Here is a 144,179-nt window from a genome sequence, read left to right as displayed (position 1 = left end):
TTCTGTGCATGTCAATCAGTGCCTGGGTCATTGGAAGTGGTGGCGTTGCAGTGGGGGTTCTCCTCTACTTGCCTGTTAGCTGCCATTTTAAGAAGGATACATTGAACTTGAAACATTTCTCCAGAGACCACTGTTCGATTACTGCAAACCTGACTACTGCAAATGGCGCTGGGGTGTGTAAGGAATCTTAAGAAACAAGAAGCAGTGCTGAGAGAGGGATCAGTCAGGGAAACCCAAAGCCTCCCAACCAAGTTACACTATCAGCAAGGAAGACTGTCCAACTCCCACGAGTGTTGTGATGTCCATAGGCCTTAGATGAGAGCATGTCATGTGATGAGCGATTTTTACAATTGTCTTCTATGAATAGCTTAATAAAACGGTATCCAGTAATGTAATCGCGGGAAATAACATCAAGGGTAACTCGATATTTTTTTGTTTAAAGGCAGTATCCAACACTTTTCCCAAATAATCAAGGAGTGGAGTTTGTTTATAGAATTGCACCAGTCCTAAAATATGTTGGGGAGGGTATCAAGTACCTTTAAAAATAATATTGATTCAAGCTCGATGTTTTAACCAGAGTTTAGCACCTAGAAGTAGCTCTGAATTCTATTTGATGGGTTGCAAATGCTATATCATGGTTACAATAACAGATCCAAAGGAAACATAGTGTATTTTATAACGATAGACGTTTTTAATTTAATAATACATCTATACGGAGCACGCAGAGAGGACGGTTTTGAATGTGTGCTTGGTTTAAAAGATAATTTTGGTAAGTCATGCCGAGGGAAGGTCTGTGTTTATTTGAAAAAGGAAAACTAGTAGATGGAGCCAAAGATGGCGTCTTTGCCAGATAGCAGAAGGTCAATTTGTCCTATACAAAAGCAGGACTGTAGTATTAGCGCGCATGCATCAAGTTTATACTAGGTAGGAGAGCAGTGGCGTAACACAAACATTGGGGGCCCCCCTTGCGAGCCATGCTGATGGCCCCCCAACAAGCCATACTCTGGGCCAGCCTAGATTACCAAGCTTGCGCAATACGCAGGAACAGGTTGCTGCAGGGGTATGCCGCATACTGCACTAGGAGAACAATATAAATATGTGTTTTAATGCATTATACAGTACACTTCCTGAGAAAAATTGGCTAAAAGGCCACAGCGTTTGCCTTGTTTTGTAGGGTAACCCCGATCCAAAAATTCAATACATGCAAGTCACCAACAGTGCACAGGAACATTAATGCTTCAATGTAGTGCTTTGCTATTAAAAATGCCATGCCACAAAACATGTCTAACTGGCTGCACAATGTAGACCAGTCTAGACATGTAATAACATATTACAGTAAAGCATGCCAGGCCACATATAGACATACCTAGACAGGTTGCACCACAATGCCAGTCGAAGCAATAACACTTACGATGGTTATTCTATCACAGAGACCCAGAAAAATATACAATGCTGCAGTTAGAAATGGCTAGACTGGCAGCACCCAAATGCCAGTCTAGTCAGGTAATTACACTTAGCAGCAATGCTTTACCAGAGATGCCCAGTTAAAGAAGAGTGAAGCCAAACTAAGAAATGACTAGACTGGCTGCACCAAAATGCCTCTCTAGCCCCTACTACCACATGTCAAGCCTGCTTAGCCTGGACATGGATGACTATTACGATTTATCACACAATACCTGTCCCACCGCACCCCGCTACACATCCCCTCTCCCTCCCACTCCCTGTCCCAACCCTCAAAATCAGCTTCTCGCCCCAGAATTACCTCCACATCTTGTGTCCTTGTCCCAGTTCTTACATATGAGGGTTCTTGCCTCATAGGTAAGTAAAGGGATGAGGTAGAGGGGGTTTAGGAAAAATGAGGATTACAGGTAACTAAGCCAGACATTAACTCCAGGCCCCTTTGCCTCATCCAAATACTTGTGTATGAGGCAAAGTGCCTCATACACAAGTACTGGGACGAGGAAGAATAGGGCTATGAGTAATGAAGATTACCAATAAGTAACCAAGGGATAAAACACAAGTAGTGTTGCAACATCATTGAGCCCTTCTGCCACAGCCCCCCTGAAGTTTAGGGCTATGTTGACTTGACCTGACTGACCTATAGAGCTGTTGCCGGACAGAACAGGACACAGATGTTAAACGGCACCTGGGTTTCGCTGTTAACAAAGGCCCGGCATTTACTAGTGTAAAGCATTTCACTGGTAGTACCTACATTTAAATGCATAATTCTTTAGCGCAATTGAAATCTTGATGTGAGTTTAGTAATTCCATGACCGGGAAGTGATTGGAAGAGTAGAGAGGGGACAGGCGACCGCTTAGTCTCTCAGCAATCCATAAGTGGGTGCTTTCAGACTTAAAGGAGAGAGTTAACTGCTTGTAGCATAGATGCTGTTCTAGAATAGTCTCATTAGAATGCATAAAGAAGTTAGATGCCCCCACAAAAAGGTTTGCCCCTCTTCCACTGCCTGTGAAGTCATCACCTCTCCCAACATTTGAAGAGTTAGCAACACTCGCTCCCACTGAAATGTAGGTTTTGTTGCGTCCCTGAACACAAGCCCACACACCATTCACCATACTCAAACACGCACACCCAGGCACCAATACATTTAAGCATGCACCCTTTCACCATACAGGCACACCCAGGAAGCCACCCATACATTTAAGTGTGCACTCTTTCATCAAACAGGCACAACCAGGCAGCCACCCATACAATTAAGTGTGCACCCTTTCACCATACACTCACACAGGCAGTCACCTATGCATTTAAGTGTGCACCCTTTCACCATACACTCACACACACACACATCATGGGATTGAGGGGTGCCCTACTAAATAAAAAATAAATGGTTTCTTTTTGAAGTCACTCCGACTTGAACTGAGCCATAATGGAAATCATTTCTTTATGAAGGCAGAGTGACTTGAAAAAGAAACAATTTCATTTTTAAGTCATTGAGCTCCCTCAACCCTATGACATGGAGTCCTCCAGCCCAGAGGCTTCCATGTCATGGCATGGGGAGAGCCTTCGGACTTCAAAAAGAAATAGTTTATTTTTGTAGTCACTCTGCCTTCAAAAAGAAATGTTTTCTGTTATGCTGTAACAGAAATAATGTCTTTATAAATGTAGAGTGCCTACAAAAAAAAAAGAAAATCTTTTTACAGCCCAAGGGTGCCCCCCCGCCCAGGAAATGTGGGGCCCCCAGAACCACGGGGGCTCTGGTGGCTCCCGTTACACCAGTGTAGGAGAGAGTCTTTCTGGGAAACATGGAAGTTACCACACATGCAATGTGCATGAATACAGTGGTGACAAAATTGGTCGCAGTGAGTGGAATTCGCATTTATGTTAATTTTATCTTAAGATCTAAACGCCCTCCCGGACAGGACAACTGTTTAGTAATTATGGGCACATCCACACATAAGGGATGAAGTCCCAAGCAGTAAACCAGCAGGGCAAGAATGTTTCCCATAGAAAATCAACTAAGCAATAAGCCCCGAGCCGCAACCACATTACTGAGTCAGGTAAATCCCCGGGCCCATATTTACAGGTCTGAGCGAAGCGAGGGCCATAACGGAGGCCCCAGGTATTTACCGGACTCGGTTATGCCCACGCGGTGAGGGTCTTATTGCTATTAGTACCCCGGCCCGCAAGACTGAGGTACATATAGCATTGTTTTGCTGTTCCAAATCGCTGCAGCGTTTTGGAACATTAAGAAAAATGCCCGCCCGGGAAGGGATAACAGACTCCGTTTTCCCTTTCCATGGAGGCCATTTAAAGTGTATTGAAAAAGGTAACCAAATAAAATGGCCCCATGGAAAGGGAGTAGGGACTACAAGTAGAACTACTTGTAGTCCCTACTCCCTTTCCATGGCAGCAATTGAAAAAAGTAGAAAAAAGTAAACGACAAAATGGCCACCATGGAAATGAAGAAGGGACAACGTGTAGTCCCTTCTTCCTTTCCATGATGGCCTGTCACTGATCTGGAGTGGATGTGCTGGGGACAGAAGTGTTCTCAGCGCCTCCGCTCCTGAAAAGGACCAAAAAGAAGGTAAGTGGGGTTGGGACGGCAGGGAAGGGATTGCAGCGGGGTGGAGGTAGGAGGAAGGAGGAGGAGGGAAAACACGTACCTCTCTCCCCGGCAGGGGAGGATGGCAGCCTCCAGCCGTGTGGTGGCTCGGACTGGGGATTACCTCGTTTCGAGCCTCCTCATTGGCTGAGGGGCTTCCACTAACCCCCCACTCCCTCTGCCGGGGACAAAGGAAAAGAACGTTGGGAGAGGGATTCCCGGTCAAATAAAGCCCCGGCGAGGGCCAATTAGATTTCATGTTACAATCTGATTGCACTTCGCCTGGTACTAAAGTGCTTTAATGAACCAAAAATATACGAGATATGGTGTTAAACGTGTTACCCATAAAAGCTGATAAAAACAGAGAGGGGGAGCGTTTCTATTCTCCACTCCATTATTAGAGGCTTGGTGACTGGCACACTTAGAAAGGATTGGGCTGAAGAAGCTCATCTGGTATATGTATATTGCAAGAAAAACAGAGAAGAGAAGTGTGTGAGCATATTGAGACATTGATTGTGTAGTAATTGAGAGACATGAAAAATATGACAATGCCCGATCCTCCATGTATGCTCCGTGAGCAACCTCTAGCCACATTTTCTCTGTGGGTGCCATGATCACGACTATGCGCAATCCTCCATGTATGCTCCGTGAGCAACCTCACAGAGCATTCAAGGAGGATCGTGCAAAGTCAGGATCACAGCACCCACAGAGAAAATGCAGCTAGATGGCAGACTAAGAGCCATTTGAGAGACTGGAAACTGCACCACAGTACACTATGACTCGGGGACCACTGCATATCAACTCAGGGTCACTTTTGCAGTCTCCAAAAACAGTAAGACAATGGCTATGTGGTAAGGAACTGTGCACTTAAGCGCTCAAACTGAAGATAAGTGAGTGCATCACCTTTTTAAATGAAGTCCATCCTGAAGAAAGTGGGTTTGGTAGCTTGAACCTCTGAAACCAGTAGACAAATCAGACTATAGTGAGGGTATCAGGATACATAACCATAGGTAAAGTTTAAAATCGGATCACTGTGGACGTGTTAATAACGATGCCGGTGGTTCAGTGTCCCCATTCACATTACTATGGGACTCCACAGGAATTGGGAGTAACCGTTCTGCCGCAACTTCTGATATGCCGGTGTCACCAGGTTGCTTCCGGGATGTCAGGGGGTGGAAACAGTGTTACGGGGTCGGCGACAACCCCCTGGTTGCACCAATGGGTTACCGCTGACCTAGTAATGAGGCCCCTGTGTCTTCACATCCTTTTAAAACAAAATCGATTGTGTTTTGGAATAAGAGACCACAGAGGCTACTGGCTAATCATATAGGTGTTGCTGAAGGTAGTCGTGTGGGTCCTCGACAGACCCTTTTATGTGTAATCGATGTAATCAGGTTGGAGGAATGTGAGAATGAAGTAATTCACACATGATGAAACAGTGATCCACTGGCAAAATAAGACTCAGGAGAGAAAACATCTGCGTCCCTCTTATTCTATCCGCAGCATAGGGAGAGTTTACTGACAGGCAGGGATAGTTAGACAGTATTCCTGTCTTGTCCTGTCATTCCTCTGCTTCTCTCAGGAAAGAAGCATCACCAGTGGCATCTGAATCACTTTTGCTCCATTTCTGGTTGACTGCTGAGTGGGTTGCACTGGATAGTTATCATTTGTGTTGGCCCCTTTTTTCTGTTAAAATACTTATGCCTGGGCTTACCCTGCCTACAGCTAACATAGCCCCCCACCCACATTGTTTTTGTACTGACAGAACCCCAGTTCCTGGAAAAGCGGTTTTAATGTATCCACTCTTAACCCAGAAAAAGCAGAAAAACAGTAAAAAATTGACCAAAATCTCCCTCCGGTCATTGCACAAAAGACACGACTGAACAGCATTGTCATTATTCCAAACTGCCACCAACGCTCTTAAAGGGAGGCAGCTAAAGTGCGCCCTTGTTACCGGGATACAGAGTGAGGAATTCTCAGCCCTTAACAGGTACCTTTGGAGACCGGGGTCCACAATGATCACATGCCTCCTGTTTGAGGGCTTCATAGTTTCCAGAGAATTCCGTTGCTCCGCAGTATGCAAGCAAAGCCTCGTGTGCACACCCCTTAGGACAGTGGCAGGTAAAATGTCAAATGAGTTGAAAAATTCAGCCGCATTTATGTCCACCAGCTTCACCTTTACATACCTCAGCTGGGAAATTCTCTGGTTAGAGTCTTTAGGGATCAAGTATCTAATTAATGAATGGGTCATTTCGGCTTTGACATTACCCCAAAGACTAAACCAGTAGCATTCGGGATGTACAGCCCAACTCCAAATGAAATGGACCCTAAAAATTTGAGGCAGAGCAAGGAAGACCCAGCACTCTCTTGAAGAAATCATTCTCCACCACCTGGATTGGCTTGACCTCACTATAGCCCCAGAGGCCCATACCATACATAATGACCAGAGCCGCTTTTCAATTCAGTGTTTTTAAAACCAGGTTAACCGGATTGGCTTGGAACATACCCATGTCTCTAGCAACCCCGCCAATAGTCTGCTTCAATCTCACAATTTGTTTGGCTACATGGAGATTGGTGGTGAAATTCAATGAGAGCCTTACTCAGAGGTAGTCAAACTTATTGACTCTGGGAAATTAAGCGCTGTTACTGAACATAGCTGGGAATTTTACTGGGTGCTTCCCCCTGCAACAGACCATAACAGCAGATTTTTAGCATAGACCTTTAAATCCAGCGATTCCATCAATAAAGTGCAATACTGGATAAGTCTATGTATCGCTCGAGGGGTACGCTCCAGTAAAACAGTGTCACCCACGTACACCAAGAGCAGCAGAGCCCTATTACCCAGCCTGTGAACATCTGGAGTAGAATTTAGCAGATGGTCATATAAGCAATTAATATATAAACAGAATAGCAGGGGCGCCAGGACCACAGCCTTGGCGCACACTCAGCTCCACTTGGAAGAGAGCAGTGCATTGCCCATTTCCCCCACTCCTAACACAAGCCTGGGTAGAGTAGTGCAATATAGTCAAGAGATCGATTAAGGCCAGTGGTCAGTTCATGGATCCGAGCACACACCATAACTTATTATGATTAACTTTATGAAACGCTGTGCTCACATCCATGAAGGCAAAGAAACTTGGCTCTTCTTTCACAAACAGAGAATGTACCACAACAAGGTATACGTTCAGAGACTGTTCAGAAGCAGCTGGACAGGAGAGAGGATATTTTTGTCAACCACCAAGGCTTCCAATTTAGCTAAAATAGCACACCAAAAGATTTTAAAAAGAGAATCCAAAAGGGATATGGGCCTGTAAAAGTCTGCTACAGCTCTCAACCCTTTCTTATAGATTGTTGGATGATAGCACAAGACCAAGATGCCGAAATTGTGCCCCTTGTGCTAACTGCATTAATCCTCCGAGCCACAATTGGGGCCCAAAAATCAGACTCGAGCAAAAAAAGATCAACTGCTAAATTACAATTGAAGAGTGCTTTTTTACGTGTTAAATAAAACATGTGTTTTTTTTTATCATGGAGCAATAAGGAAGTGAAAGAGAAAGTTTGTTCAACAGTTCTGATTTAGTCAGACCCTCCAGGATTTTGCAGTATGAAATGGAAACTTTTGCGGCATGAAATGGAAAATTTTGCGGCACACAAACCTTGATTTATGGCAGCATTTTTGCAGCACAATTTTTATTGACTGGAGGGTGCAAGATTGGTACACTGCAGGAAAGAGGCTGTGTGCAAGGCTACAAGAGAACCAGGGTGTCAATATATGTATCTTTTGTATCAAATAGGAAGAGTCCTAGATGTCTCTGGCTTGGCAGAACAGTGTTTGATTTGGCTACTTTTTTGGTTTCATGTGCATGCCTATTTATTATTAGGTTATTAATCATTATCAGTTGTAATGCTGAAAATATTCCCCTTCTATGTTCCCCAATCCCGCAAACACCCACATACCTCTCACCCAACAGACCTCACACGTTCCACCAATTCCCAATCACAACTTGTATTTTTGAACCTCGGGCTCAGTCATACACATACTCACATGCTCTGTCACGCTGTCAAGTCACAATTTGTGCTCTCTAGTCCCTGACAAACTCCAAATCATAGTCCCAAACTCACACGGTATGTTCCCCAATTCCTCCCACAGTATACAGTCCTTCATTCTTGCATGATACTTCTGAATCTTTCATCATTTCTACCATTCTATCACACTCCTCCCTCATCATTTCTCCCAATCTGCAGTTTACTGCCCCTTTCTGGCCAACCCCTGTCTGCTTTAGGCCCACTACTACCCCTGAGCACGCGTTTCATCCACTTTCTGTACCTCCACTCTCTCTCTGATTTCTGGCCCACTGCCCCATCGCTTCTGCTCTGCTCTCTTACCCACCGCTTCCCCCTCTGACCCAATGCTCTCCCTCTGATCTCCTTTTGCTTTCTTGCCTACCACGCCACAGCTCACCCATCACTCACCCTCTCACTCCTTTCTCTCACATTTTGTGACCATGTTTCGATTGTTTAAGAAAACTGTAGATGTTGGCCTAAAAAAATGGGGCATCTAAAAATAGAGCAGAGGATGTGCTGTTTTTAGATAACCCATTTTTGGAAATGAGCAGGCCACCTTATTCTCAAAGGTGACCTGCGCATTTCTACACCGAAGAGCTGTAGCGCAAATGATGCGCTGGCCAGCTGCCTTTAATACTTTTGTGTTGGAAGCGCTCTCCCGACAATGGTCTACAGGTTCCCTGTGCATTTCACATGACTGGCCCTTAAGGGTCCTGCCACTGTAAAATGCAACCCAAAAAACACCTTTCTATCCCATTAGGGGAACAGAAATGCAAATGCGACAACAACTATCCCACTTAAAATTATTATTATTTTTTAAAGTATTGCATGAGTCGGTAGGGTCATTAAAGACCCTGTAAAGCAGTGGCACCCCTTGTGCACATATTTAAAGTGGGCGCATAGGGAGGCCTACCATTTCTGCACATTTAAAAGTACATCTTGCTTGTCAATTTGGGATGCGCTTTTAAATGTACAGAAACGCCCCCTGATTTGCGCAAAGGGGTGAAAAAGGACATCTCAATGTGCGCATATAAGAAGCGTCCATTCAGATGTCCTGTGTGGATCGGACTGCTCTTTTTGCTCAAGTGATGAGATGTGCTTGCGCATCTCAGGTCTTGAGTCCAAAAAAAAGACTTAAGAAGGTGGCCCCTTGAGTATTTTTTGTTGTTGTTGCAAAAAGCCTTTTTTGTGGGTGTTTTTGCAAAAATTGCTGTTTTTACGCTTTTAGCAGAAACTGCTGTTTTTCACAGCATTTTGCGGGAACGCAAAATCACTATAAGCTGGAGGTTCTGTTTAGTAGTCATTAGGGCGATGGTTTTTAATAAGATGTTTTAAATCATAAACCCAAGCATGGGTTCTAGGCCTTTCATTTACCATGTGTCAATTCAATGTGTCAATTATGGCATTACTTTGTAGGCAATAGGCCAGATCAGGGGTAAAAGGGACTGATAACTCTTTTTATTGCAACTCTGGTCCCTTTTAAATAAATAAATAAGGGATATTATTATGGCATGGTATATGATTGATGCATGGCTTTGAGTTTATATTCATGGTCATTGACGTCCTTAACATTTGACATGAAGCCGTGTTTGATATGGTTCTCGCTTCACAGTGGTTTGAGTGTATACATCTTGAAATCATACTCAAGAACGCACTCCTAGCACCTGTGAAATACACTATCTCAATTTAACACATCCCAGTCCCTGATCATTAAGGGCAGGATAAGGGAATTGGAGTCAGTAGCTCCAGAATACAACCTAAGAGGAATGACCGATGCCATGAAAAGATCATTCTCCAGGACCACTATACAGTCTTGTATCTGATTGGGGAAGATGGTTGGAAAAAGGGAGACATGGATGACAGGGAGAGTCTAGCAAATAGGCATGAGCGACTTCGCTGGTATACACAGCTGGTTGCTAGAGCTGAATATATTTAGGCAGATCCTCTAGTTTATGAGTGCAGTTCTAGGACTTAGAGAATGGCTCCGCTGGTTGGCAGTTTGCCAAGTAGATTGAGACAGAACCACCAGTGAATTCAATGTTGGTGTTGAACAGACTGATTAAGTCAAAAATATAATACTATGCAAAGTCGTTTGTTTTTGTGACTCATCTCTTTGCTTGAGCCAAATAATAGAAGCAGAACCACCACTGAATCCAAAGTTGGCATTAACCGGACTAAAAAAGACACGCATGTAACAGTATGTAGATGGTGCTGTGAGGATTCACTCTTTTTTAAAGGCAGATCTGTTGAGACAAGACCTCCAGCTTGTGAGTGCAGTACTTGAAGTCAGAGAGTGGTAATGCTGGCTATTAGAGCTGCATACATTGATGTAGAACCTCAAGGTGGAGAGTGTGGTACGGGAACGTGGAGAGCCGCTCTGCTCATTCATTGAGCCTGATACATGGAGAATGCAGGAACAACCAAGCCACTACCTTCAAACCAAAATAAGCACCAGATCTCCCCAGGCCCCTTCATCTGGGTGCTAGTTTTCACATAAATCTTAATTGTCTGAAGAATACCTTATGTGGTATTCCAAGAGATTCATCTAGTGTTACCTCCTGCCTAACGTGAGTGTCATTGAGATGTCTCCTGTGGTCTGGGACAACAGCACTAGCATCACTATATATCGGTTCACACTGCATGCTAGCCAGGGCCAGATCAGGGTTTCCACAGCTCATTAAACAGGCTCAGATGACCATTTATTATTATTATTATTATTATTATTATTATTATTATTATTAGTATTATTAGTATTGTTATATGTTTACAGCACACACATTGCTCTGGAGCAACAAAGCGCTACACAGTTCATAGAACAAAGCATTAATATCAAAGGTTCAACAAATCATCAAGTAAACCTGAGCAGTAATGATCATAGTACAAAATAAGAGACAGTTATTCAGGTCTTTCTTGAACTGCCTGGCACTTGCAGCAGTCCAGATGGAGTTCCGAAGACCATAGCCTGGCATGAGAAGGACCATTTCCTAGATTTTTCCTTGCATGCCACTCTAGTGAAGGTCCTAGTGCGTGATTGCTGCGCGTTGCCCAGTGTTTTTACTTTGGCCATCAGGTAGGCTGGAATAAAGGCAATGGTTCCCTTTTAGGTGAGGTGTGCCATTTTAAAGTAGATCCTACCCGGGAAATGTAGCAATTGTAATTTGCGCAACTTCGGGGTGATGTGGTCAAGTTGCCTAATGTTGGTGATGAAGTGTACCATAGCAAGATGAGCAGTCGGGAGACCTGCAAGGAGGTTGTTACCCCCCTTTGTTATGAAAGATTATTAGGGCCTGCACCACCGTTCACATGTCCTGGGAATCTTGCGGAGTAGTGACCTCTGATACCAAACCAATGTCTTGCTGGAAGTACAGATTGTTATCCACAATGAAGGGATTTTGTTGAGTGGCTGTGGTGAATGTTGAACCCGTCCAAGTGCATTGCGTCTAGCGAACTTAGAGAGAATTCCTGCTTGGTGGGTTGGCCCACGTGTACAATTCAGTCTTAGTGTGGGTGAGCACTTGTCATCCATGGTTGACAAAGGTGAGTGAAATTTTGTAGGCCTTTGGGCACAATTGTGTATCATTTGTGCACTAGTGTATCTCGATGTTTGGTCTAGGAGTGAGCCCAATAGTTCCATACAGAGATTAAAGAGGAGCAGGGGCTGAATTGAACCCAGAGGGACTCCACAGATCACAGGTCGGAGTTCAGACCTACAGGAGGCCATCGTGATAGTCTGGTGTCTGCCAGATATGTAGGATGTGAACTATTTCCGGACACTACTGGTGAAGCCCGTTCTGTCTGCTAGGAGAATGAGTAGTGCATGATGATTGACTTTGTTGAACGTAACAGAGATTTCCATGTGGGCTAACAGACAGAACCCCCCCTTTATAGATATTCTAAAAGGTGTCTTCGACCACCTGAATGGTGGGTGTTTCTTTGCTGCAGTGGTGTCCATTGATATGGTCGAGGGGAAAAATCCTGCAGATGAAAAGACCTTTTTTTGCTCTTTTGAATGCAATTATATCTGGGGGGTGGGATTAGCCTAATCATTTAATGTAAGGGTTGCATGGGAGTCTGTGGGGGGTTTCCTGCCAGATTGAATTGCGTTGCAAAGTACAAAATAACCTGTTTTTTCAGCTGCAGGATTTTTCTCACGACCATTTCACATAGAACTGCTGCAGTTGGGGCAGAACCCAGATTGGTTATACCAGAGCAGAAAAGTTGCTAGAGTTTTGTAAATAGTTGGTTAGCAACAACCTCTTCAATGACTGGGCCGACAAACAGGAGGCTGGTGATTGGCCAGTAGTTTGCTAGGTCTTCTGGTTCAAGGGTATTTTCTTTCAGGATTGGGTGTAAAAGCCCTATTTTTAGGACACATAGAAATGTTCCTTTGATGAGGGAGGCATTCACTATCCTGAGAAGAGCAGTAAGGGCAGGAACGCTATATCTTTTACGGTTGGTGGCCAGGAGGATGTCGATGTAAGAGGTCAGTCTTAAGAATGCAAGAGTGCATGAGAGGTTTGAAGACAGTGGAGGGTTGAAAAGCACCCGGGGGCTATCAAGGTCAGAGGATTTATGGCCTTTAATCGGGACCCATCTGGTATTGCTCCTGTTAGAGGCTGCCATAATGGTGGTGGTGCAATAATTAGTATTGACTTTGGATGTTAGAATGTGCCTTATGGAAGGACCTTTGCAAGTTGATTGCAAGGTCTCCAGGCATAGACGGTCCTCCAGTTTGTGGGCCTTGCAGCAGCATTTCAACATGTATTGCCAGATAGTTATTGGGTGAGCTAGAGGGAAGAGGGTTTGGTTCTGGAACTGCCCCTTTCTCTGGAGCGAAGTTTGGTAAATATTTATAAACAGTGAAGTGATGTTCGCAGGGGTGGGGAAGTTGGAGAAACCGCTATTCAGTGCCTCCACCGGAAAGTTTCTGAAGCATTTATCCTGACCCTTGTGGGCTGTCAGGGTTCGTGAAAAGGAAAATGGGATGGCTGCATGGTCTGTCCAGTCAACCGGAATTGGGTCTATGCAGCTTAGAAGGGGGGCAAAGAGGATAAAATGAGGTCTAAGATATTACCCCTAATGTGTGTGGGGCCTAATTTGTATTGGATTATGTCCAGTGATTTTACCAGAGTCTACTGTTTTTGGTTGCTGGGGTCCTGCAGAGGTTGAGTTGAGTCTCCAAAGAAGCTGTTGGTAATGTCTGACACTGAAGCTGTAGAAAGTAAGTCAGTAATCCCATCTAGGAAGCCACCACATCGGTGAGGTGGAAAGAGCCCTTGTGTGAGAGAGGGAATTGGCCAGTGAGAACTTCCATTGAATCTAATGGTTATTATTAATTGTGTAGTATACCAGGCCAGTCAATTTTGTGAATGACTGCCACTCTTCATCCTGTTTTCCCTGACCGGTCAACAAGCTGGATGCTGTATTGGGTGGGACGAGGACATCAATGACGTGCAAGGAGGTTGGTGTGAGCTATGTTTTCGTATTGAAGATAGAATTGACTTAATTGGCAGTGATGAAGTTCGAAATGTCTTCTGCAATTAGGATGGCTGAGTAGGTGGTAATCAGCGCTAAAGAGCATGTACGGCATGAAGGGGAAGCACAAGCAGTGAATACGGGGATTTGGAGAATGTTGCCCAGGTAAAAGGTGTGGCTTGGATGAGTGCTTTTGCCCAGGTGGTGCTTGGAGTGTGTGTGGGGATGAGCTGGGTTTGTGAGGTACACATCGTTATGTTTCACTAGTAACGAGGTGCAGAAGGCCTGGCCCTTGGCGCGTTGAAGTCGGTACAGGCACAAATGGGCAGTGTCATGGTCATCCTACATTCTTTCCTGAGGAAGCCAAATGACAAGGAAACACATGGAAGAATCTTTAAATGAAGCTTGCGGTGGGCATGGTCCACAGTGGAATACAGGCAGAAGGTGGGAAGAGCAACGTCACACTGATGCTCTGATTCACAAGGAATTGTGTCTCGGGAGGATAGCTGAGGGGCGACACGCTCGCCTTGGAAGCAAGGTGACACGGAGCAACACTGGTTCAATCCCGGGTTCCGCTCTTAGAAACCTCTGGGTATTAAGCGCGTTATAAATAACCAATCACATCATGTCATAGCATGCTTGTCGAGCAAGAATTGCAGCGGATCACCATCACTACCCAGTTACATGCGTCAAGAACATAGGCATCAACCATCTTGTGCGCAGTGAGTAGGTGGAATTCCCTGGTGCATAAATCAAGCCAGACTGAGGGTGCAACCTCATATATTTTCCCATAGTGCAAACATATGTCACAGTCCCTCCTGAACTTGTCAGATGTTGAGGAGACCGAGTGTGCATTTTCCAGCAACGTGCTTTGCAGCAGAGGAGTCCCACGCTGGGTTATTGTTCTTTGCCCTTTGGCACTCTCTTCTTGTTCCATCAAGGCTTTTAAGTGTATCTTGAGTCCATCCTTGCACATGGATAGAATATCCTCTTGCAAAGGAGAACCCCCTGAATTCTCCTCACCATCACGCACATGCCCCTGAATTCTCCTCACCATCACGCACATGCTTTTTAAAGGTTTCCACCTTGACTTTAAACAATGGGTCAAGGACGATGCCAGGGGGTACTCGATATTCCTCTTTATTCCAACAATGCATATATCCTGTTGGAAGGTCAAGAGCAGTTCCATTATTAACTGCCCTTTTTCTGTGTCGCTAGACATGTCATGTTCATTTATTATGTTGGATAGTTCCAACTCCGACAGGTTCACTAGTGGCAGCAAAACGCTGAGTGATGTAGTGTACAGGCTAAGCACTCTTGGTTTGCCTCTTCCAAAGCTTGAAGTTGAGAACACACATTACCCAACATTTGCCAGGGTGCAGGTGTTATGTGGGCATCCTCCCGCTGCTGGTTCTGGCTGCTGCAATAGTCTCACATTGCAGGGCACTCTTCTTGCAGACTCTACACCCTAAAGAGGGTTGGATTACACTGAGTTGCCATTGCGTTTCGAACCTGGTTGAAAGGGAAGAGGTGGCATGACTGCAGGTTTCTACAGATGTTCTGGGCCACACTTACCTTCTCATCAGGTCACAGTTATTGGCTTATGAAATGGTTCCAACATGATGGAGGGCATGTGCAAAGCAAGGCACATGCATGGTGTGACCTTTCCTCAGGGCAGCTATACCATTAAACCCGTTGTCAGCTGCAACAAAGCTTACTTATAAATCATGGCGAGGGAGCCAACATGCCATGATCCCCTTTTCGTTCTCCCAGACCAGTGTGACTTCTGTCACACACTGTCTCATGCAAGGTGATGGTTGAGGCATTGAGGTTCGTGTGAAGCAGTGATGACCCAACATTTCTCTGCAAGAATTAACAAGTCCAAAGAGCATAGGAAACCACATTGATGAACAAAAGAATATGAGCCTCATTACAGCTTTGGCGGTAGCCATGCCGCTATTGGCGGCATGGCTGCCTCCAAAACCGGGTCCGGGTTCCCTGAATGGGGAATTACCAGGCCATTCCGAGTTTGGAGGGCCCGGTAATTCCTCCCTCAGGGAACCCGGGCCCGGACCTTCCCCATTCCCATTCCAGCCCCCATAGGGCTCAACGGTAATGGGTGCAGGGAGCTAACAATGGACTGATTACAACCGGTCCCGTTGTTAGCTCCCTGGTCCCCTCGCAGGGTTTTACCAGGCGTCCTTACCGGGTCCCGCTAGGGGACCTCGTAATCAGAAGGAATGGGAATAACGGGTCCGCATCCATTAGCGGACCCCGTAAATCCTTTCCGCCTGACTCGTAATAAGGCCCCTTGTGTGGTAAATCTATTGCCAACATTAAACCCAGGTTTTCATAGAAGAGTCACAGATGTGTGTGTCTTTTTTAACCTTCTGCAACATTCTCAAATAACTCAACAATGTTGGGCTGTTGCTTTAAGAGGATTGATAAATTATCTGCGGATTGATAAATTATCTGCGTGTCTTGGGATATGCCGGCAAAGATGGTGCTCCAACGGGCCCCGCTCACATCTGTGCATCAGCAAGATTCTCTGGGGTAATATTTCTGTAAGGTGGTGCAAATGCGTCTCTTTTCTGCAGTCGAGGGTCGGAGGCTGACCTGTCACATGTTCCTATTGCCTAGCATGTGCACGATGCCCTCTCATGAAGGTCCTTATCGAATAGTTTGTGGCTTCCCTAGCCAGACATTTCATTTTGCATAGATGGAAGGTGGCAAGATGTGCTGGTTGCTTTGACAATATGAATGAAGTGATTTCTTTTGTTGTGGGCTGAGATGGGCCTAAGCATCTCCTCCTTATTAGTCCTGCAGTGCGTACTTTGCAGTGGATGCTCTCTGGATGCTTTTGACTGAGGTGCCCATGGTGTTGGTGTGACTGAGGTGCCCATGGTGTTGGTGTGACTGAGGTGCCCATGGTGTTGGTGTGACTGAGGTGCCCATGGTGTTGCTGTGACTGAGGTGCCCATAGTGTTGGTGTGACTGAGGTGCCCATGGTGTTGGTGTGACTGTCTGAAGAGCTGTATCACCACTAGCATGTCTTTTTCAGACTGTTTTTGGAAAAGACTATACACTGGCGCATGGGACGTGTCTGAAGCTTGCTTAAAATGCACAGTAATTTTACTTGACCAACACCTGGGATTCTTTATGGCTGCACCCTCTTCTTCTGTCTTATTGCTCACTCTCTATCCATGGTACCATCAATGAAGAGGTGGCTGAGACTCAATCTTCAATCAGGGAACAGAGTATCAACATTGTCTTCTGTTTTCACGCAAATCAGAGGAGGGGAAGTTTCAAATATCACTTTTTGTTCATCACCTGTGGATACTTCTCTGTGTTGCTGATGTGATGATATCCCTTCTTCCTCTTGAGCCTTCCTTGAGTGGTGGGGCTTCAACTTCCTCTTTCTCCTCCTCCTCCTAGCTGTGATGTGAGTGTGACAGCGGCGCATGCACAATTACATTTCTTACCTCTGCCCAAGATTAACTTAAGGCGTATGCCTCGATTCTTTGCAGAGGGAGATTTCTGCAGCGACTGATTAATCACTCTGGACAGCACATAGACCTCCATAGTATTTGGGCTCTCCAATGAATACAGCCACTGCTGCAACATGTGAAAACCACCCAACAGAAACAGTCCTCCCCTGCCTCCACTCCAACTCCTACTACATGTCGGGTACTGTAACAGATGCAGACATGTTATTTTTAGTAACCTCTGACCCACAATAAGCTGACTGCTAAACACTGCCTTGATGTTCATCTATGAATTCAAAAAGCATGTGTACCTAACCCATTTCTTACGTTTTCCTGCAACCGCAATGTGTATGTGTGCCTACTTCTGCTTTGGCATTCTCCCCTCCTGCAAAATACATATGGACGTAACACTGCTTTGTATTTCTCTTCCAAAAACAAATAGCATTTTTGCCTAACAGTGGCTTGGTCTTCTCTGCCTGCAAAAAGCATGCGTGCCTAACCCTGGTTTTGCCAATCTCCTCTGAACTTCCAAAATCTGTGGCTAACACTGCTTTTGACTTTTCCTCCACCTACAAGATACATTTGTGAGTAATGCTGCTTTTGCCTTTTTCCATCTTAAAAATGAACATATGCTAAACACTTAATTGGCTTTCTCCTTTGCCTGCAAAATGCATGTGTGCCTAACGCTGTGTTGGCATTCTACCCCACCACCAAAATTGCACCCTATGCTTAACAATGTTTAAGCTTTATCCTTCACGTGCAAAGCTCATGTGTGGTTCCTCCTTTGGCCTTCTCCTCCTACAAAATACACATGTTCCTAAAACTTTCGTGACATTCTCTCCCTCCTACAAAAAAAAAGTATTTGGGCTTAATTCTGCCTTGGACTTCTCTCCCACCTACAAAATGTACATGTGGTTCTCTTTGCTTCGGCCTTCTCCTCTGCCTACAAAGTGCACCTGTGCCTAACACTGTCTTTACCATTCATCTGTCCCTGATACTGCCTCAGAGTACTCCCCCCACCTACAAAAGTCACTTGGGTGTACCACTGCCCTCGTCTCCTCTGGCTTCTACAATATGCATGCATTCCTAACATTGCTTTAGTGTTATGGCAGATTATTCACACAAACAAAATTTGCTTCACATATCTCAAAATTGGCTCCTTCGATTTTCCACATTTTTAGCAGGCACCAACATTTCATCTGGAATTGGTGCACTGAAGAACCATTTTCAGAATTTACTTGGCCAATTTTGAGATATGAACATATGAAATGTATCTAAATATGCCACCTGCGCAGAATAAATGCATCTTTTTCATACGAACATACAAACTATACACAAAGCATGTGAGTTTTACAATATGTACATTACACAATTAACATCTCCTTAAAACTCACATTAAAGGCAAGTCTCAGCTGCCTTTAATGTGAGTTTTAAGGTGATGGAATAAATGTACACTTTCAATAAGAAATGTTTGCAGCGCGTACGAGTTGACTTAGATGTCAGTTTTAAGATGATGGAATAAATGTACACTTTTCATACAAACTGTAAACAGAGCGTGCACCTATAACACATGCTCCTACAACACATGCTCCTACCACACATGCATCTATCACACACACCCTTATGACACACATTTACCGCACACTCTTAGAAACACACTCAAATGACACACACTCCTGTAACACGTTCTCCTAAGACACATGCTCTTACGAAATGTGCCGCTATAACAAGCGCTCAGACATCACACACTCCTATCATACATGTTCCTATGACACACAAACCTACTACACATGTCCCTTCTGCACATAACATGTGGATGTACGACACATGCTCTTACGACACATACTCCCACTGCACACACTTTTATGACATACACTCATATGATGCAAACTCTTACGATGCACACTTACCACACACTCTTATGACACCCATTCCAACAGAATGCGTTCTTACAGCACATGTTCCTATTACAAGTGTAGCTACTACATGTGTTCCTACTACACATGCTCCTATGACAAGCACTCTTACAACACATACTCCTACTACATGTGCACCTACTATGCATAACATATGGATTTACGACACGTGCTCTCACATGCACCTAGGGCACATGCATGTATGACACATTCTCCTATGGAACATGCTTCTACATCACACGCTCCTACCACACATACTCTTACGACACACACTGTAATGACACGCATTCCTATGACATGTGCTCCTAGGACACACGCTGCTACAACAAGCATTCCTACAACCCACACTCCTATGAGATATGTTCCTGTAACATGGTCACCTGCTACATATCGCCCTACTAAAAATAGCATGTGGATATATGAGACCTGCTCTCACACGTACCTAGGACACATGCACCCAGGACACATGCACCTAGGACACATGCACCCTCAGCACAGGCACTTACGATACATGCTGTCACGACACATGCTCCTACCACACATGCTCCTACCAAACAAACACTCTTATGACAAATACTGTAATAACACACTCCTACAACACATGATCTTACAACACATGCTCCTACAGCACCCTACTACAAAACACGCTCCTACAACACATGCTCCTATGAAGCATGTGTCTACAACACCCATGACACATAATCTTAAGACACACACAGTCTTACAACACAGAAATTTACAAAACATGCGTGTTGGAAGGCGTAGGCAGAGGTATCAAGCTGAAACTACAGGTACTCGCATGCAAAACCAGGAAAGCTCAACACATCACACATCACACAGACCACTTCACAGCTATGCAGATTTTTCCTATATTTACACTGGATTGCCGAATGTTAGATGGCTGAGAGGGGGCAGTTCAGTTCTGTAACTGGGATTTCTGCTGAGATAATGACACACTCGCTCAGTAGGACTTCAAACACTAGCATGATTGATGGGAAGCTTAGAAAATAACCATGTGTTCAATTCTGGAGTGGTTCAGATAGTTTACTAGATTCTGCCACTCACTCACCACCCTCTTGCAGTTACGTCACTCAGTAATCAAAGGTGCCCTCCATGCACCTAATATGATATTCCTTCCCGACGAGATCCACAAGGCAATGAATGGACACAACAGCTGCTCTAAGCAACAGCTTCTCCACAACTGCAACCTTCTTCCCACTGCAGATGAGGTTTTTTGGTGAGGTGAACCTTCTCAACAGAATACACCTAGTAGAATCATTCCCAAATAGTTATCTTAAACCAGGATAGAGGGGAAAACTGAAACCTTAATTATTCCCTCCTCTATTTCCTAGAAATTACAAGACAGCTGGACTAGTTGGAAGTCCACCCAAGAACTTCCCTAGTTGTTAAGAAATTGTCGTATTCTCAACAACTGTAAGAAGCAATTGTTCAGGAGTATCTCTGCCTCAAATTATATTCCTAGGCCAGTCAACCAGTTTCAGCGGCATCAAGCTAATAGACTGCCGTCTTCAGGACATTACACTTCCCAAGGTCTGTGAGCAGAACAAATTTTCGTTAATAGTGGTTGGATGCTTGAATAACATTTCTTTTTTTTGGACCGCGGAGAGAGGAGCGTCATTCATCTATAGGGGCAACTGGACTAGTTGGAAGTCCACTTTGCAGGAAATAGAGGAGGGAATAATAAGGGTTTCAGTTTACCGCTCTAGCCTGGTTTTGTATAGGGTCCGCTCTCACCTATCCACTTTCTTCGATAGGCACCCCATCACCGCTCTCTAAGGATAGGATGAAGGAAAGTGGAGTTTTGTTTCTATAGGGATGAGATAGTGACTTTGGAGCACTTCATAGGATTATTTATTTTTTGTCTTACAAATTCTGATGTGTTTGTGGGAGAATCATAGTACACAAATGGCCTCATGGTAGTGTGTAGTTATTCCTTCTCAACAGAAGCCAGCACTTAATGCATGGATGAAAAGTGTGTACAGCTCCTCCTCTCCAGTGAGCCGATTTTTACTATTAGCATCCCAAGAGGTCAGTACCCTTTTCTTATTGCTGTGCAGCGGGTGCTGTACATCTAGCCTGCCCCCCTACAACATGCACTGCTCACCAGGGCCTGAGGGGTTCTCTGCACCATCCCTGTGCATGGCTTATTCAGCAGAGCAAATGGTGCCATACTCTACAATGACAGTTCATTGCAATCGGGGTAGTTGGGTTCTGAGACAATTGAAGGTACACATCATCTTTGTAACAGGGCAAAGCCACAACTATGCCATTATTTACATTCTGTCACACCTTTTCAAAATGAACTTCTAAGCGGAAGCAGATCAAGAACCTTTAGACGTTACAAATTCAGTGTCCAATGTAGGTACAGGATGAAAGGCAATCGGAGAGGTCAGGCCAGGCATTCCCGCCCCAAGAGGCCCCCTTGTGCAGATACTGTCTGCAGGTAAACATGTGAGCAGTCCCTGGTATGGAGGCTGGCTGCCCCTGCACAAAGCAGTGCTGTTTACCCGCACAGTGCCACAGGCAGCAGCCTGAATAGGAAATAGAGCAACGCACTCCAGAGAGCCGGAACAGCACCCTGAGTTAAATGGATTGTAAATTGCACTGCGGCCGAGGAACGGTGGGATGGCCAGAGGGCCCGCACTGGCTGCAGTTAAACACAGGCCATGGCAACTGCGTCATTATTCAGCCAGGAGCAAAGCAAAGTGAAGCACCAATGCTCGGCTTCATCAGAGTCCAGTTAACATCCTTGATGGGTCTACTGTATAGCTCTTCGCTGCTCATTGAGTAGGGTGTATGGAAAGCTGGAAGATAGTATTGCAACCCTTCCATAGGACACATCATGATATTAGTGTAGTGTACATGGCAGGCTGCAATATCCGTATACAAGCCGGTAAATAATCGTCTTATTGCTAGCTAGTTGTGACATCAATGCTGACCTGTAATAGAAGAATGGCATTGCTACTGCACCACTTCAGGTATTGCACAACAGTTGTGACATCACAATGCCTATTGCTTGAGGCAGCAAAGAGCCTACAGTACTTAAAACACGACAAGCTTTTCAAATGGCTTCCTTGTAAAATAGCTTTCCGGGACGATTAACAGACACTGATTTCGGTGGTCTGTTTATTTTAAGCTCTGCTGCCGATCAGCACATGGGAGCAAGAATATATCTGTAAGTTATTACTTATTTAAAAGCACAAAACGTTTGTATATGCATTTTATTAAACTGTTTTTGAGCAACACATTAAAAGCTGCATGCATATACGTTTGTGTGAAATGATGCTATGCTGAATATATTTATCAACAACTGGAAGATTGTCATAATCTGTGCTGGGGCCTGATTATGGGCTATGTGTTGTATGATGGTGTGGGGATGTCACTGACATAGAATGTGGAGTGTTGGAGTGTTGGTGGATGTTTGGAGTGCTGGGTTGTACTGGTGTCAGTTGGACCTAATGTGCTGGGCTGGATGGATGTCCCAGTGCTTTCTCTACTTTACAACTGGAGAATAAACCTACATGTAAACTTACCTTCTGGTCACAGGGACTTTGGTGCCATGGACTATATTTGGATTGGCTATTGTGGGGTTGTATATGTTGTCTTGTGGTGTTTTGTTTGTCGTTGTTCATAGGGGTATGTCCCCTGGTTAGGTGTGGGTGCTGTCATTGATTTTTATATGTAGTGCAGTGCTGACTGGTGATTTTAAAGGGGATTGAGATGCTGTCTATGCTGTAGTATGAGCAGTGAGGTGCTGTCTATGGTGTGGTTAAGGGGTAGTGAGGTGCTGTCTCGGGGCGGTCAAGGGCAGTGAGGTGCTGTCTATGGTGTAGTAAGGGCAGTGACATCACCACACCATCATACAACACATAGCCCATAATCAGGCCCCAGCACAGATTATGACAAAGATCTCCTTACATTAGGGGCCAGGCCAGGCATTAAAGGGGATGACAGTGTGTTGCCATGTATTATAAAGTATAAAATACCCGATACCATATGTAAAAAGCATATTGCAAGTCATATTAGAGCGCAGCATCCTTATAACTTATGGCAGGGGTACTTTATCCCACATATATCTATGGACCACCTACTCAGCACCCATATGTTTATGTTTAGCGTATTTCTACCGCACCTTAGGTCAATGGGCAAACAGGCGCATCAATTGGCAAAACAACACAAACAGTCAACACCATACAACAAGAACAATTCACAAAAGATCAAAAATAAAAAGATCAAATAGACTATAAAATACAAATAAAAGAACAATATAAGGATGCAGCCTATATAAGAACATGATCAGCACTAACAAGAAAGACCAGTAAAAATAGAGCAGGAACAATAAGATTGGCTAATATCAGGAAAAAAAGAAAATTTGCAGAGTTTTCTTGAAGACCGTGAGTGAGGTCTCCAGTCTAAGCTTGGTTGGTAATTTATTCCACAGGACAGGTATTAGAAATGCAAATGCAGATTTACCACTCCTCACCAGTTTGGCCATTGGACCCTCAAGAAGATTACCATTACTGGATCTTATGAGTCGAGGTGATTGATTCAGACAGAGGCCCTCATTACGACCCTGGCGGAAATCGCGGTGCAAAATGCACCATGGAGCACGGCGGAAAGCTGCCGATAGCGCCATGGGGGTTGGTGGATTTTCCGCCCCATTCCGACCTTGGCGGGGCGGTAAATCCCCATTCCCCATTTTACCCTTCCCCATTCCCATTTTTGCCCCATAGGGTATAATGGGAGTGGGGAAGGCGTTAATTACGCCACCGTAAAATACGGTGGCGTAATTAACAACAAGGTCCCGTAGCGCCATGGATTTCTCCGCCCGGAAAAACCAGGCGGAAAACGCTCCATGGCGCTACGGGAACTCGTAGTAGGGCGGACGGGTCCGCCGCGAATAACGCTGGCGTAAACCCACTCCGCCAGGGTCGTAATGAGGCCCAGAGTCTTTTAGACAAGAATGCCAGACTTTTTCCAAAAAGGCATTTGTGTGCAATAGTAAGATTGTGGAATGGGAATCACTGCTTTACTGGCAGCCAATGAAGGACTTTCCTGGCTTCTGTAACAAGGTCCCTCCATCCAGCGTTTACAACAATGGGCACCCCACTATTCTGAAGAACTTGCAGTTTGTTTATAGGTTTCACTGCAGCACTAACAAGTAGGCTTCCACAGTATTCAATTTTAGAACCTAGGACAATTCTAGCTATTGTGATTCACTTGTCTTGGGAAAGAAAATGTTGAACCTGTGTAATGATTTTAAGTAGAATGCTGATGAAGAGATAAATTAGTTGATATGGTCCTTCATAGTAAGAGAGGATTCAACAATTACTCCTAGGGTTTTTAGTTTAGGGAGAACTTGGATGGTACATGTTGACAATGTGATCTTCTGATATAGTTTAGACAGGTTGTTCAGTTTATGTTGCGTTCCAATTAGCAATAGCCCTTTCTTACCACTATTGAGGGAAAATAAGTTATGGGCCATCCAATTTTGAACAAGTTTAAAAGTCTCAATCACTTTTTCCGATCCATGTCATACACTTTTCTAAGCATTGTCAGGGTAATTCATAAAAAAAATGCAATAGTCATCTAAAATATCAAAAAGAGGTTTATAAAAAGATTTCAAATGGTGGGGGAGAGGCAGGATCCCTGTGGTACACTCTACTGGAGTGGCACTCTGATCCTTAAAAAAGACTCTGGCTTGACGACCTATCAGAAATTATCAAATCCATTCTGCTGCTCTGTTAGTAAAATAGGCGTTTGCCTGTACTCTATCATATACAATTTTAAAATCCAGCAAGTCAAAGGCTGCAGATATGTCTAAAATAATGAATAAAGCCATCTTGTTATTGTCCGTGCATCGTGATTTTAGATTCAAGATCCCAGCTTCTGCGCCATGTAATGCCCTAACTCCTGACTGTCTTCCTCCTCAATCTTCAATATTCTTTTGCACTTGTAAGTAAGCTATTCGATCAAAGATCTTAAGCAAGAAAGGGACACTGGTGATAGGTGTGTAAGTAATGGGAAGGCTAGGAACAAATAAAGATTTCTTCAATAATGTTGATATCCATACTTGCTTGACACAGGTGGGTGCTGTAGATGACGTGAAAGAGGAGTTCACAAATGTAACAATAATAGGCGAAAAAATATCTGTACAATTCCTGACGATTTTGACTGGACATAGATCTCCAGGACAGCTCGTAGGTTTCAGTGCTAAAATTACATTCTGAACATTCTGCACAGTGAAATGCGATAAACAGTGCACACCTAATGTCTTGGAGAACAACTAGTAGCAATTTGCTTTACAAATCCAGCTGTGATCGGTAATACATGTTTTGAGGTGCGGAGGAGGGAAAGGGCCTTGGCACAAAGCCCTACTTAATAAAGAAAGAGAAGAGAACCCAAATGTGGGATCCTCCCATCCCCTGCACACCTTCTACATACGCCACAAGGGCGGTTAAACATGTAGATATTCATAATTCAAATGGCCTTCCTATTCGTGGGTGTACCTGATACACCTTTTCACAGCATATGATGATTCGAGTCCAATTAGGCCCTTTCTGAAGATGAGGGAATCCTCGAAATGCGCAGGCTTCTTTGCAAGGGAGGGGAACAGGGGAGAACAAAACAGCGATCTTACTAGGCCCAGTGACATTGAGAACGTGCAAGTGCATGGGAGAGGGGGGAGGGGAAAAGTGCATGGAAGGGGGAGAGGTGGAAAGTGCGAAGCAGAGGAGAAACAGATAAATAACAACAAATAAATAATAAAGGCAACAAACAGTGGTAGTGCAGCCAGCAATTTGCAAGTGCTAGGTTTAAGGCAGCAGACAGCGTAGGTCTGATAAGTGCAGGAAGAAAAAGGGGGGGCTGTATGGGTACAGATACAGACCCCAGTGCAAGGGGTGGCCCGGAGGCAGTGCGGGAGGGTGGCAGGATGAGCAGTTACCTGGGCCCAAAAGACAGAGGGTGGCCAGGTGCACAGTGCCAAGAGATAACAGATCAGCAGGGGAGGGGGGGAGCGAAGCCGGAAGAAAAGAGGAAGGCCTAGAGGTGCTTCCGGAACCGGAGATGGTTCTCCTCAAGGGCTGACTTATATTGGACACTATTGCTTGTACATTGTGTTTATCCTCACATTTATCATGCTTGTAACATTAAATCATTGTTCTCAAAGAAATATTGTGTTTCAGAACCCATTGTGGTATTAAATTGTGAATTTTACTTTACTTGTTTGACTTTTGAATATCTATATGTTTAACTGCCTTTGTGGTGTATGTAGAAAGTGTGCAGGGGATGGGAAGATCCCAAATTTGGGATCTCTTCTCTTTCTTCATCCTGCACAGTGACACAGCTTTGAAATAAAAGAAAGGTATATATGGATATTGTAGAGTATTGTTAGCGGGTGCTGATGGTGAAATGAATTGCCTCTCTGCACTATCCACCTTCAGTTTCGGGATTTACTCAAACATGGCTTCTTGAATATTAGTACACCAAGCATTATCTTTAGTAACTGTCTCAACATTTGTAATATCAGGGCATTGAAGTTCCTTTAGTATTACAAATTATTCTTTAGGTTTTGATGATGCCTCAGCAATGCCAGTGTTCAGGTTATTCTTTTTGGTTGTGGTTACAGCGTTTTTATATCATTTTGAGCATTATCTCCAACAAGGGTAGCCTTTCTGTTTTTAGTGTAGATCATGTACATTTTTTCATAAACCAGGATCCAATAGATCTAACTGCCACTTATAGGACCTATAGGACCTATTGAGGGCAAGAGCGTCCACAGCTTTCAGTAGGAAAGAACTATAATAAGAAGCCAAGTCACTAGTTGTAGTGACATTACGAGGGCGATGAGGCGGGGGGGGGCAATGAAATGAACTAAAGATTCAGAGGTAATGTTAGTAAAACAGCATTTTCTTACTGTCTCATGTGGAGGATATAGATGTGGAACAAATGTAGAGAATCCAATACTAAAAAAGATAGTGTAATGGTCCGACCATGGGCATGGTAGAACTTTGAGAGAGTAAATGGGAATGTCCAGTGTGAAAAACCAATCCAGAGTATGGGTGTGTGTACGTTTGTGAACAACAGGGTGAAAACCCTGATCTCGTAGGGCAAGGCTAAGTGACTCTGCTATCTTGTCAGCTGTGTCATACAACCAAAGATTAAAGTCCCAAGATGTATTATTTCATTTTCAGAGAGGGGGGTTGACATGAGTAGAATTAATTGTTGTTCTTCAAAGGATTCCTTAACAAGTGGAGGTTTATAAAGGAGAATGAATGAGTAGGATACATGTTCTGTGCCAACAGGATTTTCATTGTGCAATTATAGTGAGCTATAAAATAACCTCCACCCAGGCTAGTTTCTAGAAAATATTGCATGCAGAATGAAACGCCAGCATGCACCGCCCCCTGACCCCCAGGGCAGTTTCTAGACAATATTGCGTGCAGGATGAAATGCCAGAATACACCACCCCGCCCCCATTGCTCCTACTGCTATCCCACACTGCACTCCCTCTCCAAAATCACTGTCATTTCAAAATAAATACTGTTTTATTGACTTGTACTTAAATTAGTAAGTAGACATTGAATACAACAATTGTACAAACTGGAATTAATTTTCATTATCCCTTGTTTATGCTCATTGTCTAAATTAAGGTCTCTCTCCTAGTTGTTGCTGCTGCCAAAGTGTCTATTGCTTCTATGTGATCTAATTTTCCATCAATTTTGCGTTCAAATGAAAGAGTAGCAGCGGTCAATATCTCTCTTCAGTTGATGAACACATTGCTTAGAGTCTTTAACAAATGCTCTGGTCGAATGAATGGAAGAAGCATGTGAAATAAAGGGAACTATTTAGGTGGTGGTGAAAAGGGAGGCAGTTGCATGTTAGGTTACAAAGTGTTAAAAAATTGGTGACAAGGCAGGCGCTCTGTTGCCAGTCAAGTTTTCCTGCATTAGCTTCTTCTCCAAAACCCACGTTTTCATGACTCCATCAATCTTCAGGGAAGCTGTGTTTCTTTGCTTTTTCAGGCGTGTCTTCATTTCCTTTTCAGGTGTGGCAAGTTAATTGACTCTAAGGATTCTGGTACTTGTATTTCTTGCACTTAATTTTTCTTGCAGGTGGCTGGAAACAATTCCCTCCATAGCACAAATCTTCCCCTTGATGGGGGTAGGAGGAAAGCCATGGTTGTGGCTCTCCATTGTAAGGCATGATGGCCCTGCTGCTGCTGCCTTTTGAGCCCAGGACTCCTGGAACAATGTTTAAAAATTGGTGAAAAGGCAGGCGCTCTGTTGCCAGTCAAGTTTTCCTGCATTAGCTTCTCCTCCAGACGCATGTTTTCATGACTCCATCAATCTTCAGGGAGGCTGTGTTTCTTTGCTTTTTCAGGCGTGTCTTCATTTCCTTTTCAGGTGTGGCAAGTTAATTGACTCTAAGGATTCTGATACTTGTATTTTTCGCACTTAATTTTTCTTGCAGGTGGCTGGAAACAACGTCCTCCATAGCACAAATCTTCCCCTTGATGGGGGAGGGGGAAAGCCATGGTTGTGGCTCTCCATTGTAAGGCATGATTGATGGAGTCATGAAAACGTGCGTTTGGAGGAGAAGCTAAACTTGACTGGCAACAGAGCGCCTGCCTTACCAATTTTTAAAAACTAGGTTACAACGTGTGTCTTGAAACTATTTCAAAGCACTATAGAGGATAAGTAAGTAAGCGATGAATTGACGCAGTCATGTTGCCATATGATCCGAAATATCTAGACAAAATATAACAATACCTGCCAAATGGTGTGAGTGTGAGCACACTAGCTTTAACGGTTTATTGAGAGGCCACCCTCGACGCAGGGAGTTCCATCCCTCCCCAAATTAAGTATCACACAGTAAACAGTTAATATCAGTTCTTTAATTCAGCTCTATTTCAGCCTCATATCATGCCCCTTGGATCCCTCCCCCTGAGCTACCAATAAGCCAAGAACCAGGCCGGTGTACAGGAAATGTATTTGTATTTATTTGAATTATAGGTAATAGAAATCACACAAAACTACACTCCATGTTCTTTGTGGCTCACAATTAACACCTAATAAATCACACCAATGGGTTGAGAAAAAACACAAATTGTAATACATTTCTTTCTACAGATTTCGTTTCAAGAAAAAATTAGCGCTGGTCAGTGAACACAATCAATTTACAGATGTAGTGCTGTGCAATTTCGATTTTCTTGCGCGCTTAAAAGGCTAGCAGTTTGGTTTACAGATTTGGAAAAATGCATGTGGCAATTACTATTGTTGGGATTGAGACAAGCCAATCCCACCCCCCTAGGCTCTCTCAGTTCACCAAGCCTTACGTAACCCACAAGGGGGGACCAGCCCCCTCCATCAGGGAATATATAAAGATTCAACAGCGCCTAGAAGTAAGTGAATAGCACTAGTAATGCCCCTATCCCGCAACTCCATTTTGTATTTAGGCCCAAATCAAACACACTGAGGGCTGTAGCACTTGCTTCCTGAGTTCACACGGAGGTGTCAAGCTCCCAACACACCAGGACAGCTCTGCACGATCTTTGTTCCCACGGAAATCCATTCTCCTTCTGTCCTACAGTGTTGCAAATATTTAGTATCACATTCAGGAATGAGCCCTGCACAGAGCATGAGACAGTACCAGGCCCAGCAATGCACCCATGCATCACCACTAAACTGACATCAGGGCCCCTCACCTCCACTCAGCCAGCCCGGAGCCAGCCACCCTCCATCGATCCGACCCCCTGGCCTATCCTCCTCAAGGTGCCCACTATGGATATAAAGGCTCACACGACTGTATATCTTCCCAATCACAACACACGTCTCCTGTAACATGAGGTGCCAGGAAGAATAAATTAGAGATCAATCCTCCGGGGGGGAGACCCTGGGGCGGAAACTGCTGTATGTTACCCTCTGTTCTCTCTGGCACCTCCTTCCTCTGATGCCCAGGTGCCTGCCATAATGAATAAATTGCCGGTGTTAGTTGTTTAGCTTAGATTAGAAACAATGGGCCTCATTACGAGTTTGCAGGTAGCCATGCCGCAATTTGCGGCATGGCTGCCTCCAAACTCGGGTCCGGGTCCTGGTTCTTTGAATGAGGAATTACCGGGCCATTCCAACCTTGGAGGATCCGGTAATTCCTCATTCAATTTACCCATCCCCATTCCCATTTGAGACCCCATAGGGCTCAATGGGAATGGGAAGGGAGCTAACAACGGGCCCGTTAATAACAGGCCCATTGTTAACTCCCTGGTCCCCTGGCGGGACCCAGAAAGGACGTCTGCTCAGACCTGACGTCCTTTCCAGGTCCCGCAAGGGAACCTCGTAAAAGGGTGGAGTGGGTTTAACGGCACCCGCCTCATAATGAGGCCCAATGTCTTTATTGTGCCCTGACCTTCACCGCCTGAATGAGCCCAGCTGACCCACAAGAACCAGCCAATTGGCGACTGGCATCCCCTATTTAGCAGGCACTCGTTTATGTCCCCCACCAACCAGCCTTGCCGGTTTGTAACCTATGTATGTTTGTTTGTTTGTTTGTTTATTTATTTGTATTGCGCACCAGACCCGAAGGTATCGGGGTGCAGAGGTTACATGGAAATTCACAGCTTAATGTATGATGTCACTGATGATGCTTAGTGCCTTTTTAATGTGCTGCTCATGCAATGTTTGGCAGAGCGCTCTCAAGAAACAGAGTTCTTTGCTGGCAGGTATACTTTGTGCGAGAAAAGCCTTGTTATACTTGCAAACTATCTCTTGGCCTTATTCCCTAGTGGGGTGTATTTACTCTGGTGTGTTTGTGTCGAGTGGTCTAGGTCTTCACTATTTCACCCGCATCCCTGCTCAAGATAAAGACTGGGTGATTTAGCAGTGGGTTTTTCAGACCCCCCCCCTACTTTGGTCTTTGTGGGGGAAGTCATACCGAAAAATTGGGGTGATTGAAGAATTCAAATTTCAGCCCACCCTCTAATTAAAGGCCAGTGTTGGGGAAGCCGGACAGCAAAAATTGGGAGGATTGAAACATTTTGTATTTCAGACCCACTTACACTTAAAAGCCTTTGTTGGGGAAGCTGCACACATAAGATTACCCAATTAAATTACAGTCGATCGTTTTAAGCGCACACTGGGAATGAACTTTGTTAATTTCAAATTGTAACAAAAATCACCCTGTGGTGTTCTGCCAAGGGGAATTAATTAAATTAATATTTTTAGTTAAATAGGCTAAAGATCTACACAGTTTTGCCCGTCTCACTCACTATAAAGGAAAATGATTTAAGGTCAGCTGATTCCCCACCTTTTGGTTACAAGGGGCACAAACCTACATGCATTGAAAACCTCTGTTTAAAGTTCCAGAAAGCCAGCTGCTTTTCAGCACCCTCTAGAAAGAATGGGCAGGCATCTGGTAACTCCAATCTCAAGGATGGCACCCAGCTCTCCACCATAGGACCCAGTCAGCCTTTCGGCCTTCCAAGCCATAGACAGATTCACCCAGATGCGATGGTGTTTCCTTGTGGCTGTCAGATGGTACGTTTTAGCAGCTCCTATCATGCAAGCAGTTTTAGGAGCTCTTTATTCCTCATAGTGCATCTACTTTATATCGCAGCGATGACACCATCAAGTTTACAATCTTGTGGCGTTCCCCTCAAGAGTTCTCACACCCAGGATTGGACGGTTATCCTTCTGTCTCCTCCCAAATCCATCCCCTCTCTAAGGATTGATTTAAGAGTCTGGAACAGACATATGGCAACTTCCATTTGAAATCCACTTTTGTTTCTATGTCTACATTTGGACAACATGTAGTATTGTAGCAGGACTTCATAATTTTACTGGTAACTGACATAATATGCATATATTCCTCTTCAGCTACCCATGGGGAATTTAATAAAATGGCAGCCATTTCCAAATCATTTTACCAGCCGTGTGGCAAGTTTCGGCTGTTTACATAAAAGGTGTAACAATTATGAACACTCAGTTTACTCCCCACATTCCTAATTTTGCCCTCCACCAGTTCGCCAGCTCTTAAATTTGGGACATTTTCAGATTAGACAGAAACCCATTTTAGCTGGCCATTACAGTTCCCTAACTCACAGGTGGTTGGGTTTTATTTCGACAAAATCATCTGGAAATGATCTAAAGAATATGACACATATGTCAAGGCAGTATGACTTATGGTTGGTGGGAAAACGGCCTAAGTTATAATAGTCCTTTAAAATCAATAGTAAATCTTCATGTTGAGCAAAGTGGAGCTCTGCTTCCTCCAGGCCATTTGTCTCTCTCGGCCAGCCTGTGACCATAGTTTATTATTAGTCTCTTTGTTGTTTGAAGTTGATTGTTTGAAGTTGGTTGTTGCAGATCATAAATGAGGGATGCATTTGCTGCACAGAGATTTCCCACTGCAGATAATGAGCTAGACCGGCCTAGAGATGTCACAAGGCCTGTACTCGTATCAGAAGGGGACCATCATTCTGATCTGAAAGGCTTCTATTTCTTGTATTAATCTCAAAGTTTCAGCTTCCCTTGATTATAGCCCCTGTTCTCACACCTCCCTCCTACGTTCTGGTCATGCAGCAGCCAGGGCTATTTGTCCTACCCAGAGCCGAGCCTTCCAACACCTTTTGGGCAGGCCACATTTTATTGCAGTTGTAAAAGGTTGGGATGCACAAACCAGGCTTTCGGTGGGGTGATCCTTTGTGAAGTTTGCCCAGAGGCCCACCATTTGTCCTTGGCTGAAAGGAACTCACATATTGCAATTTCTAACATCAGCCTTTATTCTTTGACATCCAATGTTTTTGCTGTTGCGCTGAAAGTGCAGGACTGTTTCTTGGAGCCATTAACAAAATACACTTTTAACTACTTGCTGTTTATTTTTCTGCTGGAAAGTGAGTCTGAATTGTCAAAGTACACCCCCTTTTGTTGGGTGACAGTGTTAGTGAAAACATGGCTGCATTTATTTCTCAGCCCGCAATGTGGTGTGCTTTTTCGATCAGCAATCGGATTACATTTTTGTTTTAGTCTTCTGTGGATTTCCCCTGCAGAAAGACACCCGTGTAGTCTGCCTAAATACGCCCAATTTTTCAGCGTGCAGGTTTATGAATGCTGGCAGGTTGGTTTGGCAGTGGGCCCTTCAGTTGCATTGGTTTGGAGCCTTTAATTACACCCCACACAGCGTACCTTTTGGCTAAGCTGTACATATATGCTGGCACATGCTCCATGTCCAGCAAATTGACCAACCGGTTTGAATCACAACTTGACCGCAAAGAAAGGACCCACAACAAATCCTTCTCTTGTCATGCATTCTCTGGAACTAGATCCCAGTGTCAGCTCAGAAATGCCTCCATAATTCTCGAATTTTGCAAATCTCTCAAAACATGGTTCTTTCAACAACACCTGACAAGAACTTATTCCAATAATCGCACATACCAACGCACAGATTGCCCACTATTTTGCTACTGTTAAAGGATGGCAGCCCAAATGTGAGCTAGCCACACTCTGCAAAGCACTCCGCTGTTCTTGAGTTAGGTCCGTGCTTTAAACAATACAAATAAAAGAAATAATTGAGTGCATGAGTATTTAATGTAAAAACTGGGTATATGGTGAGACTAACTAAAGGTAGGATTTGGATATCTAGAAAATGGAATCAGTACTTAGTCATGTGATAGCAATAGCTGTCTAATAATATGAGTTACCGGCTATATAATGTTAACTTCCAAAAATAGCTGCATGCCAGATGGAGACCATGAAAATTACATTGGTCCGTGGTGGAAATCACAATAACATAACATAACATAGACACCTCATGTGCAACATACTTGTTTTGGGAATGAGACAATCATACGACAGGTGCAAAACCCTGGTTGTGCCGAATAGGCCCTTCATTGTTATGAGGGCCATGACTCAAGTAAGTATAAGTGAATAATAATAACACTGTTTAATGCAGAGCTTAGGTTCATGTACATGAACCTTTATAAAAATCAGCAAATTATATATATATGATTTATTTTATGTTTACATTTATAAAGCGCACATGCAGCCCGGGGGCATCAAGGTGCTGTTATAGGTAGTGGCGGCTTAGTTTCATGAATCTTAAAGAGCATGATTGCAGATTGAGACAGCACAGAGTTCAAGTTTCAGACAAACAGTCAGGCTTTGAGTGATTTACGAAAAGCAAGGTGTGATGGTTCTGCTCTGAGGGTGAGTGTCAGGGAGTTCCATTGTATAGCAGCAATGAATGGGAAGCTAGCACAGCCTGCTTTGGCTCGTTTGACTCTAGGAACTACGAGACGGCTGGAGTAGGGTGTTCTGGTAGGTATGAAGGTGCAGGTTCTACTTTCTATCTGTGGTTGATGCACTTGTGGGTGATCGCAAGTGTTTTGAAGCAGACACGTTCTTTAGTGGGAAGCCAATGTGCCTGCCTGTGAGGAATTCGACCATCTGCACAGGGAGAGTGTGCCCGCCTGGGCTTTTTAATTTTTGTTTATTTAAAAGAAAGAATGATTGGAGGTCATCCTCCGGGAAACATGTGGGGCTATTCCCGCACATATTTTCCACGCTCACTGGACAGCAAAAAAAAAAAGTCATGTACTCTGGGAGAACCCAGTTTACCAGCGCCGCCATCCCCTGTCACATGTAGCTGACACCTGACAGCTGTGGGTACATCAAAAGCGTCTGGCTGTGGGCAGCCTGAATGCATTACAAGGCCCCATGGATTTGCATCTCCATTGTTACACCTTGTTGGTGGCGGCAAATACTGAAGAATGTTAATTAGCAGGCCTCAGGGAAGGCCTGGGTGCAGGTAGTGACAATGGAGACCAGAGACCAACACCTCTTTGTAATGAAATGTGTCAACTTGATACTAACACCCCTCTTTGGTATGAAAGGGCAGTGTATGTCCTGTATGGTACCACTCGTTTCAGTATGTCAATTGTTGGAGACGAACGTCTGTCTGCAACCCCCTACTTCAAAGGAGGCCCATTTTGTGACCAAGTGCCACATAGGGCTCAGTTAATTAGGCAGACACTTTGATGTACAGCAGACAGGAAGATGGGTAGGACTTAGAAGTATATGTTGTCATCCTTGCCCTGTCAGTTGCCAAGTGCTCTGATTCTGACCTGAAGCATCACTGAAGATTGTTGGTGGCGACCCAGGATTGGTTCATAAAGGTGGGCTTAGCATTCACTAATCAATGGGGCCCATTTGGCTTTAAAGGGGGGCTGAGCCCCTCACTGATCAGATCATCAGAATAATGTGCAAGGAGTACGAAGAAGGACTCATTTGGATCCGAGCTGAAGGTGAAGTCTACCTTACATCTTCCGCCAGTGAAGGAAGGCCAGGAGTTCCAAGAGGGAAGCAAGATCCCTCCCCTAACCATCTCCCATGGAAAAGCAGGAGATACCAGACTCAGAGGACCCGTCCAGTATATCCAGAACCGGTACCCAGCCAGGACACAGCATGCCCTGCTAGGTTCTGACAGCAAGCTTCCTAGGTGGGAAGTGCCGGAGAGTCTCTGGACAAAGGATAGGCCATTGCCTGCTAACACCCTCCTGAGCTTTGGGCCATCTGCCTTGAAAGGACACGAGCCCTGTGAAGAAGCTAGGAGGAGTGCCACACAAGCATCATCCAGCGACCATCTTTTTAAGGACAATTTCGAGACAGTCGAGTCCTCGAACCACATCCGGCTGCTCCGCTGACTGTTATAATGCTGCAATCACCAGAGCCATCTGAGACACCTCGATCAGCATTCCAGATCTGCCAACCAGCACAGAAACAACAATTCTTGGCCCTGAGCCACGGCACCGGACAGTCTGCAGACTTCTGCCCAGCCTTGCTGGCCAAACTGGCTGCCACCTGGTAACCGCAGATGTCTCCCACCTCTAACTCTGTCTCAGGGCTGTGAAGCACCCTGGAACTGCCTCAATGCTGTCGAGCACCAAGAACTTCTTCAGCACCAGGTACATCGTGGTTCTGCCCCCCTGGTCCTTCTCTGAAGGCCCCTAGAGACAGTTACAACCCTTTGCCCCTTTGGTGCTGAAACCAAATAACCTTGAACAGTAAGGCTGATTGCTTTCCAACTACTCTCCGAACAGTATCCAAAGTGCATCCCTTTCCTTTGTGAAACTGTCTCTCCTCTGTGTTCCTTTACAGTGTGGGTTGTAATTGCAGTGTGCTAGAACTGTCTGTTGTAGTAATAATAAAGTAGATACATTTATACAACCTTGACTGGACAGTGCCTTTTTCCATTGGATAATAATTTTATTTTCGCTTTGTTGCAACTAACCAACGATCCATGACCTTGCAGAGATAAGCCTGCCGTTCGGTCCACCTTACCAAAATTGGACAAGGAGGACTTATAATTTACTTGTATTCCAATCTGTTCGTCTCCCTTCTGGTGCACTAGAGGTGTGGGGTTGATTGACGGTTTGGAAACTGATATTCATCCCTGGACCACTGGTGACCCAGAAGTTGATTCGTCATATTGGTGGCAAGCAGTTGGATCAGTTGGAGCCTTGCGCACAGCTTAGTCACCCAACAATAAAAGTACTGTTGCAGGCAAAGATTAGTCACTGTTAGGTAATAGTTATAGTTATGGAGACTATAAAAGGCATGACCAAGGATGTCCTGCAAATCTTATGTCAAGAGAGGCTACTTCCCCACAGCACTAAGTTTAACAAACCTGAGTTGCTGACCAGCCTCCATGCTTGGGTAGAAGCGAGGGCAGTTGGGGAGAAGACCCCAGGGGATGGGCTAGGGGATGGGCTAGGCCCTGTGTACTCAAACGGACACGACCTTGTGGAAGGGGTAAATGATGAAGATGACAGCATGAGCAGTGTTTCTCACCAATCATCACACCAGGGGCAAGTGTGGTTTCTCTACACTCGAGAATGGCAGAGGCTAGTGTGGCATCCCACAGGTCCAATGCCTCAGCACAGTCTCCAAGTGGCCGAGAAATTGTACTGGCTTTTAAAGAGGTAGCGGCTAAAAAGCTCCTGCGCGAGGAGAGGAGACTAGTGCTAGAGGAACAGAAACAGCGGGACAAGGTCAACATAGAGCTGTGCAAGCTGGCACTTGAAGAGCATAAAGAGGCCAACAGTCCACCTCTGGTGAGAACAGCAGAAGTGGTTCAAACCAGATTGGCTGGAATAAGCTGCAACAACAGATCCCAAAGATTTAGTACAGGCTTATGAGGTGGGGAAGGATATTTATGACTGGTGTGAAGTGCTCAAGCTGACATTCCAGCTGCAGGAGGTGGATGAGGTACTGTGGGGTGCAGCCCTTATGTGTCACTTTCCGACACCAGGGACTGATGTAATTCCTCAGTTAACTCCTGAGGAAAGGCCTATTTATGAGAGCATGAAGGTATCCCTCCTCAGGAAGGTCTTTAAATCCCCAGAACAGTATCTAAAGAGCTTCAGAGAGCTTGGAAAGAAAAGTGGGCAGACATGTAAAGCATTCACACACTTTTCGTTGAAATATCTGAGCAGGTGGTGACTGGTAACAAAGTTGACACAACTAAAGGGATGTACAATTTTATTGCTTGTGAGCATGTGTTAAAAGATTGCGAGGTTGGCCTACACCAGCATCTAGTGGACAAGACTATCACAGATCCTAGGGAGCTTGCAAAGGCTGCCGACAGGTTTGTGAGTACTTGAGTCCAGAAAAAGGCTCAGGCGAGCACACCCAAATCAGAAGAGAAATCAGTGGACAAACAAAAGTAAACAAGGATGGGAAGGACAAACGTCCAACCCAATCCTATTCAAAGTCAGCTCCCCAAAAGAGCAAAGGGAAACCCCTAAACTGAAGTTCAGCTGTGCACCCCAAATAGAAGAGCCCAGGCACCCTTAACACTGGGCCACCTGGTTCTCACCAGCCAAAGGTTGTTTTGTGTGTAAAGAGATGGGCCATAGGAAAGGGGATCCTGCTAGCAGGGGCTTACCGAAGCAAGCCACAGGGAATGTTGGGCTCATTGAAGAGGCCATCATTAGTGTAGGCATCTCAGAGGAGGATTTCCCACTAGGCCAGGGAGCAGCCGAACGTGGATTGGTTACACTGAGTAGAAACCATACTGGATCTCCAGAAGAGACCCCAGTTCCCAATAATACTCAACTTTATCTAGAGCATGTGTTCATCAATGGGTATAGCCAGGCCAGTATATTGATAGGCCTGAGTTGTGCGTAAGTGGATTTGATGGTAAGAGTAAGTGCCCCTTGGCGATAGTAGAGCTCAGCTGGTGAGGTGTAATGACCCAGCGCAGTTTAGCGGCGAAAGACTCCATCCCTGCCCCATGTCTGTTGGGTAATGATCTTCCTGATCCCAAAATAGTTGCAGCGGCTACATGATTGAGGGCCAAAGAGAGCGCCAGATTCAACGCTCTGAAAGCCTTAGGGCCTGGAATGCTTCCAAAGGGCTTGTTGGAAGGACCGGCGTGGCCAGTAGCCCCCAGTCCAGTTCCACAGACTACTGAGTCACCTACTTCGGCGGCACATTTCCTTCAGCTGCCACAAACTGTTTCCTCCAGTAAAGCAAGTGCAACAGCTAGCCTCATTCTTTTTTTAAAGGATAGATAGACTAAGTTACAAGGTAAAATCATTCTTTTTTAAAAATGGAACTTCACCAGTTAATGTAACTTGCTATGTATGTAGATTGGTGTGATAATGCAACTGGAATTCACTTCGTCCAAAGCAATAAGACGGTTGCTGATTGAAATGCCGACCAAGGTCAGATGTTGACACCCATGCACATTAAAGACAAATTGGTCCATGTGAGATGCTCTAGCTTTTATTCTCTCAACAGATTGCATTCAGGTACGTGTAGCCCTGTTTTTCATACTGGCAAAATAGAACTACAAATACTGTACAATGCAAGAATTATATTTTATTGTTCTTTTATAGCACGCTAGTTCGGTTTCTAAGCACAGATCCAGGATTAGAACCTCTGTTGGTCTACGTGGTTTTGCTTCCCAGACCAGTGCGTTTCCCTTGTGCTATCCTCCGCTCAAAATGAGGTGAGCTCAAAATCCAGAACTTTCCAAACAGCCATCCTTTACTCGGGGCAATTCAAAATGCAACAGGAAAATGTGCACTCTGAAGCGCACACATGTGCAAGCTGTGAACAACTAGGCTTCACTGTTTGACCATGCTATAATCCTGGGAAAATCGCCCAACTCAAATAGATCTTACTTTCTTCGGCTGTCAAAATGTGATCACCTAGAAGTGATTTTGTGAAGTGCAAACTACATAAAGCAGTACTCAAACATAGTATGATGAACATAAAGCAGTACTCATACATAGTACAATGAATACAAACCTGTGACAGAAAGGCTTGCACACAAATTGTCGCAGCAGGTGCGTCAACAAACTGAGGTACCTTACAAATGATATTCAAATTATCTATTCTTTAGGTTTACTCAGTTTACTTATTTGCGGAGAGGTGACAAAGCGGAAATGTCATGTAATTTAGCAGGGTTTGTAGCACAACGTCTTCTCTTTCAGTGGCCTCTTTGCACTACAAAAGCGATGGATGCAAGGTCTTAAATGAACCATGACCACTGTCATTGCTCTGGGCAGCCTTCCAAGCCCTCATGCCGTAGGCTGCCAGAAGAATTGCAGAAGGCAGTCAGCCATTTGTAAGCTAGTTTTGGTCCTGCCAATAATGTGTAGAATGCAAGGTTGCCATGAGCAATGCAAGTGATTATAATGTATGTATTCCCTTATAGCCAGTGGTCATCACCTTTAGCCATGGGGAAAGCAGCCAGTCCTCACCTGTTTGTTGCCCACAGGCGGAGATCTGTGAAGTCACTTCCCATGGCATCGCCCGGATCAAAGTATGCACAATAAGGTTCACCCACCCCTCTTGTAAATTTGAAAGTTGTTAGCTTTCCACCTCCTGGCCAAATAAATGAATGTGGTGGGCTGGTGGCCCCCAGCAGAGCTGGCTGATTCAGCACCCCAAAAAGTTACTCTTTATTTTATTTGTATTTTTTACTAAGAAATCTATGGGGCAGGTGCTGTAGCTCCCCTCAGTTCCCACAAAAAATGGTGTGGTCAGGCACCAGCAACACCATCCCACACGCCACCCAACCCAGGAGTTAACTGCATCTTTTTAATTCAAAACGTTCAGGACACGTGGTCTCAGGCATTGCTGCCTGCCCACCCCTAAAAAATAAACATTGGTGTGGATTACTCCTCTCCCTCCCCCCACTCCACACCTGCCTCCCTAGCCTCCAACAAAAGCCACTTTTTCTACTTAAAGAGCTCGGTTGAGGCATGCCAGGTGATACAGCTTGGACCCGCCCAACGAGGTTGGGTGGGGGGTTCGCCCATGCCTCCCTGCACCGCAATGCCTACCTGCCCATTCCCAAGCACTGGCATTAATGTTTTGGCATGTGTGGCACTAACTTCCTTCTAAAAATATCTATGGTAATTTTGATCCCTCTCAGTCTGGTTGCCTTGTGTGCTAGTTCTTGGCTTTTTATTTGTTTATTTATTTATGTATTTGTTTATTGTTGTTTATAGTTAAAAAAACGAACTTTTACAACGATTCATAATTTAACACATAAACAGTCACATGCCTGTTCTCGGCTTTAGTAGAAGTTGCTTGGTTTGGGTGTACTTGTTTTGTCTGGTCTGTTGTACTCTGTGTTCTAGCATCCTTTGACCATTGTCACCATGACTTCAAGACCTGGCCCCCACTTTTGTTAAAGTGAATGGGTCTTGTACCGCGCACTGTTGCCACTTGTGTGGTCTCTTGGCGCTCTGGCGGGTCGCCAAAGGAAAGAGGATTGCAGGTTTGTTAGTGGGATTGAGAGGGAGAAGAGTAAGAGAGCTTTGATGTGCTGTTGCCAGCTGCAGTTCAGAGAAACTGGTTGCTTATTGTTGGTGCGTTTTCAGTCGGTAGCTGTCATATGGTGTTGAGGTGTGATTGTGTGTGGTTGTTTTAATGTCGGGTGTTGTGAAGTGCATGCGTTTTGTGTTGCGGCAGAGGAGTGTTTGTGTTTATTTCAGAGTTTGACGGTGCTTATGCAGAAAGGTCAGTTTTTGGTTGATTAGTGGCAACACATTTCCCACACTCAACAATCCCTCCAAATGTGATACATTTCCCACACCCAATAATCCCTCCAAATGCGATACATTTCCCACCCCCAACAGTTCCTAGAAGTGAGACACATTCCTGTCCCCAACATTCCATCCAAATGCAGCACAGTTCCTGCCCCCAAACAATAGCAACAACACATTTCTCACCCGATACATCTCCCACTCATAACTGTCCATCCAAGTGTGATGCACTTCCCGCCACCAAGCCCATCCAAGTGTGATGCATCTGACACCCCAACCCAGCCCCATCAATCCGTCCTGGTGCGACTCACTTCCCATCTCTAAACAATCCACCCATGTCTGATATATTTCCTGCCCCAACAGTTTATCCAAGTGCAATGTATTTCCCACCCCAACAATCCGTTTTGGGGAGCCGAACCCTGCATGCTACAGATGTTACATATTGCCTGTCTCAGTGTGCAGCAGGGAGTATAAGGCTTAGCTATATTATTATACCAGATGCAGAATGTGGCTAACCTAAACATACAGACTGAGTGCAGAATGTGGCTAGTTTAAACAGGCTGCATGCCGGATGAGGTTAACCTACACTAGTAGGCTAAATGCTAGTAGGTGTACGATAGGTAATTACAGTGGTAGGTTTTTCTGGAGTACATTAATGGCTGTACTCCCAGTTTTTCTGGTAGGTTTCTCTTGCTGGATTTTGCATGGTTTTGCACATTGTGTTGTGTTGATGGAGGTAGGTCCCTTTGGTTGGTCTTGGTTCATGTTGGGTGTGTTCGGTTAGTCTGTTTTATCATTTGTGTGTTCTACTGGTTTCGAAACAGAGAAGCGGTGTAAAACCTTTTATGGAGGCAATTTTAAGAAAAGAAACCGCCAAGCTCTGAAACTGCTGACCCAATTTGCCAAAAGGTAATCACATATGATAAGTTTTGATTTGCTTGCAAGTCACGCTGGCTGTTCGGCCAGACCGAGGCCTATGTGTAGTGTCATTGGCATGCACTATACCTTTCCTGCTATGTGATACTCCAGGCTGATCCTGAAGTCTAGAGAGCGTCCCGGCATCCCCTGTAGCATGCTCACCCCTTCAACAGCATACATGTGCATTTCAGTGGCCAATGCTCTTGCAAAGCAGTTTTTTTTAGGAATAATCAAATTTTATAGCCAGAAATAGAAATGTATCAAAAAACGTTGTGGAACTGAATTCCTAGTGGATGTAGGGGGTGGTGTGTGCTCATGGAGTAATTTGTGGTGAGGAATGTGATGTGGGGCAGGTAGATGCACAAGTGGGTGGGATTGGATTTCAATGTTCTCTTCAGTGAAATATTTCAATGTAGATGTAACTTTAGAGGGGCTTTGGAGGATTTGCATCTTTAATTCTTGAAATACTAGAAATGCACAGGATGTGATAATGCATAAATGTTTATGATTGTCAGCCACAATGTGGCATTGTATATTCTTGCACAGCATTTTCATATGCGTTCAATGTATAATATATGTATGTATCATAATGTATAATTTTCATGTAGCACTAGTTTTTCCAGACAGGCCCGTCTTCCTCTATACAGACTCCAGTCAATGCTGAATAAGACTCCAAATCCATTCGGGAGCAGCTGCGTTCATGTGAACTCTAAATGGACGCACCTTGGACTCCTCATTAAATGGAGAGGGACTGCACAATACGCTTCTTTAAGTAGAGCGTGCGTTCCATGAAGTCTCTCCCACACCCAGACAGAAACTAGAAAGCAGTTCAGATCAAGATAGTGTATGATAGTTTGCTGTATTGTTTTCAAAGAGCCTATAAAGTACAAAATAAGAGGTATGCTTTTACTGCAAAACAAAGCAGTTCTGTGACACTGGACATGATTATAGAATGAAGTGGAAATATCAAGAGTAAAACATAAAAGTAATGGCACTCCATTCCCCTTAGATCCCCCAGACTTACACCTCTGCCTTTGGCAAGCATGGATTTAAGGTTGGACTCTAACCTTCCCTAGCCCCTAAGATAGTGGCATTGATTGCTACATTTTACATCAAGAAAAAGGAACATTTAGCAAAATGCATCATTAATACATAATATATGGGCTGCTGTAGCGGCCATGTAGTTATGGTTAAGTTGCTAATCTCATAGGAAGAGCACTTTTTGGGTGGCTTATAACTTTGCTCTCCCTGGACAAATCCTCACCAAACTTTGCAGAAAAAGTAGATCGCCCACTCAGAATTTTTTGCAAAGTTTAGAGAGGTTTGGTCCAGGGGGGGCAAAGTTGTAGGGGGGTCCCAAAATGTCTTTTTTCCCATAGAGTGAATGGGGAAAAAACTTTGCTCACGCCTACAGCTCAAACAGCTGGATGGATTTGCACCAAATGTGCGGCAGGAGCAGTGGCTTTGTCCCAAAAGCGTGCTTTTGTAAATTTGTTGGAAATCCGTCCAGTATTTTTTTTTAAAACAACCAAAAAGTAGGACTAAAAAAAAAATTAGTGATATCTATGCCCGCTCCGCGGACACATTTCCCTGTTCACTCCGCGGACAGGACACCGATTGGATAATCGGCCTGTGTCATGTCCGCAGACATGCGATGTGTTTGCTGATTGGCTGGGGTGAAGCGTGAGGTGCATCACATTGTTTTGATGCGCCTGACATCTTGGATCCGCGGACATCCGTGGACAGCGCAGCGGCGAACAGAGGCAAAATGCAATTTTGGGGAGTGTGTTGGTGTGCAGGAGTGCTTGGGGAGGGTTGGGGAGTAAGCGATGGGTGAAATACTGTATTTGTTTAGGTGGCAGGTGCCCCTGATGTGTTTGTCATGTCCGCGGTCACCACGGCTGTCTGCGGACATAATAAATGCACTACTAGCTATTTTACTTTAGTATGATGTTGGTTTTGGGTTGTTAGTAGAACATTGATTGTAATTAATATCCCCTATAAGTAGCCCATATATCACAGTTAAAATGTTTGATTCTATGGGTGTGCTATGCTGCAGTGGTTGTGGCCAGGGCCTAGAATCTTGGGTGAATGGCCGAACCCAAGTTGCCGTAGGCCTTCGGCCATGCACCCAAGACTCTAGGCCCTGGCCACAACCACCGCAGCATAACACACCCGTAGAATCAAACATCCATCAAATATCCACAAATCAAATGTTTGTGTACTGTTTGATTTGTAGAGTTTGTATGTGACGTTTTTGCTAAGTCATGCAATTAAGATTGTAGAGTTTGGTAACAAGCACTGCAGTATAACATATCCATGGTAGTAAACATTTTGGATTGTGGTGTATGGTTAGATGTTTGCTTGAATGGTTGTGTTATGCAGCAGTATTTGTGAGTTGAATTATTATATACTTACTGTTTGAATTTTTGTGATTGGATATATTTTTTTCATGACTTGGGTAACTGGAGCAGATATTCTTTTTAAATCTCTGTGATAACAGAAAAGATCATATGTTAGTGTAGGTAGTTTATAAAGAGTGACAGCATTGCATAATAGACATTTTTGTATTATTTTGACCCTCATATTTAGTACTTTAGAAGTACTATATTTCAAACCAGTGTACTGTGCATTTTTCTCAGTTTCTGTGTTTGTTTATTAAATCATTGGATCTATGGGAAACAAAAATCCATGCTGGATGAAAAAAAAAACTTTTTTTGTTATGGTACAATATATTTCTTTCTTTGTTTTTAGTGTTTATTTGTTGTTTCTTGCTAATCTATCTGTTGGCTTGTTGCAGATTTTTGGGGCAGTTTGATACTTGTTGGTGTATTTTAATTGTTTACTTATAGTTTTATGTTAGTCTTCTATCTGTTGGCTTGTTGCAGATTTTTTGGGGCAGTTAGATACCTGTTGGAGTATTCTAACTGGTTATATTTTTGTATTTATACTTTCAAGTTATTCATCTATCTGTTGGGTTGTTGCAGATTTTTGGGGCAGTTAGATACCTGTTGGTGTATTTTAACTGTTTATTTCTTGGTATATTTTAGTGGTATTGATTTATCTGTTTGGTTGTTGCAGAATCTTGGGGCAGTTAGATACCTGTTGGCGTATTCTAACTGTTTATAGTTTTCTAATTGAAGGTTTGTTAATGTTTATGCACAGATTGGTTATTACATTTTGGTTTTAAGAATATTAAATAAGCGTTTATAAGATTTGCTGGTAATCTCTGCTTTAGAGTAATGGTACAATCATTACATAAGAACCATCCACAATTATGTTTTATATATGCAGAGTAGTGTCCTGCATTGGTTGTGGCTCCTGCGTGGTAGATTATACCTGTTGTTGTGAAGGTTTTCTTACCAAGTGATACTTGACCATGTGTGAATCCAGTCAGCTTGCAGTTGTTTTTGGTACCATCTGCATTGTAACGTAAAAGCATTACTATTACGTATTTACTATGTGTCTGTATTTGTAAGGTGGAGCGATTATCTGAATTGCAGGTAGTACATAATCTGCCATGGTTTGCATTTTGTACAAGTTGCTGAAATGGAATGGATTCACAGTTAGGTATGGATACATACACAAAGTGTTCATTAGGGATTTATTCCTGTGCCACATGGCTGCAGAGAGTGCATGTATATTTCCACACGTATGAAATCTGTAAGATATCATTTATAGGTATGTTTTTGTTTTCCAGTACTTGTAGTAAGTACATTAGAAATTCTTGTGGATCTTCTTGTGAGTTTATAGTGAATTTGACCATTCGAGCACAGTAGTCCAATTCTTGTCTTATTCCATGAACACTGTCGGTGTTGTCAGGATTGTTGGTTGCCTTTCTATGAAGGACTAACATTTGCAAACATAATTGGGCTGTATTGTATAAGTAAATGTTGTCAATAATTGGTGGCAATTGGAATAGAATATATATTGCTACATTTGCGTAGAAATTTACACCAGCTATATATGAAAATTTGAATGGATCTGACAGTTCTGTGTCCAAGTCATTTGTTCGAAGTGTGTGTTGCTTCTTTGAAGAAGTACTTGAGTTACTTTGAGCAGTAGATTCTTCTTTGGTTGTGGTAGTTGATGAAATATTAGCTTCTTTTACTTTCTTTGGAGGAATTGCATTGAGATCCTGTATCGTTTCTGTTTGAAGTAGTTTTCTTTTACAACATTTTGCTTTTTGTGGAACAGGATAGGTTTTAAGATGGGGGGTGTCCAGTGAACGTAGTCTATTGTATTCTAGAATGCAAGGAATATCAGCATTTACTTTACTTGCATCAAAGTTGATTAGAAATAGTCCGTCAAGTGTACATAAGCGTGATAGTGCTACATAGCTCATGCCTTCTTTGAAGACTGTGCTCCCAATATCTATCAATGCTTTATCTAGGGTAAGACCTTGTGATTTGTGAATGGTGACTGCATATGCTAGAGTTGGTGAAAATTGTTCTCTGCGTACATAGATGTCTTTGAAAAGAAGGAAGCGGGCTGTTTAGCGTCCTATCCTTTTAACTTCTGATAGTTTGTCAAAGAGAATATTGACAAACTGAATGTTGTTGTCAAGTGGGTATGTTTGAAAGCCAACAACTGTACCAAGAGCCAGTGCTCCATTAACTAGTCCTTGTTGCATGTCAAGGTTATTGTTTAAGCATTACTCTACAGTTCAAAGATAATTTTAATATTTTCTCCAAACCAGCTGTGTTGTAGATAGAGTTTTCTAAGGTATTTAGTCGGGTAATTCATAGAATTCAGCGCACAAGTGGCGCACGCGGCTGGCGCACAGTGTGCGCGTGCGAATCCCTGCGTCAGCCGCATGCGCTAAAATCCATTTCCACGCACAGCGTATTCATGGATTCCAGCCACCAAAACCAGCCGTGGCGCACAGTGGCGCAACGACCCTGCAGCAGCGCTAGTTACGCCCCCAAGAACGCCTCTCGCGCAGGGAAAAGCCATCAATATACCCAATCCAGCGCAAAGGGCAGCGCTAACCCTGCACCAGCACGGCAAGCGGGCTACGTGTATCACTGGGGTGCACGGGAAGTACCTCACGCGATTGGCCCCGTGGGAGCAGGGTATGCGTATTTCAGGGGTGCGTGGGAAGTTCCACACGCGATTTCCGCAGGGTATGCGTATTTCAGGGGTGCGTGGGAAGTTCCACACGCGATTTCCGCAGGGTACGCGTATCTCAAGGGTGCGCGGGAAGTGCCACACGCGATTTCAGCAGGGTACGTGTATTTCAGGGGTGCGCGGGAAATTCCACACGCGATTGGGCCCGTGCGAGCAGGGTACGCGTATCTCAGGGGTGCGCGGGAAGTGCCACACGCGATTGCAGCAGGGTACGTGTATTTCGTGGTGCGGGTGAAGTTTCACACGCAACATCAGCAGGGTACGTGTATTCCAGGGGTGCGCGGGAAGTTCCACACGCGATTCCATCAGGGTACGTGTATTCCAGGGGTGCGCGGGAAGTTCCACACGCGATCGGGCCCGTGCGAGCAGGGTACGCGCATTTCAGGGGTGCGCGGGAAGTTCCACATGCGATTCCATCAGGGTACGTGTATTACAGGGGTGCGCGGGAAGTTCCACACGCGATCGGGCCCGTGCGAGCAGGGTACGCATTTCAGGGGTGCGCAGGAAGTTCCACACGCGATTCCATCAGGGTACGTGTATTACAGGGGTGCGCGGGGAGCACCACATGTGAATTGCACGTGTGGGTCCTCCCAGGTATTCTCTCTACACCGTCCACGGCCCCTGCAGGTGGCTCACACCACAGGGGACTACCCTGCACATGTCCTGCAGGCACAACATCCACCATGGCCATAACCCCCAGCCAACCCACATGTCAACTTGCACTACTGCCCACCAATGCATGTCCCCCTGCACCCCCAGCCACCAGGAGCACCCTCCACCAGGCCCCCACCCATGTCTCCCAGCACCCCCACCCCCCAGCCACCAGGGGCAGCCTCCACCAGGGCCCCACCCATGTCTCCCACCACCCCCACCCCCCAGCAGTGCAGGGTCTGCCTCCACCAGGCCCCCACCCATGTCTCCCAGCACCCCCACCCCCCAGCCACCAGGGGCAGCCTCCACCAGGCCCCCACCCATGTCTCCCACCACCCCCACCTCCCAGCAGTGCAGGGGCAGCCTCCACCAGGCCCCCACCCAAGTCTCACACCACCCCTACCCCCCAGCCACCAGGGGCAGCCTCCACCAGGCCCCCACCCATGCCTCCCACTACCCCCACCCCCCAGCACTGTGGGCCACCTGCCAGCAGGCCCCCACCCATGTCTCCCACCACCCCCACCCCCAGCAGTGCAGGGGCAGCCTCCACCAGGCCCCCACCCATGTCTCCCACCACCCCCACCCCCCAGCACTGTGGGCCACCTGCCAGCAGGCCCCCACCCATGTCTCCCAGCACCCCCACCCCCCAGCACTGTGGGGCACCTGCCAGCAGGCCCCCACCCATGTTTCCCAGCACCCCCAACGCCCAGCAGTGCAGGGGCAGCCTCCAGCAGGCCCCCACCCCTGTCGCACACCACCCCCACCCCCGAGCCACCAGGGGCAGCCTCCACCAGGCCCCCACCCCTGTCGCACACCACCCCCACCCCCGAGGCACCAGGGGCAGCCTCCACCAGGCCCCACCAATGTCTCCCAGCACCCCCACCCCCCAGCAGTGCAGGGGCAGCCTCCACGAGGCCCCCACCCATGTCTCCCACCACCCCCACCCCCCAGCCACCAGGGGCACCCACCACCAGGCCCCCACCCATGTCTACCACCACCCCCACCACCCAGCCACCAGGGGCAGCCTCCACCAGGCCCCCACCCATGTCTCCCAGCACCCCCACCACCCAGCCACCAGGGGCAGCCTCCACCAGGCCCCCACCCATGTCTCCCAGCACCCCCACCCCCCAGCAGTGCAGGGGCAGCCTCCACCAGGCCCCCACCCATGTCTCCCACCACCCCCACCCCCCAGCCACCAGGGGCACCCACCACCAGGCCCCCACCCATGTCTCCCAGCACCCCCACCCCCCAGCCACCAGGGGCACCCACCACAAGGCCCCCACCCATGTCTGCCACCACCCCCACCCCCCAGCAGTGCAGGGGCAGCCACCAGCAGGCCCCCACCCATGTCTCCCACCCCTCTACCCCCCAGCCACCAGGGGCAGCCTCCACCAGGCCCCACCCATGTCTGCCACCACCCCACCCACCAGCAGTGCAGGGGCAGCCTCCAGCAGGCCCCCACCCATGTCTCCCAGCACCCCCACCCCCCAGCAGTGCAGGGGCAGCCTCCAGCAGGCCCCCACCTATGTCTCCCAGCACCCCCACCCCCCAGCCACCAGGGGCACCCACCACCAGGCCCCCACCCATGTCTGCCACCACCCCCACCCCCCAGCAGTGCAGGGGCAGCCTCCACCAGGCCCCCACCCATGTCTCCCACCACCCCCACCCCCCAGCCACCAGGGGCACCCACCACCAGGCCCCCACCCATGTCTGCCACCACCCCCACCCCCCAGCAGTGCAGGGGCAGCCTCCACCAGGCCCCCACCCATGTCTCCCAGCACCCACACCCCCCAGCAGTGCAGGGGCAGCCTCCACCAGGCCCCCACCCATGTCTCCCACCACCCCCACCCCCCAGCCACCAGGGGCACCCACCACCAGGCCCCCGTCCATGTCTGCCACCACCCCCACCACCCAGCCACCAGGGGCAGCCTCCACCAGGCCCCCACCCATGTCTCCCAGCATCCCCACCCCCCAGCAGTGCAGGGGCAGCCTCCACCAGGCCCCCACCCATGTCTCCCACCACCCCCACCACCCAGCCACCAGGGGCAGCCTCCACCAGGCCCCCACCCATGTCTCCCACCACCCCCACCCCCAGCAGTGCAGGGGCAGCCTCCACCAGGCCCCCACCCATGTCTCCCAGCACCCCCACCCCCAGCCACCAGGGGCACCCACCACCAGGCCCCCACCCATGTCTGCCACCACCCACACCCCCCAGCAGTGCAGGGGCAGCCTCCACCAGGCCCCCACCCATGTCTCCCACCACCCCCATCCCCAGCACTGTGGGGCACCTGCCAGCAGGCCCCCACCCATGTCCAACTCATGTTCCCCACCATCCCCACCCCCCAGCACTGTGGGGCACCTGCCAGTAGGCCCCCACCCATGTGCAACTCATGTTCCCCAGTCAACATGTCATCACAATCTAGATCCCTGGTCCCTATGGTCAGCCTCCATATGCAAAACACCCACCCGAGTATTGCATCCACCCACTCATGATTTGCAATTACATCACAGAGCACCAATTGCAAGTTCCGAAACAAACACATTTCCCTCACATACACCCAAAGGGTGTCAGTGAATCTCAAAACACATATCATGAAATGCATGAAACCAATGAGATGCCACACATTGAAGTTCACCAAAAAAAATATGTATTAAAGGAAACATAAATAGAATCAAAAATGAAGAAACAGAAATGTGAATGTACAAAAATTAAAAGAAGCATGTTCAGGAAAAAAAGCAAAACCAAAAATAAAATTCCAAAGTAATGTCGTCCAAAGTCAATGTCCACAAAACAAAATCCAATGGGAAATAAAAAAGAAAGCCATTGCTCCATGGTTAAAATGTGAAAAAATAAATACAATCCAACACTGAACTATGTACATGGGAAGAAGCCAGGGTCCATTATCCCAACAAAAGAAAGGAAACCTATCTAACTACACTAACTAATAAAATTAACTATATACAAAAATGTGGCCAATGTCCGAAAGGTCCAAATAAAATCAAAACAAAAATGAAACCTAACACTACCTACATAACTATGTACAAGGGCAGTGGGCTAGTTTCACGGCTCACTTGTGGATGTCCCAGGGCAGGGCATCATCGAACTCCTCCTCAATGTCCCGGAGGCGGTCCTCCTCCATGGCCCCGAGGGTCCGCAGGGCCGTCGACGTGTCCACCTCCAAACCCCTGCGGATTGCCTCGAGGCACTCGGCCCGCCTCAGGGCCCTCCGCATGGAGTTCTCCGCCCTGACCATTGTGAGCCGTGCCTCTTCCGCCCGCTGCCGCTACGCATCTATGGCATGGCCCAACCGCTGCCACACGGAAGACACTCTCTGTCCTGGGTCCTCCTGCCCTCCGGCCGATGCCTGCCCCTCCGATGTTGAAGGCCCCGAGCCTTCATGGCTCCCACTACGTTGCTGCTGCTGCTGTGCCTCTGCCCGTGCACTGCCTCCTGCTGCCTGCACATCCTCCGTCGGCTGGGGTGCAGTCATAGATGTGGCCACTCCTGCTGGACGTCCGACTCCCGACTGTGGCAGGGATGCCTCCTCCAACAGCCTGGCCGCACCGTCAGAGGCAGCTCCACAGGGCACCCAGGTGACTGATGGGTGGGAAGATGGCACGGAGGACGACTGGCGCGTAGGGGGTCCAGTTGAGGAGGGGGTCGTAGCCAGCCCCAACAGACGGAGGAATCCGGCCTGGGTGACCTGTCCCAGCAGGCTGACGTGGTCAACGAGCCATTCCAGATGACGTGCAGTCTCCTCATGAAAAGACTGCAGGTCACCTCGCATGGCCCGTTGACGCAACGCCACACCAGCCAGGACAGGCTCAACCCGGACCCGGATAGCCACGTCCGCAGGCAGAGGAAGGCCAGTTGACGTGAGCTCATCCCCTGCCTGAAAACGGGTCTAGACGTAGGCATCCCTGCTGGTGCAAGATGATGCAGGGACAGGATCAGGGACAGGATTGCACATAGGCACCTCCGCGGCGGCCTGTGCTGCCTCCTGTCCCTGGTCCTGCACTGCACCACTAGCACCAGTGGGATCCCCACCTCCAGACCCCGTCTCTGGTGCTTGCACGGCCTCCTCCTCCACCAAACCCCCCACCAACCTGGATGACTCTGTGCCATCTTCCCCTGTTGGGCCCTGTGGGGTCCCAGCTGCCCCTTCTGCTGCCGAGGAGTCCAACTCCAACCTCCACCTCTAGGACCTCCCCCCGGCAGCTGCGGCCTGGGACGCGGCACCAGACTCCTCAATCCCCGACGAGATGACAACATGGGAGGGGAGCCGGGCCTTGCGTCTCCGGCTGGCGGTGGGATCCCCGCCGCTGTGCTCCACAGCACCTTCTCCGCCCTCTTCATCAGTTGACGCTGCAGACAGGGAGAAACAGAACACAGGCATCAGGGCACTGTACAATGGACACATACACACATGACAGTTGTACATGAGTGGCATTGGAAAACCTCAGACATGTCATCACAATCCCCAACACACATGTCATTTCAACTCGCACACATGAGCCATACCACAGCCATATCGCAACTGCCAGCACCATCCATACACATACAAGAGCATGAGCAGCCAAAGGTGAGCCAGACATCACATGCAACACAGGAAGTGCACCACACATGTACACACACCACCACACTTGCATGCATGTGTACACCTCTGTCAAGTGTCGCAGTGTTCAGAGGGGCATCCATGTCACATCTGCCAATCAGGCTTCCACATACCGCTGTCACATGCATCCATGTTGCATCACTGTTGCACCCTTGTCAAATACACACACATGCACATGTACACAGTGCTGATACATGCAGCCGAAAACAACATACATGCGTGACATCACGGACATGTCTACTTACATACCCATTCATCCAAACATGTGTGCCCACACAACTGCATTTGGCATGCAAGCCTACACACACAAGCACCATCCATGTCTCACACATTACAGCCCTCGCATGTGTTAGCCCCACGGCCCTGTACACCCCCACCCATACTCGACCCCATACAAACAGATGTGCAACCTGCACACTACTGAATAATCACCACACGCACTGCTCCCAATCAGGATGCATGTACACTCACCGCTCGACTCCAGACGGGTCTGCCTCTCAAGGACCTGGACATGGAGCGCTGGGGATATGCGTTCCAGGACCCTCTCTGTTCTTCCGACAAGTGGCCCCGGCGCCCCTTGGCATCCGCTGCCTTCAAGAGGCGCCGGGCCTTGTTCAGGATCCTGGACCTGAAGTCCTCCCAGCGCTTCTTGACATGTTGTAAGTCGCAGACTGCCACCCCCTCCGCTATTGATGGCAGTCACGATGTCAGTCCAGATCCGAGTCCGTCCTTCGTTGTCAGCGCGGGAACTTCCGAAGAGGGCATCATACTGCCCCAGGACTTGCTCCACCAGGAAACCAACTTCGGTGGCACTGAAGCTGGTGCCCCTCTGCCTCTCTGGCCGGGGGTTGTCAGTGGTCTCAGATGGTGTTTGCCCCGACATGACAACCCCAGAGGCAGGAGTGGGGGGGCAACTGGGTCCTGGGGCTGGGCTGTGGAGTGATGGAATCCCAGTCGGGAGTCTTCAGTTCCAGCAGGGGTGGTCACAACAACAGCACCCCTGGCTGATGTGCAGGCAGCAAATGGCAGGGCACGTGGGCAGCAGGCAGTCAGGCAGCAGCAGATGGCAGGTGGGAGCGTGCTCGGGGCTCTGGGGGGCAGTAGTTCGGCCTTCTGGGCAGGAGCGTGGTCTTCCGTGTGCTTACGCGTGGCCAGCTTGATACGGAGTGATTTGGCACGTGAAAAATCTGCACGTCAGCGTGTAATTCGAGGAAAGGCTCTTAGCGCGTAAGCGCGTCTGCACGCATACGCATTTTCATTGGACAAAAGGCCCCTCAAGCGCAAGCGCCCCTGTGACGTGACGCGTACAGACGTGCATGGGCATTTCAGCGCGTGTGAAAAATTGCACGTCCGCGTGTAATACGAGGAAAGGGCCCATGCGCGTAAGTGACGTGACGCGCGCATGCATTTCCCTCAGCACGGGTTAAAGGTGAGCGGGCCCAGCAGTTCGCTGTACGTGCCTTTCGTGGAGACCGACGTGTGGTGCTGCTTCCTGTTGTTTCGCGTGCCATCACAACTTCACAGCTATCAAGGACGTATCTCTTCTTTTGGCGGGGGTATTGGCTACGCGTGTTTTTCTGCATTGCGCTAGTCAGACGGTGAGTCGCACACGCTCTTTTTCCCACTGCGGGTGCCCCTGTGTATCGCACCCATTTTCGATGTCATAGTAGCCTGCGTGTCCCACGCGTACGCGTTATTCGTGTTACTGGGTGCCTCCGCATACTGCGGGAGGTTGAATCCACGCATGTAGGCTGCAGGGTTGCGTGCACGGTTTTACTGCAGTTTTGGGGTGCCTGAGCGTTGCGTGACCCGTCACCACATCACCAGGGTCACATACAGCCTTGCAGGTGCAGGGGGGCTGTTAACATCTTGCTTCCCACCCCCTTCACCCCAATTGCCCAGGTCAATTGTGGTGTACACCTCCCATTGGCACCACTCCATTTGTGCCAGCACTACTACATCTGTGCCATGGTTGGGAGGCCACCAAAGGTGAGGGGCGCCTCAGCTGGGCGTCCTCCTCGTGGCGGGTGTGGTCGGGGACGTGGCCATGGTGACCAGGGAGTAGGGGGACTCCAGGGTGTCCAGGGCAGCCACAGAGGGGGAAGAGGCAGGGGTGCGCCACTTGAGCACAATGTTGTGCCATGTGTCGGTGCAGCCATGCCACCACCCCCTGTGGTTCCGGGGGATGCAGCTCATGCATCTGGCACTGCACCCGTATGACCCGGCAGTCCGTTCCATCGACTGCCACGGGCCCAAGGGTAGTGGTAGCTGCAGGTGCAGCTGTGGACACCGCCATCCAGGCTCAGGGTCTGCCAGCGCAGGCTGCGTTGGCACTTGAAGAGCCCTTGGTAGATCTCCAACAGGCCAGGGGGGAAACCATAGGGGCACGCCGGGCTGCTCAGACCAAGACACGTGTCCCTGGGGCAGTCATGTCATCTGCTGCCCCGAACAGCCGGGTGTTGGAAAGTGCAGGGGCAGATGCACCCAACAGCACCCCGGTTGTGAGTCTGCCAACCAGGACCGTTGCGGTCAATGACCCTGCCACAGCTGATGTTGCTGCGCAGGGTCCATTAGTGGGCACCCAGCTGCCACTGACACAAGTCAGGCTTTTGGTCATCCCTCCACCTGCCACTCCCTCGGCTCAATCCACCAAACCCACTGGCCATACTGGTCAGGGCGGCATTAGCCAGCCAGGGTCTGCGCCACAGTCCAAGAGGAGGAAGGTTGCACCTGCAGCACAGGCTGTGACCCCACACACAGCCACGACCTCCTGCACATCGAGGAAGAAGCCTTTCTGTAAGCAGGAACTGGACTTCCTCGTGGACTATGTGCGGGGCCACAGCCGTGACATGCTAGTGGGTGCCAATAGTCAGACTACGGCTGCCCAACGTGACACCCACTGGAAGCATGTTGCGGAACATGTCAGTTCATTCGGCCATGAGGTGCGCACAGCGCAGGAGTGCAAAAAGCGCTGGAATGACATCAAGCGCAGCACTAAGGCTAAGCGTGCCTCAAATTACAACTTGACTCTGGTGACTGGCGGTGGGCCTGCACCAGAGGAGGTAGAACTCACTCCGCATGAGGCTCTCGTTGCGGAGTTCATACCACCTGAATTGGTCGAAGGAGTGGGAGAGATGCTGGACTTTGATGCCCAGTCCAGTGAGTGTTGATGCGTGTTTGTTGAAGACGTGTGTGTTTCACTTGTGGGATGTGTTGTGCATGATTGCTGCTACATGTGACGTGTACATGGTACTGATGTGTAAGTAATGCAATGCTACCGTCATGCATGTCTCCTCTGCCTGCATGCGGGACTCCATGTGGGCATGCTCCCTTGCCCCTCCTCCGCCACTCTGCACCCCAGTTCCACCTTTGCACTGGTCTGCTTCAATCTTGCCAATGTGTAGTTTCTTGTTCATGTGTCCTGTGTAGATGCTAACTTCCAGCGTAGAAACTGCCAGACATATGCCGTGTAGTACAGCCTTAGTACTCGATGCAGGGTATCCCACTTGTACTGTGCATGGGTCAGATGTCCCGCAGGGACATGAGTGCCCATTCATGCTCCATGTGCATTACACGCATGCCCCTATGTGTCCTTGACTGGATGATCACTGTAATATGAGTCCTTGGTTACATACATTGTCTGCCATCTCATCGGCCTCCCCATGTCAACTGTGGCTCAGTCCTGCGTTGCACACATGTTTAGGCTCTGACAATCTGTGTGGCTCACAGGCCTCAGCCTGTTCAATGGCCAATGACTCTGTCCAACTCTTGTTGTGTCTTCTTCACACGTGGGCGGCCTCCGGAGTTTTCATCATGTGTCCTGCCCACTGTCCCAGCATCATTTGCAGTGTTGTAATTTGAATCACATTAAGCTGTTGATGCCAGTCAACACTGCCTGTCAATACACAGGTGTATGGTCAGCCTTTTGATACCATGCTAGGCATCCCTGCTTTGGTACTGGGGTGGAGGGGTGCTTGGCTTCTAGACATGGTACACATTGAATGCACAATGCACGTGATGTCTGAATTTGACATTGCACTGCCTTCACATTTCCTGGCACACACCATGGAGTGCTTGTACATGTAGATAGTGAGTGGCGTACACATTTTCTGCACTGCATAGACCCACTTCCATGGAAACTGCCACCTTTCAACAGGTCTGATCACAGAGCTATTCAGGCATGCATGCCAGGTCATATGTTGTGTGTCACATGTCTGCCGGATGCCTTTGCTGTCAGTGTGTGTGTGTGTCGTGTGCTTCTGACATGTGTAGTGACCTTTTTCTCTCTATTTTTCAGGTGATGACGCAATGGAGGCGGAGGATGGTGTTGTCATGCCAGACACAGGGTTGGTAACACCACATCAACCTGGCACTAGTGGGGGTCGTGGGGTGGTAGGCCACGAAAACCCCCAAGTGCTGAGTCCATCTTGTCTCTGGCTGCCTATGAGTCCAGCCTTGATGACGACTCTGACGTCCATGTTGAGTTGGATGAGCATCAAGTCCATGTGTCAGGGGTGAGTGATTCTGATGTGGACACTCCTCTGTCTGCGACACCTGCACTGAGGGATCAGACAGTCTTGGTTCCACCGCCCGTGGTGGATCGGGACGCAGGGTCACCCTCCACACCACTCACTGATGTGCCTGGGACATCACGTCGACGGGGGCATGTAGTCGTGCAGCCGCAGGCGGTGCCAACACAGCGAGGACCCCCGGTCCTTGGGTCCCGCAGGGGTCAAGCCCGGCAACGTGGTCGCCGCGCGCAACCGCTGTATACTGAGTGGGAGCAAGACATGACTGCCAATTCCGAACGGCAGGGGGCAGCAATGGAGAACATCGCTGAGAGCATGGAGCGTGTGGCCCGATCTGTGCTCCCCCCTGCTAGGCAGGTGCTTCTCCAGCAGCAGGCGGCACGGTCCACGGCCCGCTCGCTCAGGCTGGGCATGGCGGCCTCAGACAGGGCACGCCAGGCTGAAATGTCGTCTCTGCGTCAAGCAATTGCTGCTCACGCAGAGGCGCACATGGATGCCCTGAGGGAGGAGTATGCTTCCCTCAGATCCACTCTGGGTGTCCTTATGATGTCCCAGAGGCAGCAGGCAGAGGAGAGGTTTGCACAGCTTGAGTGTACCATCTCGGCTGAGCTACAGGTTTGCCGGGAGGTGCAGCGGTTGTCCAGCCAGGCCTTGCAGGAGGAACTCTGTGTTACACGTGCTACCTTGCAAGAGGAAGCACGTGTATCACGTGAGGTTCTGCATGCAGACCTATGTCACATCTCCACACAGAACCAGGCTCACCCGTCCGTCAGACTTGCCGCCGACGAGGGGCAAGCTGCGGCTAGGCGTGGCTAGGCTACTGTGCCACGACCTCCTTTCCAGGATGAGCCAGACTCGGACGACCATCTATCTCCCACATAGGTCGGGCTGTGCAGGCGTTGAGCCCATGGAGGTTTTTTTTTTGGCTCAGCATCATCGCATGTGGATGTTGAGCAGCACCCTGTACCTCCCCCCTCCTGGGCGCCTCCCCCCCCGGTCGTATGTGGCCATTTTTGATTTTTCTTTTAGTTTAGTTAGTTAAGTTTCTGTTTGATAGTTAGTTTAAATAGGTAATGTAGGTTTTCCATTCTTAGTGTAATTAGTTAATAGTTGATTTAGTTTAAAATTGCTAGTCTATTGTGCTTTCATGTGACGGTGCAGTGCTTTGTGGCTTTTGAAGGCATCCACTGTCTGTTCCAGCTGGGCCCTTCATGGTTGTCTTGTGTATGTGTTTGCTGCTTGGGGTCCTTGACTCACATATGCCACTCCTGCCTCCCTTATCCATGGGCTCGCAAGGATGGTTCGGTGTTACAGAATATTACACAAGGGCTTTGGACTGTCATATCTGTGGCATGTCTGGTGCTGTGTGACTTGTGTTGACACCCCTAGTGGGGATGATTTAGGTGTCATTGTCCACTGTTCAGCTTTTGCTAGATGGGGTGTGTCATGATTAATGTGTACATTGATTGCTATGCATTGTGTAGTATGTTTCATATCTTTCCTGTACACGTGCTTGTTGAAATTCATGCTGTAGATAGTGTTCCACACTTTGGATGTGAAAGACGGACTGATGGAGTGATTTGTGATGTGACTCTCTGACATGGTCAAGTAATGAGATGCCTGATGAGACACACACAGATGGCTTTGAAGCATTAATCATGTGTTTCATGCCCTTTCTGCAGGGGGATGAGCCTCCAGAGCACCTTTGCCAGCAGACATGGCCCATTGGACGACGGAATACTGGACCCGTTTGTTGGTGCCCACATGCACATGTGTGCACAAGCAGAGGCACAGTGATTGCAGACCCACATACTAGAACTGCTGACATGTTCCAAGGAACTCCAGGCAAGGTGAGCATCACAGGGGGGCCACGACACAGCAAAGCTTGCATCAGGCGAGTTGCACATGCAGGCTTAGTCACAGCACTGAGGGTGAGCTTAGACGAATATTGGTGTTGAAGCACACAATGCAGCTCAGATGTGTTTGTGGACTGATGGCTGTTGATAGTAGGGTTGTCTGGGACACATGCAGTGGCAGTAGCACATACCCTCCGGTACACCAAGGTCCATTGAGGCACTTGTATCAACCATGTAGCCTTCCGAGTCATGGAAAGGGGCAGCTCACAGGGACATACAGCAAGGGACATACTCGGGTGCAGTGCATGTCTTTTCCATGTACTTTATGATAAATGCACTGCCAACTTTGTTTCGGTCATGGTGGTACGCAACTTGCTCTGTAGTCATGGCTTGCTATATGGGTCTGTCTGCTTACCCAGGGAACATTGCATGTTGTGTGAATTGTGACACATTGGTGTTCCATTTGCCACGCACCCACCAGCGGCTGACTTACTGCATTGACTGTGTATGACCCGTCACAGGGGTGATGTTATATATGGGTACGAAGCATCGACCCCAGATTGTCTGTTTGTAGAGTAGTTTGTTGCTATGGGGCATGTTTGGTGTTGTGTTTTTGTGTAATTGGCACGTACAGGTTGTTGACTGTGGCTCTCTTTGCAGCATTGCAGTGCTCCTGTAACCGGACCTGAGAGTGCGCAGGCAGAAGGTCAGCACTCAAAACCAGAGCTAAGTGTCTTGTTGTTTTTCTTTCGAACTGCTCTGCATAGGCTTGCTGGGGAGTGTACTGATGCATGGATGTATGTGTGGTTCAATTTGGTATGTTTTTTCTCCCTAATCACCCGTGATCCTATGCAATTTTCAAACCTGTACCCTATACCCGGTGTTCCTGCTTCCCGTACCTATCCAAGCAACGTTTCCTGACCCTCTTTCCCCGCTGGGGTTGCGGATGCCTGTGTAAGCCCCGAACTTGCAGGCGCCAAAACCCTAGAGGGGGTGGTTGGTTCGTACCACTCCTGAGCCTGGATTACAGAAGGCCATGACAATGATGTCCAAGTTTGTTTGGATTGTGTATGTGTTCATGCAGGTTGTACATTTTCGTGCATTCCCTAGTTTCATGTGTCATTCCTCCTCCCCTCTCCTGCCACTCATTCCAGTCATCCAGTGTGTCAACACCTGTCCCGACTGCATATCCCTGAACCTCCTTCCCCACCAAGGTCTCAGGGGCCTGTGTGAGTTTGACCTTGCAGGCACCCGGGAAATGGTGGGGGTGGTTGTTTCGTGACACTCCCACGCCTGTACAGGGGACCTGTGACAGTACACATCCATTCATGGTGCATCATCCTATGTCATGTACCACACATGTCTCACATCCTGTCGTGACATTGTTTTGCTGTGCTACCTTGGTTGTTGCATATTGTGGTAGTACTTGGCCTTTGTGAGGTACTGCTACGTCAAGTCATCTACTGGAGGGTGTTCAGGTTCGTTTTTATGCCTTGGATTTTGTGATTTTGGAAATGAGTGTGGATTCTGAGGGTTCAGGCATCTTTTTACACACAAGGTGGGAGATGGTGACGAAGGGTAAAGGTGATCCTGTGGCCAGGTGGAATTGAGGGTTGGAGGCTCCATGACCCAGGTGCAGTTGTTCAGTGGGTCATGGTCATTTGTGGGGGGGGGGGGTTGTTGTTGATAGTTGCCTTGCCCTGCAGTGTGATGGGAACTCTGACATAGTAATGGTGGTATCCTATGTACATGTTGTGTTGTGCTGATCAATGCCTGTTCATGTGTTGTGTTTTCCTTTCAGGTGCGAGGGGATAGTTGTGGTTTGACATGCTGGGGTGTACACATGGTGAATGTGCACATGTGATGTGTAGGGAACACTGATGGTCACTTGAGTCCACATGCATATGTGGAGTGCATGTCCTTGCAGAACCACACACTTGCACTCTGATGCACTACATGTACTCCCACCCTTGCATATCCACGTGTACACTGTTTGCCTTCTGATGCCCACTGTGTCCCTGCAGCACATGTTCTGTGACCGATTATGGATCCAGTACATGCCTAATTTGATGTTTGATGTGGTCTGTCACTTAGATGTGATGCTCAGGGTGTGCATCACACACAATGGCTGTTCACTGTGCTGTGCGCTGAGCAGTGTGATGCAGGAGTAGGACACTGCACACATGAGCTGCAGTGTTGATTTTGCAATGCATAATGTGCATGTAGACAGGCATTCATTGTTATGTTACGTCTACGACTGTTGCAATGCATTTGGAAATGACTTATTTTGGGTGGGAGATTTTGTTGGTCTGTCATTTCATCTGATTCCGGGTCAGGCATCATTGTCCGATGCCACTGTACATTTAGGACATGGCAATGTGTACCTTATCGTTACTGTGTTGGTGTATGGGTATTGCTTGCCATGTCATGTAGATGTTTGGGAGGGTTTGAGTGACATGACAGTGATGGCCATGGTCTGTTTTGCAGGTGTGTGTGATGCACACCTTGCATGTCAGGGTCATCCGCTTCTCAGAGCAACTAGCTGGGGGTAGATTTCTCTCCGCGGGAGGGCCCTCCCCCTGGAACAGACTTCCTGCCTGACGTGAACTTGAGGGGAACCATCTCCAGTTCTGGAAGCACCTCAAGACCTTCCTATTTGCTTCTGCTTACTCTCTGCCTCTCCCTTGCAGAATGCTTCACTGGAACTGCACAGGAGCTGCAACTGGGCCACTCTCACCAACCTCGGTCCCTGGCCCAGCCACTCTCCACTTGCACTGCCTCCCTGGCAACCCCTGCACTGCAGTACTGTCTCTCTATCCCTACAGCCCTCCCTTCCCAGCACTTGTCTGCACTTACCTTTGCAGTTGCCACCAGCCGACCTATGTATTATTTTTTTGGGCTACTTCCCCTGTACTGGACTCCCCCCCACCCTTCCCCTTGCACTTTTCCCTTCCCCCTACCCCTGCACTTGCACGATCTCAATGACACCTGGCCTAGTAGTACCGTTGTCTGTCTTCCCTTGTTCCCCCCTCCCTGCCTCATTGCGCCTTGAAATACTTGTGTATGGGCCATATCATGTCATATGTCATATGTGTGCCTTTTGGTCACACAGGATAGCTTGTGTTTAAGTAGCTAGGGATGCAGACGATGTGGCACTTCCATGGCAACTATCTCAGGGTGGTAGGGTTGTGACAGTTGACTGTCTCTTTGTCATCATCGATTGTCACCTGGTATGTGCCAGGCCTGTGTGCACTCCGCAGGGGTGGGAGTTTAGGTGAAAAATGTGGCCACAAGCTGGGTCCGGGCTTCCTCGCCACGTGCCCTGTCCCCTCCCATGGGCAGCGCCTGTGCCTGTGGTTGGGGATGTGGGGGCACCACCACGTCCACCGGGACGCCCTGCCATGTTGCAACATTGTGCAGGACACATGCTGCCACAATGATCCTGCACACTACTGGTGGTGCATAGAGTAGTTGCCCACCAGAGCGGTCAAGGGAGCGGAAACGTGACTTGAGCACTCCGAATGTGCACTCCACTATGCCCCTGGTTGCAATATGGGCGGCGTTGTATCTTACCTGGGGTGGTGTGGTGGGGTTCCGGATTGGCGTCATCATGTGGTTGCTCAGAGGGTAGGCACTGTCCCCTGGGGAGGTGATAATAGTTGAGATTATTAGGGTTTGGATATTTGTCTGTGTGTGACTTGCATGCATGTGCAAGGGCATTTGTACTGACCTAGGAGCCATGTGTCACCATGCTGCCCAGCTTCCAGGGCCCGGCTCAGGGCGGACATTCTGTATATGAAACTGTCATGGGTGGAGCCAGGGTAGTTTGCATAGACAGAGGTGATGATTCCCTTTGCATCACATACCACCTGTACATTGATGGAATGCCAGTGCTTGCGGTTTCGGTAGATGTGCTCAGTGGCCCTAGGTGGACGTAGGGCCACATGGGTGCAATCTATGGCACCGAGCACTTTGGGGAAGTGTGCCACCCTGAAAAAATCCAGGACAACGGCCTGCCTTTCTGCGGGTGTTCTGGGCATGTATATGTGCCTGCGGACTGAGGGGCGCGCTGTCATGATTGCCAGTACCTGGTGTAGGCAGCGTGACTGTGTGGCCTGTGAGACCCCACCCCACTAAGGCAGTGGTCCGCTGAAATGACCCAGTGGCCAAAAAATGCAGGACATTGAGCAGCTTCTCCAAGGGGCTCAATGCTTGGGAGCAAAGGGTGGGGGACAATGTTCCCTCTAAGCTGTGTGCATGTGCGCTTGCCCAGCTTCCTTCTGGGTGCCGCTCAGAACATTTTTAGCAGCGCACACAGACAATTCTCACCTATTCAAAAAGATTTAATAAGGCACAAGCCACAGTAATTAGCTGAAATATTCTTTCTCTTAAAATAAGCAACTAGTCTTGATATTCTGCTCATTTGCATTACACAATTATGAAAGGGTGACCGTAAGCACCTAAAATCTCTAACAGCAAATTACACACACAAGAGGTTAAAAACTAATAAGAAAAACTGGCTCCATGAACAGAAGAATCTAACCAAGATATGCCTGCACCCATTAACCAAATAACGTTCCCTCGCCACCCATGACTCCTAAACTTGACTCTACCACACTTTTACCTTATGACTCTAACTTTTGCCCCAGAACACATTATAATTTATACCAAACAACCCTGACTCTTCCTCTCTTGGCTCTGTGAAAGGTTAGCAGACGTGTACCTACATCCACATGTTTTATGTTTGTTGTAACATGAATAACGTTTGCGTGCCAGCCCTTCTGTTACTCATTGTGTTTTACCAAAAGTGTCACCCACACTATACAATCGAACTACTACTCAAATATCGGATAATGACTGCAAGTAAGCAGGCTTCTTGGATGTGTAACGTTATCCCATACTTCCTACTTCCTCTTCTTTGTACATATGTCACACAAGTGCTTTGAAGCGGCCCCCTTGCAAGTTAAGGCATTATTAAAATCAAATATTAATTTGCCCTCTTAGGATTTTGAGAAGACAAATGTGATGCTCAGCATGTCCTACTTTAGCATCACTAACACTACCCTATAAGTGGAGAGCAACATTGCAATATCATTTTCTTTGCCTACAATGGATAATGGATATGGACTATGCCTGGGATTACTTTTCCATAGTATCATGGCACCGGATATTCAGACAGGAGAATGCTTTTCACACAATATGCATCGTTTTCAGAGTTCCTTTGGTTATAGACCTTCACACATTATATGACAACTCGCTGCTATCCAAAAATGGTTTCCCTGACCACTGCATCATCCTACACAATGATATAAGGGTATGGTATGCTGCAAACAATCTTGTAAGCACTGCAAAATAATTATGTACATGCAGAGTCCTGACATTCTTAAAATGCACATAATATGTTGAGGCATTAAATATGCCTTGCTTACAAAGTTTTGTGGGTCTGCAAATATCCCAGTGAGTGTTCACTACTACAATCCCTCACTTTTAACAGTGCTCTTTCAACTAGTATTGGAGGCTAGCACAGGTGCTGGGGAAGGGTACGGGTGGAAGAGCACAAGTCATCACTCCTTGGAGATGATGAACAAAGCAGGACTTTAAAGAAACCTAGTCATACGTTTCGGCAGCACACTGAAGGAAATGTGTTGCTTGTTTGCTAAAGGATAGGAAAGTCTAGTACCCGTCTAGACAACAGCACCTTATTTTACTTTCTATGCTCAGCTGCTGAGGGCTTTACAAAATAACCATGTGTTGTGTGTATCGTCTCTAGCATCCTCCTCCATCTTATTTAACTGATCACAAAGAATTATAGAAGAGGGATCCATAGTTACGGAAGTGTTAGGTAAGATTTCCACAGGGCTGGTAAATCTTCCTTGCCTGGTTCAACTCCAGAACTTTTTGCTTTTCTAGTGAGATATTTTCCATTAATACCTCAGTGAGTGGGAACCTTTTTCCACACTCACCTGTCTTTAACTCTTTTTATGGGTGTCATTTTTAAGACTCTCCATAGTGTCTTTTTAAAGTTATCATGTCTAACAACTTATTGGCAATAAGTGCCTGTTGTTGCTGGGTTGCCCTAGGGGCTCCCCCTTTAACTTTCTTGTGCTAAGCTTGAGTGAACTACAGTTCCCAAGGGTAGAAAGGATCTTTGGATCCCTTTTACATTTTATTCTGTGAAACCAGCACACCCCACCTTATGTGGAGTGCTGGGGAGATACAATGTATCCCTTCACATTTAAACTGTAACAATTCTGTTACAGTGACAAGCTTACCTTTAATGGCTGGTGGCAGTGATACCTTTTACTAATTTGGTGCACCTTTACCGCGTGCTGTAATCACAGCTGCAGTAAAGGCACCTAAGGGTGCTCATTTATACCAAAATGGCCCCTGTCTTCTTTTTCTGCCATTTTAGTGTTTCTTGTCGTTTCTTGTTCCTTCCCCTGACATCCAGGGTGGGAAAATCCTTTGTTTGAGTTTTGTCTTTGGCAGGAGTCCCCTGGACACCCCGCCCAGGCTCCAGTCAGTCTGTAAGCACAGGAAGTAGGGGAGGAGTCCCAAACTTCCCCCTCCTTTGTCTTAGGCCCTCCTTCAACTGGGTCAGATCCCAGTGGGGGGTTGGCTGTCCTGATTGGACAGTCAAACGCCCCTTTCTTGTAAAATGCGGAGAGAGAATGCAGAGGTTGTGTTGCAGTTCCTGATAAATACTGGAAACCTGGAAGCTGAAGTCATGTCGACCACTGGAACAGACAACTGAAGAGGATGACAAAGGAAAAGCGGTTGGAATGATTTCCAGTGGCCGGAGAGCCTGCTTTGTAACCGGAGCCTGCTGCAGCCCTTCCTTCCGATCGACCTGGGGTCTCCGAAAATGACGACCCGAACCCAGATCCTGATGAGACCCACTAGACTCAAGACGACCTGCATTTTGAGCCATCCCACGGGTTGCTGCGACCTTGCATTCTTGCAATACCCCAACACCCTGGGACCTCCAGCCACTGTGCAGTGCACAGTCTTCCGAATTCCGAATCGCGCTGAAACTTCGTGGACATCCTGGTCTATCTCCAGAGACACGAATCAAGTCCAAAAAGTCCCCTCACAAGAGTGCTGGACCTTTTAAACAACAAGAATTCAACTGCAATTTTCTGTCTTCTTCTGTGCTCCTTGAAAAGGCGCCAAACCCGCAGAACCGCATTCAGCCATGAGAGAAATCTTGCATAAAGCCTTCTTCATCGATCCCTGCTGCAAAGTCCCTTCTGAGGTCTTGTGTTCAGTCTCCAGGACAAGGAATCCAGTGACCGGGTATTTGGCTGCAGTCCCTGAAGTTCTCCTGCTGCAATCTCTTCTTCATTGCTGAGGTACTGTGTTGGCTTGGGTATATACTTACCGTAAGCCTGTTGGGATTTCTGTGTAGTCCTGGGGTGTTTTCTGTGATTGGGAGGTCCCTCGTCCAGTACACCCAGTCCCACTGCTAGAATCCTGCTGGGGTGTCTTCTGTGAAGCCCCTGGACCCTCTTCTAACCCTAGAAGTAAAAGTACTCACTTGTTTGCCAGTTTTCCTCAGGAAACTCTGACTTTTGCTACTAAATAACTTATTCTAACACTGCCTGTTGGTCACTAGTCCTACTAGTCCTAATGACCCCCCTTCTGCCACTGAGAACACTCATGATCTAAGGGAAAAGACTTTGAAGGGATTGGGACTTCTGCCTAGAAAAGAAATCAAGTGTTTTTACTTACTTGTAAAGAGTTGGTTGGTACTGTAATTCTAAGAGTGAACAGTTACAAAAGTTCTTACTGATCTTGGATGTGTGATGCACTATTCTTAAAAGTATGGTTAACATCTTTCCTTCCTGAGCCACTGATTTTCCAGTCTAAAAGAAAGTAGATGTGAAGGTATTTTACTCTCCTGTGATTAGGTTGTGCCTCTTTACAAAAGTAATGTGTTGGTTTCACCAGATTATTCCTGAAGGGTAATTGTATGAGTGTCCTCCAACTGTTGGTATCACCAGGTTAGTCCTGTTAGGATAACTGTATGAGTGTCCCCCAACTGGGTCTTGCTTCCCCTGACTTGCTGCTAGCCTGTCTTTAATAAGTCTACATTAGGTTGTTGCCTACCTAGAATATCTATTCAGTAAAGTGTGACATTGGGTTTTACTTTCCCCTTCATTGTGAAGTTAAAGTAAGTGGGTTTTACTTACCTTGTGTTAGCTGTGTGCCATCCAAAACAAGTTACAAGAGTTATTGCTTACCTCAATCTGGGGTTCCCTGATTTCCAAAGCATCTGTAATTGTACATTACATCCATAGGTATTACTCACCTGGTATAACTGTGTGTTATGACAAAAGTAGTTATAGGTTTTTACTGCACCTAGAATAAGTGTTTCACTATTCACCAAAAGTATATTGTCCAGTTACCTGTTTATGTGATTTGTTCCAAGAGTCACTGTACAACTGGAAGGGCCTACTGTCCTTGTATTACCAAAAGTAATCTAAAAGTAACCATTGGTCTTTTACTCCCAAAGAATAGGCTTGGCCTATACTAAATGTGTATAACAAGGTTTTGACTTCCCTAGAACTACTGTTAGGTGTTCCAAATAAGGTCTATACTTGGGTCTCTGTACTTTCAAGTATAGTGTTGTGTTTTATATTGTGATTTCATATAATGTTTTAGTATTTACTTAACCCCTAGATTTATCTGGGCCTACTTGTATTTAAATAAATCCTTTATTTTTATAATACATAGTGTTTCAGTGTTTCTTTGGATCATTTGTATTACAATTTTCACTTGTACTGTATCTACTGCCCTCTCTCCCTCCTAAGATAAGCCTGGCTGCTCTGCCTACTCTACCATGTACTCAGGTGGTACAGTCTTATACTAAGAGTGGAGTCTTAACTGCCTCAGTTGAATGGTTTTACTAGTCCCTTAACTGGACTTCAGAAAAACTGTCCTAACAGGAGGAAGGCACTCAATCAATTGTATCTCTAATGAATTGATGCTATTAATTTAAAAGGCATATATATTCTTCAGCAGGGCTCCATAATAAACCTCGGTAAGGCTCTTGTTTAATTTTTTGTAGGCTGTGGTGCAGAAGGCTCGGCAAAACTATGGACTTTATTATTTTCCCTGTCATTTCACTTCCTATGTCAGGGCTCTAATCAGATTTTGCTCCCTACTTGGATTCAATTGATTTTTCAGAGAGTAAAAAAGTAATTAGCTTTGCCAATAGGAATACTTTCTGTTTATTAAAAAATGTTCTTGACCTTAAAATTCCTCTTGAGCTTGGGCATTAATATTAGTGTTCCTTCCTATGCCAGTGTTTTACTGGTCACTAATTCGAAAAAATATCAGTGGAGCTTTGTGGGTTGAAACAACAATATGTTCATTGTTTCTCGTTTTTGTTAGGCACATTTTCATTTATTAGGGAGTAAAAATTGATGGTACATATGTCTCTTAGCTACCCACAGAAGAACATAATGTGGATAGTAAGCAGAAGCACAGGAATTTATGATCATCATATTCTGAGGTGCAGTCATTCTGATGTAATTAACATCCTTCCACAAATGATTAGAAACATGTTCTCCTGGCCCTTGAATTACTTCATTAAAGTGGCACTTGAACTCCTATCAGCATGTTTTTGACACATTTCTTTTAAATGTCATTAATCCATGGGCAGATTTTGTATTCTGTCTGAATTTCTTGACAGCCACATCAGTTATGACAAGAGATATTTGTGTTTTGTAGTACTCATGTGTGATTTACCAGTGGCCTAAAAGGTTTGCAAGGTACTGTGGCAGATGTTGAAGTCTTGGACTGGTTGATGATTTTTCTGGATAATCACATTGCCATATTTTATTTTAGCCTATGTGTTTGGAAAAAGTGTTGTAAGATTTGTCAAGAATTGCAGTGGGTGGGAAGAGGAAATTCCTTTTCAAACTCTTCTGTGATGGTAGTTCACTAAATACACATGCTCACAAAGTGGCTTACCTCATTAGTCAGTTGCGCACATGGAAAATAATGTGTGCACAACAGCCAACCAGTTCCGCACATGGAGAAAAATAATTAGAGAGAACATTGGTGGGGGATGTGAGGTCATCTTCCCACTCCCTGACCAGGTCTAGGATGATATGGGGTCGAAACCTATACCTGCCGTAGACCTGGTCGTCAGGCATCCCAAAAAGGCTAGTCCGTGGTGCGAAAATGCGTGCCCTGGCTATTCTCCTCCTCCTGCGGTGTCCCACGATCAGTGCAGCGACAAATGGGGCATTCATCATAGCTGTATATACGCGTTTGTTGTTTGCGTGCACTTTTATGCTGTGCGCGGGGACGCCTCCGCCTGACTTCGTGTGGGCGGACGCGTTGATGCCTGTGCACGTCTTTTGCCGTGCGCGGGTTTCCCGTATTCAGATACGTGGTAAGACTGTACGTCCGAGTGTCATCGCGTGTGATCGGAGGGGAGTGAGCGTACACGCGATTGGCCTGGGTTCGTGTGTTTCGGGGTGCGTGGGAAGTTCCACACGCGATTAGCCTGGGTACGTGTGTTCCGGGGTGCCGGGAACTTTCACACGCGATTGGTGGAAATCCACGTGTGTTCTGTCATCACGTGCAATGAGGGATACACCCGCGCGCGTCACGTCACTTACGCGCATGGGCCCTTTCCTCGTATTACACGCGGACGTGCAGTTTTCCACGCGCGCTTACGCGCATGGGCTCTTTCCTCGTATTACACGCGGACGTGCAGTTTTTCACGCGCGCTGAAATGCCCATGCACGTCTGTACGCGTCACGTCACAGGGGCGCTTGCGCTTGAGGGGCCTTCTGTCCAATGAAAATGCGTATGCATGCAGACGCGCTTACTCGCTAAGGGCCTTTCCTCGAATTACACGCTGACGTGCAGATTTTTCACGTGCCAAATCACTCTGTATCAAGCTGGCCACGCGTAAGCACACGGAAGACCACGCTCCTGCCCAGAAGGTCGGACTACTGCCCCCCAGAGCCCTGAGCACGCTCCCACCTGCCATCTGCTGCTGCCTGACTGCCTGCTGCCCACGTGCCCTGCCATTTGCTGCCTGCACATCAGCCAGGGGTGCTGTTGCTGTGACCACCCCTGCTGGAACCAAAGACTCCCGACTGGGATTCCATCGCTCCACAGCCCAGCCCCAGGACCCAGTTGCCCACCCACTCCTGCCTCTGGGGTTGTCATGTCGGGGCAAACATCATCTGAGACCACTGACAACCCCCAGCCAGAGAGGCAGAGGGGCACCAGCTTCAGTGCCACCGAACTTGGTGTCCTGGTGGAGCAAGTCCTGGGGCAGTATGATGCCCTCTTCGGAAGTTCCCGCGCCGACAAGGAAGGACGGACTCGGATCTGGACTGACATCGTGACTGCCATCAACGCGGAGGGGGTGGCAGTCCGCGACTTACAACATGTCAAGAAGCGCTGGGAGGACTTCAGGTCCAGGACCCTGAACAAGGCCCGGCGCCTCTTGAAGGCAACGGATGCCAAGGGGTGCTGGGGCCACTTGTCGGAAGAACAGATGAGGGTCCTGGAACGCATATCCCCAGCACTCCACGTCCAGGTCCTTGAGAGGCAGACCCGCCTGGAGTCGAGCGGTGAGTGTACATGCATCCTGATTGTGAGCAGTGCGTGTGGTGATTATTCAGTAGTGTGCAGGTTGCACATCTGTTTGTATGGGGTCGAGTATGGGTGGGGGTGTACAGGGCCATGGGGCTAACACATGCGAGGGCTGTAATGTGTGAGACATGGATGGTGCTTGTGTGTGTAGGCTTGCATGCCAAATGCAGTTGTGTGGGCACACATGTTTGGATGAATGTGTATGTAGGTAGACATGTCCGTGATGTCACGCATGTATGTTGTTTTCGGCTGCATGTATCAGCACTGTGTACATGTGCATGTGTGTGTATTTGACAAGGGTGCAACAGTGATGCAACATGGATGCATGTGACAGCGGTATGTGGAAGCCTGATTGGCAGATGTGACATGGATGCCCGTCTGAACACTGCGACACTTGGCAGAGGTGTACACATGCATGCAAGTGTGGTGGTATGTGTACATGTGTGGTGCACTTCCTGTGTTGCATGTGATGTCTGGCTCACCTTTGGCTGCTCATGCTGTTGTATGTGTATGGATGGTGCTGGCAGTTGCGATATGGCTGTGGTATGGCTCATGTGTGCGAGTTGAAATGACATGTGTGTTGGGGATTGTGATGACATGTCTGAGGTTTGCCAATGCCACTCATGTACAACTGTCATGTGTGTATGTGTCCATTGTACAGTGCCCTGATGCCTGTGTTCTGTTTCTCCCTGTCTGCAGCGTCAACTGATGAAGAGGGCGGAGAAGGTGCTGTGGAGCATAGCGGCGGGGATCCCACCGCCAGCCAGAGACGCTAGGCCCGGCTCCCCTCCCATGTTGTCATCTCATCAGGGAGTGAGGAGTCCGGTGCCGCGTCCCAGGCTGCAGCTGCCGGTGGGAGGTCCAAGAGGCGGAGGTTGGAGTTGAACTCCTCGGCAGCAGAAGGGGCAGCTGGGACCCCACAGGGCCCAACATGGGAAGATGGCACAGAGTCATCCAGGTTGGTGGGGGGTTTGGTGGAGGAGGAGGCCATGCAAGCACCAGAGACGGGGAGTGGAGGTGGGGATCCCACTGGTGCTAGTGGTGCAGTGCAGGACCAGGGACAGGAGGCAGCACAGGCCACCGCGTAGGTGCCTGTGTGCAATCCTGTCCCTGCATCATCTTGCACCAGCAGGGATGCCTACGTCCAGACCCGTTTTCAGGCAGGGGATGAGCTCACGTCAACCGGCCTTCCTCTGCCAGCGGACGTGGCTATCCAGGTCCGGGTTGAGCCTGTCCTGGCTGGTGTGGTGTTGCGTCAACGGGCCATGCGAGGTGACCTGCAGTCTTTTCATGAGGAGACTGCACGTCATCTCGAATGGCTCGTTGACCACGTCAGCCTGCTGGGACAGGTCACCCAGGCCGGATTCCTCCGTCTGTTGGGGCTGGCTACGACCCCCTCCTCAACTGGACCCCCTACGCGCCAGTCGTCCTCCGTGCCATCTTCCCACCCATCAGTCACCTGGGTGCCCTGTGGAGCTGCCTCTGACGGTGCGGCCAGGCTGGTGGAGGAGGCATCCCTGCCACAGTCGGGAGTCGGACGTCCAGCAGGGGTGGCCACATCTACAACTGCACGCCAGCCGGCGGAGGATGTGCAGGCAGCAGGAGGCAGTGCACGGGCAGAGGCACAGCAGCAGCAGCAACGTAGTGGGAGCCATGAAGCCTCGGGGCCTTCAACATTGGAGGGGCAGGCATCGGCCGGAGGGCATGAGGACCCAGGACAGAGAGTGTCTTCCGTGTGGCAGCGGTTGGGCCACGCCATAGATGCGGAGCGGCAGCGGGCGGAAGAGGCACGGCTCACAATGGTCAGGGCGGAGAACTCCATGCGGAGGGCCCTGAGGCGGGCCGAGTGCCTCGAGGCAATCCACAGGGGTTTGGAGGTGGACACGTTGACGGCCCTGCGGACCCTCGGGGCCATGGAGGAGGACCACCTCCGGGACATTGTGGAGGAGTTCAATGATGCCCTGGCCCGGGTCATCCACAAGTGAGCCGTGAAACTAGCCCACTGCCCTTGTACATAGTTATGTAGGTAGTGTTTTGTGGACATTGACTTTGGACGACATTACTTTGGAATTTTATTTTTGGTTTTGCCTTTTTTCCTGAACATGCTTCTTTTAATTTTTGTACATTCACATTTCCGTTTCTTCATTTTTGATTCTATTTATGTTTCCTTTAATACATATTTTTTTTTTGGTGAACTTCAATGTGTGGTATCTCATTGGTTTCATGCATTTCATGATATGTGTTTTGAGATTCACTGACACCCATTGGGTGTATGTGAGGGAAATGTGTTTGTTTCGGAACTTGCAATTGGTGTTCTGTGATGTAATTGCAAATTATGAGTGGGTGGATGCAATACTCGGGTGGGTGTTTTGCATTTGGAGGCTGACCATAGGGACCAGGGATCTAGATTGTGATGACATGTTGGCTGGGGAACATGAGTTGCACATGGGTGGGGGCCTGCTGGCAGGTGCCCCGCAGTGCTGGGGGGTGGGGGTGGTGGGGAACATGAGTTGGACCTGGGTGGGGGCCTGCTGGCAGGTGCCATAGAGTGCTGGGGGTGGGGGTGGTGGGAGACATGGGTGGGGGCCTGGTGGAGGCTGCCCCTGGTGGCTGGGGGGTGGGGGTGGTGGCAGACATGGGTGGGGGCCTGGTGGTGGGTACCCCTGGTGTCTGGGGGGTGGGGGTGCTGGGAGACATGGGTGGGGGCCTGGTGGAGGCTGCCACTGCACTGCTGGGGGGTGGGGGTGGTGGCAGACATGGGTGGGGGCCTGGTGGTGGGTGCCCCTGGTGGCTGGGGGGTGGGGGTGCTGGGAGACATGGGTGGGGGCCTGCTGGAGGCTGCCCCTGCACTGCTGGTGGGTGGGGGTGCTGGGAGACATGGGTGGGGGCCTGCTGGAGGCTGCCCCTGCACTGCTGGGGGGTGGAGGTGGTGGCAGACATGGGTGGGGGCCTGGCGGAGGCTGCCCCTGGTGGCTGAGGGGTGGGGGGGGTGGGAGACATGGGAGGGGGCCTGGTGGAGGCTGCCCCTGGTGGCTGGGGGGTGGGGGTGGTGGGAGACATGGGTGGGGGCCTGGTGGAGGCTGCCCCTGCACTGCTGGGGGGTGGGGGTGGTGGCAGACATGGGTGGGGGCCTGGTGGTGGGTGCCCCTGGTGGCTGGGGGATGGGGGTGGTGGGAGACATGGGTGGGGGCCTGGTGGGGGCTGCCCCTGCACTGCTGGGGTGTGGGGCTGCTGGGAGACATGGGTGGGGGCCTGGGGGAGGCTGCCCCTGGTGGCTGGGTGGTGGGGGTGCTGGGAGACATGGGTGGGGGCCTGGTGGAAGCTGCCCCTGATGGCTGGGGGGTGGGGGTGGTGGCAGACATGGGTGGGGGCCTGGTGGTGGGTGCCCCTGGTGGGTGGGGGGTAGGGGTGGTGGGAGACATGGGTGGGGGCCTGGTGGAGGCTGCCCCTGCACTGCTGGTGGGTGGGGGTGCTGGGAGACATGGGTGGGGGCCTGGTGGAGGCTGCCCCTGGTGGCTGGGTGGTGGGGGTGCTGGGAGACATGGGTGGGGCCTGCTGGAGGCTGCCCACAGTGCTGGGGGGTGGGGGTGGTGGGAGACATGGTTGGGGGCCTGGTGGAGCCTGCCCCTGGTGGCTGGGTGGTTGGGGTGCTGGGAGACATGGGTGGGGCCTGGTGGAGGCTGCCCCTGGTGGCTGGGTGGTGGGGGTGGTGGCAGACATGGGTGGGGGCCTGGTGGTGGGTGCCCCTGGTGGCTGGGGGGTGGGGGTGGTGGGAGACATGGGTGGGGGCCTGCTGGAGGCTGCCCTGCACTGCTGGGGGGTGGGGGTGCTGGGAGACATGGGTGGGGGCCTGCTGGAGGCTGTCCCTGCACTGCTGGAGGGTGGGGGCGGTGGGAGACATGGGTGGGGGCCTGGTGGAGGCTGCCCCTGGTGGCTGGGGGCTGGGGGTGGTGGGAGACATGGGTGGGGGCCTGGTGGAGGCTGCCCCTGGTGGCTGGGGGGTGGGGGTGGTGGGAGACATGGGTGAGGCCTGGTGGAGGCTTCCCCTGCACTGCTGGGGGGTGGGGGTGCTGGGAGACATGGGTGGGGGCCTGGTGGAGGCTGCCCCTGCACTGCTGGGGGGTGAGGGTGCTGGGAGACATGGGTGGGGGCCTGGTGGTGGGTGCCCCTCGTGGCTGGGGGGTGGGGGTGCTGGGAGACATGGGTGGGGGCCTGGTGGTGGGTACCCCTGGTGGCTGGGGGGTGGGGGTGCTGGGAGACATGGTTGGGGGCCTGCTGGAGGCTGCCCCTGCACTTCTGGGGGGTGGGGGTGGTGGCAGACATGGGTGGGGGCCTGGTGGAGGCTGCCCCTGGTGGCTGAGGGGTGGGGGGGGGTGGGAGACATGGGTGGGGGCCTGGTGGAGGCTGCCCCTGGTGGCTGGGGGGTGGGGGTGGTGGGAGACATGGGTGGGGGCCTGGTGGAGGCTGCCCCTGGTGGCTGGGGGGGTGGGGGTGGTGGCAGACATGGGTGGGGGCCTGGTGGTGGGTGCCCCTGGTGGCTGGGGGGTGGGGGTGGTGGGAGAAATGGGTGGGGGCCTAGTGGAGGCTGCCCCTGCACTGCTGGGGGGTGGGGGTGGTGGGAGACATGGGTAGGGGCCTGGTGGAGGCTGCCCCTGGTGGCTGGGGGGTGGGGGTGCTGGGAACCATGGGTGGGGGCCTGGTGGAGGCTGCCCCTGCACTGCTGGGGGGTGGGGGTGGTGGAAGACATGGGTGGGGGCCTGGTGGAGGCTGCCCCTGGTGGCTGGAGGGTGGGGGTGCTGGGAGACATGGGTGGGGGCCTGGTGGAGGCTGCACCTGGTGGCTGGGGGGTGGGGGGAGAGACGTGGGTGGGGGCCTGCTGGCAGGTGCCCCACAGTGCTGGGGGGTGGGGGTGCTGGGAGACATGGGTGGGGGCCTGCCGGCAGGTGCCCCACAGTGCTAGGGGGTGGGGGTGGTGGGGAACATGAGTTGCACATGGGTGGGGGCCTCCTGGCAGGTGCCCCACCGTGCTGGGGGGTGGGGGTGGTGGGGAACATGAGTTGGACATGGGTGGGGGCCTGCTGGCAGGTGCCCCACAGTGCTGGGGGGTGGGGGTGCTGGGAGACATGGGTGGGGGCCTGGTGGAGGCTGCCCCTGGTGGCTGGGTGGTGGGGGTGCTGGGAGACATGGGTGGGGGCCTGGTGGAGGCTGCCCCTGGTGGCTGGGGGGTGGGGAGGGTGGGAGACATGGGTGGGGGCCTGGTGGAGGCTGCCCCTGCACTGCTGGGGGGTGGGGGTGCTGGGAGACATGGGTGGGGGCCTGGTGGAGGCTGCCCCTGGTGGCTGGGTGGTGGGGGTGCTGGGAGACATGGGTGGGGGCCTGGTGGAGGCTGCCCCTGGTGGCTGGGGGGTGGGGAGGGTGGGAGACATGGGTGGGGGCCTGGTGGAGGCTGCCCCTGCACTGCTGGGGGTGGGGGTGCTGGGAGACATGGGTGGGGGCCTGGTCGAGGGTGCCCCTGGTGACTGGGGGTGCAGGGGGACATGCGTTGGTGGGCAGTAGTGCAAGTTGACATGTGGGTTGTCTGGGGGGCATGGCCATGGTGGAATGGGTGCCTGCAGGACATGTGCAGGGTAGGCCCCTGTGGTGTGAGCCACCTGCAGGGGCCGTGGAGGGTGTAGAGGGAACACCTGGGAGGACCCACACGTGCAATTCACGTGTGCTGCTCCCTGCGCACCCCTGTAATACACGTACCCTGATGAGATCGCGTGTGTAACTTCCCGCGCACCCCCGAAATACACGTACCCCGCTCAATCGCGTGTGTAACTTCCCGCGCACCCCCGAAATACACGTACCCTGATGTGATTGCGTGTGTAACTTCCCGCGCACCCCCGAAATACACGTACCCCGCTCAATCGCGTGTGTAACTTCCCGTGCACCCCCAAAATACACGTACCCCGCTCAATCGCGTGTGTAACTTCCCACACACCCCCGAAATACACGTACCCCGCTCATTCGCGTGTGTGACTTCCCGCGCACCCCCGAAATACACGTACCCCGCTCAATCGCGTGTGTAACTTCCCGCGCACCCCCGCAATACACGTGCCCCGCTCGCACAGGCCCAATTGCTGTGTGTTGCCACTTTTGTGATGCGCTGGGACTCTACCGCCTGCCTTCGTGTGGCGGACGTGTTTCAGCTTGTGCGTGTCTTTGGCTGTGCGTGGCTTTGCCCTATTCGATTCCATGAATACGTGTGGTTCGAGTGCGTGTGGGCGTTCCGTCTGCTTCCCTGCAGTACATCCCCAGTTACGCCCTTATTTTCGCACGTTGTTCCCCATTCCGCGCGTTACGCCCCGTGTCCCGCCCACTTTCTGGTGTATGCGGCGAGGTTGTGCGCTTTCACTGTGCGCGTCGCGCACGCCTTTCGGGATGTTGCAGTGACTTGTGCGCCATGCACGGGTTTGGCGCACATCCCGAGGTGAACACGCGCAGGGAATTTTTTCCGTTTGCCCCTGCTTGCACCTGCTTGCGCGAAGATTTTCGGCGCACGTTTGTTCCATGAATCGGCCCCTTAGTCTTGTTGTGGCTTGTTGACACATGGGTAGTGTCATACCATGTACGCCCAGTTTGTCTGTGGAGAAAATTGCAATTATTGGTTGCATTTATTTTTTCAACATTTTTTAATTGAATTTGGAACAGCTTGCAAGAGTTGGCATCAAGGACATACAATTGACATTTTTGTGTGCTAATTGTTCCATGACATCAGTAGCACATGAGTTATGGCCATAGAGTGCATGGATGTGCTGGGTTTTTAATATTGCTTGTGCTTCTTGAGATAGTACACCAACTCTAATACATTTTTAAATGTTGGCGTATGTGAGGTCTGCAGACTGGCGCATGTTTTCTGTTAATTCTCTGTACTGGAAATGTTGCCAAAGGTTGACATTTCCTATGCTGCCAAGAGTTTTACAGCAGAGTTTGTGCCCTAAGGTTTTAAAAATAGGTTCACCTTTCACTGGTGTAAATTGAAGACGATCTCCGAAAACAATAATGTGTTTTCCTCCAAAGAGCTCTTCGTAGTCTGTTTTAAGTACCACTTGTAATCTGAGGTGAATCAAAGCCAACATTAGGTTGGAGACCATGCTCACTTCATCTATTAGTAGCATTTTCATTTGTTTCAAAACTCTGCATAGTTCCATTGCAGCACCTGTAGAATGTTTGTAATAATCTAATTTGTTTTGGTGTTCTGCTGGAAGGAGTAGTAATTGGTGTAAAGTGACACCGCCTATGTTGTAGGCAGCTAAAGCTGTGAGGGCAGTTACAACAGCTGACAGTGTGTTGTTTGTCAATTGTTGAAGGAACTTTCTGATGACTTTGATTAAGAATGTTTTGCCTGAACCAGCTTGACCACTGACTTATAGCAGTATAGGTTTGTAGTTTTGGCAGGTACAGTTTTTATTTTCATGTTGTACACCATGTTCAATTTGTTTTGTTACTTCTTGGAAAATGTTACGCTGCTCATTGTTCAATTTTGATTTCTGTACAGTGAAGTCTTCTGTTGCTTGTTCATAGTTACACATGGTGTTTTCTACTTCATAGCTAATTCTGCCTCATTTGCTATTAGTGCCTGTCCCAGTGGTTCTTGGCTTCCTGTTACAGAAGGTTGACTACTGTCAGGAGTGTCCTAGTCTAGTTGGGCCTGGAGTTCTTCTTTGTGTTGCTGTTCATTGTGCAACATTGTTTTGTACTGTGAAAGGTTTGCATCTGTTATAGTACTTTCATTTGCTTTGAAAGCGTCTTCATAGGAGTCATAGATATCTAGTAACTCTTCTTCTTTTCTCCATGGTTTAAAAAGTTGTAGCAGGGACATGTCATATAGTTCTTTATGTTGAGGAGTTCTTAATGACAATTTGATATGATTAATTAAGCTTCATTTGGTAAGTTTCACTAAGCTGTCTTCACAATTTGTCACTCTGTATCTACCTTTGTTTTCATCTGGTTTTATATTATTTTTGTATGTGAAGTTTTGGGCTATGTGGTATAGACACATGGTTTCAAAAGTGGTACTCCTGTTTGGGTAGTATGTGTTTAGTAAATTGTTGTTCAAAATGTCTTGGCTGTTGGGATCATTTTTGGCTATTGTTTCTATGTCCTCATATGATTTGAGAACTCTTTTTCTACATTTAGCAGGATCAAGACATACTATAGTGAGAGAGCATTTTTATGCCTAAGCTGTACAATTTCTGTGACAGTGTTTTGTCAGATCATAAGTCATCCCAGAGGTCTTGAAACTCTGTTTTTCTGCTTTGGTTAAGTAGGCTGTGACATATCGTGCAACTGCAGTGGAATTGTCTGCAATGTACTGCACATCTATGTTTGCATTCCATAGGAGGGCAATAATTGCATTGTTATCATTGATATATTTTGCTTCTTCTGTCCTTTTTATGTAGTATATGTTCTTAGGTGATTTACCTTTGACACTATGGGACTCATTACGACCCTTGCGGAATGGGTTTACTGGCACCGGTAATGGTGCCGGTGCCAGTAAACCCATTCAGCCCTATTACGAGGTTCCCTCGCGGGACACGAAAAGGACGTCTGGTAAAACCAGACGTCCTTTTCGGGTCCCGCGAAGGGACCAAGGAGCTAATAATGGGCGTGTTATTAGCTCCATCCTCATATTTTTCGATAAACTGTAAAACAGTGGCATCACTGTCTTGGCCAAATTTAGGAGCATCTTTAATCCATAAAAGCATGTGGATATGTGGTGCTCCTCTGGCATGGTATTCTTTTCTCCAAAAGAAGTGTTGCACTTATCACAGTGGAGGAACAGTTTTATTACAAATAAAGTGTAGCATAGCAATGAAGCGATGATGGAAATGTCTTGAAACATTAACAGGATCTAGAGAGCAGAGTTCTCCAGGTGTTATTATATCTATGTTTTTTTTTTTTGTTTGCTATGCATAGGAAATCAAGCAAATCTTCCCATGCATATTCTGCACAACTTAGTGTAACAAACCAAGTGGGTAGGCCAAGGTTTCTTATCATACAGCGTACATCTCCGTGATGTCAGAACCAGTATTCTTTTGTACCACGCATGTTTGCTAAAAGATTTGTAATTCTTGATTGTAGAACCTCATTTTTTTCTTGGACTTTTTGTAGTAATTGCGTAGCTGACATATTTTGAAAATGGGTACCTGATTTCAATGGGTGTGCAACTCTGTAGCATAGAGCTGCTAGTTCACATTCAAAGAGTAGGTGGAATATGTATTCCACATTTTGTCTAAATCTGGGATCTTCAGAATACATTTGTAAAGAGTGGTATTCTGATGCTCTTATCTGAGTGGGTCTATCATCGTATCTTCCTCCTTTCCCAGTAGGAAAAAGTAGAGGAAAGGCACATGCTTCTATACTTTTTTCCTATATGCTGATTGGTGATCCTTTGGTTTGTCGCATTTGGTACGTTTCCAGTGCATCATCTATGGTGTCTTTAGAGTGTAATTGATGAATTGTATAATGGTATAAATTATTAGATACTGAAGCAGGATCTAGAAGTTGAAATTAACCAGTTTCTGGTAACTCTTGAATTATTTCAGTGGTTTCCCTCACGTTTTCTTCAATATTATTTTTTTTGTAGTATTCATTATTGTCTTTTAGATATTGCAAGGCTTGTCTAACTTTATGTAAGTCCACGAGTTGTTGCCAAATTTGTTTGTCTTTCTTAGGTACACCATTTACTAAGACAATTAAAGATTGATCTATTGGACGTTGCACTCCCAGGGTGTGTACATTTTCTTTCAGATCTAATGGTAAATAAACTACTTTGCCACAAATGCCTTTCACTAATTCAGAGGGAGGTAATTTTGCTGTTTTTGGTTGAAGGCATACTATTGCTTGAAATGGGTACACTGTTTGAATTATCATGCTCTCATAAATTGAGTTATTGCAGGGGTTTTGGTAGTGGGAATAATTCCAAGTTATTTGTGATAGCACATGAAGGAGTTTGGTTGTTGTCAAGTTTTGCAGTGAAGTAACTGCAAAGTATTAAGGGGTCAGTAGAGAGCTAATTCAAACCATTTGGAATCTTCATTGTCTTCTATTTTGTATGTTATGTCCACAGTTTTTGTGCTACTTTTATAAAATGTTCTGCGGCAACACACACACACATGGTTTGGTACTTCAGCGGATGTACTTTTTAATTTTAGTATTTCTTTTTTGTATGTGTGTATTAGAAGGTTGCCATTTGTACAATTGTTGCTAGTCTGTTGTAAAGCTTTTGCTTTTTGTAAGTGGCTTTCATTTCTAAAATATTTTCTCTGGATATGCTCTATTTCTTTGAGTAGTTCTTTGGCTGTACCATGTAGACTATTGTTATTTAAATTGGCTAGTGCTAAAGCAGGACTTTTAGCATAGTACAGTTTATGGACAAGATTTCTTATAGTTAAATGATGTGTTGATATCATTTTGATATGATGGAAGGTGCTTTTGCAAATAGGTCCTGAAATGCAGGCTAATGAATGTCCTTGTAGTCCTGTCTATTTGCGCACTGGACAGATATCCACATTTTGTAGTAGTTTCATTTTGAATTTGTCTTTGCCTTTCACATACTGATTGAGGAACTGGTGTAAAGATTTGAAAGATTTTTTGGCAATGTTACACATTGACGTGCATGGTCATTTGTACACTGGACGTTTTGGTTCAGTGGAATGGAGAGGTGATACTGAGTTTTCAGGGGATATTTTTGTAAGCAGCATTTCTTGTTCCATTATGGTATTATTAAGTTTTTCATACCCTTGTACACTGCTATGTATGGCAATTGTGTTTGTTTGTTTTTGTTTGTATGCTTCTTCATTAAAATATGGTTCTGTGCTCGTGGTGTGACTCCATTCACCTCCACAGATATTTAAGAGGTTATTTTTATTGACATTCCGTTTAATGAGAAGTATTTTTTGTAGTTTAGTAGTTAGTTTTGTTAGTGGTTTCATTCTGTTTAAAACTAAAATGAACAACTTCCTTTTGAGAAGGATTGCACTGACTATGAGAGCTTCTAAGATTAATTTTCTATGGTAGGTTTTAACGGTTGTGCATGATTTCTCTCCTGTTTTATAAGGTTCTGAAGGACTCTCTGATGGAACAATTTTTGTAAAATACTTTTTTTGGTATGGTTACTTGCCACTACATCAAGATGTAAAGGTGCAGTGTTAGCAGTAGTGGTAGCTGAATTCTTGTTAATCACTTTCTGTTTCGTTTTAGATTTTGAAAGAGGAGGCAAAATTTCTGTACTGGAAGCTTGGTTTGTTTCGCTTAATGACTGTATTAGCTGTTTTGTTTGAACTTTTTATCCAATTTCTGCTAGAGATCGATGCTTATTTAGGACACTTTTATTTTGGTTTGCTCTACTTCTGCATTGCTTTCTACCGAGTTGCTTTTTGGTAGGCATTCTTTGGGGTCTGTTGGAGAAAAAAGAAAGTGTGGGTTGGGCTGTTGTGCAATGTATGCGTGCTGTGTGCATGAGTGTCTGAGTATGATGGTAAGGATGTATGTGGAGGGGTGAGATTATGCAATGGCCAGTTAAAACAAGTTGGCAAGGCTATTCTTGTATTTTTGTGTTACTATACTGAGTTTCAGATGGCAATACAAAGTAAGCTAGTGGTGAGGGTAAGCACTAATACTAAATCTAATGGTATAGAAAATAAAACAGTTCTTTGTCCTGCAATACTAACATTCTAGTGTGTTTGAGTAACAGTTAGAACATTATGGTAATATTGTACTTACTTTTTTGTATGGAAAGAGTGGGTTTCTTCTGAGTTGTTGTTCGTACTTCAGATGTTGCTGCTTTTCAGGAGAGTGGTCTTCACTGCAATTGTTAAAGAAAGAAGGTAGTACATTTGTGTGTTTATAGCACTGTTGTTAATTTAGACATTAATCTTTTTGGTTTTGTAGTAGTAGTGTTATCGCTAACTGAACATAGTGTGTACATTCAGTGTCCTCTGCCTATGTGCAGCCTGTATATTTTACTTAGAATCTGTTAGTTGAACATGCTTTACAGATGAGTATAATACTAAGCGTGTGAAGCTCACTCCGCTTCTTAAGGCTGTGTTATTGGATGTTATGAGATATAAGAAATAATCATATACTTATTTTGGTATTTTTATAGGGTAAATGGCAGAACCTGTATAGAAAAGCATGGAATGTATGCATTTGTTAAGGTGTGGGTAATAAAGCAGAAGGATTTGATGTAGAGGCAGTGGTGTTGTTTCAGCTGGGAGCCGTTCTAATGATAGTGTCTATCTGTGTGAGTGTATAAAGATGCATTAACTCATCCTGGCTGTGTGTAATTTTATAATACACTACAAAGTATTTTTCTACAATTATACTGTTATTTCTCCCATCTTTTAATATGAAATGACACTTTATTAGATAGCTGTGTGTGTAAAAGAAACATTGGAGAGCAGACAGGTTTGCAAGTGACTGTTCATTATAGAAGATGGTAGAAATGACAGTAAGTTAATTTTGTAGGTTATACAGGTTAAGTGACAGTTACCCTGTTTATATGCATTTATACAAGAGCTGTATATGCACTGTGCAGAAAATATGCATACCTGTAGTTTGTGTTCATGCATGTGGATATGGATGAAGCTGCAAGTAGAAATCTTGGAGAGTTGTTCAGTAGTTTGTGTAGTAGGTGCTTTCCGATGACATGAGACTTTACATTCAGAGTGATCAACAGTACATCTGAAGTGCTGAACTATGATGGTGGAGTTAGATGTAGAGTTCTTGGATGTGATTGGTGGATGGTTATGTGACTGCTTAGCTGTAGCCAATGAGGGAATGGTGCAGAGAGTGAAGTGGAAAGGGTAGAAGTGCTGCCCAAGAGTTACGTGCTCCGTGGACACCGCGGCTATCCACGGACAGGGCGTACCACATACGGGACTTCTCAACATATCTGGCATGGAAATAGGACTGTAGGGATTAGCCTATCAGGTTTTAAGGTTGTGGTTTGTGTTGAAAGAGGCTGTGTGTAGTGAAGATGGCAGAGGTGGAGAAAGTCAGGGTGTTGGTGGTTGGAGATATGTTTGTGCATGGTTTGGAGCAGTATGCTAAATGCAGTAATGTGGCAAACAATTTTGATGTTAAAGGAGTGGAGGTGGTGTGGAGCACTGTGCCTGATTTCAATGTGCAGGGAATTGTAAAAGTTTGTGAACATATGGGCAGACTGAACAGTCCCCATGTGGTAGTTCTGCACTGTGGTGCTTTACATTTGAGCTATGTCATTTTTTTTTTACATTTTTTTTATTTTCCAATGAAACAATACAACACAGTATCATTTTTGAAGCAATTATATGATTAAGTTAACTCCCCATTTCCCTCCCTCCTTCCCCTTTAGACCAAGACCATACTGGTGGGCTGCAGTTCGCCTACAACGGGGTTTAATGCTGGCTGTCAGAGTCCTCTCCGGAGGGGCTGTCTTCAATGCTATAGAACAGTGACGTAGTGAGGGCCACCCATTGTGATAGGTCATCAGAGGTGTCCGTGCTTTGCTGCCGCTGGGCCAGTTCCCATGCTCGTGTTTCCGCTGCTGACCATCTTTGTAGGTCCGCCCACCAAGTCATGATGCTGGGGGCTGCGGGGCTCTTCGAGGCCATCGCGATGCGCCTTTTAGACAAAATGTACATTAGGCCCTTAAGCCTGTTCAGGGGCCTGTTCTTCTTGCCCCTAGGGTATGAGCCCAAAATGCGCACCTTGGATGATTGCATGTCCAATATAATGTTTGCTTCGGCTGCTTTCTCGTTGATTAGGGTCCAGAAGGCGTATATGGCCGGGCAACCCCAGAACATGTGAGACATTCCGGCTGAGAGTTCACAGCATTTGGGGCAAGGCATGGCGCCCGTGCTACTGAATCTGGAGATGAGGTCCGGGGTGAGGTAAGCCCTATGGATGATTAAGAATTGAATCATTTGGAAGCAGGCGTTCCTGGATACCTTTTTGCGGTAATATGTTATGGTCTCCCACTCTTCGTCTCCGAACGAAGTGCCGAGTTCTTGTTCCCCTTTTGCCCTGCTTTTGAGATTGTGTTGCGAGGCACTGTTGAGCATGATTTCATAGAGCCGCGAGGTTTCGTGACCGCCTTCTGCCGTGCTCAGCAGGTTCTCGATAGCCTCGTGCCCAGTATTGAGGGTCTCTATCTCGGGCCATCGTTTCATGAGGTTTTTCACTGTCGCTCCATGCAGGAGAAATTGGCCTGGTGGCATTCCTGCAGTCTCTTGTAGTTCCGTAAACGATAGAATGCCATGGTCGTCTAGTAGGTCTCCCAGGGTGGCGATGCCAAGGGGTTTCCAAATGTTCCTGATCGCCTTCTGGTCTTCTGGTCTGGTCGACATAGTAGCGGCTATCGGGATCTGGGGGGAGAAGGGGTCGGCCACTTTGGTGAACATGCAGGCTCTTCTCCAGATGCTGGTGCCAATGTGATTAGGTATGGATTTTGTTGTTTTGCGTCCGGCTTGATGCAGAGTAAGTCCCTAAGCAGTGCCTGGGGATCTGAGGGTTGCAATAGTCGTGTGTCCGACGTGGGGTCATCAGCCATCCATTGGATCACATGTTTCAGCTGGCCTGCTAGATAATAGAGTTCGAAATTGGGTATTTTGAGGCCTCCTTTATCGTATGGTCTTTGCGTTATATCTAGGGCGACTCTATGTCTTCCTTCGTGCCATAGAAATTTTCTGCAGAGTTTGTTTAACTCATTGAAGTATTGCCGTGGGATATTGTACGGGACATTGGTGAAGAAATACAGTAGCCTCGGCAATGCTACCATTTTGAGGAGCCCCGCTCTGCCGGCCACCGAAAGGGGCAATTTGCTCCAAAAGTCCATCGATTTAATCAAGCCAACTTTGGCGTTCTCGGTGTTCAGCACATGTTCAGTTCTGGGGTCACGATGGATCTTGATGCCTAGGCATTTAAATGAGGTGGGCTCCCATTTGAGGGTTAGTGCTGGGAGGTGTTCTACCTTAATGTTGCTCAGGGCGGCTAGAGGGTACAGGCAAGACTTGCCGTGGTTGGTTTGGATCCCTGTGCATCTGTGAAACCCCCTCAGTGTCTCCAGTATGTAGGGTAGTATGTGTTCGGGGTCTTTCAGATAGAGGAGCATGTCGTCTGCGTACATGGAAACTAGGTGGGTCACCTCATTTATTGTTATGCCCCCGTCGCCGTACTCCTGCCTGAGGTATGCTGCGACTGGCTCGATGGCTAAAATGTAGAGTAAGGTGGAAAGGGGACAACCCTGTCGGGTCCCTCTGTAGAGATTCAATTTGTCAGAGAATGTGTGATTGGTTTGCACCCTGGCCATGGGGTCTGTATTGGTGAGTTTGACCCACTTTAAGAAGGCTGGACCGATTCCCATCTTGGCCAGTGTGGCGTAGAGCCATTTCCACCGGACCGAGTCAAAAGCTTTGGAGGCGTCCAAGGACGCCACCGCGCATCTATCCAGCCTGCCCTCTGTGCTATATATGACGTGATGCAGTTGCGCAGGTTTTCCGTAATGGAACGACCTTGTAGGTACCCAGTTTGATCTAAGTGGATCAGGTGCAGAATGACGGCCTGTAGTCTCCTTGCCATTAGTGCCGTTAGTATTTTATAGCCCACGTTTAGCATGGACAAGGGCCTGTATGAGTCGCAGTTAGTGCTGTCTTTGTTGGGTTTTAGCAGGGGGATGATGGTGGCCTCGCGCATGGAGTCGGGGAGGCGGCCCTCCTCGTACGCCTCATTGTATACCTGGGATAGTAGTGGTACTAGTATGTCTTCGTAAGTCTTATAAAATTCCCCGGGGAGCCCGTCGGGCCCTGGTGTCTTCCCTGAGGGTAGTGACCTGATGGTAGCCACAACCTCATCTGGGGTGATGGGGCCATCCAGTGTTCATCTAAGTGAGGCAACTCAATGCTGTCAAGGGCATCTTCAATGTCCGAGTCGGTGGGAGGGGTAGGGTCTGAGTATAGGGCCTGATAGTATTCTTTGAACGCTAGGTTAATCCCAGCTTGGGTGTGGGCGTAGGAACCGTCTATGCTCTTGATTTGGCAGATAGGTGATCTGGGGGTCTTGCGCTTGTATAAGCACGCGAGCAGTTTCCCAGGTTTATCTCCCAGGGCGTGGTTTCTCGCGGTGTAACTCGCGTAGCTCAGTTTCCCCAGCGTCTCCCAATGTGTTAGGCAGGATTGTTTAAGCTCTATTATTTTGTGCACATGGGCCGGGTCAGGGGATGGTGTTGCCTCCAGGACTTTCAGCTCTGTTTCGGTACATGCAAGCAGGGCAGTGGTGTGTATCAGGGCTCCCCCAGCGGCAGCAATCATTTCTCCCCTTATTACGACATTGTACGCCTCCCATGCTGTGCGTATGTGTTAAACGCTGTCTGTGTTAGTTTGCCAGTAGTCTGATGTGCCTTGCCTGATTTGCTCATTGAAGGCGTTGTCTAGCAGTGCCTCGCTTCTGAGTTTCCAGGTCGGGATTGGGGGTCTGGGGGTTGCTAGCGTCCATGTGGTAATCAAGGGAGAGTGGTCTGATAGCACCCTGGCCAGGTATTGCGTATCATTGAACCGAGCCATCTGTTCCTCACTCACAAATAGGTAATCGATTCTGGTGTGGACTTTATGTGGAGGCGAGTAGATGGAATAGGCTCTGGTATCGGGGTGGTGGGTTCTCCATAGGTTTTCAAGGCAAATTGGTGTGTGAGGGAGTTTAGTATTTTGGCGGGTGGGGAGGGGCTGGTATGCTTGTTGTCCGATCTGTCCATGCGGGGGTCTAGGGTGCAATTGTGGTCGGCTCCCCATATTTTTATGGCTTCGCTATTCGGGCTCAGGCGGGTGTATAGTGAGCGGAAGAAGACTGTGGCGTCGTGGTTGGGAGCATAGGTGCTGATCAGACAGAGGTCCCTTCCTTCTATAGTGCCTTGTATCAGGGCCATTCTACCTTCATTGTCTGTTTTGGAGTGGGTCAGGGCGAAGGGTATGGAAGGTGCGATCCATATCAAGACTCCCCTCGCGTAGGAGGAGTACGTGGAGCCTATCAAGGTTCCTCTCCAGACTTTGGCTAGCGCTGCTAGTTTAGGTGCGTTAAAGTGGGTCTCTTGCAGCAGGGCGACTCCTACCTTATGGCGCTTCAGGAAGGAGTGTATTCGGTGCTGTTTGACTTAACTGTTTAGGCCCCTTACATTCCAGGACATTATTTTGACGTCGTCAGCCATGGTCTGAAAAAGAGTGCGGTTCTGTGGGTGGGTCGCAAGGCAGCCCAGTGGTATGTTCTAGTCTCTGGGGGGTCCCGGGCAGTCCGATGACGATTCGGCTGCCAGTGGTCTTGGACTGTTCCCTGTGTAACTTCAACTGGGTTCCCTGCGTGTGGCTCCCTTCCTTATAAAAAAAAACTTAACTCTACTACTAACAAAACGCGTCTAGCAAGGTTTCCCCCGTTTTGACTTTCCCGTTTCTGCTCCATTAGGCCTAGGCCCCTTGGTGCCCTACGGGCGGGTAAGCTACCCAAACAGTTCCTGGGGGCAAGGCAGGTGCAACTTCTGGTGGTGCAATTATTCAGAATTCCGTGCCTGGATTGGCTCCTGGTACATCGTTTTCGCCGCTTTCGTACTGTGATACAATTACTCTAGTGAGCGCTGCCTAGGGGCGGCTAGGGGGGGTTCTTCATGATTTTGGTTGTTGAGATGTGCGCTGCTTCGGTTCAAGGTCAGGGACCTGTTCCCTGTCCATCCATTCACTGACCTCCACGGGGGTCTCGAATAAGTAGGCTCTGTTGTTGTGTAGAATTTTCAGTCTGGCTGGATATAGTAGCATATAACGCAGGCCTGCGCTCTTCAGTCTGGCTTTGATGTGATTGAATTGGGCCCTACTCCTTTGGACTTGTAGGGTGTAATCTGGATAAATGGCGATCTTCGCAGAGTCACGAAGTATGGTGCTGCCCTGTCTTGAGAAGGCTAAAATGATTTCTCTATCCTTGTAGTTAAGCACTTTGGCTATGATGGGTTTAGGCGGGTTTCCGGGGGGTGGCCGCTTGGCGAGGGATCGATGGGCTCTCTCTATGGTGAAGCCTTGTGATAGTTTCCCTGCTCCAATTTCATGTATGAGGAGGTCTTCAACATAATTTGTGGGGTCATTACCTTTGATACCCTCAGGCAGGCCAATAATTCTGATGTTATTTCTGCGGGCCCTCCCTTCTGCCTCATCAGCCCTGTCTTCCAGGTTCTTCACCTTTTGCGTTAGGGCATCAACTTCTTTCTGGAGTTGGGTCTTTGTTTCGGTGTTGTCTCTAACTTGGGTTTCTAAAGCTTCTGTTCTGCAGGCCAGGGAGCGCACGTCCTGCCTCAGTAGGTTCAGATCAATGGCTACAGCATCAATTTTATTTTCCATGGTTTTCTGGAGTGTCATAATGGCCTCTAATAGCTGCGAGTTCGCCGGTTCAGGGGTCTCCGCGCTCGATGTCTCCCTGTTGGCGGTGTCGGCATCTGGTTTGAGTGACCCAGTGGCCGTGAAGGACTCCATTGTGGTCTGTCTGTGTTTGTACCGGGCACTTTTGGTTGACATAGTCTTGGGTGTGGGCAGGCCCGCAGGGTCCCCCGGAAAGCTTCTTGGCAGCCTCCGGGGCTGTCTAGGGCCCGTCTACGTCCTGTGCTTTCCCCTATGATGGGCGGGGTGTAGTTTGGTGGGAGCGGTGGGGTGCTTGCAGCAGACAGGGCCTCCGTGGAGTATGTGCCTTGCAAGAGGAGCTCCCTAAATTCAGGTTGGGGGGGGCCTTCAGCATCGGTGCTATCCGAGTACCCAGAGTGTGCGGGCGGTGCGCTGCGTCAGTTTACGGGCTAGCAGCGGTCCCACCGGCCGCAGGGTGTCACTTTCCCTCCTGCGCCCAAGGTGCGGGACACGATCACAGTTGGAGGCGTTGATGTACCGGGGCTTTGCAGGAAATATTGGTGTACTGGCACAACGTGGGGGCCGTGGTGGTCGTTGGCCCTGCCCCACTCACTCCCACGCCTCTGCCTCTAGCCGCACCTCACGACTGGGGCCGGTGGTATTTCAGGCCTTCTGTGGCGGCCTAGCCGAGCTCTCCAGGCCTCGCATCACAACACCCAACTCCAGGCGGAGTGAGCAGTGCCTAGGCGTGCTCGCGGTGGGGCCAGGGGGGGTCAGCACCTTATGTTTGCGTGCTGCGCCGGTGGTGTGCACGGGGCCCTCCCTTCCCACTACTCACCGTGGATCCGTGGGTCGCCCAGCTGGCTCTCTCGATGCCGCCGCCCAGGGCGTAGCCGAATGCCACGGCAGCTCTTATCCGGGCCGATGGAGCGCCACCCGCTGTCCCTGTGTGTGCGCGTCTCTTCTCCAATGGGCCCCGCAGGCGACGCCGCTCTCGTGTCTGCGGGGGTCTCCCCGCTCCTCCTCACCCCACTTCCACAACCACGCCGCGGGGCTCTGCGGTTCGCCGGGTCGGGGTTGCAGTCTCCCCAGGGGAGCCTCGCTATGTGGTCGAGGCGGGACCAGGGCGACTCTGGTCCCTTTCCAACCACTACGCCAGGTAGCGCAGGCCGCTCTCTGCTTTTGGCGCTTCTTGTCCGCGGCCGCTGCCGTTGGCTTCTGTACTGGTTCCACTCGCCCACAGTCCGGTTTCCACTCGGGGGAGCCGCCTCCCCCTGGTCTGGATCTCCTGGTCTCCGGTCTCCGCTTCCACCGCGACTGGAGGGGTCCTCTGGGCCAGCAGGATCACGCGGTCTCTGTATGGTGGGTAGGCTCCAGCAGAGAGACGAAACCCTCCACGGCTGCCATTTTCTGGTCGCGGCGGTTCTTTCTTCACGGCGCGACAGGTTCGTGGCGGATCGGAGCGTTATCAAACTTCGGCCTCGGGTTACCCCGGCTTACACTCACGGGCGAGTTGCTTTTCTGTGGTCTAAGTGCAAGAAGGATTGAAGTTGGCGGCGGATCAATGAGCGTATTATACGGAGCTGCATAGAGCACGTCTGTCCTACATGGCAGCTGCCCACGCCCCCCAGATTGAGCTTTGTCATTGACCCTTCTTTGTTGGCAGATTTAGAACACTTGGTTCAAGCAGTAATGAAAGTCCTTCCTAATGCCAAATTAATTTTTTCTGGTTCAGTACCTGGGGCAATATGGGACAATAGTTCGGTTTTTTGTTTTTGTCCTGAGCAAAACATTGCTAGGTGTGCAATCAACCAAGGCATATTTACTTTCATGCTTAGAGCTTGTATGTTCTTTTGTAATAATGAGAACATTGATTCTGGTAATGTTGTTTATTTTAAAGAAGATGGCATTTCTTTATCTTTTATAGGAACTGCCATGATGTTTGGAACATAAAGGTTGCTTTGGAGAAGCTAATGTGAAGATGTTGGGAGAAAAATAAGAAAAAGAAACAAAACAAAATACAAAATAAAAGGTGTCTCTCAAGCATCTGCAAAAAAACAAAAAAACAACACGTATTACATACAGGGATTTTGGGGTTGAGAGGCATGCAAATGACACTGAGTAGAGCAAGGGATTGGTCAATAAGATTTAATGGGTGTGTTGTGTAAGGAGAGAGTTTGTCAGAAAGTATTTTTCCCGAGAGAAGAACAGATAGCTATGGCTGTGTGTTTCAGAAAACAGATTATCTGGATTTTGGGAGACTCATGGATAAATTGGTTGGAGGTGCATGCAGAACGCTGTGTAGTGGCTGCACATCTTGGATTCCCTCTTATGGAAGTGCACTGGCATGGAATGCGTGGAATGAAGTGGCTGGATTTGGTACCTCTTTGTGCTATTTTGGTGACACAGCATCATCCAGACATTAGTATAATTCATTGTGGAGGGAACATTTAGGACATGTGTCTGGAATTTCTATGCAATTTGCAACGAAAGAAGGTCTTGGGAAGGTCATGGACATGTTTCCAAATTCACAAGTATTTTTTTCCCATATTGCGCAGAGACAAATGTGGCTGAATTCTTCTTCATTTGGTCCACACATGGAGAAAGCGAGGCACAATGTCAATAGGGCTGTTTGTGCCTTTTTAAGAGATTTTGGCATGTCCTCTTTTCACAATGAAAATATTATGTTTCGTAGCACATACATTTTTTGCAGAGATGGAGTACATCTTACTTATGCCGGCAATCAGATTTTTCTGCGAAATATACAAAATGCATTGCAACCTTTTTTGCAATCCATTTTGCAGTAGGTGTTGACCATTTGAAGTTTTTGAAAAACTTAAAACACCACAAAAAGGCTCTTTTCAGAGCCACCACTTTCTCCCAGAGAAAAGTGCAATGGTTCTGATAGGGTAGCACCCCAAAATGTTAGATGTCCACGGACTGTCCGCGGACTTCTCAAAAATGCACAGGACCCTGCACCATTTATTTCCCACTTCTATTTTTAAACTGTGAAAGGTGGCTCTGAAAAGAGCCTTTTTTAGTGGTTTTTGTTTTATATTTTTTTGTTTTTTTAAACACGACACACAAGGAAAGGAGGGGAAAGGAGGTTAGGGAAGGGACATCAACCACTGGGACAAGAAAGGGCAGGTGGAGAGAGGAAGATGTAGGATGGGCCTTATTCAGGTAGGTCGCAGACTTTCTCATGCTCCTTGACCGCAGTCTCGAAAGCACTCCAAGGTTCTCCCCCTGCAAAGTACTGTGTCGCAGTACATACACAATATTGTGACCCTCAAAATGTAGGGGTCAACAGCATTATGAATGGCCTGTGAGGCAGATGGAGGGATGCGCTGTCCCAAAGGAGTGTCTCTTGAGGTGACAGGAGTGGAAATTGAGGATGCTGTAGAGGAACTCAACCTACTACGTTCATCAAAACCTTGCGAATAGCACCACCATGGAACGACCTTAGGTGTCCCTTCATTGATGTCGTACCAAAGCTATATGAACCAGGCCTTCCACGACACAGCACCATGTGGCACTGATTGCAGGTCGCCTTATTCGCATGAGCTTTTGGCACCCCATCAAGAGTGGTAAATAACCGCCACATCCAAGACTCACGCTGAGTGCTGGTAGTAGGGACTTCCGCTACCTCATCCTCTTCATCCATCTCCTCTGCATCCTCACGCCTGTGCCCCTCAGCAGGCCCTTGGGGAGGTGGTGGTGGTCCCTAGACATTCTCATATTTGTATGTGTTGTTGTCCGTTTGTATTTTGTGTGCAATAATGTAATAATGTACTACATAGATTTTATTACGTACTTATTAAATGTTTACAGTATGCAAAACTCTGATAAGAAAGTATTTATAATTTTAGTATTTAGCATGGCAATCTTATTAATATTGACTCTCCATCATTTTTGCTGCACACCATGCCTATGTTAGTACATGTATACCTTAGTTTATTGGAAAAAACTTCATAATGCAATGCTATTTGGATTAATGCATTGCTTAATGCACTACGTACCTCATAATATTTATTCCAATGATCCTTGACACTCTTTTATTAACATTACAATAAGAATCCCTTGTACAGACTTTTCATAAAAGTATATGCACATGTGATGTCATCAGTGATGTCCTCAATGACATTTGTGATGTCATCTTTGATGTCCTGGGTGTTAGTCTTAGCAGTGCACGGCGTTGGCGCGAGTTATCGTTGCTTAGCATAGCATAACTGGTGAATTTCAAGGGTTTTTCGGTTTTACTTGGAACCATAACGTCCCTTTAACAAAGTTTTTTCACAGAATTTCATCCGTTTTTAGTAGCGCAACTTAACTATAACGTCCCATAACGTTCCTTTAACAACATTTTTTTTACTGAATATACATATAGTTACAAGTAGCTCTACTAAGCCTGCAGAACTCCATTTTGTGTTCTTCTGGATTGAAAAGAATCTCTCACAAAAGGAATTCCGAAATATAGATGATGTGTGGGGCTTGGGACCAGTAACTGACATGGATCTGTCAATCTGCGACAGATTGGTAAAATGATGTAACATGTTCCTTTTTAGCAGCATTGCAGACATTTTGCAGCACATTTAAAAATGGCAAATTGTGGGCTTTTTGAACAAGCATACAACAATCCCTATAAGCTCTATGGTGTCACGCATGCCACAGCAGGAGCACCTGCACTTCTGTCCTCTTTGTTTGCAAGTTACTGATTGCAATAAAATGTGGCAGGGCTAGCTTATATTATGCGGACAGGGCTCTGAATTTTATTTGGGCACACCTAGTTGATGATAAGGGTCGAACTGGCAAATAGTGAGGGGCAATCCTCACGATGGTCTTAGGGCACAAGAAGATTGAACATTTGGAAATGCTTGTATACATTATTTGAACAGGCTCAGAATTGTGTATGATCGTGGTAAGTTTAAGTCAGAAGTCTGAAACCTTTGGTTCGCTAGATGTTTTTGACTACATCTCCCATCAGCCCTGGCAACCATGAACAATGGTGGGAGATCTTGTCATATAGTCCAAAACATCAGAAGAGCCGCAGGTTGCAGACCTCTGCTTTAAACGACCTATCAACCGAAAGTGAATGCAGAAAATGTGAAAAAGACAGATTTAATAAACCACTACTGTGTGGGTCCTCTTCTCTGCTGGCATGCTGGCTGCAACATTTGCAGAGAGCCTGCGTTTTTATAATTTCACTGTCAGTTCTTCTATAACGCTACACCAGGTGCAAGTATTCTCAGAGACCAGTTGGGGGCGCACTAACGCCTTTCTTCAAACCATCTCACATAAAGTGTACACATGCCAGCACATGCCCCTGCCACCTACTGTCCCAATACAAAATTAAAGTCTGATTGAACTAAAGGAAATAGCAACGAAGGGGGCCTCTGGGACGTCATGGGTTATGTGTTTCATCCGCCCCATTACTGTATTCGACAGCTGGAAATATATTCGGAACACACGCGGATATGGTCATTTGTTTACATAAATACATCTGCTCGAGATGGATTAAAATCCTCCGTACTGACACTCATGTTTGCCTCAACGTTGGGCACGCGGCAGCAGATTCAGAACGAGGCCCAGAGGCTAATGTTAGAAAACAAAGCACAAGAGCAAACTCAAACAACTTTGGTGAACCGTCATTGGCCGTTGATGGCATGACTTGTTCAGTTCAACGAACCTAAGCAGAGGCGTAGTGAGGATTGAGTAACAAGCGGGGGCTGGAGCGAATCTAGCAGGACTCGCCCTAAGGGAAACCCACAGAGGGAAGGGGAGTTGTTCTGCCCCTGGCCAAATGCTCAGGAGAGACTAAGTATATCGAGGGTGTGTCAAACAATCAAGGAGGCTTGGGGGTGATCTCCCCCCGAGAATATTTTTAAAATTATGGGTTAAAATGGTGCAGTTTACGGTACACTTTCTGCGATACATTAGATAAAAAAACAGACAGTTCATTGGTTTTCAAGGCTCAGACATGACAAAAGCTCATTAGATGCCGAATCACCAACAATGAACAGGAGAATTTTCCAGCATAAGAACAAACTCACATTTCTTTGCTCATAATGCAACCTCCAGGCTACAATGTGTGCACGTGCTGCCTACCTGCTTTCTTCTGCTCTGTCATCTGCTGCCTGTGCACCTGTGCCACAGGCTCCGGGACTAGAGCTGCCATCCTCCTTAGCCATTCCACTGCCGCTGCTGTGGGCTCCACAGTCTGGCCAGCCTCTGGCGACTGGTGACTCCAGCGGTCATGTGATCACATGTAACCGCTATAACAGGAAGTGCCCCAGGAATAGTGCTGTTGCTCCTGCAACCTCCAGGCTACAGTGTATGTGCGCTGCCTACCTGTTGCCTGCTGGTGTGTCATCTTCTGCCTGTGCGCTTGTCCGGCACTGGAGCTGCCATCCGCCTTGGCCAATCCACTGCCTTTGCCCGGCTCCATAACTTGGCCCCACCTCCTGTGACTGATGACTGCAGTGGTCACATAATCCCATGTGACCGCTATAACAGGAAGTGCCCCAGGAATAGTGCTGTCACTCTTGCAACCTCCAGGCTACTGCGTGTGTGCGCTACCTCCCTGCTGCCTGCTGATGTGTCATTTTATGCCTGTGGGCCTGTCCAGAACAGGAGCTGCCATCCACGTTAGCCAATCCACCGCCATTGCTGCGGTTCCATAATCCCATGTGACCACTATAACAGGAAGTGCCCCAGGAATAGTGCTGTCACTCCTGCAACCTCCAGACTACAGCGCGTGTGTGCGCTGCCTCCTTGGTGCCTGCTGCTGTGTCATCTGCTGCCTGTGCCCCTGTCTGGGTTTGGAGTTGTCATGCTACTTGTCCTTTCCACCGTCGCTGCCATGGGCTCCATTGATTGGCCTTGCCACCCATGATTGGTGACTGCAGCGGCCACCTGATCTCATGTGACCGCTATAACTGGAAGTGCCGCAGGAGTAGTGCTGTCGTTCCTGCAACCTCCAGGCTACAGCGTGTGTGTGCACGCCTACCTGCTACCAGCTGCTGTGCCATCTGATATCTAATCATGTTTGCCCCCAAATGCCAGTAAAAAATGTCATGCAACAGTAACAAAAGAATTTCCCTGTGGGCTGTACAAATGCCTCCCACCCATGTAAGGACACTTTTCATGTTGCCTCTGACCTTAACACATGCCACAGTAAGTAAGTAAACATGCCATCCCCTCCTCCATGTGAGAACACTCATCATGTTGGCTTTGCCTTTAGAGTCAAAATTCCATGCCACAGTAGTACCCAGCCAGTCCCGTTGCAGAACCCTCCAACACCCCAAACTCCCCTTCACATAATAACACGTAGGTTGTATCTGCTTTGCTCATAAACACCAGTAAAACATGCCATGCCCATGCTCCAATGCCCACACTGGGCCCTAGCCTTGCATGCACACACACTCGCACATAGATGCACACACACACACACAGATATACACATACACAGAGATATACACACACACATACACACACACACACACACACACACACACACACACACACACACACACGAGATTTGTGTGAAGGAGGTCTCCTGGACACTGCAGATAGGTAGAAACGTAGCCATCACGTTACTTTATTCAGTTACAGTAATGTTCAGTAAAGTCCATAAGATCTTAAGACAGGAAACCACTGGCTCACACCATGCAGGCTATATCTTCCAACTCCCTGTGGTGGAATGCCAGCAACATAACATTCTCTCACTCATACATGCACATTCTCACATTCAATCATTCACTCTGACCTTATGCATTCCAGACTAGCTTGCATCCATCCATAACACAGAGCACATCACAACACAGCTCCCTTCTTAACAAACAGACACAATATCATCCACTCACCCTCTCAAGACATCACCCATTGTGACCCACCTTCACGTGGTTCAAAATAACGAAAACAAAATGGGGATTCCAACTCCACATGCTTGCATTATTCACTAACTCTGAGAGAAATTATGCTCTATGACAACCGCCATGCATGCGTAGTCATTACTCAGTAAGTCTAAGAACAATAATGTTCTTTAACAATTTGCATTTTACATACGCCGCTATTAAATATTTTGCAATCCATTCCATACATTCGGTACCACACGGTACTACAATATGTTTATGCTCTCCAATCCATTCATCCGTTACTACTTAGGTACCTAAATAACTATTTGCAATGCAATCCATTCATCAGGTACCACCAAGGTACTACAATAGCTCTATGCGCTCCACTCCATAGGCAACAGTTGCTAGTTGGTACTACACTAGTGTGCACTAGGACCCCAGCTGGCCCATAGAGCTGGGGGTTGCCCAATAACACTTTAAGATGAGGCAGCAGCACCCGTGAGATGGATGGGGATGCAGATTAATACTCTTGCATCAAATCAATAATGACAACTCAATAGTTTGGCAAAGGGAGTCAGTTTAAAGACAAGTACAAAAAACGGGGAGTTCATGAATATCAGCATTTGCGCGATCTTCTTTCTCGCTTCAAGTCCAATTAATTTCAGAAAAAACACATCACTTATACTACACTTAACACTTAAAATTCGGCATGCAATTCTATTGGTTCTAGGAAGGTAACTTTAATATAGGTACTATATCTGCATATGGTAATGTAGTGAGGGGCGTGGACACTCTGAGGTGGGGCATCTAAGCCCTACCTTCAAAATGGCTACTGTAAACGTCACTAAAAGTACGACGTCTCATAGGTTTTACTAATTATAGGATCCTAGATTACTTGGTGCACTATGATTGGGTTGGCAACTGCCCCACTCATACTTTTCCACTTGCTTAGCAGTGTGCAGAATAGCCGGCCAGGTGCAGGGAGCTCGTCTGCACCCCCAGCTTCCCTCCAATTATTGTTACAATCAATCATCACCTTAGATATCTGTGTATGGCACAATGTGTAGGTGTGAAAGTTTCATCCCTTCTCGTTTGGCTGGTCACGTGATTCAGACACCGTGAAATCGTCTTATTCTTCATGTAATTTGTGTATTTGATTTAATTCTGCCAGCCATCTGCCTTCTGTGGCATATCTTGACCTTTCTGAACAGGATACTCTGTTCTTCTTTCATAAATTGTATCCACTGTTGGTCTATTTTAGCTGATACGACCTTGGCTTTCTGGCACGATTTGTATGCATCTGAGTTTCTCTCTGTCTTTAATTTTCAATTTGTTCACTGCAAAGATCTCCTCTTGAGACCTTTAGTAACCTTTGGTTGTTTCTGCTCTTGTGCATAGTGGAAGTATACCTTTATAAAGTGTCCTTTTTTAGGTAGATATGTATAGGTGGTGCTTGCCACAATCTATTTTACTACTAAGCATAAGCAAGCCTCACAAATTCTTTCTTCTTGCGGTTCCTTGGATATGTACACATGTAAACTAACTGAATATCTTCATCGCGCATGTGGCATAATTCCTGATATCTTTCATATTGATTATTTCACTTTAGGTTCAGGATGTCACTTATCCATGGTGTTTCATCTCTTTTCATCATTCATAGGTCGTCATATGTTCTATATGTGAGTCAGTCCGGATTCTTGTGACGTCACCATTCGTCTTCCTTCAGTATCTTTTTAGCTTCTTCAGGGCCTGCATTCTGACAATCTTCATTCTGTCTCATTTGTTGATATGGTTTTCTCAATGGGTACCTTACTCAACAGGTTTTCTTAGGTGTTGGTAGTTCAGTAGGTGCTGTTCTTCTGATAGGTACTGGACAGAGCCCCACTGCGGCTCTCTGCTGGTTTATTTGCTCATCATACGTCACATATTTCGGCCTGAACGTTCCTGGTACTTCAAAATGAACGGTTGGAGTGTGGATCGTGCTTGGGACCTCTTCTACACTATACCTGGAAATCATGCAAAAATGGTTATGCAAAAGTAAAATACATTTCCTTACACTTTGTTAACACCCAGACTAACACTATAATGCTTATGCTAACACTCTACTTTTCTGATCCACACATTACCCGAGAGTAACTTTCATACTTCACTGGTCTCGGGAGGATAGCTCAGCGGCATTGGAAGCAAGACGACACAGAGCAACACAGGTTCGAGTCCCGGGTCAGTGCATAGAAACCTCTAGGTATTAAGCGCTTTATAAATAACCTATCATACCATATCATACTCAAATGAACACCTATCCTCACCGCTGACGCCACACCTCTAATACACTTTAAAATGCTTCAACCATTTTATTTTATACTTCCTCCCTTCTCAACACCTCAATGCCTCAACACCTCAATGCCTCAACACGTTAATATCACATATTCCTCTCCTTGTTAAAATTGCATTAAGACTCTGTGAAGCCCTTGCAGTGGAGTGCAACAGTACCGCTAAATCCTGCCCATGTATTAATAAGATGATGTTCCACATGTGCACAGTGGCTCCACTCCATTTGTGATCTCCCTTGACCAGGGTCGAATTGCCCCTCGGCCTTATGGACCTTGGCCAGGCCGAAATCATCCCTGGGGGGTGGGGGCCAGTTTCTGGCCACTACTGGGCCAGTTTGGAAAAAGAAACACCTGCAATGTGCAATATGGATCTATACACACAGATATTAATGATACATATGGTGATCCATTGTTGTATGAAATGTATATCGCATTAGTGAAATCATAACCATATTTTTCATGGTGTACTAAGGAACAATGCTATTTGATGCCACTTCCTGTTTTGTCAAGGGGTGAAAGGTTGTGTTTCATCACTTCCTGAGATGTCATCAGAGGTCAAGGGTCATGAGGCGGGGGCTGGGACACATTTTTGAGTCAAGGGCTGGGCCACTTTTTTTTGGCTGTCCGGGCGTATTTTTTGTCCCAGTCCGACCCTGCCCTTCACCTAACTCTCACTCCTGAGGCTACTTCTAAAAGGCCTTCTGTTGCTTTCCCTGCCAGTGTTACAGGAGCTCCTTTACTCGTTCTTCACGCAATGGTACAGTTTGCGAAACTTCCATTTTCACTGCCTCCATTTGGCAGAGGCGCGCCACTTAGGTCTTGTTGAGGTGCACGCCAGGGTAACGGTCCAGTAATTCTGCTACGCCAGTGATAAAGGAAAGGAATAAGTGGGCACCACTTTGTATGATGATTCTTGAACTGAAGTAACAAAGTAAACAGAAGAATAAAGCTTCTCAAAAAATACTTTTAGGGAGCTGGCTGTGAAGAGTCTGGAGACACCCTGACTCGAAAAGTAACAGTGAAGGAAAAGACTAAGTATGGCCAACTTAGTCACACAGCCGCTCTCCGTTATACCCAAAACAACGGGTTATGAAGTTAAAAAGACTTTCTTCAAAATATTCCTGTATATAGGTAAACGTGCTTGTATCCAATTTCAAAAATGATAGTCAAAAAGAATGCAAGTCAGAAATAAATTCAATAATAATTTATCAAAAGATCATTGATAAGAGCACAACACTAATGGAATCTTAGTGAGGCTGCAGCTCCACATCACATGTTAGGTATGGACTTAATATGCCAATGCATTTCGGAGTATACAAACTCCTTCATCAGGGCCAGTCTGTATTGAAATAATGTGAACACACAACATAAAAACACATGCATAAATCAATAAAGAAAATTTAAACACATACCAGAATGTAGAATGTTCATATGAGCGTTGGCATATATGTTTGGAAATAAACAACAAAATAAATGCAGTAAGGAACAAGTAAATCAACAACATAATAAGGCTAAAGGAGTGAAAAACAAATAACAAATGGTACCTCTATACCGGTGTGTAGCCAGTGTTGCTTTTTTTAGGAGTGTCAGGCTGTCAGTAACACCCGTGGTCAAATAAAGGACAGCGGTCACAACGGCTTTCTAAAAGCATGAAAGTTAGAGTAATCAGAGGGCTACATGTGTTTAAGTAAAGCAGTTTATCTATTACATTCTAAAATGCAAAGATACCTGTAAACGCAGCACGGCCGTGAGAAAAGCCGTCTGAAAGCTGCAGTGCATCGCCGTATTGTGGTGTTGCTAGGAAACGGGTTATTTACATAACCACGTGACCGCATCGCGTCTATAAGACGGCGCAATGCGTGTGACTTTCAAATAGCTATGCTATCTCGATTTGTAAGTCCCCAAGGTGTAAACTAAGTAATTATATAGTCTACTGGTGGTCAAGTACTAATTCTAGGGTGCATAATGTCTAAAATAAAATTATAGAATCAGCATAGAAATGAAAAAAATACTCCGTGAAAACAGATATGTTGTTTACATACAAAATGGCAAATATAAACAGAATCAACAAAAATAAATAAAATCTGCCGCTAATGGAGGCATTGAAAACAATGCCACCTTGGGTCCCAGACTGGACATCTGGGAGGCACGGCAGCAAAGTGTATACATCTATGTAAATATAAATCAACCAATTTAGCAGATTTAGAGCGACATGAAAATTTCTCAATCAGGGAAACAAACATAAATATTATATGTCACCTGGAAACCCAGGCATCAAATACAGAAAAAAACAACTTCTAAAGCAGATGAAATAGCACAAGACAGTGGAATTCTGTCATACGTAAAGCATGATGTCCATGTACAACAAATCTGAGGTTCAAGGGAAAGTCTATAGAGTAAACTGAACCTTCAAGATTGGTTGCCACTGAATCACTATGTCATAGTTAAATGTAGCAATGATAGTTAATCTCTTCATTGAGTCCATGAGGAGATAAACTACAAAGTTTATCTATCCAAAAGGTTTCTCTCCTATTAAGCCGCAGTCCAATGTCCTCATGTGGATTTTTCTTGCTCAATACCTCTAAGATCAAAAACTTAATTTGGGTTAGATTATGTGTATTTTCAATCCAGTGGCGGGCCACCGCTGAATTCGAATTGCAGTTCCGGATACAAGAACGATGTTCATTCCAACGTACTTTCGCTGCTCTTGTGGACTGACCTACATAGTACTTCCCGCAGGGACACTTGATACCATATATAATGTTCGTGCTATCGCAAGTTCCAAATGTTCTCAACAGGATTTTTTGACCTCTACGGGGATGGTGTATTGTGTTCCCTTTCAATATTAAATTACAGTTGGCACAATGAAGACAAGGATATGTCCCCGTGCGTTGGGTAACAGGTTCTTTCAATCTCGGGCGTGTATGTACCAGCTTATCTCGCAAAATTCTGCTCCTTTGATATGCAAAAACCGGAAGTTGGTCAAACAGATTCTGTACTCTTGTGTCATTTCTGAGGATGTTCCAATGTTTCTTAATTGCATTTTTAATTTTATTGCTCTGTACAGAAAATTTTGAGACGTATACTGGTGATTTCAATTCCCTTGGCAATTTAACAGTGTCCGATAACAAAGTGCTGCGATCACATGCATTCACTCTCTGGGATGCAGCATCTAGTGCTGATGATTTGTAGCCATGACATAAAAATATTTCTTTCATCAATAATTGTTGGGCTAGACAGTCTTCGGATATCACTCACTATTCTTTTCACACGCAGTAATTGACTGTATGGCAGATTTCTCAGGAGTCTAGGTTGATGGAAACTCAATCTGTGCAATAGATTATTGCGATCAGTAGGTTTGCGGAAAAGTGTAGTTTTGTAACCAGTATCACTCTTGAATATTTGAACATCCAGAAATGTAATCCTGTCTTTGGATGTGTGCTGGTAAACTGGATCCGCTGGTCAATACTATTCAAATAATTAAGAAAAGCATCAAAAGTAGCTTCTGTGTTCGTCCAAATTTCTCTATATAATCTATATAATGTACCCATAGATGTATGTGCTTGTTCCAATCTGGCTTATGAAGTACGTTGTCCATTTCAAATTTGTGCATAAAACAATTTGCATAGGACGGTGCCATAGTCGCACCCATGGATGTCCCGGAAACCTGTAGGAAGAATTTATTGTGAAATTGAAAGTATGAGTTTTCTGCTACAAACTGGAGAAGAGCCATTATGAATTCTTTTTGTGCACGGACCTCAGGTGACTCCAACAAAAGCCATTCTACTGATTCCATTCCCAAATCATGAGGTATCGATGTGTATAAACTTTTGACATCAATCGTGAATAGTAAGTATTCTGGTTGAAAAGTGGCAGTATTCAGCTTTTGTAGAAAGTGTGTAGTGTCCTTGATATAAGTGAAAGTCTTTTGAATCAAATGTTGGAGAAAAAAGTCAATTTACACACCTAGTGGTTGATTTATGCTATTCATACCGGCAACAATGGGTCTTCCTGGTGGTCTGACTGTGTCTTTATGTATCTTAGGTAGTGTATAAAAATTCGGGATTCTTGGGTGGTTATTGTATAGAAATTTACGAGTGTGTTCATTGATCCATTCAAGTTCCATAGCCTTGTCAAGTAGGACTTCAAGATTTTGTTTAATGGACACTGTGGGATCTTGATCCAAAGGTGCATAAATGGTGTGATCCTGTAATTGCCTGTTACATTCAGCTTCATAATCAATGGTGTTCATGATCAGCAGCGCACCTCCTTTGTCCGCAGGTCGTATTGTGATGTTCTTGTCACAGTAAAGATTCCTAATAGTTTTCATTTCATGGGGTTTGAGGTTCTTATGCGGTGAAGTCTTGTAGCTGATGCGTTCAAGATCCCTGGTCAATAATTTCTGAAAAATGTCAATAGATGGTACAGAAATAGGAGGTATAAAGCCACTCTTGGCTCTAAATTCTTGAAAATCTGGTGCATCCGATGTTTTTTCATGGATTTCTAACTCATCAGAGAAAACTTTTAATTTCAATTTCTTCACAAATTTGTATAATTCAATTTTGGTGTCAAACAATGTAGTACTGTACGTCGGCACAAAACTCAAGCCTTTCTGTAGTATGTCTTCTTCCATCTTATTTAAGGTCCTGTGGGAAATATTAATAACTAAGTTTTCTTGAGTTGTAGTCGTGTTTGTGGTTTGTTTCTGGGGTTTCCTTCTCCCCCGGCGGGTTCTTTTGGTCTTGCGCCTAAAAAAGCTGAAGTTGTAGGTGTTTGTGTGGATGGAGCCCTCATGTGGCTAGAATCGCTGTCCTGTGGCTGCTCTTCTTGGGTATCGGAATCTTTTTGTGCTTCTGAATCTGAGCTCGATGTGTTGTCCGAAGGGTGTTTATATGGCCTTTTAGGAGCTAGAAATCCGTATTTCTCCATCCAAGAATATACCTCCTCATTGATGTAATCGTAGGTATCTCTTTTGAACTTTTTTACTTTCTTCTGCTCAAGTTCAGTTTTATACTCTTCTAGTTTATTGTTAATGTCTGCTAGAATAATATAATATTCTTCTTTGCCCAAAGAGTCTACAAGTTCTTTCTCAATTTCTTTGATCTCAATGTTGAGGGAGACCAAATTCTTGGATAATTCTTGTATCATTAACAGAATTAGGTCAAGACTGCACTTGTTCAAAATGGCTTCCCATCTGCGCACAAATTCTTTACTTTCTTTACACAGCGTGGGGCACAATTGGATTCGCAAGCCTCTGAGAATTCGTTGGTTCTTAAAATAATGTCCCAATGTAATAGCGTGAAGCTTTCGATTAATTTGGGGGGCGTGGCTAGGAAGCCATGTGAAAGGACGTGTCTGTACGGAGGCTCCCGAAGATCCGCACATTATCCCACTGAAAACAGTGCAGGGACCGATGCAATTTGGCTGAGACTGATATGACTGCGCGCATGAATCTCAGGTGAACGTGAGGTTATGTTTCGATACGGGCCTGCACCGTGAGAGCGCAACAAAAAGCTAAAAGAAGGTCTGGAGGCGAGAGTGCGATGAACGAGAAAATGGCCGCCGCCGCCGAACAAAGGAACAAAGGGGTGCTTGATCTGGGCGCCTGTCGGTCGCACTGAAGCATGGTGGTGGTGTAGGTGCATGACGCGGGTGCATCGAGGTCATTAAGGACACCCAGTCCTGCGAGGCCGACGGCGTGGACCTGGGAAGTGAGCAGGGCCTGATCGAAGATACTTTATGACTGGATCGCGCGGTGTGACCGGGAACTGTGCCCCGGGTCCTCTGTGGCCTAAAGTGGACCTCAGAGGGTGAGACGCGACCTGGCTTCGCTAGGTAATGGACAAGATGGCCAGGGGTGCCGGAGGACAGAGGAACTTTGTGTCTGAGAAGTGGTGATAATAATGGGGCACCCGCAGAGCGCACTGTGAAACCCTGCCCCAGATCCGAGCGGGGATTGAAGGACGTAAAACATGTCTAACAAGCCCCTGAGAGCGAAGACCAAACAGCACACGCTCGACGAATACGCCAAAACGCCTCCCGGCCCAGACGGAGCCAAAAGCAAGGACAAAACGCAAGCCAAGGAAATGGCCGCCGGGGGTGCGAACCACGAGGTCCTCGCTGCGATCGCAGACCTGAAAGCGACCTGGGAGACCAAGCTCCAGCTCGCTGTGGCTGAACTGAAGACCGCAATGGAACTCCAGGTTGGGGCAGTGCAGGAAGACGTGAACCTCCTAAGGCAGGACGTGCGTACCCTGGCAGAGCGTACAGAGACTTTGGAGAAAGAACTGAGCCCTACCGCGGCGGACTGCGCTGTGCATAAGCGCGAACTCCATGCCCTGGTGCAACGTGTGGGCAACTTGGAGAGTAGGGCGGAGGAGGCAGAAGGGCGCGCCCGGAGGAACAACATTCGTATCGTAGGCCTGCCGGAGGGAATTGAGGGCCACAATCCAACGGAATTTATTGAAAACATGCTACTGCAGGAGATCACGGGAGGCACCCTGTCGCAGGGTTTTGCGGTTGAGAGAGCGCACAGGGCCTTAACTAGGAAGCCACCACCGGGAAACCCGCCCAGGCCAGTGATAGCTAAGATCCTTAATTACCGGGACCGAGAAAGGATCCTTGAACACTTCCGCAAGGGAGGCACAATACAACGAGGAGCGGCGAATATAACGGCCTATCCCGACTACACCCTGCAGGTACAGCGCAGTCGTATGAACTTCGGAACGGTGAAGAGGAGATTGCGGGAAGCGGGGCTTAAATACATGTTGCTCTATCCGGCCAAACTAAAGGTTTTCTTTCAGAGCAAGCTATTGTTCTTTGTCACCCCGGAGGATGCTATGGAGTGGTTGGATGCACACAACTGCCCTCAGGAGTCAGATGTTCAGACGGCCGGTGGAAAATAAAGGACGAGATAAGTAACGCTGTAGGCCCGGTCGGGTCATGAACATTGGGACTAGATTATAGTCACTGGACTCGCTTGAGAACATGCGTGCGTCAGGGGTTATGAAACGTGGTCCCTGCGCTGATATGGTTGCGAAGATGAGGAGCCGCCTGAAGCCACCCTTCACACCCCCTTTTTGTGTTTTGTTTAGTCACTGTTAGTGGGGTGACACCCTGTCGGGTTCTCTATTTGGGTTTCCAAGGAGGACCGAACACAGGGATGCCTGAGATCCAGGGATGGAGCTGGGCAGTGGTTGGGGGTAGGGGTTTGGGGGGGAGTTTTAGTTTTTGTATGAGCCTGGGGGTGAAAACGGGAGTGGGTGTTCACAAAGTGGGGAGGGATTGCCTCGGATGGGGGGAGGAAACTACTGATAGGCCATGGGAGACCTCAGGATATTAACGTGGAACGTTAGGGGGCTTAACAGTTATCTTAAGCGAAATAAAGTCATGTTGTATCTTAAGAGGCAGAAGATAGATGTAGCCCTGCTACAGGAGACACATCTAAAGCGAGAGAAACTGGAGCTGGTAGGGAGGAAGTGGAAGGGAACAGTGGTAGGATCAACGTACTCCGCCTATGCCAGAGGAGTGCTGGTGTGGGTGGCGCCACACGTCCCATTCAAGCTAATTGAGGAGGTTGTGGAGGAGGATGGGAGGTTGGTTATGGTGAGGGGGATGGTAGATAACAAGGTAGTGTGCATTGTAAACACATACGCGCCTAACCGAGAAACGGCGACATATTTTAGGACGCTGTGCACCAAGCTCAGTGTTGGGATGGGGGGCACGGTGATATGGGGTGGTGACTTTAATTGTGTGTTGAACCCCAGTGAGGATAGGTCGGATGACAAGATGGCGGGGCCCAGTCCGGCGGCTAAGGTATTGCAGACGCTGCTGGCGGATTTTGGCCTAGTTGATGTGTGGAGAGCGAAACACCCGGGCGCGAGACAATACTCGCACTATTCGGCTCCGCACCTACTGCACACGAGGCTTGATTACTTTTTCACTACGCCAGACATAGTCGCGGAGTGCGACCATATAGACTACAGGGCGAGGGTCCTCTCTAACCACTCGCCCCTGGTCATGCGATGGCAACTGTATTCCCCACGAGCGCGTATTCCAACATGGCGTCTAAGGGCGGAGGCGCTCAAAGACCCCGCCTTCAGAGAGGATATGAGGGAAGAGATAATTGCTTATTTTGAGGTGAATAAAGGGAGCGTTAAGTCGGCTGGCACCTTATGGGAGGCCTTTAAGGTCGTAATGCGGGGGATCGCCATTGCGAAGTCTAAGGGATTGATGGGGGGAGTCCTGGCGGATTTGCATAGAGCTGAGACTGCGCTGGAGGAGGAGTTGAAAGGTGGTGGGACAGATGCGGAGGCGGTCTCCAAATTGCAACATGAGTGTGCGGAACATTGGGACAGGCTCTGTAATTTGAACTATAGAAAGTATATTGAGAGACTGCATGCGGGGGGAGATAAAACGGGCCGACTCTTAGCTTGGCTGTACAAGAGTGAGACCCCACGATCCCCGATCAGAATGGTAACCAATGAAAAGGGGGAGGAAGTAGACACCCAAGAAGGCGTGAACAGGGCATTCGTGGAATACTATAAGGTCTTATACGAAGATTGCGAGGGGGGCAGCCAGGAGGAGATAGACGAAGTGCTGGAAGATGTAGGCTTGCCCAAGATCAGTGATGAGGAGCGAGAGGAGCTGGATGCTCCGATCACCCTGGAAGAGTTGAAGGAGATTGTGAGACAGTTGGCCACTAGTAAGGCCCCAGGGGCAGATGGGTTCCCCAGTGAATTTTATAAAGTTTATGCAGAGGAAGTGCTCCCGCCCATGTTGGAAATGCTCAACGAAGCGTACGAGATGGGACGGTTGCCGGAGTCACTTAGGGAGGCGATTATAATACCGCTCCCCAAGCTAAATAAACCGGGACATGATTGTGGCTCCTACAGGCCCCTGTCGATGCTGAACCAAGATAGTAAGATCCTGACAGCTGTCCTGGCTACTAGAATGCGTAGAGTGATCGGCAGGTTGATCCACCCTGACCAGACGGGCTATGTCCCTAATAGGAACATCACTCACAACCACAGGCGCCTCCACAGGGTGGTCGAGTGGGGTGGTGGTGAGGACGGCGAAATGGCGATAGTAGCATTGGACGCGGTTAAGGCGTTCGACTCTGTGCGGTGGCCTTGGCTGCTGGCGGCTCTGAAAGGGTACGGGTTGGGACCAGGTTATGTTAGGTGGGCCGAGATGTTATACAGTGCACCACTGGCCAGGGTCCGTACGGGCGCAGTGGTGTCAGAGAGATGGCAGTTGGGCAGAGGCACTAGGCAGGGGTGTCCCTGGTCCCCAATGTTGTACATCCTGGCCCTAGAACCCTTAGCGATTTACCTCCGGCAGCAATATGACCCGGTTGGCATTGAAGTGAGTGGAGAGTGTCACCTCATATCCCTGTATGCAGACGATATGCTGTTATACCTAAGATACCCAGAAGAAAATTTGCAGTATGTCTTAGAGGTGATGGGGAGGTATGCTTGGTTGTCCGGTATAGCGGTAAACCCTCAGAAATCCACTCTATTTCCGCTGGGGAGCTATGTGGGGACTCCAGTGGAGAGGTTGCCAGTGTTGCAGATCCCGTGGGCGACGAGATCCTTTAGATACTTGGGGATTGATGTGTATCATACGACCGTGGAAGAGCACAAGTATAACACCGATCTTGCTGTGGGGAAGATCGAGAAATGTATGAGGTTCTGGGAAAGATTACCACTAGCGATGATGGGCCGAGGAGCCATGCTTAAAATGGTAGTGCTGCCCAGGCTTCTGCATTATTTTAACAACATCCCCTACATGATTCCTAAGAAGTTTTTTGTGAGGCTACATAGTGTTTGCAGAGAATTCCTGTGGCACGGCATGCGCAACAGAGTCGCACTGTGGAAGCTGCAGAACTTCTATGAGAAGGGCGGAATCAAGCTGCCGAACTTTGAGGCATATTATGTGGCAGCGCAGCTACAATATGTGTCCAGGTGGCTCTCTGATGAAGAGACCCCTGAACACAGGCTGTTTGGGAAGGATTGCTCCCCTTTTTACTTGCGAGAGGTGATCTGGGTGGCTAATGCATGCATGAGGGAGCGGCCTAATATGCTAGCTTTGGGACGGAATATGTGGAAACGGGCCTGCCGGATGATGGGCAACCCTTTGCCGTGTGGGTTGCAGTTCCCATTGGTCGCACTGGCGAAGGGAGACGGGCAGCTCAGGGCAACCATTCGGATATACTGGGAGTCAGTGGGGTTGGTCACCATGGGAGATATTTGGCAGGAGGGGACCATCTTGGAGTTCGAAGAATTAGAGGCAGGGTCGGGACTGCACAGGGGTCAATATATGACATATCACAGGATAGTGCAGGAGATCCGGAATAGGTGGCCCGAAACTACCCTGGCCGATGAACCGGATGCCCCGGTGGAAATACTATATGACACATCGGAGGGCGGGCATGAGGTCTCTAGGTTGTACGAGATGTTGATGACGAAGGCTGGGAGCGATTTAGAGCACTTGAGACTGGAATGGGAAACGGAGATGGGGGCCCCGATGGCAGATGGGTTGTGGGAGCGAGCCCTCGGGTATCATAAAAAAGTATCGAGAAATGCCAGGTTTAAGCAAATACAGCTTTATATAACGCACAGAGCATACCTGACCCCTTTGAGAATATCCAAATTTCAGGGTGTTGGACGCCAGGCGTGCCCCAAGTGCGACGAGGAGAATGCAGACATGATACACATGTTTTGGGCGTGCCCAGTAATTGCAAGCTATTGGGGTGAAGTGGCGCAGAAGCTGGCAGGAAAGGGTGTTACGCTCAAAGTGGATTCAGCCTGGGCCTGCTTACTGGGGGGATATCCCAGAGCGCGTAAACTTAGACATGTCGATAAATTGAAAGATCTGGCTTATGTGCTTGCTAAACGTAGGATTGCCATGGGTTGGAAGGAGTGTCATAAGCCACGAATGGAGGTCTGGTGGAGGGATCTCCAAAAATGGGCGGAGGCCGAGACGGCTGTGTGGCGAGATGCCAGTATCGCAGGGGAGGACGAGGAAATGTGCTCTCTTGCGGCATGGAAACTGTTGATAGCTGAACTGTTTGCAACGGGGTCAGCTTCAATTGACTCAGAGTGATGACGTCCCCTCGCCCACAGCGGATACCAAAGGCGAACACCATACAGGCTCATAGGGGGGAGGGATGGGGATTGCAGTGTTGTTTGTTGTTAAACGTGTTTATTTATGTTTAAGTTGTAATGTTGTGTGGTTTATATATATAAAATAAAAATATATTTAAAAAAAAAAAAAAAAGCTTTCGATTAATTTCTCTGCGTATTAAGTATTCAAGTTGTTTAATCCGTTTGGCCAGATCTTTGGTCGTAGTCGTATGTGTGCCAATGGTGGTTTCACTAATAAGTTCAAGTATGGCAGCTGCCACCTCGTTGGAAAACCCTAGGGTTTCTGCACATTTATTTAATAGTCCTTCGTTATCCTCAAAGGACATGTTTGTTTCTAATGGTTCTGAAAATTAATAGTAACGAAAGAGTTTGTCAACAAATGTACATAGGGTGTGTGCCTCCACTTGTGTGTGTCTTCACAAAGGGCGGAGCAATGATAAAGGAAAGGAATAAGTGGGCACCACTTTGTATGATGATTCTTGAAATGAAGTAACAAAGTAAACAGAAGAATAAAGCTTCTCAAAAAATACTTTTAGGGAGCTGGCTGTGAAGAGTCTGGAGACACCCTGACTCAAAAAGTAACAGTGAAGGAAAAGACTAAGTATGGCCAACTTAGTCACACAGCCGCTCTCCGTTATACCCAAAACAACGGGTTATGAAGTTAAAAAGACTTTCTTCAAAATATTCCTGTATATAGGTAAACGTGCTTGTATCCAATTTCAAAAATGATAGTCAAAAAGAATCCAAGTCAGAAATAAATTCAATAATAATTTATCAAAAGATCATTGATAAGAGCACAACACTAACGGAATCTTAATGAGGCTGCAGCTCCACATCACATGTTAGGTATGGACTTAATATGCCAATGCATTTCGGAGTATACAAACTCCTTCATCAGGGCAAGTCTGTATTGAAATAATGTGAACACACAACATAGAAACACATGCATAAATCAATAAAGAAAATTTAAACACATACCAGAATGTAGAATGTTCATATGAGCGTTGGAATATATGTTTGGAAATAAACAACAAAATAAATGCAGTAAGGAGCAAGTAAATCAACAACATAATAAGGCTAAAGGAGTGAAAAACAAATAACAAATGGTACCTCTATACCGGTGTGTAGACAGTGTAGCTTTTTTTAGGGGTGTCAGGCTGTCAGTAACACCCGTGGTCCAATAAAGGACAGCGGTCACAACGCCTTTCTAAAAGCATGAAAGTTAGAGTAATCAGAGGGCTACATGTGTTTAAGTGAAGCAGTTTATCTATTACAATCTAAAATGCAAAGATACCTGTAAACGCAGCACGGCCGTGAGACAAGCCGTCTGAACGCTGCAGTGCATCGCCGTATTGTGGTGTTGCTAGGAAACGGGTTATTTACGTAACCACATGACCGCATCGCGTCTATAAGACGGTGCGATGCGTGTGACTTTCAAATAGCTATGCTATCTCGATTTGTAAGTCCCCAAGGTGTAAACTAAGTAATTATATAGTCTAATGGTTGTCAAGTACTAATTCTAGGGTGCATAATGTCTAAAATAAAATTATAGAATCAGCATAGAAATGAAAAAAATACTCAGTGAAAACAGCTATGTTGTTTACATACAAAATGGAAAATATAAACAGAATCAACAAAAATAATTAAAATCTGCCGCTAATGGTGGCATTGAAAACAATGCCACCTTGGGTCCCAGACTGGACATCTGGGAGGCACGGCAGCAAAGTGCACTGCAGCGTTCAGACGGCTTGTCTCACGGCCGTGCTGCGTTTACAGGTATCTTTGCATTTTAGATTGTAATAGATAAACTGCTTCACTTAAACACATGTAGCCCTCTGATTACTCTAACTTTCATGCTTTTAGAAAGCCGTTGTGACCGCTGTCATTTATTGGACCACGGTTGTTACTGACAGCCTGACACTCCTAAAAAAAGCTACACTGGCTACACACCGGTATAGAGGTACCATTTGTTATTTGTTTTTCACTCCTTTAGCCTTATTATGTTGTTGATTTACTTGTTCCTTACTGCATTTATTTTGTTGTTTATTTCCAAACATATATTCCAACGCTCATATGAACATTCTACATTCTGGTATGTGTTTAAATTTTCTTTATTGATTTATGCATGTGTTTTTATGTTGTGTGTTCACATTATTTCAATACAGACTTGCCCTGATGAAGGAGTTTGTATACTCCGAAATGCATTGGCATATTAAGTCCATACCTAACATGTGATGTGTAGCTGCAGCCTCACTAAGATTCCATTACTGTTGTGCTCTTATCAATGATCTTTTGATAAATTATTATTGAATTTATTTCTGACTTGGATTCTTTTTGACTATCATTTTTGAAATTGGATACAAGCACGTTTACCTATATACAGGAATATTTTGAAGAAAGTCTTTTTAACTTCATAACCCGTTGTTTTGGGTATAATGGAGAGCGGCTGTGTGACTAAGTTGGCTATACTTAGTCTTTTCCTTCACTGTTACTTTTCGAGTCAGGGTGTCTCCAGACTCTTCACAGCCAGCTCCCTAAAAGTATTTTTTGAGAAGCTTTATTCTTCTGTTTACTTTGTTACTTCATTTCAAGAATCATCATACAAAGTGATGCCCTTTCCTTTGTCATTGCTCTGCCCTTTGTGAAGACACACACAAGTGGAGGCACACACCCTATGTACATTTGTTGACAAACTCTTTCGTTACTATTAATTTTCAGTACCATAAGAAACAAACATGTCCTTTGAGGATATCGAAGGACTATCAAATAAATGTGCAGAAACCCTAGGGTTTTCCAATGAGGAGACAGCTGCAATACTTGAACTTATTACTGAAACCACCATTGGCACACATGCGACTACGACCAAAGATCCAGCCAAACGGATTAAAAAACTTGAATACTTAATACGTAAAGAAATTAATCGAAAGCTTCACGCTATTACATTGGGATGTTATTTTAAGAACCAACTAATTCCCAGAGGCTTGCGAATCCAATTGCGCCCCACGCTGTGTAAAGAAAGTAAAGAATTTGTGCGCAGATGGGAAGCCATTTTGAACAAGTGCAGTCTTGACCTAATTCTGTTAACGATACAAGAATTATCCAAGAATTTGGTCTCCCTCAACATTGAGATCAAAGAAATTGAGCAAGAACTTATAGACGCTTTGGGCAAAGGAGAATATGATATTATTCTAGCAGACATTAACATTAAACTAGAAGAGTATAAAACTGAACTTGAGCAGAAGAAAGTAAAAAAGTTCAAAAGAGATACCTATGATTACATCAATGAGGAGGTATATACTTGGATGGAGAAATACGGATCTCTAGCTCCTAAAAGGCCATATAAACACCCTTCGGACAACACATCGAGCTCAGATTCAGAAGCACAAAAAGATTCCGATACCCAAGAAGAGCAGCCACAGGACAGCGATTCTAGCCACATGAGGGCTCCATCCACACAAACACCTACAACTTCAGCTTTTTTAGGCGCAAGACCAAAAGAACCCGCCGGGGGAGAAGGAAACCCCAGAAACAAACCACAAACACGACTACAACTCAAGAAAACTTAGTTATTAATATTTCCCACAGGACCTTAAATAAGATGGAAGAAGACATACTACAGAAAGGCTTGAGTTGTGTGCCGACGTACAGTACTACATTGTTTGACACCAAAATTGAATTATACAAATTTGTGAGGAAATTGAAATTAAAAGTTTTCTCTGATGAGTTAGAAATCCATGAAAAAACATTGGATGCACCAGATTTTCAAGAATTTAGAGCCAAGAGTGGCTTTATACCTCCTATTTCTGTACCATCTATTGACATTTTTCAGAAATTAGTGACCAGGGATCTTGAACGCATCAGCTACAAGACTTCACCACATAAGAACCTCAAACCCCATGAAATGAAAACTATTAGGAATCTTTACTGTGACAAGAACATCACAATACGACCTGCGGACAAAGGAGGTGCGCTGGTGATCATGAACACCATTGATTATGAAGCTGAATGTAACAGGCAATTACAGGATCACACCATTTATGCACCTTTGGATCAAGATCCCACAGTGTCCATTAAACAAAATCTTGAAGTCCTACTTGACAAGGCTATGGAACTTGAATGGATCAATGAACACACTCGTAAATTTCTATACAATAACCACCCAAGAATCCCGAATTTTTATACACTACCTAAGATACATAAAGACACAGTCAGACCACCAGGGAGACCCATTGTTGCTGGTATGAATAGCATAAATCAATCACTAGGTGTGTACATTGACTTTTTTCTCCAACCTTTGATTCAAAAGACTTTCACTTATATCAAGGACACTACACACTTTCTATAAAAGCTGAATACTGCCACTTTTCAACCAGAATACTTACTATTCACGATTGATGTCAAAAGTTTATACACATCGATACCTCATGATTTGGGAATAGAATCAGTAGAATGGCTTTTGTTGGAGTCACCTGAGCTCCGTGCACAAAAAGAATTCATAATGGCTCTTCTCCAGTTTGTAGCAGAAAACTCATACTTTCAATTTCACAATAAATTCTTCCTACAGGTTTCCGGAACATCCATGGGTGCGACTATGGCACCGTCCTATGCAAATTGTTTTATGCACAAATTTGAAATGGACAACGTACTTCATAAGCCAGATTGGAACAAGCACATACATCTATGGGTACGTTATATAGTAATGTTTTTGGAATTTGGACGAACACAGAAGCTACTTTTGATGCTTTTTTTAATTATTTGAATAGTATTGACCAGCGGATCCAGTTTACCAGCACAACATCCAAAGACAGGATTACATTTCTGGATGCTCAAATACTCAAGAGTGATACTGGTTACAAAACTACACTTTTCCGCAAACCTACTGATCGCAATAATCTATTGCACAGATTATGAGGCCGATTCATGGAATAATTAGCGCGGCGCAAGTGGCCAAAAACGTGCGAATCGCAGTGCAAGTGCGAAAATCGCACGAAAAGCAGCGCACATCGATTCATGGAAGGCCGTGCGCGAGAAGACCATCGGATGTGCGATAAGAAAGTGCGCGGCGCACGTTGGCGCACAGGCCATCTAACGGCGTGCGCCAGGTTACAGCGAAATTCGCACAGGCCACAGCGAAAATCGCACATAGCGCGGCGCACGCAACAAAAGTAGGCGTAACACGGGGCGTAACACTCGGAATGGGGAACAACTTGCCAAAAAGTGGGCGTCACGGGGGAAGCACACGGTACAAGTGCGCGGAACGCCCACACGCTCGCCTCCAACACGTATTCATGGAATAGAATAGGGCAAAAAAGCGCACGCTCAAACCAGCGCACAGGCACAAACACGACCGCCACAAGAAAGCAGGCGGTAGCGTCTCTGCGCCTGGAAGAAATGTGCGCCAAAAGGTGCGCCAACAAATAGCACCCATATACAGCCATGATGAATGGCCAATACTGTGGCCCTCCAGGACAAATGACGTGCAAAGGGGTACCCACAAACACAGACAGGCGCTGACAGAAAAAAAAACGTGTGCGTGTATACCGGGGTGCGCGGGAAGTCTCACACGCGATTAGGCAGGGTACGTGGATTTCAGGGGTGCGCGGGAAGTTCCACACGTGACATGGCCGGGTACGTGGATTTCAGGGGTGCGTGGGAAGTTCCACACGCGACATGGCCGGGTACGTGGATTTCAGGGGTGCGCGGGAAGTTCCACACGCGATTAGGCAGGGTACGTGGATTTCAGGGGTGCGCGGGAAGTTCCGCACGCGACATGGCCGGGTACGTGGATTTCAGGGTTGCGCGGGAAGTTCCACACGCGATTAGTCAGGGTACGTGGATTTCAGGGGTGCGCGGGAAGTTCCACACGCGATTAGGCAGGGTACGTGGATTTCAGGGGTGCGCGGGAAGTTCCACACGCGATTAGTCAGGGTACGTGGATTTCAGGGGTGCGTGGGAAGTTCCACACGCGATTAGGCAGGGTACGTGGATTTCAGGGGTGCGCGGGAAGTTCCACATGCGATTCGGCAGGGTACGTGGATTTCAGGGGTGCGCGGGAAGTTCCACACGCGATTAGTCAGGGTATGTGGATTTCAGGGGTGCGCGGGAAGTTCCACACGCGATTAGGCAGGGTACGTGGATTTCAGGGGTGCGCGGGAAGTTCCACACGCGATTAGGCAGGGTACGTGTATTTCAGGGGTGCGCGGGAAGTACCACACGCTATTAGTCAGGGTACGTGGATTTCAGGGGTGCGTGGGAAGTTCCACACGCGATTAGGCAGGGTACGTGGATTTCAGGGGTGCGCGGGAAGTTCCACACGCGATTTGGCCGTGTACGTGGATTGCAGGGGTGCGCGGGAAGTTCCACACGCGATTTGGCTGTGTGCTCCCAGGCATTACCTGTACACCCTCCACGGCCCCTGCAGGCAGCACACACCACAGGGGACTACCCTGAACACCTGCTCATGTCTCCCACAACCCCCACCCCCCAGGGGCAGCCTCCACCAGGCCCCCACTCATGTCCCCTATCACCCCCACCCTCCAGCCACCAGGGGCAGCCTCCACCAGGCCCCCACCCACCACCCTCACCCCCCAGCACTGTGGGGCACCTGCCAGCAGGCTCCACCCATGTCACCTACCACCCCCACCCCCCAGCAGTGCAGGGGCACCTACCACCAGGCCCCCACCCATGTCTCCCACCACCCCCACCCCCCAGCAGTGCAGGGGCAGCCTCCACCAGGCCCCCACCCATGTCCAACCCATGTCTCCCACCACCCCCACCCCCCAGCACTGTGGGGCACCTGCCAGCAGGCCCCCACCCATGTCACCCACCACCCCCACCCCCCAGCACTGTGGGGCACCTGCCAGCAGGCCCCCACCCATGTCACCCACCACCCCCACCCCCCCCAGCCACCAGGGGCACCCTCCACCAGGCCCCCACCCATGTCACCCACCACCCCCACCCCCCAGCATCCAGGGGCAGCCTCCACCAGGCCCCCACTCATGTCCCCTTGCACCCCCACCCCCCAGCAACCAGGGGCAGCCTCCACCAGGCCCCCACTCATGTCACCCACCACCCCCACCCCCCAGCAACCAGGGGCAGCCTCCACCAGGCCCCCACCCATGTCTCCCACCACCCCCACCCCCCAGCAGTGCAGGGGCAGCCTCCACCAGGCCCCCACCCATGTCCAACCCATGTCTCCCACCACCCCCACCCCCCAGCACTGTGGGGCACCTGCCAGCAGGCCCCCACCCATGTCACCCACCACCCCCACCCCCCAGCACTGTGGGGCACCTGCCAGCAGGCCCCCACCCATGTCACCCACCACCCCCACCCCCCAGCCACCAGGGGCAACCTCCACCAGGCCCCCACCCATGTCACCCACCACCCCCACCCCCCAGCACTGTGAGGCACCTGCCAGCAGGCCCCCACCCATGTCACCCACCACCCCCACCCCCCAGCATCCAGGGGCAGCCTCCACCAGGCCCCCACTCATGTCCCCTTGCACCCCCACCCCCCAGCAACCAGGGGCAGCCGCCACCAGGCCCCCACCCATGTCACCCACCACCCCCACCCCCCAGCAGTGCAGGGGCACCCTCCATCAGGCCACCACCCATGTCCCCCTGCCCCCAGGTCCTGACGATACACAATCATGGCAGTAATGGGCAGCATACCCAGCACAAACACCCAGGCAAGGATTGCATCCACCCACATAGTGAATGCAATTACATGACACAACCCCAATGGCAAGTATGTAAATGAACACATGTCCGTCACACACACATACACAATGGCTGCAAGTGAATGTCAAAACCCATATCATGACATGTATGAAACCAAAGACAAAATAACACAAGTGGAAGTAAAAATAAAAAATGTATTAAAGATGAAAAATAAGTAAACAAATCAAACATACAACTATGTGGATAACAAAATAAATGGTCAATTGGGCCACGTCGGCACGGTGCACTTCGTGATGACGTGCGTGCTCCTCCCGGGAAGCACGCACGGCATCACGAATCACAGCCGTGCACATCGCGACCCCAATCAGGACCTTCTCCACACGGCCAGGGGTTCCCACGTCCGCAGGTGGAGGGGAGTCAGGTGACATGGACATCCCCTCTACCTGCGGACGGGCCTGGGACGGGGCATCCCTGCTGGTGCATGGTGGTGCACTCACAGGGTCAGGGACAGCGACATGCACAGGCCCCTCCACGGTGACCTGTGCTGCCTCCTGCCCCTGGCCCTGGACTGCACCACTTGCACCAGCAGGGATGCCCCCACCAGGCCCCATGTGTGCCCCAGTGGCGGCCTCCTCCTCCTCTGTGCAAACCACCAACCTGGATGGCTCCTCACCGTCTCCCACCGTAGCAGGCCCCTGTGGGGGCTCACCCACCCCTTCCGCTGCAGCCGTGGGGGCATCCCCGCCGCCTTGCTCCACAGCGCCGTCTCTGCCCTCTTCTTCACTAGCCGCTGCGTAGAGGGAGACAAAGAACACAAGCATCAGGGTACTGTACAATGGTCCCCTAGACAGGAAGCAATAGAAGATGAGCACCACTGTCGAATTACACTTCCATCATGTCCCTCCACAACACATGGGTCAGTCCAGGCAAAACACACACAGTAACAGGCATGCTGCATGCCATGGACATTTCCATGCATGTCCAATGGGCTCTTGAAACATTCAATGATATGGAACTCACATGCATCATGGCTCATGCCTTTCACATGCACACACTTCACCTCATTCACATCCATCTGGCCCCAAACACAACAAACACAGCGGATACAAGGGCAATTTGGCTGCTTCACTGAATCTATGCATTGTCACACACATGTGTCATGCATCCATGGCATGCACAAGTCACAGACACGCAGGTCAGCCACACAGACATGGCTACCACATATGTACCTGGCATCAGCACCCATCCCTCACCCCCACCCATGTCCCGGTACAGAGACTGGCATGCTCTCATGTTCAAAATCTGCATAGGGCTCCCCATGCGGCATTTGAACACATGCAACAACCATGTGGGTCACACATCACTGGTTGCACATGCATTACCATGATGTCCATGCACACATACATGCATACATGGCCTATGGCACACATACAGGCAAGTATCATAGACCCAGCACACAGCAACATGCCCTGTCTCACACAGTAATGCTTGGACACTTACCGCTCAACTCCAGACGGGCCTCCCTCTCAAGGATCTGGGCGTGGAGCGCTGGGCGTACGCGTTCCAGGACCCTCTGGATGGAACTCATGCGGCCCCGGCCCCCCTCCACGAGGCGCCGGGCCTTCGCAAGGGTCCTGGACCTCAAGTCCTCCCAGCGCTTCTTGATCTTCTGGACGTTGTGGGTTGCCACCCCCTCCTCGTTGATGGCAACCACACAGTCGGCCCAGATCCTCTCCCGTCCATCCTTGCTGGCGCGGGACGATCCAAAGAGGGCATCATACTGCCCCAGGACATGCTCCACCATGACACCAACTTCGTTGGCAGTGAAGCTGGTGCCCCTCTGCCCCTCTGGCCTGGGGTTGCCACTGGTGCCAGATGTGGAAGTGCCTGACATGGCAACCCCAGAGGCAGGTGTGGGTGGGCAACTGGGTCCTGGGGCTGGGCTTTGGAGCGATGTAATCCCAGTCGGGAGTCTTCAGTTCCAGCAGGGGTGGACACAGCAACTGGACCCCTGCAGATGGCTGATGTGCAGGCACCAAATGGCAGGGCACGGTGGCAGCAGGCAGGCAGGCAGGCAGGCAGCAGCAGATGGCACGTGGGAGGCTGCTCGGGGCACTGGGGGGCAGTAACTCGGCCTTCTGGGCAGGAGCGTGGTCTTCCGTGTGTTTTCGCATGGCCAGCTTGATACGGAGTGATTTGGCACGTGAAAATTCGGCACGTCAGCGTGAAATCAGAGGAAAGGCCCTTAGCGCGTAAGCGCGTAAGCACGCATACGCGATTCTATTGGTCCAGAGTCCCTCAGCGCGTAAGCGCGTATGTGACGTGACCCGCACGGGTGTTCCCCACCCAGCACGTGATGACGGAGCACACGTGTAAATACTGCACGTCAGAGTGTCATCGCGTGTAATTGGACAAAAGTGCGCGTACACGCGATTGGCCTATGTACATGTATTTCAGGGGTGCGCGGGCACTTACACACGCAAGTACGTCAGCGCACCTGTATCCCGTTGTGCGTGTGAATTTCCACACGCTATTGGACTGGGAACTGGATTCCAGGGTTGCGCGGGTCACACGCTCGCCTAGAACACGCGCAAAGCATGAATTTGCGCACTTTAACAATAACAAGCCAGACGCCAGGATGAACATACCGTTCCTAGCAGCAGTGGCAGTGGGCTACCAAAGGAGGAGGAGGAGGATAGTCAGGGCCAGAATATTCACACCCAGAACCAGCCTTTTCGGGATGCCTGATGACCAGGTGTATGGAAGGTACAGGTTTCCACCACACATAATACTGGACCTGGTGAGTGAGTGGGAGGATGACCTCACATCACCCACCCTGTGCTCCCAAGCACTCAGCCCCCTGGAGAAGGTCCTCAATGTACTGCACTTCTTAGCCACTGGATCATTTCAGCGGACAAGTGCCATAGTGGGTGGGGTGTCACAGGCCACCCAGTCACGCTGCCTACACCAGGTCTTGAACATCATCACTGCACGCCCATCAGTCCGCAGGCACATATACCTGCCCAGAACACCTGCAGAAAGGCATGCTGCCGCCCTGGATTTTTACGGTGTGGCACGATTCCCCAAAGTGCTAGGTGCCATCGACTGCACCCATGTGGCTCTACGTCCCCCCAGGGCATCTGAGCACATCTATAGGAACCGCAAGCACTGGCATTCCATCAACGTCCAGGTAGTATGAAATGCCAAGGGAATCATCACCTCAGTATATGCCAACTATCCCGGCTCCACCCACGACAGCTTCATTTACCGAATGTCCACCCTATGCCGGGACCTAGATGCTGGGCGGCATGGCGATACATGGCTGCTTGGTGAGTATGTATGCCACTGCACATGCATGCATGTTGGATACTGAGCAAGGTCACAACCCCACCAATGATACCAATCACCACCTCCACAGGGGACAGTGCCTACCCTCTCAGCCCCCACATGATGACGCCAATTCGGAACCCCACCACGCCACCCGAGGTAAGATATAACACAGCCCACATTACAACCCGGGGCATAGTGGAGCGCACATTCGGAGTGCTAAAGTCACGCTTTCGCTCCCTTGACCGTTCTGGCGGGCAGCTGTTATACGCTCCCCCAGTAGTGTGCAGGATCATAGTGGCAGCATGTGTCCTGCACAACGTTGCAACACGCCGGGGCCTGGCCGTGGACATGGTGGTGGCCCCACATCCCCAACCACATGCACAGCCGCTGCGCATGGGAGGGGAAAGGGCACGGGGGGAGGCAGCCCGTACACAGCTAGTGGCTAATTACTTCACATAGTAATCACACCCCTGTGGACTGCACACTGGCCTGGCACATTCCATCTGACAGTCAATGATGACTCAACCTGACACTGATCCTGAATGTCTGGAGATTCAACCGTGAAAAGCATATCAGCCTGAGATTGTTCACCTGGAAGTGTTACAATGTGTGCATCCCTACACACACACACCACCAATGCAGTGTTGTGAAGAAACACATTCAAGCAGCTAAAATGAATACCCACTTGCTAAATGCAACAAGAGGACAGTGCCATGTCACCCAACCCATCCCCAGCACCGCCACACAACACACCGTGCCATGGCATGCTATGTGCAGGTAAACAAAGTAATCCCCACAACATGACAAGTGTTGCGATGTACAGTGTCCCCAATTGAAACTTGCTACACCTGAAATACTCACTGTAATGCAGGACCAACAACAAACTTGAGCAGGTACTACCATTGACATGACTTCACGAATGTGATAAATCAGTAGTCTCACCACCTGGAAATGCCTGCACTCCCACCACTTCCAACTGAACAGTGTTGGCGCCATGTAGAGTTGTAGGTGCACTGCTGCCAACAAGGACCCCATCTCCAGACTAGAGGGCCTTGTGTAGACATGAGGTAGGGAACCTGCAAATTGGGAGGCAGACACAGGTGATGAGTTACACATCAATGCAACATGCAGTGTACAACACAACAGCAATATGCACTAGGAATGTATACACAGTATTGACTAGACTACCCACACATGTAGTGGGAGTCCAATGTCACCATGTACTTCAATGTCACTTGGGCACACCCTATGCAAGCCCATGGAAACGGGAAGCAGGAGGGGTGTGTGTGACTCAAACCCAGGCATCTGAACCTAATACATGACAAGCCTGCATGTGCCCAGCCACAATGCAGCGTATGCCCACAGGAACCACGGAAGCCAACAAATTGTCCCAAAAAAATTGGGAAAAATATAAAATTAAAAATAAAAATAAAAATAAAAATAAAAAAAATCATAAATGGCCATTAAAGGGCCCGGGGGGGTTGGGGAGGCCACCCAGGAGGTCCGAGGTCAGGGTGCACACCAAAACCCACCTGTGTGGATCCTGGGAAAAAAAAAACACCTCCATGGGCTCATGGCCCACACGGCTACCCTATTGTGGGAGTATCACTGCTGTCGCTATTATCACCCTGTGCAGCTGCATCCGGAGGTGGTTGCACTATGGGAGGCAGCCCACGCAAGGCCCTACTCTGTTCCTCCATGGCTGCAAGCATGCGGGTGTGGTAGGTCTCGTTCTGGAGGATGAGGGTGCAGAGGTCCCCATGCAACAACTCACGGGATGGCCGGACCTCCGCCCTCGTTGCTTGCATCTCAGCTGAGAGCGTACGGGTGAGGCGCTCCAGCTGCTGTTCTGTCCTTTGGTGTGTTGAAGCCTCAAGCTCAACAAGAGTCGTCCTGAGTTGATGTAGCTCCTGCCTCAGGGCTTCCCTGTGGCCCTGGGACTCTATGGAGATGGCCTCCTGCAGAGTCGCCAGTGCCGCCCGCCTGTCCCTGTTGGACGCCAACATGTCCTCCCTGTGTGACTGGCAGATGGAGTCGGTTGCCTGCTCTAGTCGCACCATCAGCCTTTCAGGGGGGACAATGGAAGTGGCCACCCTATCCATGGCCTGAGCCATCATCTCGGATGATGCTGCCTGTTGGGTAGCCAGACCGTAAATGGATTGCTCCCATGCGGTATTGCCAGGTGGCGTACGGCCACCACGTCGGAGGGCACCACACCTGTCTGGGGCAAGGCGGACTGCGCCTTGCTGTGCCGGCACTGCCTGAGGCTGCAGGACTGCATTCCCCCTCTGATCTGCTGGCCCAGGAACAGGATCAGATGTCGCGGAGTGTGACCCTGCATCCGTAACCACCAAAGGCCTAGCTGCCAACACTGACATCCCCATTGAGGGTTCTGACCCTGGTGCAGGTGGGTGGGACAGAACAGAATCCCTCCCTGGAACACTCACCTGCGACGACACGTAGGTCTCATCATCCTAGTCAACAGCTGAGTACAGCTCGGGGGAGGTGCAGCCAGAGACACCCCTTGAGAGCACGACCTGCAGCACTTGTGGGTTCTCACCCACCAGTACACCACGTCCCTCACTGGTGGTTGGTCGGCCCTCGGACCCCTCCTGGCTCTGTACCATCTCCACAACCCCAGCAGTATCAGGTGCGTCTTCCCCTGCAATGACATAATGACAAAGAAATGGAAACACGCATTAGCACCATGGCACACAATGAGGGCTGAGAAGCAAGAGAACCAGTACTTGATTGACACATGTCCCACATGACTAAGACCCTCCCATGCATGCACCCTCACTGCGTATGAAGGGCAGGCAAATGGCACACACTCATGACACAACGATGGAAGATGAACACATTTTCTGCATGCTCCCTGGCAGTGGCATCACACATTGGCCTGTGATTGCCAGGTGACACACACATGCCATCACACAGCTGGCATGTACCATTGCTATTGAGTGTAGATGGAGAGGAGGGCAGCACTTATTCATTCAGTCCAGTTCCCGCATGCAATAGCTTTTCTAATTCAAACAGGTCTGATTTTTCACCTGGAGCTGCCAGTCCAATATGGTCCAATTGCACAGGGACATGTGTGAACATATGATATCCAGGTAACAAAGTCACTCCACTTTACCATAGCCATGCCAGACATGTGACCAGAGGACTGAGGAATGCCTAGTATAAGTGGTGGAATGCAAACAATCTGTCTGATTGAACATAGAAAAATAAGCAACAATGTTGTGGCAAGGTGACACTACAAGGGCAACTAGGGTGCTGTTGGGCTAGATGTCTACTGTTGGCAGAAGGGATACTGCAATGGCCAAATGCAGCTGCGCAGGATGTATTGCATGAAGCACATGGCTGACCCATACGACTCAGGCGCACACACTCTCACCTGGCACACAAACAGATGCCCTCACACACACACCATGCACATGGATGACACACACATGCATGTGCACTCACCGGACAATGCCTCGTAATCAGGCAGATCTGCCACGCCTTGGATCTGTTCCTCTGTGACGTAGGTCCCAGCGACTGACTCATGTGGAGTGAGTTCCATGTCTAATACTGGAGACCCACCTCCAGTCACTAGAGTTGCGGCATGACTTGAGGCCAGCTTCTTCTTTGCCCTGCGCTTTAGGTCATTCCAGCGCTTATAGCAATCATTGGCTGTGCGCCTCACGATTCCAAGGGCACTTACGATGTCCGCAACGGTCTGCCAGTGTGCCTGGCGTTGTGCAGGTGTGGTCTTGGATCCTGCAACAATGACCATCTCGTTATCATGTCCGGACACATACTCGACAAGTGCATTCAGTTCGTCATCCGTGAAGCTGGGCTTCCTGGACGGGCCGGACTGTGTAGCCGTGTCTGGGGCATCAGCCTGTGCCGGACGAGCACTCTTCCTCTTCCGCTTGGAAGGTGGTGGTGATCCTGAGTGTCCTGCGCCGCTCTGGACACTAGGGGCAGGAGCCCTGGTGGGCTCTGTATCAGGTGTGTGGGATTGCACACTCAGCATGGGAGTTGGTGCAGGCATTGGCTCTAGTGTAATGGTGTCAGGGGGAATGTCAGCAGGATGGACTAGGACTGACACTGTCCTGGCTGGGTGTGTGAGAGCTGGGGTGGATGGAGCCGCAGCTGCCCCTGCAGCCTCTCCGCCCTGCCTACTTGGGGCAGCAGATGACCTTGCTGCCCCAGATCCACGTGGCATGATGGCATCAACGTGCACCAGCGCACGTGTCGTAGCCCTGCTGACCTGGAAGTCAGCCATGGAGTCAGCCAGGTCTGGTGCCACAATGGGCTGGTCCAACAAGGGCTGAGCATGGATGGTGTCAGCCACATCAGCCTCAACGGGAGGGGGGGAGGGGGGGACTATGGGTGCCCTTGACTGGTCCTCCACACATGGGGGGACAGGCTCACCCTGCAAGTTACGACCACGTCCCCTACCGGATCCACCACGGCCACCACTTGTGGCTCTTCCACCTTTGCCACCCTTATGGAATCCTCGCCTCCCAGCCATGGCACTGATATTAATGTGCGTATGGGAGTGGATGTAGACTATTGTCCTGGGCAATTGGGGGTCAAAGGGGTTGGGTACCAGATGGTAATTGTACCCTAGTGCTCTAGCAAGGCTGAATGTAACCCCTGGGGAAAGATGACGGGTCACGCAACGCACAGGAGGCCCAAAAAAGGGAGATGACGTGCACGCAACCCCTCCTAGACCACGTGTGCAGAAAGAAAAACCTGCACTACGCTGTGGCACCCAGTAACACAAGAATGAACGTATGCGTGTCACACGCAGCCTAGAATGACCTCTGAAGGGGTAGGCTACACACGGGGCAAGCACAGAAGTTAGATACGTGCGTGACTCACCGTCTGCCAGGTAAAAGAGCGTGAAAAAGGAGCGTGTTTGGTTGGCAACACCCCCGCCAAAAGAAGATTTGTACGCTGTCTGAGGAGACAGGACAACAGTAGAAGGGGACACTGTTTGAGGGAACAGGCCCAGGTAAACCAGTACAAGAGAAAAAAGAGAAAAAGCTGTCAGAGGTAACAGGGAGTACAAACTGGTAATGCCGTGAAGTAAATCGCGTGTGAAACGACAAGAAGTACAGAATTCACCCACTCGCTCTCCACGGAAAGCACGTACAAGGAAATGGTGTTCTCCACGTACCTTATATACAGGCCCACACGTACAGCGTCACTTACGCGGCGTGTACGTGCTAGGCCCATTGCCACCAATCACACGCTTTGTCACTTCTGCGTGTAGGTCCTTTTTCACCAATCACACGCTTTGTCACTTCTGCGTGTAGGTCCTTTTTCACCAATCACACGCTTTGTCACTTCTGCGTGTAGGTCCTTTTTCACCAATCACACGCTTTGTCACTTCTGCGTGTAGGTCCATTTTCAACTATTACACGCTTTGACACTCGGACGTGTCACGCAACATTTTCCTACGCGTGCACGTCGATTTACACGCAGACGTGTTTGATTTTCGCGTGCCAAATCACTCGTATGAAGCTGGCCACGCGTTCACACACGGAAGACCACGCTCCTGCCCAGGGGGCCAAATTACTGCCCCCCAGAGCCCTGAGCACGCTCCCACCTGCCATCTGCTGCTGCCTGACTGCCTGCTGGCCACGTGCCCTGCCATTTGCTGCCTGCACATCAGCCAGGGGTGCTGTTGCTGTGACCACCCCTGCTGGAACCAAAGGCTCCCGACTGCTTTTCCGTCGCCCCACAGCCCTGCCCCAGGACCCAGTTGCCCACCCACTCCTGCCTCTGGGGTTGCCATGTCGGCCACTACAACAGGTGGCACCAGTGCCAACCCCCGGCCAAGGAGGCAGAGGGGCACCAGCTTCAGTGCCAGGGAAGTTGGTGTCGTGGTGGAGGCTGCCACTGGTGGCTGGGGGGTGGGGGTGGTGGGAGACATGGGTGGGGGCCTGGTGGAGGCTGCCCCTGCACTGCTGGGGGGTGGGGGTGGTGGGAGACATGGGTGGGGGCCTGGTGGAGGGTGCCCCTGGGGGGTGGGGTGGTGGGAGACATGGCTTGGACATGGGTGGGGGTCTGGTGGAGGCTGCCCCTGCACTGCTGGGGGGTGGGGGTGGTGGGAGACATGGGTGGGGGCCTGGTGGAGGCTGCCCCTGCACTGCTGGGGGGTGGGGGTGGTGGGAGACATGGGTGGGGGCCTGGTGGAGGGTGCCCCTGGTGGCTGGGGGGTGGGGGTGGTGGGAGACATGGGTTGGACATGGGTGGGGGCCTGGTGGAGGCTGCCCCTGCACTGCTGGGGGGTGGGGGTGGTGGGAGACATGGGTGGGGGCCTGGTGGAGGCTGCCCCTGCACTGCTGGGGGGTAGGGGTGGTGGGAGACATGGGTGGGGGCCTGGTGGAGGCTGCCCCTGGTTGCTGGGGGGTGGGGGTGCAAGGGGACATGAGTGGGGGCCTGCTGGAGGCTGCCCCTGCACTGCTGGGGGGTGGGGGTGGTGGGAGACATGGGTGGGGGCCTGGTGGAGGCTGCCCCTGGTGGCTGGGGGGTGGGGATGGTGGGAGACATTGGTTGGACATGGGTGGGGGCCTGGTGGAGGCTGCCCCTGCACTGCTGGGGGGTGGGGGTGGTGGGAGACATGGGTGGGGGCCTGGTGGAGGCTGCCCCTGCACTGCTGGGGGGTGGGGGTGGTGGGTGACATGGGTGGCGGCCTGGTGGAGGCTGCCCCTGGTTGCTGGGGGGTGAGGGTGCAAGGGGACATGAGTGGGGGCCTGGTGGAGGCTGCCCCTGGATGCTGGGGGGTGGGGGTGGTGGGTGACATGGGTGGGGGCCTGGTGGAGGGTGCCCCTGGTGGCTGGGGGTGGGGGTGGTGGGAGACATGGGTTGGACATGGGTGGGGGCCTGGTGGAGGCTGCCCCTGCACTGCTGGGGGGTGGGGGTGGTGGGAGACATGGGTGGGGGCCTGGTGGAGGCTGCCCCTGGTGGCTGGGGAGTGGGGGTGGTGGGAGACATGGGTTGGACATGGGTGGGGGCCTGGTGGAGGCTGCCCCTGCACTGCTGGGGGGTGGGGGTGGTGGGAGACATGGGTGGGGGCCTGGTGGAGGCTGCCCCAGCACTGCTGGGGGGTGGGGGTGGTGGGTGACATGGGTGGGGGCCTGGTGGAGGCTGCCCCTGGTTGCTAGGGGGTGGGGGTGCAAGGGGACATGAGTGGGGGCCTGGTGGAGGCTGCCCCTGGATGCTGGGGGGTGGGGGTGGTGGGTGGCATGGGTGGGGGCCTGGTGGAGGGTGCCCCTGGTGGCTGGGGTGTGGGGGTGGTGGGAGACATGGGTTGGACATGGGTGGGGGCCTGGTGGAGGCTGCCCCTGCACTGCTGGGGGTGGGGGTGGTGGGAGACATGGGTGGGGGCCTGGTGGAGGCTGCCCCTGCACTGCTGGGGGGTGGGGGTGGTGGTAGACATGGGTGGGGGCCTGGTGGAGGGTGCCCCTGGTGGCTGGGGGGTGGGGGTGGTGGGAGACATGGGTTGGACATGGGTGGGGGCCTGGTGGAGGCTGCCCCTGCACTGCTGGGGGGTGGGGGTGGTGAGAGACATGGGTGGGGGCCTGGTGGAGGCTGCCCCTGCACTGCTGGGGGGTGGGGGTGGTGGGAGACATGGGTTGGACATGGGTGGGGGCCTGGTGGAGGCTGCCCCTGCACTGCTGGGGGGTGGGGGTGGTGGGAGACATGGGTGGGGGCCTGGTGGAGGCTGCCCCTGCACTGCTGGGGGGTGGGGGTGGTGGGAGACATGGGTGGGGGCCTGGTGGAGGCTGCCCCTGCACTGCTGGGGGGTGGGGGTGGTGGGAGACATGGGTGGGGGCCTGGTGGAGGCTGCCCCTGCACTGCTAGGGGGTGGGGGTGGTGGGAGACATGGGTGGGGGCCTGGTGGAGGCTGCCCCTGCACTGCTGGGGGGTGGGGGTGGTGGGAGACATGGGTGGGGGCCTGGTGGAGGCTGCCCCTGGTTGCTGGGGGGTGGGGGTGCAAGGGGACATGAGTGGGGGCCTGGTGGAGGCTGCCCCTGCACTGCTGGGGGGTGGGGGTGGTGGGAGACATGGGTGGGGGCCTGGTGGAGGCTGCCCCTGCACTGCTGGGGGGTGGGGGTGGTGGGAGACATGGGTGGGGGCCTGGTGGAGGCTGCCCCTGCACTGCTGGGGGGTGGGGGTGGTGGGAGACATGGGTGGGGGCCTGGTGGAGGCTGCCCCTGGTTGCTGGGGGGTGGGGGTGCAAGGGGACATGAGTGGGGGCCTGGTGGAGGCTGCCCCTGCACTGCTGGGGGGTGGGGGTGGTGGGAGACATGGGTGGGGGCCTGGTGGAGGGTGCCCCTGGTGGCTGGGGGGTGGGGGTGGTGGGAGACATGGGTTGGACATTTGTGGGGGCCTGGTGGAGGCTGCCCCTGCACTGCTGGGGGGTGGGGGTGGTGGGAGACATGGGTGGGGGCCTGGTGGAGGCTGCCCCTGCACTGCTGGGGGGTGAGGGTGGTGGGTGACATGGGTGGGGGCATGGTGGAGGCTGCCCCTGGTTGCTGGGGTGTGGGGGTTCAAGGGGACATGAGTGGGGGCCTGGTGGAGGCTGCCCCTGGATGCTGGGGGGTGGGGGTGGTGGGTGACATGGGTGGGGGCCTGGTGGAGGGTGCCCCTGGTGGCTGGGGGGTGGGGGTGGTGGGAGACATGGGTTGGACATGGGTGGGGGCCTGGTGGAGGCTGCCCCTGCACTGCTGGGGGGTGGGGGTGGTGGGAGACATGGGTGGGGGCCTGGTGGAGGCTGCCCCTGCACTGCTGGGGGGTGGGGGTGGTGGGAGACATGGGTGGGGGCCTGGTGGAGGCTGCCCCTGCACTGCTGGGGGGTGGGGGTGGTGGGAGACATGGGTGGGGGCCTGGTGGAGGCTGCCCCTGGTTGCTGGGCGGTGGGGGTGCAAGGGGACATGAGTGGGGGCCTGGTGGAGGCTGCCCCTGCACTGCTGGGGGGTGGGGGTGGTGGGAGACATGGGTGGGGGCCTGGTGGAGGCTGCCCCTGCACTGCTGGGGGGTGGGGGTGGTGGGAGACATGGGTGGGGGCCTGGTGGAGGCTGCCCCTGCACTGCTGGGGGGGTGGGGGTGGTGGGAGACATGGGTGGGGGCCTGGTGGAGGCTGCCCCTAGTTGCTGGGGGGTGGGGGTGCAAGGGGACATGAGTGGGGGCCTGGTGGAGGCTGCCCCTGCACTGCTGGGGGGTGGGGGTGGTGGGAGACATGGGTGGGGGCCTGGTGGAGGCTGCCCCTGCACTGCTGGGGGGTGGGGGTGGTGGGAGACATGGGTGGGGGCCTGGTGGAGGCTGCCCCTGGTTGCTGGGGGGTGGGGGTGCAAGGGGACATGAGCAGGTGTGCACGGTAGTCCCCTGTTTTGTGGGCTGCCTGCAGGGGCCGTGGAGGGTGTACAGGGAACACCTGTGAGGACCCACCCAGCCTAATCGCGTGTGTAACTTCCCACGCACCCCTGTAATACACGTACCCAGCTAAATCGCGTGTGATAATTCCCGCGCACCCCTGTAATACACGTACCTGGCCAAATCGCGTGTGATAATTCCCGCGCACCCCTGTTATACACGTACCCAGACAAATCGCGTGTAGAACTTCCCGTGTACCCCTGTAATACACGTACCCAGCCAAATCGCGTTTGATAATTCCCGCGTACCCCTGTAATACACGTGCCCTGGCTAATCGTGTGTGAGACTTCACGCGTACCCCTGTAATACACGTACCCTGGGCAATCGCGTGTAAAACTGCCCGCGTACCCCTGTAATACACGTACTCTGGCTAATCGCGTGTAAAACTTCCCCCGTACCCCTGATATGAACGTTACCTGCTTTGCGTTCCTTGTTTGGCAGCCCTGTAAACTGGTCCAGGGTTAGCGCAGCCATTTGCGATGATTTAGCGATTTTGATGGCTTTTCCTTGCGCGAGGGCGTTCTTGGGGGCGTTACTGGCGCTGCTGCAGGGTCGCTGCGATACTCTGCGCCACGGCTGGTTTGGGAGCCTAAAATCCATGAATACGCTGTGCGCGGAAATCGGTTTTAGCGCACGTGCCTGGCGCAGACAATCGCACGCGGACACTCTGCGCCAGCCGCTTGCGACACTTTTCTGCGAAATTCTATGAATTACCCTGTGAGTTTCCATCAACCTAGTCTCCTGAGAAATCTGCCATACAGTCAATTACTGCATGTGAAAAGAATAGTGAGTGATCCCGAAGACTGTCTAGCCCAACAATTATTGATGAAAGAAAATATTTTATGTCGTGGCTACAAATCATCAGAACTAGATGCTGCATCCCAGAGAGTGAATGCATGTGATCGCAGCACTTTGTTATCGGACACTGTTAAATTGCCAAGGGAATTGAAATCACCAGTATACGTCTCAAAATTTTCTGTACAGAGCAATAAAATTACAAATGCAATTAAGAAACATTGGAACATCCTCAGAAATGACACAAGAGTACAGAATCTGTTTGACCAACTTCCGGTTTTTGCATATCAAAGGAGCAGAAATTTGCGAGATGAATTGGTACATACACGCCCGAGATTGAAAGAACCTGTTACCCAACGCACGGGGACATATCCTTGTCTTCATTGTGCCAACTGTAATTTAATATTGAAAGGAAACACAATACAGCATCCCCGTACAGGTCAAAAAATCCTGTTGAGAACATTTGGAACTTACGATAGCACGAACATTATATATGGTATCAAATGTCCCTGCGGGAAGTACTATGTAAGTCAGTCCACAAGAGCAGCAAAAGTACGTTGGAATGAACATCGTTCTTGTATCCGGAACTGCAATTCGAATTCAGCGGTGGCCCGCCACTGGATCGAAAATAGACATAACCTAACCCAAATTAAGTTTTTGATCTTAGAGGTATTGAGCAAGAAAAATCCACATGAGGACATTGGACTGCGGCTTAATAGGAGAGAAACCTTTTGGATAGATAAACTTGGTAGTTTATCTCATCATGGACTCAATGAAGAGATTAACTATCATTGCTACATTAAACAATGACATAGTGATTCAGTGGCAACCAATATTGAAGGTTCAGTATACTCTATAGACTTTCCCTTGAACCTCAGATTTGTTGTACATGGACATCAAGCTTTACGTATGACAGTATTCCACTGTCTTGTGCTATTTCATCTGCTTTAGAAGTTGTTTTTTTCTGTATTTGATGCCTGGGTTTCCAGGTGACATATAATATTTATGTTTGTTTCCCTGATCGAGAAATGTTCATGTCGCTCTAAATCTGCTAAATTGGTTGATTTATATTTACATAGATGTATACACTTTGCTGCCGTGCCTCCCAGATGTCCAGTCTGGCACCCAAGGTGGCATTGTTTTCAATGCCACCATTAGCGGCAGATTTTATTTATTTTTGTTGATTCTGTTTATATTTGCCATTTTGTATACAAACAACATAGCTGTTTTCACTGAGTATTTTTTTCATTTCTATGCTGATTCTAAAATTTTATTTTAGACATTATGCAACCTAGAATTAGTACTTGACCACCATTAGACTATATAATTACTTAGTTTACACCTTGGGGACTTACAAATCGAGATAGCATAGCTATTTGAAAGTCACACGCATCGTGCCTTCTTATAGACACGATGCGGTCACGTGGTTATGTAAATAACCCGTTTCCTAGCAACACCACAAAACGGCGATGCACTGCAGCGTTCAGACGGCTTGTCTCACGGCCGTGCTGCGTTTACAGGTATCTTTGCATTTTAGATTGTAATAGATAAACTGCTTCACTTAAACACATGTAGCCCTCTGATTACTCTAACTTTCATGCTTTTAGAAAGGCGTTGTGACCGCTGTCCTTTATTGGACCACGGGTGTTACTGACAGCCTGACACTCCTAAAAAAAGCTACACTGGCTACACACCGGTATAGAGGTACCATTTGTTATTTGTTTTTCACTCCTTTAGCCTTATTATGTTGTTGATTTACTTGTTCCTTACTGCATTTATTTTGTTGTTTATTTCCAAACATATATTCCAACGCTCATATGAACATTCTACATCCTGGTATGTGTTTAAATTTTCTTTATTGATTTATGCATGTGTTTTTATGTTGTGTGTTCACATTATTTCAATACAGACTTGCCCTGATGAAGGAGTTTGTATACTCCGAAATGCATTGGCATATTAAGTCCATACCTAACATGTGATGTGGAGCTGCAGCCTCACTAAGATTCCATTAGTGTTGTGCTCTTATCAATGATCTTTTGATAAATTATTATTGAATTTATTTCTGACTTGGATTCTTTTTGACTATCATTTTTGAAATTGGATACAAGCACGTTTACCTATATAAAGGAATATTTTGAAGAAAGTCTTTTTAACTTCATAACCCGTTGTTTTGGGTATAACGGAGAGCGGCTGTGTGACTAAGTTGGCCATACTTAGTCTTTTCCTTCACTATTCTGCTACGCCAGCCCATAACACGCTGGCATCATACAATCCTTCCTTTAGTGTGTCCGTTAGCCTGCGAGAGTGTAGCGATGCTCCAACACACCTTGCTCACCTCCTTCCGCTAGTGAATGCGTCCAGATTGCGAACCACCTTCTGCGTCATCATTATCCCCAAGACACCACCGGTCACGCATCGCTACTTCCTTCGCACAGTGCATATGCACACGATGTTCTGGCTTTTTACTCACCGCCGGCTCACACACAAGGTCGATGCATATTCCACCATGGAACTGTCCTATTCTCCCAATCTTTATTCAACAATCCTTACCACGGTTTTGCATTTATGTCTTTCACCATGCCGTGCCTCATGGCACCTCCTTCCAATTACTGCATCCAGGGAAATATTGTTTCGTCTTCCATGAGGGCACAGCCCTCCCTTCCAGTCTATGAGATGCACCCCCTGCACCAGGGGAGTTGCTAGGTCTGGAAAAGACCTGGGGCTAAGCTGCTGTCGGAACTGTTGGGACTGGGGGCTAGCTGGTCTTTTGGCTGTAGCTCCTGAGATTCTATCCGGGGCTACAACCAAAAGATCAAGGGCTATAGCCCCCTTAGCCCCCCCTAGCAACGCCCCTGCCCTGCACCATGTTCTATCTGCTTCCGTAACTTCGTGAGTTTTCACTTTTTCTTTACATCCAACTAGTCATGCTCCTTGAATCCATCATACAGACAATACTAGGCATCCAATACACACACAACTTCCACCAGGCAACAGCCGCTGCCTACTTCCATCTGTAGGCCACCCTGGGTGCATCCCCTGCTCACCTCTAGCACACTATCCTATCCCATCTTCGTCACCATTGTTATGAAGGAAGTTTCCTGCACACTGCAGATAAGTATCCATTAAATTACAAGATTCAATTACAGGAAAGTCTATACCGTCTTAAAACAGGAACTCACTGGGTTCCACCACCTAGGCTACATCTTCCAACTCCCTGTGGTAGAACGACAGCAACATAACGATCTCTCACTCATACATACACATTCTCTCATTGCACCAGTCACTCTTGTATCGAGCAGTCAAGGCTAGCTCGCATTCATCCATAACACAAAGCACATCACAACACATTTACACACAAACACACACAGATATCCATAGAAGCACAGACGCACACACACACACACACACACAAACACACACACACACACACAAACACACACTCACAAAGATATACACACACACAGATACACACACAAAGACACACAGACATGTATACACATACACAGATATACACACACACAGATATACACTCACATAGATATATACACCCACACATAGATATGCACATGCACTGATACAGATATACACAAACACAGACATACACACAGAGATACACACAGAGATATACATACACAAAGAGAATAACAAACAGAGGCACACAAAGAGATACCCACACATACACGCACACACACACACACACATTTACCCACCAGTCACACACCCTAACAGCTTCTCTATCATTCACACAAGCACCCAGGACATTCACACTGCATTCACACGCTCACTCGCACCCATGTATGCCATTCACACTGCATTCATTCATATGAATGCACTTACAGACACACTCTTGCATACATTCATACATGCACTTACACCTACCTATGCATGCATACATTCATACATACATAAAATCCTCGCACACACCACGTAAGCATACACAACGTTTTTTTTTCTTATCTGCAGATTCCCTCCAAACTCGCTGGCCCCACCTCTTCAGCTGCTTCATGGTTCCACGGCTAACGCACATAACACAGACAGGAACCAGAATGCAGGGAATGGCTACCGGTTACTGACATGCATGGAGTGTGGGAGCCGGAGAGTGACCTCCCCCTGCCCAGTCTGCAGGGTCAAATCTGTAAATGCCCACACAGTGCTGCATGCTGAGTGGGCATTCACAGATTGTGGGTGGGTCTGGCCCGCTCAAGCCCTACCCGGTTGATACCTCTGGACTTTAGCCTCCCAGTGCTCTCATGCAAAAAGGTCCTTTTAGCACCAAACGAGGCAATGCTGATCAGCAAGAGCAGTGAGGTCAGTAATATCTACTCACCTCATAATTCTATGAGCAACTGAGAGAAAACTGACAGCCCCCACTGAGCCCTGCACTGTGTAGTGTGAGGTCCTACGTTTGCCACCGCCCAGAGACAGGCACAGGTCTAGGACAGATCAGGGCGCCTCCAAAGAATGCCATGCACACTGCTAGGGCTCAAGTGGTGCACTCACCCTAATTATGACTTAGAAAACGTGCATTGGAGGAAGAGGTTTACGGCAAAGTCCACAACTGATCTCTGTGCATCTATTGTGTATCTGTGTATATGGGTTGCAGATCTGTGTGAGTGCACTGCAGATGTGTGTATAAGTGGGGACATGTTGTGGATCTGTTTGCATGTGGCCATCTGAGCATCAATTGTGGGTTTGTGTACTGCTTGTGTTTCAAAAATATGCATAGGTGTTGCATCTGTGTGCATGGGTTATAGAGTGATAAACCCATTGTCAATCATTGTTGTGAACAGGTTGTTGGTGTATACCTCACTTATGAGTCTGTGCACAAGTTGTGAATATGTGTCCGTAGATTGTGGCTTAGTATGCCTGGGATGTAGCTCTGTCTGCATGCAACGTGGATCTGTCAGTGCCGTGGAGCTGTTGGCATGGTTTTGACCTGTGCAGAAGTTGTTTTTATCTGTGTGCGTAGGATATGGCTCTGGGCTTGGATCAATGCATAGCTTGTAAGTTTATTTGCACAGATTATTGGCATGTATGCATATGTGGTGGGTCTGTTCACACAGTATGTGGTTCAGCATATTTGGGGTGTGAATGTGTGTTCATGAGAGGTTTATTTGCACTGGTTCTGGGTCAATGCATTGGTTGTTGATTTGTATAATGACCTGTGGATATGTGTCACATTGATGAACTTCATACAAAGGTGGTTGGCCTATGCACATGTTGTTGGCATGTGTCCAAGGGGTGTGAAAAAATATTGTAAATGTATGCTTAGTTGTGAATCTATGTGCTGGCTATGCATCTATGAACAAGTTAGGTAGCTGTGCAAAGGTTGTGGATATGTGTACGTACATGTGTTGTGATAATTAGGATATTTTGTGTGTCTGTGTAGACAGATTATGGATATGCGTACCTGTTGTGGATTTGTGTAAACTGGTAGTGAAAATATGAACCCACTGTGCATGTATGCTTATGTGATGTAGATCTTTGCATGCATTCCGTGTCTGCGTAGATGGGTTGCACATCTTAGTATGTGGGTGCGTGTTTGCAAAAAACAGCACATTTTCTCATGGTTTGTGAATCTGTGTGCATGGGTTGTAAATTTGAAAGCAGGTTTTGGATCTATGTTCAGGTTGTGGGTGTTTGAGTTCATGTTCATCTCTACTCAAGTTGTGGAACTGCATGTTGAGCTTTTGCATTTATATGTGGAGGTTCTGGATCTTAATGCATGAACTGAGAAACAGTACACATTTTGTTGTTATGTACAAGTGTTGTGCATCTGTGTTTGAGTGGCCCTCCTAGTACTTTGTGTTAAATATGCAGGTATGTGTACTTGGGTTCTAGGGCTGTGTGAGATTTGGATCTAATTGCATTCTGACTGTGGATGGGTATTCATATGTGGCTGGTTCTGTCTGCATGCATTGTGGATATGTGCACGAGTGGTAGGTCAGTGTGCAGAGTTAGTGCGTCGGTGTGCACACGTCTTGTGATTGCATGCATGATTGTGGTTCTTACTGGACAGATTGTGTATCTGGGATTGAGTTGTATGTATGTGTGCTGAGTTGAATCTCTGGTCATTGTGTTCCGCTCTGTGCACAAATTGTGGCTGCTTTTGCGGTCTTTGCGTCTCTATCTCGGTTGCCAATTTGTGTGCCTCGGCTATGGCTATGTCTGCAGATTGTGGTTCTGTGTGCAGGTTGTGAATCTGTTCACCTTTTATGTATCTGTCCACACAGTTGTAGAAGTGTGTGACGGTCTTGTATTGGTACACAAGTTGGGGTCTAGGTGCATGGGAGTGGATCTGTGCATGGGTTGTGTGTCTGTGCACTGGACAGGAATAGTTATGCTCGGTAAGAATCTGTGGAACTGGCCTCGGTTCTCAGCTAACAGCACTGCTTTACCATTCACACTTACTTCAAAAAAATATTCAGAGGCCACGAGTGATGATATTTACCCCTCCTGGTTCTTAGAAAATGCATTTTTGAATACCTGAAATCTATATTTACTGTTATTTCCCCTTCAAAGATGTAGGACTGAAAAGTGAACTGTACCCGAATGCAAGGTGAGGTTATCTTTTTTGTCAACCCTCGCTATACACCTGAAAGGGGACAGTGTGATATCTCTGTAAAGAATTCTACCGCAAGCGTAAAGATACACTTCAAAATGGCGGGGATAAAGGATAAAGTCCCCTGTTTTTAGTCATTCTTTGACACAGCCATTCAGCTTCTAATTCATGATGAGATGAAATCTGCATTTCAACAGTGTCAAGCAAGCAGACCGATATCCGGGAATTGGAAAGGACAGCATTGAATAGCTTATTTCTGTTCAGGCGTTATTTTCTTGATCACATCAAGCCAGCAATTGCGGGAGGTGTGGTGTTTTGGTTTTGAGCTACAGATGTGCAGATAAACACGGCTCACAAATGCAGGGGTGTTCCTAGGTCTGGAAAAGATCTGGGGCTGTGTTAATGTCGGGACTGTCAGGACTCGGGGGTGGTGGGGGCGGGGTAGCTAGCCTTTTGGTTGTGGCCCCTGAGCTTCTTTCCGGGTTTGGCTTCAACCAAAAGACTTAGGGCTATCGTCCCATCAGCTGCACCCACCAACGCCTCTGCTCACAACAAATAGTGACAGAATACTTAATAATCATAGCACAGCGTGCTGCCTGTCTGAGGTGATCTGCTCCATGGGCACGAGCACCAATAGACACGATCCATTGCTCTCTCAATTTGCCCAAGGCGTATGGAGCTCTCTCTGTAATACAAGTAGCACTGGCCGTAGATCTATGAGCACAGTTGTATTTTTGTGCTTGGTATGGACCTGGGCACATATGCTAGTGCGCTTTGAGCGCACATTAGGATCAATGTGCATGTGGTAAGATATGTGAAAGGGTCTTGTGTATCCATCGATTGTTGCTTAAGTTGTGGATATGTGCACCAGAGTTTCATCAGTGCAGGATTTGTGTGTGTGCAAGTTGCAGATCGGTGTGCTGGTTTTGGCGCATTTGTGCATTGGAATTGAGTTTTTCACCCGGATTCTGCAATCTTTGACTTTCCAGGTGTTTTGGACTACAAATCCCTTGATTCCTCGCCATTGACTATGTTGACTTAGAGATGATGGGAGATGCAGTCCAAATCATCTGGAGAGCCAAACGTTGCACAGCCCTGCTCTACACGCATATGTTTTGGCTCTTTGCATGAATGGGGGGTCTGTGTTCAGGAAAAAGGTGGGTGCACTCTAGATTCTTTGTACCGATTTGAATCTGTGTGCAGTGGCTGTGGACATGTACGTGTGGTTAGGTTTTGAATCAGTGTGGTGGTGTTGGATCTGTGTGCAGGAGGTGATGTATGTCTGGCTGCTGGAGCTGTAGTTTTGTGCGTGTGAAGTGAATATGCATGCAGGGGTTGTAGATTGTGGCATGCAGGTGCTGTACTCCTCTGTGTGGGCTTATTTTCTGTAGGCCGGATCTGGTTTTGTGTAAACGTGTTATGGGGTTCGTCTGTTCCTATGTTGTGGACCAGTGTGGGTGTTGGATCTGAGTGTGGCTGCTCCTATGTGTGGATCAGTGTGGGTGTTGGATCTGAGTGTGGCTGCTCCTATGTGTGGACCAGTGTGGGTGTTGGATCTGAGTGTGGCTGCTCCTATGTGTGGACCAGTGTGGGTGTTGGATCTGAGTGTGGCTGCTCCTAAGTGTGGACCAGTGTGGGTGTTGGATCTGAGTGTGGCTGCTCCTATGTGTGGACCAGTGTGGGTGTTGGATCTGAGTGTGGCTGCTCCTATGATGTGGACCAGTGTGGATGTTGGATCTGAGTGTGGCTGCTCCTATGTGTGGATCAGTGTGGGTGTTGGATCTGAGTGTGGCTGCTCCTATGTGTGGATCAGTGTGGGTTTTCGATCAGAGCGTGCATGTTGTTGATCCGTGCGAGGGCTGTAGACTCGAGTGGCAATGGTGTGGACGTGTGCAGAACCTCCTGCCCTCCTCTTCACACCCGTTCAATCCTTGGTGCGTCTTCCGTGCTCTTCCTCACACAGTGCAGTGCCCGGCATTGACTGGGGAGCCATTGGAATGATGTATGTCTCAGAGCCGTCAGGCTGGCGCCTGGTTAATCAGAAGCTATTAATAACTGTGGGCAGGCTGGCAGGATCAGGCACAGTGCTCGGTGCTGAACGGGCCCCCGGTCACACGGCTATGTGCTCTCTCCAGGAGTAGTGGGGGGGGGGGGGCTAGAGGGAGAGAAGGAGAGGCAGAAGGAGCTAGGAGAAAGGCTATCTGTATCTTTTAAACATTACCTATCAAAGAGCTGTTTACTGAGGACATCACAAGGCTGTCCATGGGAGGAATATGCGCTGGCCGCCGTATGGGGATATTATGGGTTCACCTCATAAGCAGCCACTTTGGGAACATTATAGGGGGGCGGGGCATTACTGAGGCAGGCGAGGGATGGGCTCCAGTTTTCTTAGAAAAGACTTTGAGTAAAAAGGATTTTTCAAATCAAATGGTTGCATTGTGCATCAAAATTAGCAGCCGTTAAGATCTCAACTTGCGAGCTAGGATATAGGTACCTCCATTCAGACATATATAGCGGCAGTGAAGGGAGTGAGGGGAACAGTCTGATGACCTACATGGGGGTCTGGGCTGGAACCCCAACTTCAGCACTTGTGTGGCCCTGCCCAATCAATTTTACCTCCCTCTGTTTCAAATGGTTCATATGTTTAATCTAAGCACGTAATAAAACAACTGGACAGTGTGATGGCTAGTACTGTCCAATCACATATATGTGCGAAGGCGTTTATTTATTTTAGGGTTTTGTAAAGCCCTTCAAGGTGCGTTCCAAGCTGGTAGGTGGGGTGAGGATGAACTCCATTGGAATCCATTGATTTTCCGCCATGGAGATTGTGCCGTGAAGGAACAGCATAGGATAATATCCGTGCTGTGTATGGAGATAGCAATGCAGGGAAAGCCATAATGCCCACAAGGCATGGTACCTGCCATGAGTGTAAAGTGAGGATGATTGTTCTCAGGTGCTTGAGGGGCAGTGCATGAGGGAAGAGTCTGCTCTGCAAGCAGTGGGGCTGGAGGAGGAGACAGGTTGGAAGCGCTGGGGGAGAGATGCATGTGCAGGCCTTCTGAGGGCCCCCTGGGAGGATCCCTGTGCCTTTGGTAAGATAGGTGAAGGGGTTTGATTTCTGTATCCATCAGTTGTGGCTTATATTGTGGATGTGTGTGCTTGTTGGGCATTTGTTTCAGAACATGTTTTTGTGTACAAATTGCGGACCTGTCTACTGGTCTCGGCTATTTGTGCATTAGAATTGAAGTTCTACACCCTGGCTTCTAAGCAGTCCGGGGATGGAATCTGTGTTGCACAACATTGTCCTGTTCCCAAGGCGAGTTTGTTGCCCCTGAGCATTTCTCCCGGCTTAAAAGTGTGCATCATCGTAGGTTGACAATAAGACGAGGGAAGGTATTCTGGGCTCTTAAACTTTCGCTGGCGTTGATACCAGTACATGTCCAAGAGTCCAGTCTGGATTTAACAATACTGAAAATCAGTGCAAGGTTTTGAAGAGATATCAAAAGAGACCACTTTGTATTCGTAGATCGAAGAAAGGGTGTTCAGTGAATTGGGAAATGAAAGATGGCTGTTGACTATTACATCGACATTGCCTGCTTCGGATACTGACGTCTGACGAATGATCCAATGAAATAGGTTTAGCAGAGGTGGAGTTGGGGAAGCCATAGAGACCATTATTAGGACATATGTGTGTGATCAGGACAAATTGAGTACCATAACTACACTGAAAACGGAATATGAAAACTGGATTTGATGTCATAAAAGCTCCTTATCTAACGCGCAATGGCAACTTAAGTATGGAGCACTGAAAAGTAATGATAATGCAACATTTTGGAGGTTAATTAGTAATTATTGAAAGCATCAGACAGGTCAAACAGTGAACCCAATAAGTGAATGTGAATTGCAAATTTATTTGGAGAGTATGTAATGTACCATGTGCAGTCCTGCACCTGAAATTGATACAGTGAGATTTGGATTCAGCAAATATTCCTATGATATCGATGATATAATTGGATGTATGAAGGCCTTGCGTGCCACGGGGGACTCCGGTCCTGATGGATTATCAAACAAAGTTATTAGAAGTAATCTGGAATCCTTTTCAAAATTGTTAATTGTAATGTTTAAGCAAGTCTATTAATCGTGTATAATTCCTGATGCGTGGCGTTTGTCGCATATTATACTGATTCACAAAAAAGGCCCCAGGACGGATCCAAGGAATTATAGATTTCTTGCAATGCAAGATGATATTGGGAAAATCTGTAGCACCTTGTTGTTGCATGAGATTTCATTGTGTGCTGAGGAGGTGCCTATATTATCGCCATACCAGACTGGTTTTAGGGCTGGATATGGTACTCATCATAACATGTGGGTGTTACAGTTTTTAATGGGCAAGACAAAGAGTATCTCTCGCAAATGCTTATGCAAGGCGGTTGCAGATTACAAGGCAGCCTTTGGCACAGTAAACAGAAGTCGCCTTTGGATGAAGTTGGAAACATAGGGCATGCCGGCACATTTATCAATAATGGTTAGACAGTTCTATGAGCAGACTTATGTAAAGATTCACTTAAATGACCAATGTGAATTGCTGCAAAAAATAAAAATTGATACTGGTTTAAAACAGTTTGTTTGCACCCATGTTTTTAACCCATACATCTTAGATTTGGATATGATATGATATGATATGATATGATATGGCATTTGTAACGCACCTATACACAAGTGTTTCAAGGCGCGACGAGGCAGGGAGGAGGGAACAAGGGGAAGACAGACAACGATCCTACTAGGCCAGGTGTCATTCAGACCGCGCAAGTGCAGGGGTAGGGGGAAGGGAAAAAGTGCAAGGGGAAGGGGGTGGGGGGGGAGTGCAGTACAAATAAGTAGAATAGAAATAAAATAATAAATAAATAGGGCCAGCTAGTGGCAAGTGCAAGGTAAGTGCAGACAAGTGCTGGGGGGGGCTGATGGGATACAGAGACAGTCCCGCAGTGCAGGGGCTGCCAGGGAGGCAGTGCAAGTGAAGAGTGACTGGGCCCAGGACCGAGGTCGGTGAGAGTGGCCCAGTTGCAGAATCAGTGCAGTTTAGGTGAAGAATTTAGCAGGGGAAAGGGAGAGAGAAAGCAGAAGTGAAGAGGAAGGTTTTGAGGTGCTTCCGGAACCGGAGATGGTTCTCCTCAAGTTTCAGGGAGGCAGGAAGGCTGTTCCAGAGGGAGGCCCCTGCCGCGGAGAGAGATCTACCCCCAGCTCGTTGCTTCGAGAAGCGGCTGACCCTGAGGGAGTTGGAGACGGATGAGCGTAGGGCTCGGGAAGGAAGATATTTAGGAAGAGAGAGTTGAAGGTATTTAGGCCCCAGGCCCCAGAAGGCCTTGTGGACAATGCAGAGGGTTTTGAACTTAATCCTCGCAGCCACTGGGAGCCAGTGTAGAGATTTCAGTCCTGGAGAGATACGGTCCCTGGGCTTGAGGCCAAGGACAAGTCTCGCAGTTCTGTTCTGGATGAGTTGCAGAGGGCGGAGAGTGGAGGCAGGCAGATTAAGATAGAGGCTGTTACAGTAGTCCAGCTTTGAGAGAACCAGGGCTTGGGAGACAGTGAGCTTCTGGGGGAAGGAGAGGAAGGGAAGAATACCTCTGAGGAGGTGCAGCTGGTAATGTGACTTCTTAGAGACGTCAGATATATGAGGAGAGAAGGAGAGTGTGGAGTCGAAGATGACCCCGAGGTTTTTTGCCTTGCAGGTAGGAGCAGGAAGAGGGCCAAGAGAGGCCGGCCAGAGAGCTGCAGGGAAGGAGGGAGTGGGTGTGCCGATGAGTAGGATCTCAGTCTTACTAGCATTAAGGCAGAGGTCATTGGCAGCACACCATTCCTGGATAGCAGACAGACAGTCAGAGATGAGGGAGGGAGAGGAGGAGGCCGAGGGAAGCCTGAAAATGAGCTGGGTATCATCCGCATAGCACTGAAAGTTGGGGCAGAGGGCGGCGATGCGGTGGGCAAGGAGTGCCAGATACTGGTTGAACAGCCAGGGAGAGAGATTAGATCCCTGGGGAACGCCACAGGTGGAGAAAAAGATGTCAGAAAGGAAGGACCCAAGTTGGACCTGGGAGGGTCGATTGGAAAGGAAAGAGGTCAGCCACGCCAGAGCCTGACCAGTGATACCCAGGTTATCACGGAGACGGTTGAGCAGGATGGCATGGTTGACAGTGTCAAAGGCAGAAGAGAGATCGAGCAGAATGAGAACACACGGAGTGTTGGAGTCG

This window comes from Ambystoma mexicanum, chromosome 1p (assembly GCF_040938575.1).
Source record: "Ambystoma mexicanum isolate Mex_15411 chromosome 1p, UKY_AmexF1_1, whole genome shotgun sequence".
NCBI classification, from domain to species: domain Eukaryota; kingdom Metazoa; phylum Chordata; class Amphibia; order Caudata; family Ambystomatidae; genus Ambystoma; species Ambystoma mexicanum.
The sequence above is the reverse complement of the archived record's forward strand: the minus strand, read 5'-3'. Positions refer to the sequence as shown.